At 34.3% G+C, this 141,343-nt stretch overlaps 15 protein-coding genes and 1 non-coding gene across 19 annotated transcripts; 7 read left to right on the top strand and 9 right to left on the bottom strand.

Moving 5' to 3' along the window:
- Positions 1 to 6,801: 6,801 nt before the first annotated feature.
- LOC117923300 (glutamate receptor 2.9-like) lies at positions 6,802 to 11,231 on the bottom strand. The gene is made up of 5 exons (XM_034841525.1): positions 10,910 to 11,231; positions 9,099 to 10,402; positions 8,267 to 8,582; positions 7,782 to 8,179; positions 6,802 to 7,493 (listed from the first exon to the last, which is right to left on the bottom strand). The coding sequence occupies exons 1-5, from the start codon at positions 11,187 to 11,189 to the stop codon at positions 6,939 to 6,941; spliced, it is 2,853 nt and encodes a 950-aa protein (XP_034697416.1). The 5' UTR covers positions 11,190 to 11,231; the 3' UTR covers positions 6,802 to 6,938.
- Positions 11,232 to 21,186: 9,955 nt separating this feature from the next.
- LOC117923290 (glutamate receptor 2.9-like) lies at positions 21,187 to 25,524 on the bottom strand. The gene is made up of 5 exons (XM_034841515.1): positions 25,027 to 25,524; positions 23,582 to 24,882; positions 22,596 to 22,908; positions 22,063 to 22,460; positions 21,187 to 21,848 (listed from the first exon to the last, which is right to left on the bottom strand). The coding sequence occupies exons 1-5, from the start codon at positions 25,520 to 25,522 to the stop codon at positions 21,393 to 21,395; spliced, it is 2,964 nt and encodes a 987-aa protein (XP_034697406.1). The 5' UTR covers positions 25,523 to 25,524; the 3' UTR covers positions 21,187 to 21,392.
- Positions 25,525 to 31,029: 5,505 nt separating this feature from the next.
- On the bottom strand, positions 31,030 to 32,910 carry LOC117923154. The gene has a single exon (XM_034841392.1). The coding sequence runs from the start codon at positions 32,908 to 32,910 to the stop codon at positions 31,030 to 31,032; it is 1,881 nt and encodes a 626-aa protein (XP_034697283.1).
- Positions 32,911 to 39,217: 6,307 nt separating this feature from the next.
- Positions 39,218 to 71,834, top strand: LOC117923637 (probable pre-mRNA-splicing factor ATP-dependent RNA helicase DEAH9). 2 transcript variants are annotated; one of them, XM_034842027.1, is made up of 23 exons: positions 39,218 to 39,387; positions 39,484 to 39,628; positions 40,318 to 40,392; positions 47,725 to 47,814; positions 48,044 to 48,123; positions 49,700 to 49,769; positions 49,881 to 49,966; positions 51,263 to 51,329; positions 51,497 to 51,592; positions 54,918 to 55,023; positions 58,113 to 58,159; positions 58,275 to 58,358; positions 58,459 to 58,512; positions 59,207 to 59,307; positions 61,580 to 61,670; positions 61,790 to 61,954; positions 64,293 to 64,382; positions 64,670 to 64,741; positions 68,805 to 68,903; positions 69,075 to 69,161; positions 70,661 to 70,714; positions 70,895 to 70,974; positions 71,261 to 71,834. In XM_034842027.1, the coding sequence occupies exons 1-23, from the start codon at positions 39,287 to 39,289 to the stop codon at positions 71,403 to 71,405; spliced, it is 2,085 nt and encodes a 694-aa protein (XP_034697918.1). In that variant the 5' UTR covers positions 39,218 to 39,286; the 3' UTR covers positions 71,406 to 71,834. The 2 variants fall into 2 exon arrangements, with proteins under 2 accessions (XP_034697918.1, XP_034697917.1); XM_034842026.1 differs by having other exon boundaries at positions 51,260 to 51,329.
- Positions 71,835 to 74,673: 2,839 nt separating this feature from the next.
- LOC117923638 (sodium/calcium exchanger NCL1-like) lies at positions 74,674 to 79,134 on the top strand. 3 transcript variants are annotated; one of them, XM_034842030.1, is made up of 8 exons: positions 74,674 to 74,739; positions 74,921 to 75,300; positions 76,591 to 76,782; positions 76,875 to 77,056; positions 77,308 to 77,429; positions 77,529 to 77,796; positions 77,874 to 78,173; positions 78,590 to 79,134. In XM_034842030.1, exons 2-8 carry the CDS (start codon positions 74,934 to 74,936, stop codon positions 78,836 to 78,838), a joined length of 1,680 nt encoding a protein of 559 aa, XP_034697921.1. In that variant the 5' UTR covers positions 74,674 to 74,739; positions 74,921 to 74,933; the 3' UTR covers positions 78,839 to 79,134. The 3 variants fall into 3 exon arrangements, with proteins under 3 accessions (XP_034697921.1, XP_034697920.1, XP_034697922.1); XM_034842029.1 differs by lacking the exon at positions 74,674 to 74,739 and having other exon boundaries at positions 74,855 to 75,300; XM_034842031.1 differs by lacking the exons at positions 74,674 to 74,739; positions 74,921 to 75,300 and adding an exon at positions 76,421 to 76,502 and having other exon boundaries at positions 78,590 to 79,099.
- Positions 79,135 to 80,013: 879 nt separating this feature from the next.
- Positions 80,014 to 80,878, bottom strand: LOC117922946. Its single transcript, XM_034841183.1, has 3 exons — positions 80,672 to 80,878; positions 80,401 to 80,566; positions 80,014 to 80,310 (listed from the first exon to the last, which is right to left on the bottom strand). The coding sequence occupies exons 1-3, from the start codon at positions 80,851 to 80,853 to the stop codon at positions 80,137 to 80,139; spliced, it is 522 nt and encodes a 173-aa protein (XP_034697074.1). The 5' UTR covers positions 80,854 to 80,878; the 3' UTR covers positions 80,014 to 80,136.
- Positions 80,879 to 80,975: 97 nt separating this feature from the next.
- LOC117923152 lies at positions 80,976 to 81,827 on the bottom strand. The gene is made up of 3 exons (XM_034841391.1): positions 81,810 to 81,827; positions 81,253 to 81,750; positions 80,976 to 81,173 (listed from the first exon to the last, which is right to left on the bottom strand). The coding sequence occupies exons 1-3, from the start codon at positions 81,825 to 81,827 to the stop codon at positions 80,976 to 80,978; spliced, it is 714 nt and encodes a 237-aa protein (XP_034697282.1).
- Positions 81,828 to 88,559: 6,732 nt separating this feature from the next.
- Positions 88,560 to 89,642, bottom strand: LOC117924212 (E3 ubiquitin-protein ligase ATL41-like). Its single transcript, XM_034842797.1, has one exon. The coding sequence runs from the start codon at positions 89,446 to 89,448 to the stop codon at positions 88,792 to 88,794; it is 657 nt and encodes a 218-aa protein (XP_034698688.1). The 5' UTR covers positions 89,449 to 89,642; the 3' UTR covers positions 88,560 to 88,791.
- Positions 89,643 to 91,990: 2,348 nt separating this feature from the next.
- Positions 91,991 to 92,064, top strand: TRNAI-UAU. The gene has a single exon. It is a non-coding gene; the product is annotated as a tRNA-Ile (tRNA).
- A 691-nt stretch (positions 92,065 to 92,755) lies between these two features.
- On the top strand, positions 92,756 to 98,744 carry LOC117923959 (protein IQ-DOMAIN 1). The gene is made up of 6 exons (XM_034842477.1): positions 92,756 to 92,936; positions 93,552 to 93,664; positions 94,709 to 94,876; positions 96,692 to 96,922; positions 97,790 to 97,903; positions 97,996 to 98,744. Exons 2-6 carry the CDS (start codon positions 93,590 to 93,592, stop codon positions 98,329 to 98,331), a joined length of 924 nt encoding a protein of 307 aa, XP_034698368.1. The 5' UTR covers positions 92,756 to 92,936; positions 93,552 to 93,589; the 3' UTR covers positions 98,332 to 98,744.
- Positions 98,745 to 99,613: 869 nt separating this feature from the next.
- LOC117923958 (transcription factor TCP4-like) lies at positions 99,614 to 101,835 on the bottom strand. The gene is made up of 2 exons (XM_034842475.1): positions 100,827 to 101,835; positions 99,614 to 100,748 (listed from the first exon to the last, which is right to left on the bottom strand). Exons 1-2 carry the CDS (start codon positions 101,043 to 101,045, stop codon positions 99,927 to 99,929), a joined length of 1,041 nt encoding a protein of 346 aa, XP_034698366.1. The 5' UTR covers positions 101,046 to 101,835; the 3' UTR covers positions 99,614 to 99,926.
- A 6,676-nt stretch (positions 101,836 to 108,511) lies between these two features.
- Positions 108,512 to 112,058, top strand: LOC117922924 (nudix hydrolase 15, mitochondrial-like). The gene is made up of 4 exons (XM_034841155.1): positions 108,512 to 108,924; positions 109,286 to 109,428; positions 111,311 to 111,430; positions 111,516 to 112,058. Exons 1-4 carry the CDS (start codon positions 108,564 to 108,566, stop codon positions 111,738 to 111,740), a joined length of 849 nt encoding a protein of 282 aa, XP_034697046.1. The 5' UTR covers positions 108,512 to 108,563; the 3' UTR covers positions 111,741 to 112,058.
- A 1,854-nt stretch (positions 112,059 to 113,912) lies between these two features.
- LOC117923861 (nudix hydrolase 15, mitochondrial) lies at positions 113,913 to 115,345 on the top strand. Its single transcript, XM_034842361.1, has 4 exons — positions 113,913 to 114,192; positions 114,289 to 114,431; positions 114,798 to 114,917; positions 114,997 to 115,345. Exons 1-4 carry the CDS (start codon positions 113,976 to 113,978, stop codon positions 115,198 to 115,200), a joined length of 684 nt encoding a protein of 227 aa, XP_034698252.1. The 5' UTR covers positions 113,913 to 113,975; the 3' UTR covers positions 115,201 to 115,345.
- Positions 115,346 to 117,693: 2,348 nt separating this feature from the next.
- Positions 117,694 to 119,790, bottom strand: LOC117923860 (magnesium-chelatase subunit ChlI, chloroplastic-like). Its single transcript, XM_034842360.1, has 3 exons — positions 119,578 to 119,790; positions 119,250 to 119,365; positions 117,694 to 118,976 (listed from the first exon to the last, which is right to left on the bottom strand). Exons 1-3 carry the CDS (start codon positions 119,687 to 119,689, stop codon positions 117,924 to 117,926), a joined length of 1,281 nt encoding a protein of 426 aa, XP_034698251.1. The 5' UTR covers positions 119,690 to 119,790; the 3' UTR covers positions 117,694 to 117,923.
- A 1,161-nt stretch (positions 119,791 to 120,951) lies between these two features.
- LOC117923012 (spermidine sinapoyl-CoA acyltransferase) lies at positions 120,952 to 123,412 on the bottom strand. Its single transcript, XM_034841273.1, has 2 exons — positions 122,498 to 123,412; positions 120,952 to 121,586 (listed from the first exon to the last, which is right to left on the bottom strand). Exons 1-2 carry the CDS (start codon positions 123,301 to 123,303, stop codon positions 121,046 to 121,048), a joined length of 1,347 nt encoding a protein of 448 aa, XP_034697164.1. The 5' UTR covers positions 123,304 to 123,412; the 3' UTR covers positions 120,952 to 121,045.
- A 6,117-nt stretch (positions 123,413 to 129,529) lies between these two features.
- On the top strand, positions 129,530 to 139,064 carry LOC117923363 (uncharacterized protein At4g18490). The gene is made up of 16 exons (XM_034841621.1): positions 129,530 to 129,602; positions 131,325 to 131,388; positions 131,800 to 131,926; positions 132,299 to 132,481; positions 132,622 to 133,413; positions 133,765 to 133,950; positions 134,025 to 134,147; positions 134,311 to 134,451; positions 136,934 to 137,128; positions 137,233 to 137,416; positions 137,561 to 137,628; positions 137,717 to 137,756; positions 137,889 to 138,053; positions 138,363 to 138,473; positions 138,569 to 138,653; positions 138,818 to 139,064. Exons 2-15 carry the CDS (start codon positions 131,325 to 131,327, stop codon positions 138,623 to 138,625), a joined length of 2,436 nt encoding a protein of 811 aa, XP_034697512.1. The 5' UTR covers positions 129,530 to 129,602; the 3' UTR covers positions 138,626 to 138,653; positions 138,818 to 139,064.
- Positions 139,065 to 141,343: the final 2,279 nt, after the last annotated feature.

Here is a 141,343-nt window from a genome sequence, read left to right as displayed (position 1 = left end):
AATTTTCAAAAAGGAAGACGATGTAGTCGATGTAAAAGAGTGGGTCACACAATTCAAACGTGTACAGAACCTAGAATCCCTCAAAATAGTCATCATCGTCAGATGGTATGTCAGATTTAGTAATGAACTGCCGCAAATATGAACATGTTTAGCTATACTTACATAAATGACTAACATAATTGTTTTCATGGCATTATGAGTATGTAGCAGGAAAGCAATTTGTCTTCTCAATGTGACATTCAAATGGAAACGATGCCTTCAACAAATTCATCAGTTGACATTTTTGCAACCTTACCTGTATGTATAATTGCCTTGTTATATAAGAACACAAACAATGATAACATCAAATTCAACAAGAATTGACAACACTTACTAGTTGAAAATGCAGGGAATGCGAGGGGAGCATTTGTCGAATGACCAATCTGACATATATATAGATTATGGTGAATTTGGCAATGTAAGCTTGGGAATAAAAAAGGACTTTTGAGATGAATTTGATCTATGCATTATTTAATGATTTGGCTGGAATAATTGGAATGACATAGGACACTTGAATTTTTACAATGGAATGTGCATGTGCAGATAACAGGATTTCAGCAATATGGACAAACAATGACAACACCATGGGAAGGTGGGGATCCAAACAAATATCCAAATGAGAAAGATATGCAACCTTTTTATTATTCGTTAAAGGAGTAAGGGATGCAGGTATTAAATCAGTAGATATATTAATGTACGTTGTCACTTTGCATAATATGTACTTTTAACTTAAGTATGTGATGGAAAGGCTAAATTCCAATGCGGATGGAATGTTGTGGATCCTACATATAATATTTACTTAGGGAATTTTATGTTTCTCGTAGTGTATAATTGGATTTTCAAAATACGGAAGCTACGGAAAAATTTAAAGAAAAATAAAATAACTAAAAGCATTATAAAAACAGGTTGCACAATGAGTTGAAAACCAAGTTACGAAAAGCTTGACATCAATGTTTAATATCTTGTACATAATACCCATTGGACAAATTTGCAAAGAAGCTCCAACCACTTGGCCATATAGTCATCTTCATCATCATGGCCATCTCCAAGCAAAGCAGAAACGTTAGCTATAGCTATATGCTCAACACATGGGATTTGACTTATTTCATTGGCTTAGGAGTTAAGACTCTGGGAAGTAAAGGGTGGTCAAAGATCAGGTGTAGCGGACTTGCCCAATCCTATCTTTCCTTGAAGTAAGTCCGGAGCGGGAGCAACTTCTACAGCAAATTAAGACTAAACTTGATGACTTGGCGGGGGGGTTTAGGAGGTAGTTGTAACCGCATGTTTATCATAGAGATAAAGCGGGTTTCGTATCACTTTCCGGAAAGCCAGTCATACTAGAACCGCATGGTTCCATGAGGATCATTTTTTAGTGGTTGTGATGCCCTTTGGCTACCAAACAAAATTGTAACTTAAAATAATATTTAATTAAATTAAAAGAAACTAACTAATGTTAAACATTAATGTCGAAGGTTACATGTCTTATTAATTTATGAACAATTTTTTCTTGGATGAATTCCAACAAGTATAGTATCCCGGGTTAGGAACTTTTTCCAATGTACGATTTCATAATCTTCTCTCCAATTGTGTCTCACAAGATTATAGGGTTAAACCCATAAACACCTTGATGGATTAGACAAAGTCTCATACTAAGATGCGAAATCAATTTTGATATTATTTATAACCTTTCAATCTCTTTTGTGCGGACATTGTCGACTTTGAGTTCAATGAATCTTCACAACCTGAAAATGTGTCTATCCTATTGAATAGATACTCTCCGTATTTATGTTGTTGATTTATAAAGATGAAGAAATTTTTTAAAATTTTGTTTTACGGGTGAATGGGAGCATGAAAAAGGAAAACAAAAAAGAAAAAGTTAGTAGATGTTGACTACAATGGATAAAAAAAAAACACACACACACACACACACACACTCAAAAATATAAAAAATTCCTCAATCGGTTGAGAAAAATCCTCAACCGGTTGAAAAAATTCCTCAACCGGTTGAGCAAATTCCTCAACCGATTGCCACTGGTTATAAAAATCCTCAACTGGTTGAGCAAATTCCTCAATCGGTTGCCACTAGTTACAAAAATCCTCAACCGGTTGACAAAATTCCTCAACCGGTTGAGTAAATTCCTCAACCGGTTGCCACTGGTTACAAAAATCCTCAACCGGTTGACAAAATTCCTCAACCGGTTGAGCAAATTCCTCAACCAGTTGCCACTGGTAAAAAAACTCCTCAACCGGTTGAAAAAATTCCTCAACTGGTTGAGCAAATTCCTCAATCGGTTGCCACTGGTAAAAAAATTCCTCAACCGGTTGAGAAAATCCGTCAACCGGTTCCTTTAATTCCTCAACCGGTTGCCACTGGTTCAAAAATTCCTCACCCGATTGTTACAATTCCTCAACCTGTCTCCACTACCTTCAAAAGTCGTACCTATAATTCACACCATAACCTATAGTCCTATAGGTACTAACTATATAATTTTTAGCATAGATAAATGAATATATATATATATATATATATATATATATATATATATATATATATTTGAAAAGCAACCCAAACTATATAGGGACAAAAAAAAATCTAATTATCTAAAAGATTGTAGAAAATCAAACATGTTGAACATGAATGATGCCTATATATTACAATTTCAATTTGCCGACCATATTGAAAGAAGAGTATAGCAAATCAAAATAAAACGGACCTAATGATGAACAATGTATGGTCATCCAAGGTAAGAACTTTCCAATAAACATGACAATATGTGGAGATGGAAAATATAAATAGTAGAAAAACAACAAATATCATAATAATAATTTTTTCATTGCTCATGTCGATGTCTTTGTACAAACAATAGCGATGATGGTTTGTTTTTCTCTATTGCCTTCGTGTAAAACTAAATCACTTACTATTTCCCGACGTAGTTTAACAAAATTACATAAGTCGAAGACCATCATGGAATCACCATTGTTGAATGTCTGCATATGTTTAATGACATGCACTCCACAGTCCCACCTAAGAAAAATAAAAGAAAAGAAAAACAAATTATTGAATGGTTGTATAATTATAGCTTAGATAAACAATAGTAATGTGAGTTATGTATTCATACTAACCCATTCTCTTGGGTCGGAATCGAAGGAGCCCAATCAATGGAGAATTGGAAGACATCTTTCCCTATGTCATACAATTTGAAGAACGTTTGACAAAATTCAACCTAATTTATTATGAAAGTGTTACTAAATATGGAAGAGAAAAAAAATAGAATAGAAGAAAAATATAAACATGAAAGCATACCACTGTTTTGACACTCTGAAATCGGAACTTGTCTCGATTCTTCGATCGTAATGAATCCAAAATTTGGATATGAGAGTTTTTGAAGTCAATGACGCACAGATACCAATGACCAGGGCATTCGTCATGCATTGGAATAAATAGTTGTAAAGTTAGAAAAACAATATATATGAGTTGGGGCACAAAAAATCTACTATATTATAAGTGAAAACAATATCTATTCTAAATTTCATATATGCAATTAAACATTAGAAATAATTACTAACCTTCTCGCAATCATCCAATTCGCTAATGTACTTACTCATGATGGATGTTTTTCTATCAAAAAAAGGATGAGGAGTCCCGCACAAAATCATTTTCTAATAATAAAACATAATACGAACATTAGTATATTGTACTTAATACGTAAGTAAACAAGAAGAGAAATATGAGCTTACTGAAAATGTCGTGGAAAGATAGCATCTTATACTTGAAATGCCTATAAATTGCCTCTGAAAATAATTTAGCTTTGAGGCTTCTAGATTTATTACCTGTTGTTAAACAATAACTTCAATAAATTAATTGAATTAATTTAGCACGCAATTGAAATAAATGAAGTAGGTACTTACAACATCCATCAAATTTTGTCTAGGGCGTAAGCACTCAAAATCTCCACGAACTCCATGTTCATGATCAAAGTCAACAAGAAGCTCACTAAAATAATAATATGTTAAAAGATTCTTTACTAAATTGGAAACATATGAAGGCTAAAATTGTAACAAGACATCTATTAATATTCTAGACACTACAAACCTTTTTGACAATGCTTTATTGAAAACATAATCAGCAACAAGAGATTGAAGTACATTGAATGATTAACCATCCACCACGTCTTCACGAATGGACATGAGTCCATTGAAAGGGAAGGAATCTTATAGTATCTTATAAAATATTTGAGCTCCAAAATGGGGAAACAATCAGGTGCTTATGCCTCACATGCTAGTCGGCCATGGTAATTGGTCATCGATTATTTTTTAACTAAACAATTACACTAAATATTGATATGAATTTAAAACATTAGATTAAAAAATTACACTGAATGATATGAATTTAAAACTTTTGGTTTAATGAAATATATCATACATTTTATTGTTGTATTATATTTATCCTTATTTATTTAAATAATTACAAAAATACCATATATCATATACATTCTAGGATGGTCCGTAAATAATGGTGAAATATATGACAAATTACAAGTTGTTAACACATCAAAAATTATCCTCTTCAACATGCAACTCTTCCACGTGCAACACTTATACATGCGACTCTTCATACTGTAACACGTGCATGGCTATGGAAGTGCTTCTCAACTTAACACATCGAATTACTCTTTATTTAAGAAACTTTTTTTTTTTTTCTACCTTTCTCTCTTGTAGAATTTCTCTGAATACAGTTGGTGATTCTTTGTTCTACCTAGGTTCTCTCCAAAACTTTTCTTTTGACTTTTCTTTCTTTTCATTTTATTTCTGCATTTCATTTGGATTTTATTCTCAAAATAAAATAGATAAAAAGTAGATATAATAAACAATTAAAGAGTAATAACAAGAAGATTTAATCCTAAAATTAATATTATTTTACCCTTTATAAGAAATAAGAAGAAGGGCATGGCAGACACTCATGTTTAATTTAGAAAAACCGGAGCTTATCTCTGATGGTGAGATGCTCCCCCATTGGAGAAGCCGCGATTGGACAGCTCTGGATCTATGAGTCCCCACCATCTTAAAAACCCCACCAACAAAAACAATCATGAAGATTCACTCTTTCCCTCAACACTTCAAGCATTTGTTGCAGTGAGTAGAGACAATATTTTCCACTCTATCTCTAATCCTTGGACTTCTCCCTAACTTAGCCATTACCATTTGTACTAAACTTAAAACCTATTTTAAAATCTGAATTCCAAACATAGTATAAAATGAAGTCTCCCTGTACATATGCCAATCAAAAAGAGGGAAAGAAAAGATAGAGGAAAGAGGTGTGTTTGGTTTGGTTTTGTTTTGGAGTGAGGCTTTAAGAGTCGTGAAAATGGTTGACGATGTCATTGAGACGTGGGAAATGGAAAACTCTAGCAAAAAGGATCAAAACTAGGAATGGAATGGTAGTTACGGAATAAAATAATCAGTTTATGAAAATGGAATAATTATCCATTTTACATTATGTGGATAATCGATATACACTATATAATCAAATATACAAGTATAGAAGTACCTCCTATCCGTGAAGTTGTAATAAATTTATGAGGAAAATGGTTATTGTTGAGAAATCTAAAACTGAAAAGGAAAGTAGAATTCTTATATGAATTTGTAATAGATATATGAGGTAAAGGGTTGTTGGGAATTCTAAAATTGGAAAGAAATTTTAGAATTCTTATAGAAATTGAATCATAGTCTAAATAGAAAAACCATCTAAAAATATTATATAATATTTTTAATTATTTAATCAAACTTATGAAAAAATAATTTATTAAAAAAATTTAATTACTTAATTAATTAATTAAAATTTTTCTTTTAAAACTTGATTTTTTTTTATGATAGTTAAATCAAAGAAACATTCTAGAATGCACATATAAAGAAATAGCTTAACTTGGGGTTTTATTTTTTAAATTGTTAATTAAATAATAATAATAATATAATAATAATAATAATAATAATAAATGTAGTTTATCATAATATTTTTTATTATTATTATTTAATAATAGATAAGTAAAGAAAACTTACCTTAATGTTGAATAGATAACGGAGATAAATAGGTAACCTATATAAATAAATTAGTTAAATGAAAATAATTTCTTTAACCAACCAACTATTGACCTAAGTAGAATAAGTTTTTCTTTGATAGTCATTCTGATCATTCCAACTTGGAATTGTTATTGATCTTCAAATTCAATACTTGTTATTTGAATTGAATTTTTTTTTTTTAAATTAAGACTTATGTAGTGTTTGTTTTTTTACTTAATTCTAAACAAAACCTTAATGCTTAATAATGTTAAATATTAGGTTATTTTTTTTATAGTATTTTATTTCTAATAAGTATTAAAAAAATATAAAAAAAAAACCAATATGTTATTTTTTTATTTAAAAAAAACTTCATATTTTGGTTTTTTTCTATTTAGTAAAAAGTTTATAATAAGTCATGAAAAAGTAGAAAACAAATAACCTAAATTTTAAAAACAAATTGTTTTTAACAAAAAGCCAAAAAAACAAACATCATTAGTTATTTTCTAATTATAGTAGGTATCATAAAAGTGGGGTGTTTTTTTCTTTGGTATTTATAAATGCTCACACTTCTATACCTAGCTTTAATACTTTTTTTTATAGAAGATTACGGAAGTAAAATTTTTGTTTATTTTAGTTTGATAAAGAGTTAGCAATTTATTATTATTTTAATTTTCTAAAAGTTTAAAAAATATAATGGCTTTGACCTACATACGAAACCTTAACGATAGGATATTCCTTATGCAAATGATCTTACAACATTTATTTAAAAAAAAAAAACTAATTATGCATTCAAGCTGAGTAAACTAGTAGAACATAAGCTCAACAGCTTGTTTCTATCAAGTCTACATGGTTGCAGTTGGGGGAGGGGTCTCAGGAGGCTCATGCTCATCAGAAGGGCTCACCCTTGAGTTCATAGTTGCAGTTGGTGGAGAGGCCTCAGGAGACTCCGGGGCCTCAGGAGGCTCTGGGGCTTCAGAAGAACTCACTGTTGACCACCTTGGGGTGCTCCATTCATCTCCAGTGAGACGGGGGGACAAATTTGACGGTCTTTCATTAGGAATCTCAGTTTGTCCACTATGAAAGAAATGTACTAATTGAACGGTCTTCATCCAGACACTTTCATCATTTGGGTTTGCATCACTTCTGGATGCCTGGTGGCGTTTAAAATCGATGAGCAGGCGAAGGAAGAACAGTAGAAAGCAGAGGGTGGAAGTGGCGCCACATAAAAGGTAGAGAGCCCAGAAGCTCCGGAGGCTCAGTTCATCAGTTTCGGTGGTGGAACACTCGGCAGAACGAGGAAACCACTCATCTTCTAATGCTTTTAGAATCCCCTCCTCAGATATGGTTAGGATGGCTTCAGAGACATCAGCAGCTAGTGGAGAGCCTTTCTGAAAGGCCTGCAGGGAGATTAACAAGGATGAAATGACCAAAGGTGATTTCATTGTAAGAATGCTAAGCAAATTCCATATACCGTATGCTATCCTATCCTACTGAGCAAAGGTTCAACTAATTTCCACCCCGAGACAAGGGATGGGCCAATTTTCTTTGGGGAAAAAGGGCATAGACAAGGGAAATCAATTTGGGCCACTCCATACATTTGGTGGCCTAAACGTTCCTCCCTCGAGCAATTTTCCTAAGAAAAATGTAGTGAATGCAAATGGGGAAGAGTTCAAGTTACTACTCACAAAGCCTAATCCTCCGAATCTGTTGAGGGGTTCGGAGGCAATGTAATTCTTGCAGAACTGATTGATGAAAACTTTTGCATAAGGAAGTTCAAGAAAGGCAGCTGAGATGTTCCCACTCTGGAATTCGCCAGGATATTGGTATTGGTTGCTAATATTCTTGATATCAGGCCCTTTAAATTTAATCACATTCTCCAAGTATTTCCTCACAAATGAATCACCATCACAACCAACCACAGACTTGGTAGCTTTTAGCCATTCGACATCCATCACATTGGGTTCAATTCGTTGGACAGTGAGCATTGAAGAAAGACTAGCAGTGTAGCTGGAGGTTAAGACGAAGACAACAAATAGCCACACCACTATCACTACTCGAGTAATATTGCTACGAATTGTCTCCCCTGGGAAATGAAACAACAGCTAGCTTTCTGAGTAATGTAATTATTGAGCAAACCAAAATCTCTTGCATTTTCAATACTAATACTTACTATGAGCAAAGAAAAGAGAAGAGAAGGTGAACCAAAGAGCTGTCCCAAGCTGACTCTTCCATGGGCCTCTGAATGCCGGATTGTTGGATTGGTACTCCAGTACCCAAACTATGAACATGGTGTAGACCAAGAGGGCACCAGTGACTACCCACATTTCCCTTGTGAAAGGCTTCATGAACATCCATGCCTTGTGAGGTTCTTCAGACCTTACTTGTAGTATCATCACCAATCCTGATTCAGCATATGGCTGTGTGAATTCCACCTTTTTTGAACGGTTGGCTAGTATGGTCACATCCCCAACCACAGCATCATAGGTCTTGATCATGTAATTGATTCACAAGAGATAAGCACAAAATTTCTATCAGAAACAAATACAAAGTATGATTCAAGAATTCTGAGAGTCAATCTCCTGTAGTGTATTGTCTCATGAGGACAAGGTCAAAAATTAATGTCAGAAAAGTCTACTAAACAGTATTTCTTTAGGAGGCAAAAAAATTTAGAAGTTTCAAGGGTTTGAAAAACCTAGCTAGTTAGGGAAATATATTGACTAGGAGAGAAATGATGTTCAGTTTGACTCTGATTGGCTAACAATCTGATTTTCATTTATCAATAAATACATGTTTCAGTTGTTTTCGTCTAAACCAACAAGAAGTTGATCAGTAAGCCAGACAGCTGATGCTCTATGCGTAGTTAGAAAGGAAAACGTTTAATGATGAAACCACAATACAAATCATGGACATTGGAGTGAAGTTGAGATTTAATTGTAGTGTGGGGAATCTCATGATTATTGAGAAAGATTTAAAGAGCAAAGGCTTGAGATATGAGTAATTACCTTGTTGTAAACACAATCAACCAGCTCATCGTATGTGCCAACAACTGAATAGAACTCGTAGGGTAGAGAGTAATTTTGCTCCAAAATTTTTAACACCTGGCGGAAAATATCAATACAGAAGCCAGTATATCTTTTCTCGGCTTCCATTTGAGTTTCGTCCACCTTCACAAACTTGTCGAAGGAGGTGTTAGCTGGAATTCCAATCTTCAATGGTTTTGCATCAGTGGGCATTTCCCATCCCTTGGGGACACGTTTTAGGTACCCAGGCCAAATCACTGGACCATCCAAAACCTTTGTGGTGTTTCTACTGCTATTTTTGTCTCCACCTTCTCTGCTGAAAGGGTTGTCCAAGTCCTGCGTCCAACAATCAAGAACCTTGTAGTCCGTTCTAACAACGTTTATAATCCTGAATGGCAACGAATTTGAAATTGATAGATCACCCCCTTCAAAAATAATGTTGCCACTTAAACCACTGAAGTTGCTTGATAATATATTTTTTAACAACATATTTGGAGTATTAGCATCATCACTAGCTAATCTCTCCAGGGCCCGTGTGATGACAGCAATGCTATCATATGCTCGTAGTGCATGAATTCCCGGCTGGGCGTTGTCTTCATCTGGGTTTTCGGATTTAAAATTTTTCTGAAACTGGGCAGAGAATTCTAGGAAGGGCCTATTAGATTTGGAATAGTAGGACTGGATTCCTAGAGCCCCTTCCATATAGGGGATAACGGAGGTGTCCATGGAATCCAGGAAGCTTGAAATGCTATCTGTAATTATCCAGGCTGAGTCTTTCCCCATAAAATCCATCCGCCTTGCTTCTTGGAACAAATGGATAGCCATCGGTAATGATGATTGAAGAACAATGAAAACCCTGGATTGTGTGCTCAGAAGCTTCAAGAGCTCTTGATGGACAGCTCCTCTTGGATCAGATAGAGATGATATGGGAGGAAGAGACAAATGGTACTCGATCTCCGATCCAACTCCTTGAAGAGCTTCAGATAAAATAGTTAACATCTCAGCGTTGCCACCGTACGCATCATCTTCATAGATTGCGATGACCCTTTGCCAGTGATAGGAGTGAACGATAGCTGAAATGCACCTTATTTGTTCAGAAACATTGGTGCCCATTTGTACCAGGGTGGGCCTTCCAAGCTGCCTCGACGGCCGGACACTCGCGGATGCCGCCAATGAAAGAACTGGTACTTGAGCTTGGTTTCCGATTTCAGCAGCTAAAGCTGCTTGCTGCCATGTATCCATGCCCACAATCACTTGCACTTTCTTCTCTTTAATCAATTCTTCAGCTGCAATTAATTAAACGTAATGAACTCCATCAATTGTATTCCATTTTTGTTCTGCCTATTTCATTCATATTCAGTACATAACAGTGTTTTTCAATACAAGGAAGCAATAAAAAATAAAAATAATTTTATCTTCTTTATGTCCATTCAAACTTTAACCCTCGTTCTTTCCTCTCCAGGGAGACCTCGTTTTCCTTTTCCTTGTGTCATGAATGATACAAGGGAAGAGAACTTTCAAGTTTCAACGTAAGGGAAAGAAATAGATGGGAAGAAAAAAAAAAAGGACGGCCGGATTAGAATCAAGAGTGAGGTGGGTGTTGAAGAAGATGAGGATAATTTTATCCTTTCATATTTAATTTTTAATTTTAAAAAATAGAAGATATATAAGAGGTATAGAGATAGTTTGGGTGGCTGATGTTATAACCACTCGTGTATCATTCTAGAGGATCAATATTGAAAATAATAGGTGATCAGACAGTTGTTGAAGGAATCAAGGAAGAGATGACCAACCTGTTAAGGCCGCCCGGTAGAGTTCTCCGGTGAAGTTCCGGAAGACAAGAGAGAGCTTATGATTCTTGGCATTGTTATTGAACTTGTCTACAGCTATCTTCATGGCGGTTATTTCCTCTTTACCTTTACGAGAATTAGCATCAATGATTGCCCCAATAATGGTGGAGGTGTGATCTGCTGCAGTGCCTGTGATGTATCCAAGATGGGAGGCAATTAAAAGGATGGAGGTAAGCGAAAAGTAGAAGAAACATGGTGATGGAGTGTTTGGTGGGAAGGGCATTTCGGCTCTTTCCAACTAACAAGCAAGTGCCTTGAAAGAGTTTAATCTTCCAAGCTTTTTATAAATATGAATCCAGCTGGCTGAACCACAAGTCCTAGAATCTCTCACTTCAAATTTCATGAAGTTTCCTGCTTGCTTCCTAAGTCAATGCTTGCTATACTCAAATCACTGATGGATGGACACAATGAATTCCCTCTCCAGTACTTTCACACGCGGTTTCCAACCCAAGCATTTATGGCGAAGGACAAGGATGACGGAAGAATTGGTTGTTTTTATTCAAGGATTTCTTCATGGCACCGCCGTCTCGCTATAGTCATGAACTACTACTTTGTTTTAACTCGTAAGCATTTTGAAATGGTCATATATACGTTAATAACGTTATCAAATTTATGTAAGCTGTGTCCAATATTGAGACTTGTCTCTGAAATAATTTTCCCACTATTGTTCCTGATTTGTGAAGTTGTAGGCTTTCTGTTCTTAGTTTAACAACCTTCCTGTAGGAACCTTCCCTAAGTGGACACATGGCAAATCACCCTAGCCTCATAAGGCACCCCTCTGATGGACACATGGCACGTCCTACCCTCTGTCCGGACATCTAGTCCGGACCCAATAATGGTCGTCCCAAGCAGGACCCCTAACCACATTTCGCGGGCAATCATTACTCATCTCGCCAAAAGCACACTCAATAGGACATCCCCATGTCTTTTCAGACAACCTGCTACGCCCTGTCCTGCGCCACCTGCAGAATGCATTACAAGAAAATATACTTTTCGTGATAAAAATTTAGGGGTGAATTCTACTTTTGTCGTTAAAAGTAAGTTTTCCCAATGAAATTTTAGATGTTGTCAATAATGTCAATTTTCTACAAACTTTTCCTAATGAATTTGAAATTTTTGTCGCTAAAAGATATGGTGGGAAAATTTGGCACTTTTTTTTTTTGCACAAACACTTTTGTGAAGAAAATAAACTATTTCCCTACGAAAATATTTATCACTAATTATAATTTTTAGTGATGAAAATAATTTCCTCACTAAAAGTTACAACTTTTTATCTATTTTTGCTTACAAAATGGTTTCGTCGATAATTATATTATTTCCTGACAAATTGAATAATTTTGTCACCAAATAATGTTATTAAATTGTAATATTAATAAAGAATATTAATAAATAAGTAGATGATTTATACTATGAAATAATATAATATATATTTGTTGACACTTAATATTTATACTATAATATTTTATTTATATAAATAATAATAAAAATTAAGGATCCATAAAATTAAATACTAGAATGTAGATTTATTTAAATTTAAATGTTCTATTATGTAATAATAGTATTGTTATGAAATAACAAAAATGTAAATTATTTAAGCAATTAATATTTATAGTGTAATATGTTATTTATATTTTTATATATATAAATAATAACAATAGATAATCCAAGATATGTAAGATTACATCTTATGATATAAATTTATTTAAATTTCAATATTATTATATGGTGCTACACATACATAAATACTACTAAATGATTTTTATTATATTAGGTAAAAGTTATCCATACAAGTCCAATGTAGTATTAAATTTATGTTAGCTATGAATAAGTTATATTCCTCTAATTTGTTCTCATTCAAAATCATACCTTATCCACTCAAGAAGTAAATTTATATTAACATTTAGTTACCTAGTTTAAATTAATAGATTTTTTTTTTTAATTATTACTTGGTTTTTAAATAATTGGTCAGAATTAAATTTCTCAAATAAATTGTCTAATGTCTATAAAAACATTCTACCTTCATAAAATTCCAAATATTACTTATGTGTACGAAGATATCATATATTATTAATAAATAAATAAGTATAAGTTAAATATTATATGATATAATATATTGCAAGTACTATATGCCTAGCTCTATTTTCATATTTACAAAATAAAAAACGTCTAATATATATAGCACATGTGAAATTCTATATAAATATAAAGTTTTTTAAAAGTTTTCAACCACATCTTTATTAATAATTGGTTATTTTATTTTTTTATTGATCAATTATATATTTATTATTTTTAATTATTAATTGCTAATTTATCAAAATTGATTAGTTATTAAGAATAAAATCTTAAATTATACCTCAAAATAGTAACTTCTATGGCTACTAACTTGTAAAGGAGTTTTTATACTTGTATGCATTTTTAATCAAATATTTAAAACAAATATAGTTATAAAAAATAATTGAAATATATCATAAATTATTATATGATTTATATTTATAGTGTTTCATTATGTTTGATATTTTTGTTTGGAATAGATGAGAAAGGGAAAGAAAAAAAATGATGTAGAATCCTAATTTCATTTTGATCATTATTTTATTAATGTCAATATGAGTATTACACTTTGCCATTCTCTTAACATTGTCTTTCAATTGTACTTTTATTTTATATTTCAAATTTATCACTTTAATCCATAAGTCTAGAATTGAATTTATTCTAGCTATTAATAAACTATAGTCCTCTAATTTGTTCTCATTCAACATTAGGTTTGTTTAGAGGTGACAAAATTTGATATGACTTGTCAATATGACTTGAATTTAACACCCTTTCATGATTTTGGGTTGAGTATAATTGAGTTCAAGTCAAATTCATGTCGACTTGCATACCTTATTTAATAAATAAATAATGTTGGCCTTATGAGGGGGCCAACAACCACCCTAATGGACTGTGGAAAGTGAACTTAAATAATATAAAATCCATGTTCGGATCACTAATTGGTTTTCAGAACAAATGGGGGTCTTGTCATAAAATACTCTATGGCTAAATGTGTTGCAAGCCAAAGAAATCTTAGGATGGGTGACCCATTGGGAAGTACAAAGCACCTCGATTAACAAGTGGTATCAAGGCCTAGGGCGTGGCCAAGTCAACTAACAGAGACGGTAGGCTATCATGGATGAAATTAATTTGTTACCAAAAATATTTAGCAACAAAAATAAAATATGTCGGCATTAAATATTGACAACTTTTTGAACAAATTTTATTTTTTTCATGACAAAAATTCTTACTTTTGTCGATGAAATATTTCGTTGGAAAACACCTTCAGTGACAATTTTATTTCATCAAGGAAAACTTTGGGCGACGAAATAAAATTTTTGTCACGAAACTTTTAGCGACGGGTCTAGGGCGACGAACAAGGCACGAAAGAATTTTCGTTGGGGAATGTTTTTGTAGACGAAATTTAGACTTTCAGTGACAAAATATTTTAGCGCTGAAAGTCAATTTTCTTGTAGTGATGAAAGGACAAGTGAGATGACAAGTCGTCCCACCAACAATCTCTATCAGCTGCCTATAGGATAATGATTGCTCTGCCACCACCCTCTGAGCAACCATCATGACTGCAGAAGTCAAAGAGTCTCCCCATCTTCAATATGACAAGGCTTTAGACGCTATAAAAAGCCCCCGACGACTCAGTTAAAAAGGGGGGTAAGCATTCTTTATAAAAGCCTCATAAGATCAGTATGCTTGATCGCTAATCTGACAAAAACTTCAAAGGGTGTGTCCGGACCACCTGTCCGGACATCTTTTGCAGGAAAATGGAAGAAAGCATCGTTCTCAGTTGAAGGGACAAAAACATCAAGGAGCTACAGTGCCTCTAGGTCCTCCCTGCATCAACACTTCCTAGGAAGGTTTCGAAATTTATTGCAATTTTTAGGCAAGGACAAAATGAGGGCCACATGGTGGATTCTTGATAAATGTACGGCTATCGGGGAAAGTAATTTTTAAAATGTCGTAGATTGAAAAATAATTCTAATTCTACGACACTTTTTAACACGTAGGATGAGAATGGGAAAAAATAGCATTTTATATTTGAAAAGAAGTGGAAACCCATTTCCCACCCAGCCCATTTTCTTCTCTGCCTCAAAAGTCATTTTGTCATCTGCCCAAAAACCCATTTTCCCGCACACTGATCATGGAGTGGAGATCCTTGCCTCAACATCAATAGAAAGGAAGTGAAGTGTAGATCTGAGAAACCATTGCCCCCGGTGTTTTCTGTAAGTTTTGTGGTTATATTTGGTGGTGTGGTTGTGTTTGGTCATCGAGAAAATGTGGGAAAGTTGAAAAAAAATAAAGTTTTTTTTTTTTTTTTTTTACAATGAAAACGAGTAGACTAAAAATTATGGAGAAAGTTTTCTTTCTTTTTTTTTTTTTTTTGTGGTTCGGCTTGTTGTGATTCTATTTGGTTGCCAAGAAAGTGTGGGAAAGTTGAAAAAAAATAAAGTTTTCATTTTTTTTTTTTTTTTACAATGAAACCGAGTAGACTAAAAATTATGGAGAAAGTCTTCATTTTTTTGTGGTTCGGCTTGTTGTAATTTTGTTTGGTTGCCAAGAAAGTGTGGGAAAGTTGAGAATTTTGTTTTCATTTTTTTATTGGCCGGCTCCGACACAATATTTGTCACCGATTATGTGTCCAATTTTTTTTATATAAAAAAACATAAGATGCTATTTGGTAATTTGATCATGATTTGCGGGGAAAGGTTGTGTTTTTCAGCCTGGCTCAAAAATCGTGGATTTAGAGTTCGTGAAATTTAAATCCAATGGCACAAAAGCAAAGAGACCCCTAGAACAGATCCAGAAAGCACAGGGAGCAAAAAAAAAAAAAAAAAAAGCATTTTTTTTTTCGTTGGGGGTTTTGCATGGATTTTCTCGGAAATCAAACCATGATGAATTTTCCCAAATCTAATGGGGGATGGATTTTCTTGGGAATCAAACGGGGGTTGCAAAAAAAATAAAAAATAATAACATGATTAGATTAGTACCTGCGAGGATTGAGAATGGCAGAGGAAAATAGGGCCTGTTGCCATTAGGTGAAATGGGATTCTTCACTGGGTGAAGCTTGTTGCCAATGCAGTGAAGGAAATGCTACCAGTGGTGGCAAATTCAATTTCATGGGGCAAAATGGGATTCTTCACTAGGTTGCAACTTGGAACCAAATCCAATGAGATTCTTCACTAGGCAAAATAGATATCCTATTTTTTTATTTGTTACAATTAAATAGGTTATCTTGTATAAAATGAATACATTAAATTGAATATGATAAATTAAAATAAATTTAATTTGATTCAATCTTATTTATCTTTTATTTGATTCTTTTTAGGTACATGAATGGATAGTTTGCTTACAATTGTGTTACAAGGATGGTGAAATAATTGATGGCCCAAATGAGGTAGTCCACCACCTCATCAACAACCGATATCATTCATTACTCGATCAAGAGGTGTACGGACTAGAGGGCGAGGGGCTCATATGAGATGGACTAGGCATACATCTGTTCTTAGAGATGCACCATCGACTGACATTAGTCTGCCACCTGTTCAAGAGACTCCTATTACACCTATGGAAGTGCCATCCACCCCACCTGTAGTACCACTTCTTGCATCATCACCACCATCGATAGAGGTTATATTGGTTGATAAGGAGTTAGTTCATATAGCAAATGATGATCAACAAGGACAAAAGACTGATCGTGGTCGAGGACGTGGTAGGAGACGTGGTCGTGGAGCTAATGGAGGGTTACATGTTAGCCCCCATAAAGCCAATAGTGAAGCATGCACATCATAGACGTCCACAACGGAAGATGAAGGCTCCTTCGTGCGGTACACATTAAGGATGTTACTACATATAACTTGTATTTTGGATACTATTAGTATTTTGCATATCATTATTTTGGACAAATACTCAAGATGTATGTTTATACTTGTTATATTTTGGATTAACTAACTTTTTATTGACGTAAGTTCTATAGTATTCTATTTATTTTGGACTTATTCTACACAAAATAGTACTATTACTATTTTGGAAAGGTGCTGACTTAATTAACATTTGGTTTACTTGTTTTCATTGGTTTTAGATTGAATGTCAAAATATTAATTATAATGTATACAAGTGATAAACTTTAAACATTTGGTTATACAATAGGTAATACTAATTAAGAGATAGAATTTTTTTTTCTTTTGTGGAAGGTGTCTCTTTAAAAGACACCTTCAGCATAAATTCGAAATTTTCTACTGTGTATGGAAATTGTGGAAAGTGTCTCTTGAAGAGACACCTTTAGTATAATTCTATTTTTTGGGAATTGTAGAAGTGCCTTTTCAAAATTTGAAATTTTCTGATGTGTGAAAATTGTGGAAAGTGTCTTTTGAAGAGACACTTTTAGTATAAACCCAATTTTTTAAAAATTATAAAAGACGTCCAAGTATAATTTCATTTTTTTGGGAATTGTGGAATGTGTCTCTTGAATAGACACCTTCCATAATTTTAAAAAAATTGGGTTTATACTGAAAGTGTCTCTTCAAGAGACACTTTCCACAATTTTCATACACAGTAGAAAATTTCGAATTTATGTTGAAGAAAGACATCTTTAGCTTTAAAATCATTTCCACAATTTTTAATACATATTGGATTTTGTGAAATTGTGGAAAGTGTCTTTTCAAGAGACACCTTTAGTATAAATCCAATTTTTTGGGATTGTAAAAGATGTCTCTTTAATATATATTAGAATTTGTAGAATTGTGGAATTGTGGAAAGTATCTCTTCAAGTAACATATTTTGTATAAATTAAAAATTTTAGGAATTGTAGAATGTGTCTCTTCAAGAGACATCTTTAGCTTTAGAATCAAATTCATAAGACATTCAAATTTTTCAATTTGTGAAAGGTGTCTCTTCAAGAGACTTCTTTAATGCATATTGGATTTTTTATCACTTGAAAAGTGTCTTTTTTCAAGAAACCTTTAATATAAATCATTATTTCTAGAATTGTAAAAGATGTCTCTTTAAGAGACATCTTTAGTTTAAATTCAATTCTTTTTAAATATGTATCATAATTTTGAAAATTATAAAAGGTGTCTCTTCAAAAGACACCTTCCACTACCATAGATCTATAAATATTTTTTCAACAATTATTTTTTAAAATTGCTGCAAAAGTAAAAAATAAAAAAAATAAAAAAAATAAAAAAAAAAAAAAAGCCTGCCGCATGGTGCCTTTGGAGTAATGAGCCGTCAAATTAGACACCATCCAAAGAGTCTATCTTAACCGAATATATATATATTGAAAAGTCAACTGTCTTTGCCTTGTAAATAAATAAATATAATATTTAAAAAAAAAAAATCAATCGTGTTATATTCTTAGCGGTCCAGTAGTTTGACGTGGGAGGGGTCTTTCTAATTACTCATGTTATAATAGTCTGGGTTTGTCAATATTAAAGATCTTCTAGGAACAATCCAACCAAAGGTACCTTCCCTAGTTGTCCAAGGTGTTCTCATCGTTGGAATACTAATTAAACCTAAAGTGAAAGTCATACCAATTTAAAAAGACAGCTTAATAATTTGAGTAAGCAGATATTGGTATGTTGCACGTCACACGTTTTGGACATAAAAAAAATTGATTTATGTAACTTGCGTGTTCAAGTAAAGTGGTGTTTATTTTTTAACATAATATTAAATGTAATTTATTGTCAGAATTTAAATTATTTTTTCTTTTAATTTTTTATTTATTACTTATTTTTAAAAGATTTGAACTGAATGATAAAAGTCAAAATATTTAATTTGTGATAAAAATAATTTTTGAAATAATCAACATAACCTCCACTCTATTAATATTTAACACTTAACAAAAATAAAATCAAATCAAATCAAATAACTTAATATTTAATATTGTTAAATTATATTTAGAGTTAAATTAAATTAAATTCTATTTATATTTAAATAAAAAAAAATTAAAAAGCACTACTTCCATTATTCCATTATAATCTTAATATAGAAGGAAACTTAAACTAAAGAAAAAAAATAACTTAATTTAAGTTTTGAAATCAAAAGAGACTTAATGAGTCCAAATCATATACACAAGAGTTCCCAAAACCAATAATTACAACAAATTGGTTTATTTTCTAATATTATTTTGAAAACATATTTTATCTGCAGTATTTTAATTTTAATCGATTTTCATATTTATATAATTAATTATTTTTTAAAATAATAGTAAAAATATATATAAATAATTAAAAATAATTAAAAATATGTTTTCAAATAATATTTTAATTATAAGTTCAGTTTTGGAATCTAAAACATAATTCTTTAATTTAATAATAAAAAATTATTTTAAGAAATGCTATGGAAGATATTCTAAGACATCCGATCTTAGGTTGGTTAGGTTTAGCGGTTAGATGATGCATGATTAATTATCATCACAATACCATTTAAAAAAATTATCAATCACATCATATGATTATTTTAGATCACTACCATGTACATAATTCAACAATCCCTTATAATATCTTAAGAAAAAATATTTGATCCACTGATCATTAACAACTCAAACTAGACAAAAAGTAGATCTAACACATGCAAGTGCCTTTCCCTTCAACACATGTCCATCTATTCTTCATTTGAAAAAAAAAAAAAAAACTATTTTTTTTTTCTACTTTTCTCTCTTATAGAATTTCTCTGGATGCAGTTGATGGTTCTTGATCTACTCAGATTCTCTCCAAAACTTTCCTTTTAACTGTTCATTCTTTTTCATTTAATTTTTGCATTTCATTTTGGATTTTATTCTAGATAAAAAGTAGATGTAATAAACAATCAAAGAGTAATAAGTATTAACAAGAACATTTAATTCAAAAATTAATATTAATTTTATACCATTAGTAAGAAATGACATCACACTCTTTTAGAGAAAAAAAAAAGACTAATTGGACAATTACATTTAATTTTAAAAAAAAAATTGGAGAATATCTTAGACGAAGATAAGAGAGACTAGTCGAAGATAAGAGGAAGGATGAAAATATTGATAATTAGATTTTATGATTGTATCAAGAAATATTTGTTGAAATTGTGATAAAAAATATCAATGAGACCAAAATTGATGAAAATTTATAAAAAATTTTAGAAAAAATTTTTAAATAATAAATAAGCATATTCAAGTTTAAAAAAATATATATTTGTAGAATATATTTTTTGAGATTCTATCATTATATATAGAATTTAATAACTTATGAAAAAATAATTTATTTAAAAAAATGTAATTTTAAATCTTTTAAAACATGATTTTTTTTTTTTATGATAGTTAAATCAAAGAAATATTTTGGACAGCACACGTGAAGAGATAACTCCAACTAGGATTTTTATTCTTTAAACTAATAAGAAGAAGAAGTAGAAGAAGATAATAATAATAACAGTAGTTTATTGTACTATTTATTTATTTTTATTATTTAATAATAAATAAATTAAGATTACATGCCTTAATGATGAATAGATAAAGAAGAAAAATAGATAACCTAAATAAATAAATTAGTTAAATGAAGATAAGTTCTTTATATAATTTTTTTTTATTAGTTTTTCGTCTGTCAAATATTGACCTATGTAGAATAGGTTGTTCTTTTAGTTATTCTTTCATCGAACTTGATGTTCTTATTGATCTTCTTTTTTGTCTTTTTTCTTTTCTTTTTTTTCTTTTTTATATTTGTAAATGTTCCTACTTTCATACCTAGTTTTATTTTTTATAATTTTTATTAAGTAATTATATTTGAGTTAATATAGTTGTAAAGGAAATAATGAGGTAGAAAGAAAACTAAAAGTGAAGTTAAAGGTATTTTAGAGGTGTAGAATACCAAAAGGCATCCCTAAAATCACACTCACCTATGAGTACATGAGTTTGGACCCATGTTTTCAATACACTCCTTAGAAATAGGGCTTTCTAGAGAATTTTGTTTAAGGGTTTCTGGTAATGAGTAATTAGGGGTTGAGATTGCAACTTATGTGAGGATACCGGCGTCTCATGGATGGATTAGGGTCATTAAACTAAAATCAAACACGTATCAACTCTTAGAACACAACCATCCTTTTAGGTACTCAAATATTTTTCTATAGAGGAATATCACTTGTTTCACATACACAAAGAAAAAACATTCCATATCAAATATCATTACTCATTCCAAAAGAAATGAAACATAAACTTCTGAAGTAATATTCAAATTTTGTATTTACACCAACACAACAATGTCTAATAGGAACAGCTTGAGAACCTAGAAGAATTATCAATTCAATTAATGAATATTATAACTCCTTACAACAAATAAATTCCTAAGTTCTTATATATTACAACCTCTTATAGAATCTTAATGGGGTCAGTCCTAGATTCGTTCTAGCTACAATCAATAGTTCATATCATTTGAATAGCAGTTGGAGGAGAGGCCTCTGATGGTTCAGGAGCATCAGAAGGGCTCACTGGTACCCACCCGGGAGAACCACTTGAAGAGGCCCTATTGGACCCTTGAGAAAAATCTGAAGCTCTCTCTGGAATCTTAATTTCTACATTGTGGATGTAATTTGCTAGTTCAACAGTTCTTCTCCAGGCACTTTCACTTGGCTCTTTTTGCTGAAAATATTTTAATAGGGGACGACAAAGGAAGAGCAGAAAACAAATGGTGGAAGTGGCGCCACATAGAACATAAAGAGCCCAGAAGTTCTGGAGGCTCAATTCAATAGTGTCAGTAGTGGAACAGTCGTCGGAGCTAGGGAACCACTTGTCTTCTAATGATTGTAGAATCCCTCTCTCTGAAAGGGTTAGGATGGCTTTAGAGACATCTGCAGCTATTGGAGAACCTTTTTGAAATACCTGCAAATCAAGAGTTTTCTGTTCAGTACTGGGGGAAAATGAAAATGAAATAATCCAAGTACATATTAAAGTTTGGTCCACTGGAACTTCATATAGAATTATTGGTGGACTAGCAGGTGGCTGAAACATTTCCATGCAAAGCTTGCCCAGAAAAGTTTAGGCAAAATTTAAGTTTCAGTGAATTCAAATGAGTAAGGGTTCAGTCACTACTCACAAAGCCTAATCCTCCAAATCTGCTGAGGGGATTGGAGGCAGTGTAATTCTTGCAGTACCGATTCATGAAAACCTTTTCATAAGGGAGTTCAAGAAAGGCTGCTGAGATAGTGCCTTTCTGGAATTCGTTAGGATAGTCATATTCGCTGCTAATATTCTTGATGTTGTCTTTTTTAAAATCAAGAACATCCTCCAAGTACTTTCTCACAAATGAATCACCATCACAACCAACGTTTAACTTGTGAACCTTAAGCCACTCGATGTCTGTCACATTGGGTTCGAGTCGTTGGACTGTCAGCATTGAAGAGAGACTAGCAGTGTAGCTTGAGGTTAAAACGAATACAACCATTAGCCACACCACTACCACCACTCGAGTAATGTTGCTATTAATTTTTTCCTCTGCAAAATGAAATCATGGGTTGTGAGTGGTTTTAACTTATGAAGATGCAGAATATACAATCAAAATTCAGAGACTTTTCTGACACTGATCCTAAGGATGCCATTGGTCCTACCATTTTTTATATTGATACTTACTGTGAGCAAAGAAAAGAGAAGAGAAGGTGAACCAAAGTGTAGTGCCAAGCTGATCCTTCCACGAGCCTTGAAATTCTGGATTGTTTTGGTGCTCCAATATCCAAACTATAAACATTGTGTAGATCAAGATAACGCCAGTCACCACCCACATTTCCATGGTGAAGGGCTTCATGAACAGCCATGCCTTGTAGGCTTCTCTAGATTTAACTGGAGTTATCATGGACAACCCTGACTCAGCAAATGGCTGAGTAAATTCCACTATTCTTGAACGGTTTGCTAATATTGTCATATCGCCAACGACAGCATCATAAGTCTTCCATGGATTTTGATTCACAAGAGATAGGCAAAGAATATCAGTAACAAATGATCAAAATAAAAAACCAAAATAGAGGTTCAGGAGGTCTGACAGCTCATTTTAGCTTTAGAACACACACTGTTTCCATGGGGACCAAGTCAAAATTCTGAAGACAAAATACCAGAGAAATCTAGCTAGCAGAAAGGAGATTTTTCAGGGTTTTGAGAAACTAAGGTCAGATTAATGACAATTCTATATGAAAGTCAGTTCTTACATTCGTTTTTGTTTTCAGCAGTATTGTTGCAGTAAAGCAGGACAAGATTGAATTGGAGAGATCCTTCAAAAAATATCCCCTGTTTCTGGGGTAAGTTACAATTTGATTAAAGACTTGTTTCTATAGTTGTCCCTTAAAACAAGTATTGGTCAGTAAATCAGACATGTCTTTCACAAAGAAGAAGAAGAAGAAGAGGGCATTTTCAAACAATTAATGGACATTTATGTGAAGCTCACATTTATTTCTAGCTTTTGGGGTGAATTAATGGACAGCAACGTGATGCTCATTTTTTTTTATCTTGGATCACTACATGACTATTGAGAAGGATTTAAAAAAAAAAAGAAAGAAAGAAAGAAAAAAAAAAAAAGAAAAGCAAGGAAAGAAACGAAAAAGGAGACTAGAGAAAGTAGCAATTACCTTGGTATAAACACGATCAACCAGCTCGTCATATGTGCCATCATATGGATGGAAGTCATAGGGTAGAGAGTAATTTTGCTCCAGAATTTTTATCACCTCTCGGAAAATATCAATACAGAAACCAGTATATTTTTTCTCAGGATCAATTTGAGCTTCGTCCACCTTCACAAACTTATCAAAAGAGGTGTTAGCTGGAATTCCTATCTTCAATCGTTTTTCATCAGTGGGCATCTCCCATCCCTTGGGAACACGTTTCAGGTACCCTGGCCAAATCACTGGACCATCCAAAACCTTTGTAGTTCTTCTATTACTATTTGCCTCTCCACCTTCTCTGCTAAAAGGGTGGTCCAAGTCCTGCGTCCAAAAGTCAAGCTCCTTGTAGCCCTTTCCAACAAGGTTTATAATCCTCAATGGCAACGAATTTGAATCCAATTGATCACCCCCTTGGAAACTAATTTTGCCACTTAAACCATTGAAATTGCTTGATAATATAGTTTCTAACAGCCTTTTTGGAGTAATAGTATCACTAGCTAATCTCACCAGGGCATTTGCGATGACAGAAATGCTATCGTATGCTCGTAGTGCATGAATTCCCGGCTTGGTGTTGTCTTCTTCTGGGTATTCATTTTCAAACATTTTCTGGAACTGAGCAGAGAATTCTAGGAGGGGCCTACTGGTTTTGGAATAGTAGGTTTTAATTCCTAGAGCCCCTTCTATATAGGAGATAGCAGAAGTGTCAATGGAGTCCAAGAAGCTCGAAATGGTATCTGTAATTATCCAGGCTGACTCTCTCGCCATAAATCCCATTCGCCTTGCTTCTTGGAACAAATGGGTAGCCATCAATGGAGATGATTTGAGAACAATGAAAACTCTTGATTGTATACTGAGAAGCTTCATCAGCTCTTCATTGATGGCTTCTTTTGGGTCAGATAAAGATGATATTGGTGGAAGAACCACAGTATACTCGATCTCTGAACTGAAGTATTGAAGAGCCTCAGATAAAGGAGCTAGCATCCCAGAATCACCACCATGTGCATCATCTTCATAGACTACGATGACCCTTTGCCAATGGTAGGATCCAACAATAGCTGAAATACATCTGATTTGTTCAGAAACATTGCTACCCATTTGTGCCAAGAAAGGCCACCTAATCTGCCTTAATGGTGGGGTAATGGTTGATGCTGCTAATGAAAGAACAGGCACTTGAGCCCGGTTTCCAACATCAGCCACTAAAGCTGCTTCCTGCCATGTATCCGTGCCCACAATCACCCCCACTTCCTTCTCTTTAATCAGCTCTTGAGCTGCAACCAAATTTAAAAAACTCCATAAATACAAATAAATTTATCACCAAAAATAAAATAAAATTGAGAACTGTGGCACACTGAATTTGGTTATTTGTTACATTAATACCAATAATAAAACTAGTACTGATAGAGATAACGAACCAGTGAAAGCTGCCTGAATGGGTTCTCCGGTGGAGTTACCGAAATGGAGAAACAGCTGGAGATTCTTCGAATCCCTATTGAACCTACTAATTGCTATTTCCATGGCTGTTTTTTCTTCTTTGCCTTTACGGGAACTAGCATCCACGATTGCTCCAATATTTGTGGGTTTGTAGTCAGCTGCGATGATGTATGCATGGGAGAGAATCAGAAGGAAGACGATGAAAAGAGAGCAGGGGAAACGAGATTTTGGAGCTGTGTTAACGGAATTGGATGGGACATTCATTAGGGCGTTTCTGGGTAGAGTTCCTTCCCATGTGGTTATGATAACAATGTCATTTATATAAGGGGAAGTGGTCCATGGAGAGGGAGAGGGAGATGGAGCACACTGTTGCAATGATTTAAGACCAGGGCACTTACTTGAATGTGAATACTCCATATACCTCAAAAAAAGAGTTCCTTCCCAAGGGTGTGTCTCAACTTGCTTTGAGCGGTTCATATTCAGCCTGAAAAGTCAAGGATAAGAGAATAGCAGCAATATTGGAATTTGACTCGGTCTAGCTTATAAACCAATATTTCTCAATTCTCAAACTTGGCACCAAGCAATATGGCCGTCTTTGAAATTTCATGTTGCTTGCTGCGAACATCCAACGCGGAAGGGATCACAAGCAAATGAAGCTACTCAGAAACTGCTTCTAATTGGATTGGGCAGATGTTCAAGATGGCTCCAAGAACCATCTTTTTCTTCCCTTCCTTTTTTCAACCCAATATATTTTTTTAAACTCTAAATAACTTCTTTTTTTTTTCCTAGAATCACTCAAAGTTAGGCCAAAAATCTTGTAATGAACGAAAATGACAAAAGCTCCCTTAATGATGGCGATTAAGGGGAAGAGGTGTTTAACGACATTGAAAGGGAACGGTTGAGGCCTAGTCCGTAAGTAAATAGATTCTTTCAATAAACAGGGATTGATTTGAAAGGTAGTCGAGATTCCTAGTCAGTAAGTCGTCGCCTACAGGGATATTCAGAATCACGTAAGGGAATAGCGAAGCCGATGACTTGACTTCGTAAAATTCCATATAATATATACAACCTTCATATTCTTCAGAAAGATGATATATTCCAACTTCAAATTTTAAAAAAATAAGCCAGGGAAGTAGAACGGAAAAAACAGAAAGGAATGACACGAGGTTCTAAGAAGAAGATCATTTATTTATCTTTTCAGAAGGTGGGTAGGCTTTTGGGGAATATCCTTGAGAGCAACTCAAAAGAGACGGAGTCTCTTTGTTAATGTATACAGGCCGAAGGTTTACTTGTTAATATATTGTTTGTGACTAAGTCTTCTTGGGAGCGATTTTGTGAAGTGTTTTTAATTTTTTTTAATAGTTGAAATGTAAAATTTTTATGTGTTAAAAAATCTAAAAACACTTCTTAAAATCATTACTAAACATATTATAAATATCCATATTATGTTTATACTTGTCCCGTCTTTTTCAACATGTTTAATTGAAAGGAAAGTATGAAGGAAAAAATGATTTTCTCATATTTTAACTTTACTATAGAAAATATTAAAGATAATTTGATATAATTAAAACTAATGAAGAATTTACATATTTTCAAGTTATTTAATGTTTATGTAGAAGAATTAAAATTAGTAAAATGAGTTTGAAGTATTATTATATAGATAAAAATAATTTATTAACTATAAATTATTTTTTCATTTTTTTTATTAATTTTATTTTTCTTATATTTTCCCTCAAACATGGTCTCAATGCTCAATATTTATTTAAAACATAAGTTCTATTGTATTTAATGTTTGCTATTAAAAAATATGAAATATCTCTTATGTTTAGTATTATTTTGAAATCTTTCTACAATTTAAAATGTGGTAAGTAATTTTTTATTTATTGGTTAACAGTATTCATGATTAAAAATAAATTATTTTAAATTAGACATAAAAAATATTATATTACGTTATGCTTTTTAATGCATGAGTTTTGGTCCTAAAATTGCAAGAGAGTAATAGCAAAGACAAAGGGATTTTTTTGATATTTAAATTAGACATAAAAATATTATATTACGTTATGCTATTAAAAAAAATACATGAGTTTTGGTCCTAAAATTGCAAGAGAGTAATGGCAAAGACAAAGGGATTTTTGATAAGAGTAAGACAGTTTTTAAAAATAATGCCTAAATTATCGTGATAAAAAAAATAATTTTAAATCTACGTAATTTTGTCCAGCGAGGAGAGAAAATTTGTAAATGAGAAATCGTCTCTTGAAGAGACGATTTTCACAAAAAAAAAAAAAAAAAAAGGTGAGAAATCGTCTCTTTCACTCTCCCCCAACAAAAGTTAAAAGTAAGAAATTCTCACTTAAAAAAAAAAAACAAAACCTTTAAAAATCCTTTTTTTTCATTCTTTATTCTATCTATACAATAATTCGATTATTATAAATATATATTATAAAATTAATTAATTTTATTTACTAAATTTAATTTATAAATAATATACTAAATTTAATATAAGATAAATAATATTTATATATTATTTTTTTCTTTCACTTTGGAATTTTTAAAAAAAAATTATTATCAATTTTATGTGAAAATTGAGTTTAAAAAAAATTGTTATTAATTTATTAAATAAAAAATAAAAAATAAACAAAAAGGTCAAAAACGATTTTCAAAAAAAAAAAACTTTAAAAATCCATTTGTCTATTCCATATTATACTTATACAATAATACAATTATTAAAAATATATATTATAAAATTAATTAATTTTATTTACTAAATTTAATTTATAAATAGTATACTAAATTTAATATAAGATAAATATTATTTATCTTATATTAAATTAAATAAAATTAATTAATTTTATAATATATATTTTTAATTATTGTATAAGTATAATATGGAATAGAGAAATGGATTTTTAAAGTTTTTTTTTCTGAAAATTGTTTCCGTTTTTGTTTTTTTATTTTTTATTTAATAAATTAATAACAATTTTTTTTAAACTCAATTTTCACATAAAATTGATAATAGTTTTTTTTTTAATTCCAAAGTAAAAGAAAAAAACAATATATAAATATTATTTATCTTATATTAAATTTAGTATATTATTTATAAATTAAATTTAGTAAATAAAATTAATTAATTTTATAATATATATTTATAATAGTCAAATTATTGTATAAATAGAATAAAGAATGAAAAAAAAATTTTAAGGTCTTGTTTTTGGTTTTGTTTTTTTTTTTTTTTAAGTGAGAATTTCTCACTTTTGGCTTTTGTTGGGGGAGGGTGACTTTTGTGGAAAAGACATGGTTATTTATTTATTTATTAATTAATTTTAAATTGAGAATTTAAATTTTTTTTTTTTTTGTGAAAATTGTCTCTTTAAGAAAGAATTTTCCTTTTTTAAAAAAATTTTAAAGTGAGAATTTCTCACTTTTAGCTTTTGGGGGGTGGTGACTTTTGTGGAAAATCGTCTTTTTGAGAGACGATTTCCCGCATGGTTTTTTTTTTTGTTTTTTTATTTTTTTATTTTAAAGTGAGAATTTAATTTAATTTTTTATTTATTTATGAAAATCGTCTCTTTAAGAGACGATTTTCCCATTTAGATTTTCTTTAAAAAAAAAATTTTAAGTGAGAATTAAATTTTTTTTTTTTTTTTTTTTTTTGTGGAAATCATCTCTTTAAGAGACAATTTCTTGAAAAATCGTCTCTTTTTTTATTTTTATTTTTTTTTTTTTTGTGGAAAACGTCTCTTTAAGAGACGATGATTTCCCACTTAGATTTTTTTTTTTTTTTTAATTTAAAGTGAGAATTAATTAATTTTTTTTTTTTTTTTTGTAAATCGTCTCTTTAAGAGATGATTTCCCACATGGTTTTTTTCTTTTTTTTTAATTTTAAAGTGAGATTTTTTTTTTTTTTGTGGAAATCGTCTCTTTAAGAGACGATTTCTCTTTCTTTTCTTTTTTTTGTGAAAATCGTCTCTTCAAGAGACGATTTCTCACTTACAAATTTCTTCTCTCTCCTCGCTGGACAAAACTACGTAGATTTGGAATTATTTTTTTTACCACGGTAATTTAGGCATTATTTTTAAAAACTGTCTACTCTTATCAAAAATCCAAAGATAAAGGGTATGCACACAACATTGTTTACCATATCAATCTGAACTGATTCAATCCAAAAGCTACAATACATCATTCTATTCATACAGATTTTCTAGGGTTCCCTTTACAACTGAGCTCTGCTCCATCGTTCAGATTTAATAATTACTAGACACTGCATTACCAATCCTAGTTCTAAATCAACCTTAAAGAATGAGAGTTATGCAGACCCTCACAACTGTGATACTAACAAATTCAGTCACCAAGTATTCCTGCCATGTACATGATCAAGAGTAAGGGGCAAACACATAACTCAAAAGGTTGGGTAATCTTTTAAGTGGTGGAATTGCAATTAACATGAAGGACACCAACGAATTTTAAGACAACTGCACATAAGGAATATGCTAGAAACAAAAGAAGTTCAATACAAGACCAGAAACAAGGTGAGGGGGAATCCATGCAGAAAACAAAAGATAAACAATAAGACAAGTCAAACAACATATATAACTATAAATCCACAGTAAGAAGACTGCTCTACTTGCCCTATAGTCTCCTAAAACTAAATTTCCGGAGTCGAAGTAGTTCTCTTCTGGTGAGGGAGATCCACCTACCCATTTCCCAGACAGAAAAAATCAACATTGTTACAAGTAATATGATGTCTTAAAGCAGAATGAAATTTTTTTCCCAATGCTAAATAGACAATATGATAAATTTTCTCCATTTTTCAGTTTAATGACCCATCAGGATATAAGGAGCATTCGAGTAAAGAACATTTACAGAAATTTTTTCCAGGAACACAAGCATAACATCAATTTAGAAGACTAAGTGAAAAGAAAATTTTGTTTGTTCAGACATGTTAGCTTCACTGGTGTTCTTCAATATGCTTTATCCTTTTAATTAACATGTGCAAACAAAACTTTTTGCACCAGGACCCATTATGAAATTTCCAATATTCATTCATGGTGTCATCCACAAATAACAATTAAAACATAATCCTTTCTGCTCCCACAAAAATAAATATGAGGGCAATTGGCCATATTAAGTCGTGCTGTTCATACAGAAAAGGGATGGTGGTTGGTGCAAACACACTCCTAGCATTAAACACAGAATTTGAACCTTGTTAAGGCATTGGTTATGTTATCTCATTAAGTATGGATATAAAATTGCAAGCACTAATGCAATTCCTACCACTATAGATCAGATCAATCCAAAGCATAAATAATAAGTGATATTAAAGGATGATTCCTCAGTAGAACCTGCAGGCATTAAAACTTGGTGAAGTAGCCACCAATGGGTTCACCAGTTGGTTTATTCAAGTCCCCATAGGAAACAGAAATAAAAATCATGGTAAAGGACCAAATCTAAGCAGCTGCAAGTAATCACACATTTCCATCGTACCTCATACAAACTTCAGCCTGTTCCAATAATTCCCAGACCAAGGAAAGATAGCCACAAGAGGATGTAATGATAAATACAGAGATAAACAATAAAAGCTAAATGATCTGTTAACAAATCCATATATGGTATTGAAAGATTAAACCAAAAATAGCAATGTGTAATGTAGTTAAGGAATGAGGGAAATATGAACCTTCCAGCACTGTTCTGCAAGAAGCACCAAATATCTAAGTTATATATACTTAACTGACAACAGAATGAGAGAGCACCTATTTTTCTCTATAACCCTATTTATGGCACATCAACAATGCCTGCTTAAGCTTTAGAAGCCTTGCATGCTGTGAATATTTCTTTTAAGACTTTTACTTCCTTCTCAAAATCCAACAATCTTGTACGCAGTACATTGATCTTATTAAGACATGCTTCCAGATTATCAAACCACTAAGCTGAAATCCCCTGATTTTTTCTTCCACAGCAACACATACAACCCTTTCTTCCTCTTCTCTCTATGAGGCCTGGTTTCCCAATTCAGCATTACTAAGAACAACACCTCCAGTCCTCACAACATCCCTGTAAAGTGGTTCCTCGGGCTGTGGACAACATTCTCTATACTCGGAAAATAGTCTCTGAGTTTTCTTCAAAGCACTCTTATAACCATCCACCAGATTCCCCATAAAATGAAGTTCACGTGTAAGATGATATACTTCCACTTCTCTTTTGTGATTGTCTTCATGCTTTGTTCTTTCTAAGTGTTTGATCATGCTTTCCTGCTGCTCCAATGTTTTGAGTAAGACTTGCTCATTAGTTTTAGCAGTTCTGCACGCCTGCTCTCTAGCAACATATGCCATTCTAGCTTTATCCATCCAAGTCTGTATCTGTTTCATACAAAAATCAAAATCCTGTAAATTCGGGTCTGAAGAATCATCATTTCTCATTCTCTTATTGTGGTAATTGAGACAGAGATGATCAATCTCATCCCCATGCTCAAACTGCCTCTTCAATGAATTATTAAACATAAACAGGTTACCAACATTCGCACAGGTATCAGTCCTTGATGCAATAGGTTCCTCAGTAGAGTGGTCAGGAATATATATAGGTGGATTACAATGTAAATTTTTTGTCGCAATAAATTTTTTGTCCCAATTTCCAGAAGCAAACCCCTCAATCGGACCACATTTCATGGAAATATCATAATTTTCTTTCCCCACTTCTGCTTTCCTTTCAGACTGAAAACCCATTCTGCAGATTTCATTTCGATTGCACTGCTGCAAAGAATGCTCACCAGAACCAGTCCTTCCATTGAGAGGCCAATATTCAGGTTCCACTTCCTTGCATTCCTGAAGATTCATAACATCCACACCCCCAACCTCTCCACTTTCGATCTTTCCCAACTCCAACTGCAAACCATTGTTTTGATCCTCCAGTCCTCCAATGTTATCATCAACGTTAAAAGCATCATGGTCGTTATCACTATACCTATCACCATTATCATCGCTGTCGCCATCATCATCATCATCATCCAATCTGATCATCTTCACATCACCCACATCCTGTTCATCATCATCATCCAATTGGATCGCCTTGCCATAACCCATATCCGGTTCCCCCTTCCCATTACCTTCCACCATAGCCCTTTCCTCAAACAACCCTGGCCTCTGAAACTCGATCAAACAATGCAAATGTGAAGCATAATAACAATTTCCCGCCTCCCGCACCTGCAATAATTCCCTATTCACCATAAACCACATTAACCCAGCCCAATCCACCTCATGTAACTTCCCTTCTCTGATAAACCCCATCCACTCCAAAACTTCCTCTGGCATCATCCACGCATCCTCATGTAAAAGAATCCAATTCATCACAAACTCCTCAACAAACTCAATCGATTCCAAATCCCTAACTTCCAGTGGAGTATCAATCTCAACCTGCTGTACCGGTAATTTCAGTGCACCAGCAATAGCCATGCGGCTAATCTCAATTGAAATCCCATCCACTGTGCTAAAACCAGCCTTAGGATCGAAATTCAACACCAATTGTTGGAGAAGATCGGCTCGGAGTTCAAAATCATAATCAAGATGAATAAAATCCCATAACCCTAAATGCTTCAAAAAAAATTCATGTTTCTGAACATCTAATGTTTTAACAGGACGAAAAGGGATCGGGTTGAAGAATGCGCCGAAAACCTTAAGCTTCGTCCCCAGAGCCGGAGTCGCTGGCTCCCATTCATTCTGGAGTTTCTGAGTTTGATTGGGAAAAGCAGTCCCACCGAGCGCAGAGAGTTGAGAGGGTGTCGGAGAGAGAGCCGCACCATCGGATCCGAGGCGATCGAGCACGAGGTCTAAAAAAACATCATTGTTGTGGGGATGTTGGTCTTCTTCTTTCGGCATGTTTGGGTTTAGGAAGCTTTCTCAGTAATGGGAATGCTGAGAGGGAGTGTGATTTGAATATTTTGCAGCTTCCGCTTCGTCTTTATATGGCACGATGAGACATTATTGAATGGCCACGTTACACAAGGCGATTCTTTCTGATATCCCAAATCTGCCGTTTGTCTTTTACTAATCAATCATAAAGGTCTGTTTGGACATTTGTTACGCGCTCTATGGATATTGCGGTAGTTAAATGAGGAGTGACGATTGAATGCAAAAAACCTCTACATTTCATACATACTAAACAAATTTTTAACACATCAATTCACCTGGTAAAAAATGCTATGAATAATATTGTTACTTTAAAGATTGATACATGATTGCACCTTGGTTCATGAAATGAAGTATCGCATTCCATTTCATCAATTCTAGTTTTTGAGTGATGCATATGGACTTTCTTTATGAATTATGATAGGTTTATATCACGGGTCAAACTTGAAGTTGAAAATCATCAAGACACCGGGAATTATTAAACGATTAAGGATTCCGTTTACCTAAAAAATCGATATAAGTGATAATACAAATAAGTGTAGTGATTTACAAAAAAGATAATGACTCTTTCCAAGCAATATAGAGTGGACTTTATAGAATGATAGGTTGAAACTTTTTTTTTATTTAATTTTAAAAGGTTTGAGGTAAGATGCAAGCATTCAGATTTAACATTCAAGTATACTTATCCAACGTTCGAACATTCAAAGCCCAAGGTTCCAAAATTTCAATTGGTAAGGTTTTTTTTTCATATTTAATAAATGGTTTTGGAAAATCAATATTGAGGAATAGTCTAAGTCCACTAGACTTCATCCCGATATATATTATAGGGTTATTTGGTTATATGGGTTAAAATAACTCTCATATTTGCAAATATAACTCACCCTTAAAAAGGCAAAAAAATTGACTCGATTGAGATAAAAATACCCTTCATTTTTCTCTCCAATATGGCTTTCCCTTTCCCTCTATTTTTATAGTAGATTAGGTTTTTATTTTTTTTATTTGGTTGCTGGTTGCTCTTTTTCTTTGTTTTCCTATAGAGGACAAGTTTAAATTCTCACCATTATTTTATTTATTCTTCATTCTTGGTCACAAAAAAAATGAAAAAAAAAAAAAAAATATATATATATATATATATATATATATATATATATATATAAGCAACCAACAATTTCTTTTTTTATATATTATCATTTTATTTCTTTTTGTTTCCTGAAAATTCAAAACCTCACTTCACCATTGTAGGTAAAAAAATGGAGACTTCATTGTTAGTTATGAAAAAGTGAAAAATTCATTCAAAAGAAGTTGAAAAGATTTATCCATATGACAAAGTTAAATGATGGTAAGCAATAAATCACATGCATGAAGCTTTATTATGGTTTTAGTATTGCTCATATGATTAATACCCATTCTAGTTATATATTGTTCATTTGGATCTTTGATTTATGGGAAGTGTTGCATTGTTGCATTGAACAACAAATTTTACCATTTGTTAGGTTTAAGTTGAGTTTATGTGTTTTTATTCAAAGCAAAAGTCTATTTTTATATAATTATACTGGAAATTGAGATTGAATTGTTGACATATTATTATGTAGTGAGTTATTTAATAAAAATATAAATATGTGTTTTAAGATTCATTACATAGTCTATAGTTGAAACTTAATAAAAGTATATCCTATATTGTACTATTTCATTTTTAACATAATGGTTTGAAATATTTATTTCTGCAATCATTGATGAAGTAGGAATAATGCTTTTGAAATGAAGTGAATGTAAAGACATTATGGTGGAGAAGAATATATCATATCATGAATTAATGAAAGTTGCGTATTGCATTCTTCGACTAGATCTAGTTAAGTTGTGTATGGCATTTCATAAGACATCTGTTATAGAGTTGTGTTACCACCAAAAAGTCAACGACTAGAAGAAAGACCAAGAAATGAAAGAATTTGTTCAAGTGGAGAGGTTAAGCGCACACGATGTTGTGATAGATGTGATGATTATGGGCATAATTGAAAAACATGCGAACGACCAATCTTATTACATTTTAGAGATGAGCATAGTTGTGTCAATATTGTTGAGAGCAATATCAGCATCCAAGAATTCTTCTTACAACTAGTTCATTAGTCACTTTAATGATGTTACCATAAAATTTGTTTTTTGGAGATGATTTAACTATGTATCTATATTTTTTTTTATTTTTTTTTTGTATAGGGTCATGAAGGAATTGGTGAGCCTTTTTTTTTTTTTTTGTATATGCTTCAAGCATTTTTTTTGAATGATGGATTGAAATTTTAAGTTAATGTTTTAATTTTATCATATAAATTAATTGGTTAAGTTTAATTATGATTAAGTTGACAGTCATTGCATTAACATAAACTTAACTATTGTTGAGTTGCATTAACAAATAACTTGACCACAGTTAAGTTCATAGTCAAAACTTTCACTTAAACTTAATAGTGGTTGAGTTGCATTAACAAAGAATTTAACAACTTAACTACAGTTAAGTTGATAGTCATAATTTTCACCTGAACTTAACAATGATTAAATTGTATTTATAAAAAACTTAACCACAGTTAAGTTCACAATCATAACTTTTGCTTTTTCCGTTTGCAATTAGGAATTTTGCTTTTTCACCACCATTTTTAACCTTTTTTCTCTTATCACTCTTCAATGAACTCATTGTTTTCATTGTACTTAAAGATGCAATATGAAATAACTTAACAAAAAAGATGAGAGGATAAGAGGATAGACGAGAGGATAAAATGAGATGAGATAATTTTTCCAAGTATTAGGAATGAAATAGAAGATAAGAGGATAAACGAGAATTTTTCTAAGGCTTTTGAAGGAAAGATGAGTTTTTTGTTCTATGCACCAAAGGAATAGAATGAAATAGAAAAAGAAGATGAAAAATGAGGAGTTGTTTTGTAAATGATGTAGAAAAGAAGATGAGTTTTCCGTTCTATGCACCAAAAGAAAATAATGAAGTAGAAGAAGATGATGATTTTTTTTTTTTTTTTCCAGTTTTTGAAGGAAAATATGAGGATTCATTCTGTAAAAGGTTAAATGAAATAAAAAATAAGAAGTTGTAAGTGTTGGAAGAAAATAAAAAGGACATTTTTGTCTCAATCAACATTATTTTTTTCTTTTCCTTTTTTGATCTGTGGATTAAATTTGCAAATATGGGGGTTATTTTGACCCATTTAACCAAATAACCCCATATCATACCTAAAATATTCAAGTTTCTCTTGATGTACACATAACTTAAAATGTCATTAGCCCTTCGGAAACGCAAATTCTCAAAATCAATGACTCATATTCTCATCCCCTCAAGGTGTTGAGAAGTCCACTAAGGAGTATGGTGGCATTTTGTTTTAAACATTAAATAAAATGTAAAGTATAGAATGTAAGTCTTTAGGATAGCAACCATTAGGTAAATTTAAATACCTTTTATTTGAAATAATGAATTATAACTTCACGATCTCTTTCCTTGTAATTTTTATAACCAAAAGTTTTTGGCAAGCTTTATGGGTAGTTTTTCACATAAATCATAATCTTTATGTGTGATTAGAATTCTCGATTAATTTGACTATTTATCTTATTAAACGAATTCTTAGAAATAAAAATTGATAAATTTTGAGCTATATTAGAAAGGACCATCTATTTGCCCCCCTTAAGTAGTTTTATAACTTAAATCTCAAACTTACAATTTCTTTTCTAAAAATATCATGTGAATTTCTAAGTTATTATTAAATTCAACCTCCCAGTCGTCCCATTAGAAGCTTAACTCAAACCTTTGCTCATCCCATTTTTCATCTTCCTTGTCCTTCGTCTTTATTCCTATCTCTTAGTTTGTATTTTTTTTCCTTTTATTTTCATTTTTCAAATAAGATGTGGTGGAAGGAGGAAAAAGATGAGAGAAAGTGCAAAAAGGGAGAAGAGTTAGTATTAGGGTTTGGGTGGACATATATGAGATTGAAGATGAAGACGTTATAAAAAATTAGCATGTTTTAAAAATAAACAACATAAATAACAAAAACATTTTAAGTATAGCAATTAGGAGAGTGTCCCACTAGGTGATTCGAACCTTCAAGGCTTGGATTAGGAATACCACGAATCCATTATATTTCTTATTCATGCTTTAATTTAACTATATATAACTGATATATAATCATTATATCAATCATATCAATGGTTAAACATATATAAATATGTTTAATTTTATAAATTAATATATCTAGTCTATTTATCAATAATAAAAAAAAGGTGTTGTGAAACTAAAAGGGTGTTTGGTAAAACTTAATATTTATTACTTGATAACTTAAGTTGACTTTAAATTAAATTATATTTAATTTATTAATTTAAAACTTATTACTTAATTCTTATTTTAAGTATAAATGATGTTTGATAAAATTAGCTTAAAAATTATTTTTAAATTATTAAATTGGTATATTTATCCTCATAAATTATAATTAGGGTAAAGTAGGTTGAGTAGCAATGGAGGTCGTGAAGTAACAAAAGAAATCGTAGAGGTAATTAAGGTAAATAAGGATAAAAAGATAAAATGAAGATGTGAATTTAAGAATAAGTTAATTATTTTTATTTATTATTTAAAGTTGTTTTTTTACTTTAAGTCATCCCATTAAGTTATTTTACCAAACATACTTAATATATTTTATGACTTAAATTAAGGTATTAAATCACTTCAAGTTATTAAGTTGGTTTACCAAACACCTACCAAATGTACATTTAACCTTAATTTGAAATTATTAATAATTTTAGATACAAATTTATAATATGATTTGAATATAAATCAAATTATAAAAAAAAATTGTACTTAGAGTTTTCCATTTGTTTTGTGATTAATTGCAACTGCGTATTTTATAAATAACATTGAAAATAAGATGTAAAAAAGTAGAAATAATAATAAAATTGTGAGGACTACAATCTTTTGGGTACTACATGATATGGATGTGATTTATTTAACATCTATCATTGACGACTCATAGAATACAAATTTATATTTGATCACAAAAATTATATTTTAGAGTTTTGTATATTGTTTCATAAGTGATTATAACTTATGAGTATGTATTTTATAAATGACATTGAAAATGAGATGCAAAAAGGTGAAAATAATAATCAAATTGTGCAAACAATTAATCTCGTGGATTCATATGATGATCCATCGAGTAGTTGGGATGATATTCATATAGCATCCATATTCATAGAAAGGAACCCATCATATGTAAATTCTAAGTTTTAAGAATTTTAATTAGGAGGGTGTCACGAGTAAAGGATTGAAATCTTAAAAATGTTGGAAAAAAAATCTTCATTATGTTTAATCACTAACCCATTGTGTTTCTTAGTCGTGATTATGATATTAACTATATATAACAACGATATTAATCAGACCTTGATTCAAAATTGAATAAATATTTTTAATTTGTTAAAAAAATTATGACTTATTGATATATCGATTAAAGAAGCATCATAAGAAAGAATATGTATCCATTGGTAATTTTAACTTGTAAGTTGTTATATATGCAAATATATAATATGATATATATTTATATTAAATGATTCATCCATCATCCTCATACATCTTGACGATATTTTTTGTTTTTACAGAGAAAAAGAAAATTTGTAGTAACACATATTGGAGGCAAAGTGGATGAAGTTCATAAGTGATTTCTAATTGAAAATAAGTTAAGACAAAATTAAGAATTAAAACAAAATTAAGAATACGAAAGGGAGAATTCATTCCATTGAAGAAAGATTAAGAAAAATGATTGAAAAGATTAAAAAAATTAAAAATTAGGATAATTTTGCTTCAAATTGGTATTCTATATTTCATTTTCATCATTTAATATTATTTCTTAATTTTAATTAAGAATATTTATTTTGTTAATTAAGATGACTTTTTTTTTTTTAAAAAAATTTCATAATGGATTTTTTATTTAATATTGTTTAGTAATTTTGATTATTGATAATTAAGATTAATTAAATTTAATTTATTTAATAAAAATTCATTGAAAATTTATTTTTATTTCATATTTAGATCTTTTATTATTTGATTAATTGATGTCAAAATTATTTGGGAATTTTATTTAATAATAATTTTTAATAAAAATAAATAAATTTATTTTAATTTATTTTGAAAATAATTAGGAGTAGACTATTAAAATTCTTCAAGCAAGGGAGAAAAATAATTATAAATTAAATATTTATAAATTACTCAACAAGGGAACCATTTTTTGAAAAATAATTTTTGCAAAAGCAGGCTGCGAACAAATGCTTTGTGGTGAGAGTCTACAATCGGAGAGGTGGAATCAAAATCGTTGATGAAATGAGTCAGTTCTGGAAACCAGGGTCGGAGAAGCCTCGCCTCCTCGACGACGAGGAAGGCGGAGTTCTCTTCTACTCCGCTTCTGCTTCTTCCTCCTCTGGGTACTCTTCTTCTTCCTTTCATACTTTTTTCTTTTCAATTTCTATTATTCTGCAAATTTTTCTATATGATTATCGTAATTCTTGTTTGGGTAACAGATTTGGGTATTCGAACATCGAGAAGCAGAGGCAGAGGCTTCCAGTCTACAAGTACCGAACCGCTATTCTCTATTTAGTGGAGACTCACGCCACCACCATTATTGTTGGAGAGACTGGTAGTGGAAAAACCACCCAGATTCCGCAGGTTCTTTTTCTGTTTCATTTCTTGATTTTTTTTTTTTAAACCCTTCTATCGTTCTTTCCCCTCCTGGTAGCTTGTTGCCGAGAAAAGTTAAGGCAAGTATTTCGATACAAGATGAAAAAAATCCACTCAACCAGGTGTAATGCAGCCATTTAGCTTAGCTGGGGTGAGGTTTTCATTTTTGTGGAAATCGAGATAACTTAAAATTTGAGAATTGAAACTTTCTTTGCCATTTTTGACCTGACTTGGTTTTATCATATACCCAAATGGAGGGAAACTGTACAGTCATACCCTCAATTGGATCTCATGTTCCCCTTTGTAATTGAGACAATGTTTAAAGTTATTCTTTTTGCAGCATGTTCATACTTTGTTTGAAATGTTTCTATTTTGTGTTTCACTTTGCATTGAAACAAGTCGATAATCTTTATTTTGATTACATTTGAAATGAGTTTTGTTTATTGCAGATTTAATGGCCATTCTTGAGTTTTTGGGAAATGAAAACCGTGAATTTGTGCTGTCCAATATTATAGAAAGCAGATAGCATGACTTAATTTCTAACGGAATGGCCTTGCTAGCCTTAATCCCACTTGGTTTTGGAGTTAATCTTTCCATACAGAATTCAATTTTGAAAATCACTGAATGGATTAAATTTGGACAATATTAAATCTTTTTATCTTCTGATGATACTACAGTACCTCAAAGAAGCAGGTTGGGCAGATGGTGGCCGTGTAATAGCTTGCACCCAACCAAGACGTCTTGCTGTCCAGGTGTTTTATCAATCCTCGCCTACTTCTTCAAATGCTAGTTTTTGCAAATTAAAATTTCTTGTTTCAGTGTGTTTTTTTGGGCCCTTTTGCCTTCCCATTCTATCACCAGTTGTACAAGGGTTGTTGTGCCAAAGTTCTTTAGTTCTCTGGAATGTAGATATACACTTGGAGACATCCTGGGCCTTTTATTCTTTTTCTATATTTTTGATATTCTATATTTTGATCTTTTATTATAAAAAAAACTTCAGTAATCCTATGAAGAAAGAATGCAAAAAATGAATGTTTGTAAATTATGGGATTTGCAAAGTTTAATCATTGATCTGTGAAATTTAATTCTGGAACAGAAATTTACACTTCCTTTTCCTCATTCTGTCAGTTTCTTTTCTTTGTTGCCTTTATTTATTCAAACAAGAATGTCTGTCAAAGTAGATGTTGTGTAAGGCCATAGTTGTTAAAACTTCTGATACACAATATAATATATATTTTTTTCATGAAAATCGATAAATATTGCCATCCATATCTTATGATTCTTATCTTTAGTGTATCTTACAATACATGTGTTGAGATTTGATATGATACTCAATACAAAGATGCATACATCTTTAATTTTATTTTTTTTCCATAATTTTTAAGAAAAATTCAAATTTAATTTTTTTTTCTTAAAAGAATTATTATACTACTTGCTTGTAACATTTGGTGAGGTTAGAAATCGATCATAAAAGGGAGAAAGAGGTAAAATAATCCTACATGAAAAACTGAATTGATGAAACGAAACCCTAAATCGGGGGGAATTTGGCACCAATCAAAACGACATAGAACAAAGGAATTGAAAGAGATAGCAGATAATGAAATCGGGAGCTAGAGAGAGAAGCGTACGTTGATATCATCGCCGACAGAAACTAATATTATCACACAACTCAAAGTAGATGAAGTAGAGAATGGGTGAGAGAAAGCGAGAGAGAGAGAGTGAGCGCGGCAGTGAGCGAGCTTGTGAGGAAGGAAAAAGGCGAGATTACGCCGGCGAGGGAGATGAAGATAAGGAGGGGTCTCGAAGAAGGCGAAGGGGGAGCAGGTTCGCAGTTGAATCCAAGGTGTTTGAGCTGGAGCTTTTAGAGAGAAGAGGAAAACCCCAAATATTTATAGAGGAAAGCAAAGGGGGAGTCTCGTCTTGGGTCAGAATGGGAGTGGAGAGTTTAGGGTTCCTGATGGAAGGCCTAAACCACTGTATAAGGGACGAGAAGGAAGACAGATGGGTGACGGAATGGAAGGAACAGGGGAGATCCTTCTCTCTGCTGCGAAGTGTAAATAAAGCAGGATGCTTCCTCCGGCTAGGGGTAACGGATTTGGAACAAAAACAATACTGTATCTACATCCCAAAGGGTAGAGGAGGAAAAAAGGGATGGGCTGCAATGGTGGAAAATCTACAGATTCTGCGTAGGTCAATCGATAGAAAGAACAATATGCAAGAAGAAAAAGTAGGTAGAAACATGGATCTGAAGAGAACGTTCGCAGAAGTGGTGAAGAGACCGATCTGTAGAGTTATAAACTCAGTTCAGGTGAAGGTAAGGAGGGAGGAAATCCAAAGAAATCTGGAAAAATTGGAGTATTGTGTTGTCGGGAGTTGGAACCCTAGGTCTGGAGATGAAGAAGATTTGGAAAAATTGGGGAGATTTCTGGCGAGCTCTTGGGGATTGAAAGGAAGCCTAGGGCTGGCAAAATTAGAGAAAAACAGAATCTTGTTGGAATTCGAATATTTGGAAGAAGCTCAACGGGTTTCCCTATCAGGTGAAAAAATGATGGGAGAGATAAGGCTGAGGTTCGAGAAATGGAGCCCATGGGGTGGATGCAGGGAGGAGGAGGAAGAAAGTAACGAGGTTTGGGTTAGAATCTTTGGACTGCCAGTGTTGTTGTGGAACCCGACTGTGTTGAGAAGGGTGGGGGATGAATGCGGTGGTTTCATTGACATCGATTCGAAGACGGAGAAGCTGGAAGAGCTCCAATGGGCTAGGATTCTGGTTAGGACGGACGGCGGAGACAAACCGAGTACGCTGGAGATTGGGATCGAGGAGGAAGTTTTCATTCTCGCCCTTTGGTGGGAGTTCAGGCCGTCAGTCAAGAAGTTTAGGGCTGATAGCCGAAGATGGGGGGAGGTCAGGGATGACAACATATCACGCTCCGGCTCGCGCATGGAGGTGGAATCGGCCATTGAAAAGACCGAGGCGCTGCTATCGTCAGATGAGGGGACAGGGAGACAGAAGAGGGTTATGGGATGGGAGGGGATAGATGACCGGGCCCAACAATCAGCGCCCATGGGTTATGAGGGAAGGGTCTGTGGGCCGAAACATTCGGGCCTAAAGCTAAAGGGAGTGATGGAAGAGGGGGTGGGGATAGAGGCTGGGCCGTCCAAGAGCTGGGCTTTTGACAAGGAAGGCTGTTTTATGAATGGGGCCAGTTCAATTCAGCCCACGGCCCAAGAGTCATTCCTTGATCGGCCCGAGGAGTTGATAAATTCAAATAAGAGGCTGGGCTGGCAGGAAAGTTACTTGGGCTGGAAAGGAAAAGTAGATCAGGCCCAGAAGTCAATGATAAGGGGGGTAGAGAAGAGCCCATGTGGGCTGAGTGTAGTGAGGGGCCCGACATTAAAGGAAAGGATGACCATTCTTGATGGACCAGAGACTAGCCAGCTCAAAAGATGGGCTCATGTTGGGAGAGGCCCAGTGGCTGAGTTGGAAGAGGCCAGATCAAGTCAGTCCATGGCCCAAAACAAAGGTAAAAGACCCCTGGAGAAAGGAAGTCTTCTGGACTGCAGAATTGCCAGCAACGGGAGCTCTTTAGAGGGAAAGCACCTAGTCATATGGGAGCCAGAGGAAGCAAGGAAGACAAGGGAGAAAACCATACTTTCAGCAACAGACAAGGCGCTGGCAGAGGAAGCCATGAGGTATGATTCTGGTCTAAGGATAGAGAGGGAAAGGGGCTATGGGTCTTCTCATCTCATCTTGTATTCTTTTGATCGGACTCCGGTGGGGGAGCCTTTCGATCACTCTGGGGTGCTAAAGGAAAGTAATGAAGTTGGTCCCGGAATGGATGGCAATGGATGCTGGGACTTGGTAGAATTCAATAAGGACCCCAATTTGGCTAGGGGGGTGGAGTGGAATTCAGAGAGGACAGAACTTCAAGAAGTCAGAACTGAGAAAGAGGATAGATGGGAAGAAAGCAGTTTGGCCAAGTTCAGTCATTTTTTGGGTTTTTCGACAGAAGGGTTGGAAAAGGAAATTTTGAACTTCTTGATCAAAATAAGAAAGAGGCGGGAGAGAATTCACAGCAAAGAATTGATGGAGAAGTCAAAATTTGAAAGGGAATTGAAGAGACTGGAGTGCTCAGTTAATTATGAGAAAGGGTGTAAGCAAAAAAGCCTTTCACAGGGCAAAGGGGATCAGCTTGCAGTAGATTAATGAAGCTAAAGCTGTTAAGTTGGAATGTGAGGGGGGCAAATGACAGGCCCAAGAGGAAAATTATCAAGACATTTATAAAGAATCAAAAAGTTGAATTACTGTGTATTCAGGAGACAAAAATTCAGCCAATGTCGGAGGGGGTGGTGAGAAGTTTAGGCACGGGAAGATTCTTAGATTGGAGGGCTTTGGATGCGGATGGGGCGGCGGGAGGACTGTTGATTTGCTGGGATAAAAGGTCGCTGGAAATTGTGGATTGGGAGGAAGGACAATACTCCCTGTTGTGTAGATTCAAGAATGTGGAAGATGGGGCTGTTTGGGTGTTTATGGGAGTCTATGGCCCATTCACCAAAGAGGTAAGGGAGGGGATTGCAAATGCTTATCAACAGAGGCTCTCAGAAGACTTGGGGTGGAAGGCGGATATTGAGAGGATCCAATTAGATCAAATTAGCCAGCAAGAAGCAGAGAGTCTTGAGATTCCATTCTCTGAAAATGAGATTCATTCAGCCTTAATGGAGATGAGTGGGGATAAAGCCCCTGGGCCGGATGGCTTTACTATGGCGTTTTGGCAAAGTTGTTGGGATTTTGTGAAAGGGGAGATCTTGGAGATGTTTAAGGAGTTTCATGAGCAAAGCTCCTTTCTCAAAAGCCTCAATAACACTTTCCTGGTTTTGATTCCTAAGAAAGGGGGAGCGGCTGATTTGGGAGATTTTAGACCCATTAGTCTCTTGGGGGGGCTATACAAATTGTTGGCTAAAGTGTTAGCTAATAGACTCAAGAGAGTGTTAAACAAAGTGGTAGCCCCAACTCAGAATGCATTTGTGATGGGAAGACAAATCCTTGATGCTTCTTTAATTGCGAATGAGGTGATAGACTCATGGCAGAAAAGAAAAGAGAAAGGGCTCATTTGCAAGTTGGATATTGAGAAAGCGTATGACAGCATCAATTGGCAGTTCTTGTTGAAGACACTACACAAAATGGGATTTAGCTCAAAGTGGTTGGGGTGGATGTGGAGTTGTATATCTTCAGCCAAGTTTTCAGTTCTAGTTAATGGGGTTCTAGTTGGTTTCTTCCCGAGTTCTAAAGGGCTTCGTCAAGGGGATCCATTATCTCCTTACCTCTTCGTTTTGGGAATGGAAGTGCTAGATGCCCTAATTAGGAGGGCGGTTGCGGGGGGCTACCTTTCAGGTTGCAGTATTCAGGGTGATAGGAGACACAATCTAAAAATTTCCCATCTCTTCTTTGCTGATGATACAATCGTGTTCTGTGAGGCTAACAAAGAGCACCTAACACATTTGAGCTGGATTCTTTTGTGGTTTGAAGCAGCTTCAGGCTTAAGGATTAACTTGGACAAAAGTGAAATTATCCCAATTGGTGTGGTGGAGGAGATTGAGGAGATGGTAGTGGAATTAGGATGTAGGGTGGGCTCTCTACCTTCTCATTACTTGGGCTTGCCATTAGGGGCTCCTAATAAAGCCACCTCAGTTTGGGATGGGGTGGAAGAGAAAGTGAGGAGGAGACTAGCGCGGTGGAAACGACAATATATCTCAAAAGGGGGGAGAATCACTCTCATAAAAAGCGTTTTGGCTAGCATGCCAATCTATCACATGTCTTTGTTCCGAATGCCAAAGTCAGTGGCTAGGATATTAGATAAAGTTCAAAGAGATTTCCTTTGGGGAGGGGGAAGTGTGGAAAGGAAAGCTCATCTAATCAAGTGGGAGGCGATTTGTGAGGATAAGAGCAAGGGAGGACTAGGCTTAAGGAAGCTAGTGCTCTTGAACAAAGCTTTGCTTGGGAAATGGATCTGGAGATTTGCTTATGATAAAGATGATCTTTGGAAGCAAGTGATAACAGCGAAATATGGGCAAGAGGGTTATGGTTGGAAAGCAAAGAGGGCTTATGGGGCTTTCGGCGTGGGGGTGTGGAAGGAAATATGGAAGGAAACTGATTGGTGCTGGGATAACATGGGGTTCATAGTTGGCAAGGGAAGCAAAATCAATTTTTGGACTGATGTGTGGTGTAAGGGTACAAGGCTGTCCCAAAACTTCCCCCATTTATTTGCTATGGCTGCTCATAGGAATGCGACGGTGGAGGAGATGTGGGATCAGAATTTTGGTCAAGGGGGGTGGAATCTAAGATTTTTGAGGGACTTTAATGATTGGGAGATGGATATGATAGGGAACTTGTTGCATGTTCTAAGGGATTACAAGCCTTCTATGGAGGAAGATGCAGTCTGTTGGAAGGGAGGAAGGAATGGCAAATTTAGGGTCAAAGAAGCCTATAGATTGGTGGCCAGACCCAATGATTTTGTTTTTCCTTCTAGATGCATTTGGGTGGATTCAGTTCCAACCAAGGTTGCATTCTATGCTTGGGAGGCTACATGGGGGAGGGTGCTCACTCTTGATAGACTTCAGAAAAGAGGATGGCAGCTTCCTAATCGTTGTTTTCTATGTGGTTGTGAAGAAGAAACTGTAAATCATATTCTTATTCATTGTATAGTGGTCAGAGTTCTGTGGGATATTGTTCTTGGGTTATCAGGTGTGCAGTGGGTCTTTCCAGAATCTGTAAAGGAGGTCTTAACTAGCTGGAGGGGCTCTTTTGTGGGAAAGAAAAGGAAAAAGATATGAAAATCCATTCCGTTGTGTATTTTTTGGACGGTTTGGAAGGAAAGAAATAGGCTAGCTTTTAGGGGGGGAGTGTTAGATATCCAAAAGCTTAAGAATTCTTTTGTTTGTAGTTTGTGGAGCTGGGCTAGATTGTATATTGGTGAGGAGCGTGTGTCCCTTATAGGGTTTTTGGAATGGTTGGCGTCCAACTAAGGGGTGGTGAGCCTTGTTGTTTTTTTGGTTTTGAGAGGGGGTTGTTGCTTTGTATACCCCCTGTATACTTGTAACTTTCCGCCTCTCCATTAATATATCTTGCTTTACTTGTCAAAAAAAAAAAAAAATCACTTTAAAAAGTTATAAAATTTAAGGTGGTAAAATTTTTTTAACACCTCAATTTTTTTGAACAATTTCTAAAACCTATTATTTTTTTAAGGTAAGTCGTAAAGACTTCTTTCATTTTACATAGGAGTTATTATTATTTTCTATTTTTGAAAATAGGAAACAAGAAACACATTTAAGTGACATCTTAGTTTTTCATTTTTGGGTGAGGAAGGAATAATGAAACATGAAAAGTTGGAACTTTGGAAATAACACATAAAGACATATATATCAACAACACATATAGACATATGCCTGGTTAGATTTTGGAAGTAAAAAACATACCTAAAAATTTAAAACAATTTATTTTTGTGGATTTTGTGATAAATCTTTACATTAAATTCATATTTTCCTAAGTTCAACTTTTCAATACTCTAGTATTCAATGTTTTTATATGATAGGATGCATCTTTCATGAAATTGGTTATACTACTCTATGTTACTTGCTTTTGATATATATTTATATGTCCATGTATGCATATTTTTTCTATTTATTTTTCAGTATATAAAAAATTTATGATATACGATTTGATGGAATACGATGCATGAAACAAGTGAATAGAAAAATGATACATGATACATTTTATGAGTTAACAACTATGTCTAAAACCTTGGTTGATTTTAACATCATTGACAACAGAATAATTTTGAAGATTAGGTGGTTTATCATCCAGATATTTTGTAAAGCCATAGATTAAGTTGGTATATAATATTTGTAATATAAAACGTCTAAAAGTGGCTCAAGTGATGAGAAATTGCATGTGGGATTGTATTTGTCTTTTGTAGTCCTTCATCATTGGTGTTCCTCTTATGATTGAAAATGATCAAGCCTTCAATTGCCCTAGAACTATTTCATTATAATAGACTGCTCACAAATTTTAGCATCATTGCGATGTACAGGCCGTTGCTTCAAGGGTGGCTGAGGAGATGGGTGTCAAGCTAGGGGAGGAAGTTGGCTATACAATTCGATTTGAAGATCTTAGTAAAACAGTGAGATCTCTTCCTTTGTTGCCAAGTTCTCAACCATTTATTTTTTTGTAATCGGATTATCTTTTATTGCCTTTAAAGGCAAATGCACATGGAAAAATGCTGCCTCCCTTATTATTATAGCGGTTTATTATTTGAAAGTTCTCATTCAGTATATATAGAGTTTGTGTTAAGTATCATTACTGTTTGTTGTGCTTGTAATGCCGGTAGTTTTTCCTTTTTGGTGGCACAGGGTGTAACGATGGTAAAATTTCTCACAGATGGGGTGTTACTAAGGGAAATGATGGATGATCCCCTTTTAACAAAGTATAGGTACTAGCTATGTTTCAAAAAATTTCTTTAGTGTCTTCTATTTTTTTGAAGCATACCTTTGATCCTTTTTAACATTCATTTACTTTTGTTCTGTCTAAATGTTTTCTATCTGAAATTGATGTTAAATATTTATATGCTTCTTTGTGGTGCATGATGTACTTGCATGTGCATTGATCTTTGACATGTAAGAGACTGACAGAAAAAATGGTATGCTAAGAAAATACTTTGACCAATATTCACGTCTATTGTCTAGCTCCTATTGTGACCTCTTATTTGGGTTTTCTGCATTTTCTTCTTGGCCCTCCTTGGAGATTGGTTCTTACTTTTGGCTCCAGCTAGAAGCCAAAGCTGAAGCTAAAACCATGATTTTCGAGGGGCAATATCAATATTTGAGAGCTATATTAAACAGGAAACAGTTTCCCTCATAAGCCAAAACAGAGCCTCCATAAAAGAGCAATGCTGTACTAGCTTCCCTTTTGAACTTTTTTTTTTTTTTTTTCATGCCACAAGCGCTATTAGTAAAGTTTATCTGAACCCATATAGAAACTCTGATTGAGCTCAAAAATGAATTTTGGCTTTGAAAAAGTCAACCCAAACAGCTTCTTCTTCTTCTTCATGCATGGAAGATGTTGTTCTGGGTACCAGCTCCAGTTTAATGGTTGATTATGTTTTAACTTTGCTGTAACCTTTAGGCATGCTGGCCTTGTTACATCAGTTATTTCATTTTAATTGTGAGTTACATCATTACACTTGATTATTGAGTACTTTGGAGGTATCATATTGTGGCATATTTTCAGTGTCGATGATAAAGTAAAATCATGAAGTGGTTAATCTTTGAGTAGATGTTTTAGGTTAAACTAGGTTAGAGTTGATATTCTAAACAATTTTTGATGGAACAAAATGGAAAACAAAATATTGCATTTCAGTGGTATGGCATTTTAGTAAAAGCTTTCCTGTGGAATGGCCTGTGGCTTCCCACTCCCCCCATAACAACTATAAACTCAATGAAGAACAAAAGGGTGGCTGTGGAATAAAAAAAAAAAAAAAAAGAAGCTAAAAATGTATTGTTTGTAATGATAAAAGCATCAGTTAAAACAGTAGAGCTCAAAGGAAACTAAGTGGAGAGAAAAGATGGAATCTAAAATGCCTATTAAAAAATTGAATTTAATAATGAAAATATCCTCCTGCTCCATCCAATGGCAAGCCACTGGGAGAGTAAAAAATTGATGGAGGACCTAGGCTTCAGAACAAGGAAGCTCTGGTATCTTCTCTGTGAGAAGGAAGATTGAATAATTGTGGTATCAAAAGGAAGACAAAAAAATCCAGAAAATGATTAACATAAAAAGTTTGAGTGTCCAGCTTTGGCCCAAGTTTGGAAGCTTAGACAAATTAGGATTCATACTTGCCCTATGAATTGTCAGTATATTTGTGACTTGAAAACCATGATCTGCAATCCCTGAACAACTTGTTCAAGATGTTGAGAAATCCTTTACATGTTTTTAACTGAATATCTATACTTGGAAGAATAACTTTTTGTTTTTTTGTGCGGAAATTTTTTGTTCTGGTGACTTGTCAGTGTCATAATGGTAGATGAGGCTCATGAAAGGTCCCTGTCAACGGACATCTTATTAGGTCTCCTGAAAAAGGTATTCTTTTGCTTAATGAAAATCAATCTCTGATAATTTTAAGAAAGAAACAATTTGGTTCTTTGTTATGCGGTTTATTCTTTCTCCCGCAACTATTTATTGGGATTCCAGATCCAACGGCGTCGACCTGAGCTGCGTCTGATAATCTCATCAGCTACAATTGAAGCAAAATCAATGTCCACTTTCTTCCAGACCAGGTTTTTCTTCTTTGTTTGGTTACTGTTGTTGTATTGTATCTAGCATACCATTTTACTGTGGAGTTTTGGTGTTGCTGCTATGGGTTCCTCTATATTTCCTAAATTATTTCACTTTCTCCCTTTAGATATTGCTATTTATTATTTATATTAGTAAACTCTGTTTCCTGTGGTACCCATTTGAGGCGTTATCCTCTGTTGCATATATAAATATTGTATTACTTGAAGTACCTTTCTGTGTTTAACAACAGCGCTCCTTAAGTGCTCAACTTTATATCTTGATATTTTATTTATTTGTACACTCACCCTGTCCATGGGAACTTATGATCATGTGGGTTTTGTCTGAATTAGGAAGGCGAGGCTAAAAATGCATGATTCACTGGCAGAATCTGTGTAAGAGAATACATACATTGAGAGTGTTGGCTAATCGCCGTTAATATATACATACAAAATTCTTCGAAGCAGTTACCAAGCAAACAAATCAAAAAATTGGAAATGTTATACTTTGATTTGGTGCCATCAAAGTAAAGTTTTTACATAAAAAATGGATTGGAAATGGTGGGATCTAGTGGACAAAGAACAATAGAAGATATAGGAAGAACAGCAGGAGAAACATTGTCTAGTCTGATTTCTGATTCTGGTATTAAGCAGAAGGATGAGTAGGGGCTTTTTCCACGACTGGGCTGCTTCATTGTGTTAAACTCTGGCTTGGTTTCAAAAAGATCTTGTGCATGGCTTTTGGGGCATTTTCAGATTTGGAGAGTTGTGCCATGTGTAATGTCCCTCTCTGGTTGGAGGTTCCTGTCTTTTTCATGTTAGTGGTTGACAAATAAGTGAGGGAAAAGATCATAACCAAATGCAAGTTCCATTTCTGGGTTCTCAGAGGGGTAATGGCTAAAAATAAGTGAATAGAAGAAGCATGGGAACATATGCTAAATTGTTAATCCATTTGGAGAGTAGGTATGATCTTCATTACAAAGGAATCCCCACAGCTGGGTGTTTGACTGCTTAGAAGACTACATGATCTATTCAAGTAGCAATTCTTGGGACATGGGAGTGGAGAGGGGAATCCTGAAGCTGTATTGTTGGGGATCATTCTGATCAAGTCATGTTAGAGCTGCTATTAGATGGTGGTGATGGATTTTTTTCCCACCAAACTAATTTGCTCATTTCTTATCATCTTGCCATATGAATCAATTGGACGTTTGGTTAGTTGAAAAGTTGAACATTGTTGACTATTTCCAGAAGTTTCTCCAGTTCAATATGAACTCATAATTTTTGTAACTTTGTAATTAGCAGAAAGCGTCGAGGTCTGGAAGGTGAGGAGTCAGGACCAAGGACAGATCCTGCCATTCTATCGGTTGAGGTATGTGTTACCTGGAATATTTGATACTCTCTCTCTAAGTTGGCCACTTATTTTCTTTTTAGTTATTTTATCTTAATTTTTTTTAATCTTAATTTTCCTTTTCTGAGGTTATAATTTCATCATGGATATGGCAAAATTGAGGTATTGGACATCTGCTTATGATTCAGGGTAGAGGATTTAATGTGCAAATTCATCATATTGAGGAGCCTGTCCCAGACTATCTTCAAGCTGCTGTTTCAACTGTTTTGTCAATTCATGAACAGGTATCATAAGGTTACAAACCTGAAGCAACGCTAAACCAGAGAAATCTATAATGTTTTGTTTTGTTTTGTTTTTTTTTAAATATCGTAAAGAAGATCCTTATATTAGTTTATTGAGAAGGAAGGATGATTTTTCAATTTGCAATATAGCTTTATAGCGAAGTTAAAGTTGAAGAAAATGCAGGAACTCTTGATGTTAATAAGACTAATGTGTTATTCCCTTTCCCCCCAAAAAAAAGAACTAATATTTTATTTTTCTTTTCGGTTGGGTTTCTTCTTTGGACCTCTTTCACAGGGAATAGCAACATCAGGTGATATAAGAATTGGAAGTGAGTTGTTTTCTGCTTGTTACTCTAGAGAGTAGAAATAACAAAATAAATCCCTATTCTATAATGGCAACAAGTCTCTTAACTTCCAACTGAAGTTAAATTTTGATAATAATGTGTTAACACCAAGTAAATGGACTTGTGCAGGACTACCATTATATGCAGATTATTATGTAGATATGGAACTTCTGAAAAACACATTCCAACTGTTAAGTAAGAGAGTTGTAGCTTCATATTCAGAGACCATTTTTTGTCATTTACAGTGTAATCATTGCTTATCAGAAAAAGAAGAAAAAAAACTGTCATATTTACTTTCCATAAATTCACCTCTGAACTCTGAAGTCGCCGATACAGTGTCACAGTGGCAATTTTGTAACTTCATCCAAAGACTTCCAACTCAAGATTTGAATCTTTTTCCAGTTTAGTGAAGGCTTATCAGAATAAATTTCAGATTGGTTATTTAATCTTTTATCATGTCTTGACCATGTGTATGATGCTAGCTTACTGATGAGCATCAGTTAACAAAGGTTATAATCGCACTTCAGGAGTCCTAATGAAAACTTTGTTGTATCTAATTTAGTGAATTAAGGAGGATACTGGCAAGAGTAAGTTTTCTAGTCCAAATTGAGATGGAATGAGTCCAAGAGCAGCAATTTTTAGGTTATTCATCCTTCTCTTGGGGAGATAGGGAGCCTTTCCCGACAAGTATGGTGTGGAGCATATGGGCACCAACGAAGGTTGGTTTCTTTGCTTGTGAAGCGCCTTGAGGTAGAAGTCTAACTCTTGACTAGCTCAAAAGGAAAGGGTGAACTTTGTCGAATAGTTGTTATTTATGCAAAGGTAAGGAGGGAATGACAGATCACTTACTTCTGCATTGTTCCAAAGTAAGTATGTTATGATAGCGGATTTTTTCTCTTCAGAGTGGTTGGGTGATGTGCTCTTCAGTTAGATGAAACCTTTTGGGTTGATATAACTCTTTCATGGGGAAGAAACAAAAAAAAGCTTGGAAGGCCACTCCCTTGCGCTTGTTTTAGACTCTTTGGAAGGAAAGGACTATAAGGTCTTTTAATGATTTTGAGCAGTCCAACCAAGCAATCAAATCCAATTTTATGTATACTGTTGTGAATTGGGCTAGCGAGTACATAAAGAACCACATTGTGACTATGATAGATTTTGTGGATTGGCTAAGTTTAAAGTAAGGAGAGGAGGCTTTATTTATTTTTATTGTTTTTGCATTCTTGCCTACATTGGGTGTTTAATGTATGCTTAGTGTGTACCATGTTGCGCCTCCTCTTAGGTGCTTTTAATATATTTTCTTATTTGCCTATGAAAAAAGGAGATTAAGTTTTCTAGTTCCGGTACCTTTTCATTCTAATGATATCTGCATTCTTTTGCATTACTGTTATATGTTTGTTTTATTTTACATTCTTATCATTTCCTCAAGTTCTTGGGCTTTTTCTTGTTTCCCAACCCTTTTTGGTTTTAGCACTTTGCTACCCATATTATGCATTATGATGAATAGTAGTTCTTCTTGAAAATAATATCAAACTGAATGGGGAGAGAGAAGAAAGTTAGAAGACAAGGAGAATGATGATATACAAGTATATTTTCCAATGATAAGAATGTACAGGAAAAGAGACGACAAAATAGGATCATGAGTCAATTATAATTACAACTATTAATTGTAGGATTATAATACTCTTAACACCCTCTCATAAACTCATGATGTAACGATCTGAAGCATCAAGAGTTGTCAAGAAGGAACTAGAAGTGTATGATGGTTTGGGACTTCCTGAAGAAATCTTAAATGCTTAAAGAAGAGGCAAATGCCAGTGAAAATGGTCCCAAACTTGAAATGGTGTTGAGCAAAGCGACAATCAAATTTATGTGCTTGGTATGGTCATGGAAAACAGAGTTGTGAGCTATATGAACACCGCTTTTATTACTGCAGTGCATGGGAGTAGGAGCAGAAAGTGAAATCCTAAATCTAGGTTAACTCCCAGAAAGTGAAATCATAAATCTGCAAGTATGCATTGTAGCTAAACTAGTGCAGTTGTAGTGGTGGCTATAACTAGATACTCGGCTTTGGCTGTGGACCAGACAACAATTTTTTGTTTTTTTCTTTTCTAAGAAATAAGTGAGTTTCCAAGAAAACATAGAACCCAGTAGTGGACTTGCGGTTTATAGCATCTCTTGCCCAATCAATATTAAAAAAATGTGTATAAGTGAAAAGCAGAGGAGAACAACATTCTCTGATGTAAAGTTCCCTGAAGGTATCACAAAATACAAAGCCCTATAATCCAATTAACAATAGTATGCGAAGAGACAAATTGACTGACAATGTGGATTGCATAGGCAATCCTAGGTCAAGTAAAAATAAAATACACTAAAACTACCTACAAGAACCCGATATAAAGGAGGGCCAGCTAAAGGAGCACCATCTCTGGAAGAATAATGCATATCAAGTTCTAGAGGAGTCTCAACTGTTCAAAAATTAGTCTACTTGGTCTTTTGAATAACATCAGCTGCATATTTGGATTGGGAAATAGGATAGCCCTGTGGAGAATAAGTTACTTAAATCTCTAAAAAATAGCAAAGGGGTCCAAGATCCTTCATCTCAAATTGCTTTTGTAACTGGGATGCCGAACTTAATCAAGTGGACACCAATAGACTTCTCCATGGAATTATTTGTCCAAGTGATAATCTTGGAATTGTTTACCTACCAAGTGGGAAACAATACTGCACGATCATTTGTCTTAGCAGTTGTATATTTCTTTGTAGGCTCAGAGACATAGCTTCACATATTCTCATCCATGAGAAAATTCTTCATTAAATATGGCCAATAGACAGTTAGCACTGGTTAGCTTCATGGTAATAGCTTGAAGGGAATATGAATTTTTACTTACCGTAGACTTCAGTTTTTTGTAGTGGTAAAAAATTTGGTATTTCTAGCATAGAATCTTAACTTAACATTTGACATTCATTTTGCATTTGTTTCTTAGGAACCTATGGGCGATATTCTGGTATTTCTCACAGGTGAAAATGATATAGATGCTGCTGTCCAGTTGCTTAATGAAGAAGCTCAAAATAATGGGAAGCACTCTTCAGGTACTTCTGATTTTTAATTTACAGCTTGGTTAATTAGTTGTCTACCTATTTTCATCCAAATATTCTACAGTTTTGCCTCCATTATAAGCCCCCTTAATCAATATTTGGTTATCTTTATTTGTGTATCTCACTTGTATACCTGTATTGGTAGTTTTTTCTTGTTTTGCTGTTTGTTTCTCTGAAGCAATGTTTTTAAAGGCAAATCACAAGGCTGGGTGTTTTACTTCTTATGAATGAGGTGTAACCTTTTTGTTTTTTGATAGGTAAAAGAAAAGAGTATATATAAAAAGGAGGCGCCAAATGAGCGTCCCGAAAGTATACATTGGTTGCCGAAAGGTAGAACCAAGAGTAAAGAGGAGCTATAAGAAACAACACCCACCCTCATCGAGAATCTAACCAATCAATAAAGTTTGATTAAAGACAAAAGACCATCATCTATAAACACCTTAGTCCACGACCACAAATTAGAAACAAAATTTTTTTTCAGCCTTTGGTTTCAAAGCTCCTGATATTTAGAAGCAATTTTGTTCTTTTGCTTCTGAATGAGAGCCCCGCCATCCTAAAGAAAATCCTTTTGAGTCTACTTTAACCTCAATCTGATTGATCTTGGCATGCAAATTAAAGATATAAAGTATATAGACATACTAGAAAGAGTGCTTCAAATTAGAGTAATTCTTCCTCCTTTTGGGATTTATTGTTGTGACCAATCTTTTATGTAACCTCTCTTCTACTCCATCCCAATCCGCTATAAATTTAAACAGGGCAACCAAAGGAAAACCCAAGTAAGAGGAAGGGGAAGGGAGTACACTCAACTTAGAACCAAACTCTAGAGCTAAGTCATCTAAGTTTTCCACCCTCCCCACTGATATTAACTCACTTTTATCCAAATCATAGTTTTAAAAAGCGCTTAAAGCATGTCTAGGCTCAAGGTGCAACCACTCCCTAGTTATAGTGCCTCGTTTGCCAAGATATGCATCTTATTGAAGAGGAGCACCTCAATTTCATTACTTTTTTATTGAATGGTTCTTTTAAATGTTTGGAATCTTAAATTTTTTATTGATTGGATTAGATTTTGAATCATATTTATAAAATTAATATGCATCTCCAGTTGCATTTCACTTCATGCAGGTGCGTGCCTTATAGTGCGTCTTGTGCCCTAAGTTGCAGGAGACTGTTGCGCCTTAGGTGCGCCTTGCACCTTTTAAAACCATGATCCAAATTGATTTGCAACCTTGATAGGGCTTCAAACCACACAAACAACCAACTTAAATAAGTCACTTGATCCTATGAAGCCTCATTGAAAACGAGAGCATCATTGGCAAACAGCAAATGAAAGATTTAAACCCTTGCACTGCCCTCGTCCCTGCCCCTCACCCGAAAAATAACCTCCAATCACAACCCTCTTGAGAAGGAAACTAAGAGCGTCCATAGCAATCACAAATAAATAGGGCAAGAGATGATCCCCTTGCCTCGAGCCCCTAAAGCTTTGAAAAAAAACCACAAGGTGCTATTGATAAGGACAGAGAACCTTCCTGTGGATATGTATTACTTTATCCAACCAATCTTCTTCTTCCCAAAACCCATCTTTTGTACAACTGAAAGCAAGAAGTTCCAATTTACATGATCATAAGCTTTCTCGATGTCAAGCTTACAAAGAACACTACGTTCTTTACTTTTCAACATCGAGTTGATGACCTTGTTAGCAATCAACGCCGCATCTAGAATCTATCTACCTTTCACAAAAGCATTTTAGGATTTGGAAACCTCCACCTTCTTTAGTTTATTGGCCAACAACTTTTAAGGTTCACCCACCAAACTGATAGGCCTAAAATCTCTAAGATCTTTTGCTCTTTTTTTTTTGGGATTTAAAACCAGAAAAGTAGTATTCAAACTCAAATTGCCCTTCTTATGGAAGTCCTTAAAAAAACCTATCACCTCTTCCTTTACAAAATCCCAACTAAATTGCCAGAACGCTATAGAGAAGCCATTCGGACCTAGCTCTTTGTCCTTGCTAAGGTCCGCAAAGGGTAAAAAAAACCTCTTCCTCTAAAAACAACTCTTTCAACATTGAAGCATTATGAGCTCCTAAAACATTAAAAGACAAGTCGTTAATACTAGGTCTCCAATCCCTTGAATTAGACAAAAGATTCTGAAAGGCCTGAACCACCCCATCCTTTATTTCATTCTCCTCTAAAAACTAGGTTCCATTAATTTTAATTTTGCCCAAAAAGTTCCTCCTTCTGTGGGTGTTAGCCATCTTATGGAAAAAGCTAGTGTTTTTGTTGCCCTCCTTCATCCACACTTCCTTTGATTTCTGCCTTTAGGAAATTTCCTCTATAAGGACCCATTTTTTTTAAAATCCTCCCTTTCTTCCTTATTGGCTTCCACTTCCTCTAAAGTCAGGGTGCTAACCCTCTCCATAAAATCCTAAAAAGCTTCTTGGTTTAGGGTTGTATCCTTTCTGCCATCAGCTTTGCCAAACACTTCTTTGTTCCAATTTTTTTCAATTTTGCTACCCAAATGAAAATGAAGGAACCACTAAAATTAAACCCCAACCACCAGCTTTTCAGTAACTCTTTTGTTTGTTTGTTTTTTCTTTTTGGTTTGTTTTAATTTGGAAAATAATATAAATTGCCTACAAACAGTAGAAGAAAATAAAAAAAGAGAAATTACAACACGATTTTCTTTAGTTAGGATTTGGGAAAGGGAAAAGAGACCACCATGTTGGTTGGGAGCATGTGTGAAAGCCAAAAAGAGAGGGAGGTTTAGGGTTAGGTAAGATTTGTTGGAGGAATAGATCCCTAGGTAAGTGGTTGTGGAGGTTTGCTAGGGAGAGCAAGGCTTCATGGCATAGGGTCATATTGAGCATGTATGGGTCACATTCCAATGGTTGTGCATACCAGACCACTGTGGTCATACACCACCGATTTTGCTGGTATCAAGAATGCTTGAGTGATTCAATACAGCTATTTTCCTGGTGCAAATCGATTCTATGAGTGAAAGGTTGAAATGCTTGTCTTTCAGTATAAATTTTTGTTTGTTTAATTAGTTTTTCTGATTATCTCTTATTATTGAGCCTTTGCATCCAGGATTGGTTGTTTTGCCTTTGTACTCTGGACTGTCACGTGCAGATCAGGTTGGTGATTATCATGTGGAATCTAGGTTTAATTAATTAAATGGTATGGAGATTCCATATACATATATTGATTTTTTGGGCTGGATAAAGATCTTTATGCTTTCTTTCTTTCTAGGACCTTATATTTTCTCCAACTCCTAGAGGAAAGAGGAAAGTGGTGATATCAACAAATATTGCAGAGACATCATTGACTTTGGAGGTATCAACTTTGCCTTATAGAGCATTACTTAAAGTCATAATTGTTAATATCAGGTGATGAGGCAGTGTTAACATCTCTCCATATCCTTCTCTTTGTGCAGGGCATTGTCTATGTTGTTGATAGTGGGTTCTCAAAACAGCGATTTTATAATCCGGTATCTTTCATTTCGTTTTTTGGGTATGCACAGTGTGTAATGGAATGGTTTGTTACCACACCAGTATAGAATCTTCAACTTCCTTGTCCTACATAATCAGATATTGTGATATGTGATCTTGCCCCTAGTTTTTCATGATTTTAGATTATGCTTCTTCCCCAGTGGTGCCTAGGCACTGCTTCTGCCAATTTTCTTAGGCATCTATATTGATATATGATCTTTTGGTACTTGATGTTTTTGACTCCTCATTGTTACCAGACTCACCGATGAAATTTCAGATGATTAATTTTCATTGCATATGAACTGACGGATAATTATGAATATTTTAATATTCTGATGATTTCTTTTCTGTTTTATTGAATGTTCAATGATGGCCTAAGATCATGTTTGTGCTTTCTTTTTCTAGTTGTTATTCCATTAAATGCTTAGATCATACTAGAGTTTGCTCCTTTTCAGATTTTTTTTTTTTAATTATCATTTGCCCATCAGAAGCAAATTTGTTGCATATGCTAGAAAGATGGTACAAAAATAATTAGTCTCATGTTTCTTTTCCCTGTTGGGTTTCAATAAGAGGTTAAATTTTTTTATGAATGATTTATTTTTTCTCATTGGAGATTTGTGTTTGTGTTTGTATGCTAGTTTTCTTTCTTTTAGTTATTTTATTTTTTTAATATTGCTGTCCACTTTGTTATAGATATCAGATATTGAAAATTTGGTTGTGGCACCGATATCCAAGGCATCTGCTAGACAAAGGGCTGGTAGAGCTGGAAGAGTGCGACCAGGGAAGTGTTACAGGTGTCTAACTTTCTATGTGCAATTATTTCACATAAACAACAGTTATCATTTCCTTTTAAGTTGTGTGAACTGATTACTGGTGTTATAATTTTTTTGATGTGATTGAATGTTCTTGTTTAGTGTCTATATGGGTACATTTCCTATTTTCTATTTTAAATTTAGAAAACAGTAATAACTCTTTTATAAGGTATAAGAACTCTTAAAAACTTACTTTGAAAAAGTAATGGTTTTAAAACATGTTTTAAAAAATTGAGGTATAAAATTTTTTTTATTACTTCAAATTTCAAAATTTTTGAAAGTAATTTTTAAAGACACGAGGTAAATTTATTCCTTTTATACAATATGTTCTGTTTTTTATATGGAAGTTTTTAATAAAAACAAAAATTAGCAATTGTATCCAAGTGGACACTTAATAGACTAAATTCTTTTTTTTGCTATATAGAAATGAACCTAGAATCTCTCTCATCCTCAACACAATCCATTGCCACATGAGTCGGGCAGTTAGTTGTTCTAATGCTGAACCTGATTGTGATTTTATAATTGTTAAGAGAACCTGTCAGGTGGTCCCACATCCCATTTGTTTATTGCTCTATTGTACTGAGAAATTAGGTCACAAGGATCCCTTAGCTATTATGATGGGGACCAAGACCATCTTCAAGTTTATATAAGAGTAGACTTAAGGATGAGAAATTAGAATTCCAAATCTTATTCAAATCAGGAGTCAATTCTTATGACTTCAGCTTTCCTAGTTCATAAGTATTTCATTAGCTAGCATATAAGAGTAGATGTAGGGGATAGAAAAAAAATAGAATTTCAATTCTTATCAAAATCTGGAGTCCAATTCTTACAACTTTAGCTTTCCTAGTTCAGCAAGTATTTCTTAAGCTAGCATTTTACTTAAGGCTTCTTGAATTGCTGATAAATTGAGCTTATTTTAGCAATTGAAGACAATAGTCAACATTATTCACTATTATTCAGAGAATTTGCAGCTTTTCTTTCTCTTCGTACTTGCTTTTAAGTCCCTCGTTACCAACATTTTTCTCTTCTCTCAAAAGGAAAAGAAAAAGGGAAAAAAGCAAAAATAATTCCAGTGTCCTACATCATAATTAACATCTTGTAATTGTTTGGAAAATATTGTTCAGCCACCTATCTGTGTTTTGAATTTATGCATCTAAACATCTAAGCTGCCTCTTGCTACCTGGATTATGAAGGGAATTAGATGAGAATAGGTAAAAGCAAAAAGAAGAAGAACAAGAACAAGAAATTTTCAGAACCAAAGTTACCAGCAAAATTTCAAAACAGAATATCTTTTGAAACTTTAGGAACCTTAAGTTTCTCTTGACGGTCATTTTAGACCCTTAGAAAATTGAGATGTCATGACTCATGAAAGTTCTACTTGAAAAAGGAATAAAATTCTGAATCATGATCATTATGTTCTCTAAGCAACAACATGGAATCTGATATTTGATATGTTGAGTCATCCTATGCAAATCCATCTACACTGTAGATAAGATTCATAGATTTATTGCTTTCCTTGATTAATTTACTGAAAGCAAGGCACAGAAAGCTTATGTTGCCCATTCCCTGATTCTGTTCAAATTTTAATGGTTTAGTAATGGATTTGAGAAATATTTAAAAAGGCTTTAGACTGAACTAGAAGAAACCCCTTGGGTGTTGGTACTTGGTTGTTCTTCAAATAACCCATGAAAGCATTATTTTTGTTGATCTATTTCATGGAACTAGGGCATTTGATGCAAAACAACTTATGCTCCATCACATAGGAAATGAACTCTTTTTGGCTTTAAAACCAACCTCCAAGTGGAAATAGCAGATATATGAAGATAACATTATGGAAGTGAATAATATAGAGGTAGTGAGAGTTTCTTCGAAGGACATTGCTTTTGAGTTGCGGGTGCTAATAAAACTATGAAAAAAGATGTATTGAGTGATCATAAGAGTAGTCCATAACTCTTGGATAGCCTTGTCTGTTTTGCAAAACTCATATTTGTTTGTGCTGTGTATTATTTTCCTCGTGGGACATTTGATGATGTCATAAAGAAAATTTGTTCTTTTCTTTATTTTGTTCTTGATCATTTTGTTTTGTATTTTCCAAATTTTTATAGGTTGCTATTTTTAGTTGTAGAGAGGACAAGCTAGTGGTTTACTTTTTATCTAGTATAGTTTGTTGTATCTTTGAAATTTATCAAATTCTGTACCCTGTGAATATTCAATAATGCATGCTCTTATGGCATTTGTTGATGGCTGAAAACAGGCTATACACAGAAGAGTATTTTGTCAATGAGATGTCAGCTCATGCTATTCCAGAGATGCAGAGATCGAACCTTGTTTCCTGTGTGATTCAGGTATGCATTTCTGTTGCCATTTTGTTGCAATAGGATGTTAGCATAGCAATAGCTTTGTTACTATCTAAATACACGACATGTAATTGTTGGTTCTGATTATTGTGTTTTTGATTTCACAGTTGAAGGCTTTAGGCATAGATAATATACTAGGCTTTGATTGGCCGGCGTCTCCATCACCTGAAGCAATGATTAGAGCACTTGAAGTGCTCTATTCACTAGGAGTTCTTGATGATGATGCCAAACTTACTTCACCTCTTGGGTTTCAAGTTGCAGAGATTCCGCTAGTATGTTGCCATTTTTGCAATTTCCTTGTAGTTCATGTATGGGCATTATTGAATTGTTTATATTCCCTATATTACTAGCTACTCTTGGCATGCCCCAAGACCCACCCTTAAGGGCCCGGAGACCCAAAGTGCAAATGATTTAAACAAGTTTCTTATAACTAGAAAGTTACCCGTCACTAAATACTTGTTCAGAGTAAGTAAAAGCTATATTATATTCCTAAAAAATTCAACTTAAAAAAAAATTAACACGTCAAACACTTTTACCATTATCCAAGCAACTTCAAACTCAAAACAATCTAAATAGTCATCAATCTCTAACATTTAAACAATGTGCCAAAATAAAAGTCTAAACCTAAAAATCCTAACAAATAATGATTTCCATCCTAACCATCACTCCTCATCCGAATTGAGAGCATCTGAAAAATATTCGACAAAAGGAAATGAGCTCACAACCAAATAAGAAATATTGATACAATTTCATAGATAAAAAATTTTGAATTATGAATGCAAATAGTAGATGCAATTTAATAATCATTTTCATAAAAAGGCTTGAACTTTGAACATAGTAAAACATTCAACATTTTCAATCAATATTATTTATGTTAATAACAATTTCATATCAAATCAAAATTAGATTATTTCAAAATATTTTTATTATGGTTATCAAATAACAAATGATGTTTGATTATGTGAGACTTTACAAATGGGTGGTTAGCCTCAAATATTGTTCCTTTTTAAGGTGGACGGAACCAAACTTTGCTAGAACTAATAACCTTTAACCAAACCCTTAGAAGTTGGGGTTCACTGCAATTGCATTCCTTACTAAAGAAATGTAAAGGTGGACAATAATCCCTTGTTAACTAGCCAAACAAACCAAAATCAAACAATTGTGTTTATTTTATTTGAACTTACATAAAACATAATATCTTCATATTTATTTCTGTTATAAACAATCACATATGATCCAAGATATTTTTCGTGCAAAAATGTATTTGATCCATGTCGAGGAACAAAAATAACATTTTATATGATTCAGAATAACATACAAAAAAAGAAACATTTTCTTTTTCAAAATTTGTATTAATTTCCTTTACATCGAAAAAACACTCAAAATCCTAAAAAAATTTAATCTTGAAGAACTTAATCCTCACTTAATATAACATAAAACAAATAACTATTACCATTGACTATTTATCTAAAATTATAATAGTAAAATTTTAATAATATTAATATTCCTAATTCCAACATTAATTTAAAACTCTTACTCTTAAATCCAATATGAAAAAATCAATTTTTTTTTCATTTTTTTTATTAGTTTAAATTAAAACTCTTAAAAAGAACCTTGTCCTTTTATTTATTTGAACTAAACTAGTTTTTATTATAATTTTATTTTTCTAATTTAAACTTAAACCATCAGGTATCATAATCCCACTTCAACACCTGTGTTGTAACCTTTATATATATATATATATATATATATATATATATATCATCTCTCCATACAACAACCATCTTGTCTGCTTTGTTGTTTCCTACAATACCACAATACCACCATAGCATAATACTTTATCTCCATTGTAACCTTTCTCTCATTATTATTATTATTATTATTATTATTGTTATAATTATTATTATATTTTGTTCCTCCAATCTCTTACAATCTAAGCATTATCTCTTATTTTACCTTTGTTTTTTCCCAATACATATAGTCATTTATCACATGCACGCACTGCAACTTCTTTCACTCTTTCTTCCCTTAATCTTACTCTTTTTTCTTACAACCAAGTTACACAAATTGGATGTGCTTGTTTTCTTCACAATTTATTTAATTCTTACACTCTAACATCTATTTGGAGGTAGTGAATGTGGGTGTATGCATTAAATTTTTATTTGCTCAATGTTCTTATATATATACATGTCATCAATTCAAGCAGCTTTCCTAGTAGTTATGTTCTGTGTACAACATGTTTATGTTTAAACATAGTCCTCCTTGGGCACTTTAACAAAGGTTTAGGAAACCATTCTTTCCAACTTGTATGCAAAACCAAAACTTCTTTGTGACCCTTTTTTCAGCCATGAAAGAAGTACATTGATCTTTCTAGGACGCATGAGATCTAGTATTCTTCCACCTGTTATCACTGGTCTACCAATATTATTGTTCAAGTGATTTTGTTCTTGCTTTTTTTACTTTTTATATTTTACTTTGTTTTTGGGAAGCAGATTTATTAGACCTTTTTTAATTTTAATTTTAAATTTTAGATTTTACTACTTTTTCATAGATAAAGTAGCAAAGCTGAATGTCTCAGTTTTGATTATTGAAGATTATAATTTTTTATAGGATCCAATGATCTCAAAAACGATATTATCTTCAAACCAACTTGGGTGTTCTGAGGAGATCATCACCATTGCTGCCATTCTTTCTGTTCAGGTGAGTGTGTGTGTGTGTGTGTATTTATATATTAAAATCTATTTTTTGGTTTACCGTTTTCAGTTCTTGGCTTGTTTCTTTTGTATTATATGGTAGAAAGTATTTCCAATCATCAGTGGTAGTAGTTTATGATGGAATGGACCTTGCAAACTATTTTTATTATGATTACATTGAAACATTTTAAAAAATTGAATCACTGGGAAGTTCCTATTTTTTGTTCAATTTTACAAGTTACAGCAAAAGGCAATTCTCCTAGCTGAGTAGTTTACATGATGTTCTTTTGGCAGTCTATCTGGGTTTCTGCTCGAGGAGCACAAAGGGAGCTGGATGAAGCCAAGATGAGATTTGCTGCTGCTGAGGTTATTTATTTCATTCTGAATTTAATTATTGATTTATTACAAGGTTTATGTTTATAGTGTATTTTTGTAACTTCTGCCCTTTGATTATACCATAGTAAATTCAGCACACTGTACTTGAGTTTGTATTTTGTGAATCAGAATATGATATGTTATATCAATGTTAGCTTGGATAGATGCATCCAAATAGAAACAGCCTGAAGTTGAGGCAATATTTCATATCTATGTATGATTTTCATTTTGATAATGTGAAAACCCACTAGCCCTGGTTCACAGGACCAGGGAAAACCACAGATACAACCATTCTCCCCCTAGAAATATAGTGGATAAACTTGGGACTCGAACCTGTCCCAGTTTGCATGGCCAAGGAAAACCGCAGATGCACAAACCTTCCCCTTAGAACCATGTAAAGGTAAGCCGGTGGCTTGAACCTGAGACTTACCATTTAGTGGTGAATGCATCTATCAGTGTGGAATGTCAAGGTCAGGATGATCTTGTGTTCAATTCTTTACTACTGTGGACACTTATCTGAGAAAAAAAAAAATCTTTACTTCTGTAGATCTTGCAAGGAAGTGAAAAAGATTGGTCAACTTTAGAATGAGAATATTCTTTGAACCTGAGCTCTTTGCATTGCTTTATATTATTACATGTTTTAATCAATCTTGTAGCATTATGTTTAATCTTAAAAGGACAGATTTTTCCATGAAGTAGTTATGCTTCACAAAGGACCGAGTTTAACCTGAATTTGAAGTTCCAAATTCTTATTTGCATTCCTGTGAACTTCTACTTTCATCAGTTTAGATGAATTAGTTAGACTTATGGACTACTGACAGTGTATCCTTAAGGTTTAGGACATTTCTCTTTGAGTAAGATGCTTTAACATTTACTTGAAACTTCCTATTTAACTTTACCATCCTCATATTTTTCTGATGACAAAATTCTCTTTGTTGCATTCACAGTATGGCAATTTTTTCATACAGATAAGATGGGTCAGAAATCTGCATAGCAAGTATTTTCATTCAAAAAGGTTTTGGCTGGGCCATTTCTTAGGTCCCATCAATCTGTATTTGCATCAGTTTTACTTTAGACATCTTTTACATCTCTAGTTCCCTTGAAGTTGTGATTTATAGTATGGAAGCCTATCAAAACTAACTGCTCAATGGAGCAGCATTTTGTGCAAGAAATGTCCTTGTCCAAATGGCAAGAGTGAATGAGGTGATGATTGTTCAAGGTGGACAAGTAGAGAGATAAGAAAATGTAGGGTAAAAGTGCAATGTAAAACTTGGTAGCAATTCGACATGTGATAAGGAAGCACAAATTGAGTTGTCTTGTCACACCTGGATCTATGATTACCCAGTGGAGCAAGGTTGGTGAGTTGAAGTTCGTAGAGTGAGGAAAGTTAGGAACAAGAGATACTGGATAGAACTAGTGATCATGCTTAATTAGAGATATTGCATAGGAACCACTTGGCAATCTCAAATAATTAGAAGGGAGTTGTTTTTTGAAGAGACAAGATGATGTATGAGGGATCGATGAAAGGTTTTGAAGATGTTGAGAAGGAATCCAAGCCTCATTTGGTGGAGTGAGGAGCAAAATTCCATTTTGGCATGGGGAATGTCCCTTGAGCATGTGGTCTCTGACTTTGTGAAGTATAGCCTTATGGAAAAATGTGTGAGCCCTCCACTGGAAGGGTGAGATATGCACTAGAATCTGAGTCTTTATTTGGGAGGTCACTTGGGAGAAAATCCTAACAATGGATCAGCTGAGGAAAAGTGGATGGTTAACCATGACATTGACCTTTTTATTTTTCAGCTTAATAGGCAAGAAAAATATTACTAACAGCAGGCATTGACCAGTCAAATTCTGATTCACTGTGGTTGGTTTTCTAGTTTGGAGTGTCTTGGATGGTACCCTGTTTGTTTAAGATTTGTTGCTAGGATAGCATGGTGGTTTTGTGGACAGGAATCACAAGGAAGCATGGAATTTATCTCCTCTTTGTTTCTATTGAATAATTTGGGAGGGAAGAAATATAAGAGTTTTTGAAGGGGTACAGCAACTGAAGCAATGATGATAGTTTTTTCCCTTAAGAGGCTGCTTCTATGGGATGGTGACTAGGAGGAAACTAATGGATTTTGTAGATAGCTTGGCCTTGAGTTAGTCCAGGTTTTTACTTTCTTTAAAAATTTTAGGGTCTATTTGGTAACTGATCGAAAACAATTCTAAAAAATAGTTTTTTACAACAGTTTTGAAAAACTATTATATGATTTTTGTAGAATAAAAGTTTGTTTGGAAACCTAAACAACTCTTAACCTATTTTTAATATTTTTAAATATGTTTTAAAAATAATTTTTATAACTAGTGTTTTATTTTAGTTATTGTACATGTTTGTATAATTATTTTTTAAAATAGTCCTAAAAAAACAAGTGAAAATAACTGAAAATAACTAAAAGATGTTATTTGAAAACATCATATTTTATGTTTTTAAGAATAGAAAATAGAAAATAGTTTTTAATTGTCAAATATGTTTTGTGTTTTTTGTTCTAGAGAATAGAAAACTATTCTAAAAAACAATTTCCAAACAGACCCTTATTTTCTCTTTTTAATTTTGTTTTGTTTGTGGTATGCTTTGTCTACTATGGGTGTATTGGGCTGCACCCCCTTTCTTTATTACATGCCTTGTTAATGAAATTTTATTCGCCAATTAAACAAAAATGATGCTTTAATGAGAATCTTTTCCTTGTGCGAGCTGAGATGGTGAGTTGTTTTGGTGAAGGCAGTGTAGTGTCTATTGTACCATCAGTGGTCACCTTTTATACTCTCTAATGAATAGGATATTTCCAATTCATCATTATTGTATGGGTGTTGGGTATGATACATGTCTTGGTGTCAAATCCTTTGGATCCCAAAATCCTAGGATACAAGAATTTAGTTAAAAAAAGATCTTAACTATGAGTGTAGGTACTTGGATATTGCATTAATGAAAAATAATTAACACTAAACATAAGTACAGTAAAACAAGTATAAGTTATTTAGTGTTTATTACAATTTATTTTGTACTATTATATGATATAATTAAAAAAAAAAAAAAAGAGTGAATAGTTGTATTCAATGTGATATAAGGATAACTACAAAAAAAAAGAAAAAAAAAAAGAAAGATAAAGAAGTCAGTAGCTAAAATAGCTGTATCTGATGTAGTATAAGCCTATCCAACTTGGATTTAACATTCCTACTTGTGGTGTTTCGTATCAACATGGGTATTTTGGCTAAAATTGATGTGTTCATGTATCACACGAGTGAAGAGTCATTTCTTGAGTATGCCTTTTTCTTTTTTCTTATTTGTTTTTTCTATGTCATTTTTCTCCTTATGGGGCAGGAGTTGGTGGTTGCCTGGCTCAAAACAACTTTTTTCTCTACTACCTTTTTATTTTTTATTTTTTATTTGGTGTTGCACCACTATAAATCATCCTTTCCTCAAGCGAAGTATTTGCCCTAGTTCTATTACTCCAAATGCCTTTCACTGGCTTATGGTGAACCAACTAAACTGAAGGGTTGTCCAATTGATCAATAGCCATGTTATGTGCATTGCTTTTGAGAACTGGGACCTTTCTAGAAGGCTAACTGTCCTACTTTCCTCCTGTGAGATTATATATATGCTTTTGGTTTGGCTGTCTTTTGTTTTTTCAGCACCTTCACTAAGTGCTTGCTAGCTGTTTTACTAAAGTTCTTGGTGGTACCGATTCTATGTAATTTCTTTTTACTGCTTTGTTGTTTTCTCTGAAAGGAAATGAATGCCCAAATTTTTTACCATTGAATGTGGAGGAAAGTTGTTGAGGGCATGTGATTTTCTAGTTTTTCCTCTTCCAACCTTTGGTTTTCTCAGAAGGAAAATTTGAATAACAACCGAGCAGTGTTATTTTCTCCTAATGGATGTTTCTTTTCCATCTTTCTTGTTTCTAGCCAGTTTCTATGACACTTCTGTTTCTTTTTTGAATCTATTTGTTTATTTATCTATTTTTGGCACAAGTTGTTGAGTTTTATGCTTACTCAGATTTTATGAACTATGCAGGGTGACCATGTGACCTACCTAAGTGTATACAAAGGATTTATTCAATCGGGTAAATCTTCACAGTGGTGCTATAAGAACTTTATAAACTACCATGCAATGGTGAGTATCCGTGTTTTAAATGCCTTGAACAATTTAAGAAATGAGTACTTTTATTTGTAATGCTATGCACAAAACGTTTCCTTCAGGTTTAAATGGTTTTAGGATATTATTTATCTTATATATTTCTTAGATGTGTCATTTAAGTTATTATTGGTAACAATTCTTCTGCAGAAAAAAGTGATTGAAATTAGAGAACAACTCAGAAGAATAGCACAACGATTGGGCATAGTCTTAAAATCTTGTGAAAGAGATATGGAGGTAATGTGAGGCAACATTTTTTCTCCTTTACTCAGGGAGAGAGTTGGTTAATATTATTCTTCCTGCTTCTGCTGAAAATATTCATGTGTACTCTCTTTCATTGGTCATTTCTTTATTGAGCCTGGCCTTTTACATGTACATCGAGATGGAATAGATGCTTTGCTAATTGCTAATACTTTTCGGTTTTCCCCTTTTCAAGTTAACTGAAACATTTGGAAACATATATTATTTCTGACAGTAAAGTAATGGTATGAAATTCTTTCATAGAAGAGTTTGATATATTATATTTGTCTTCTTTGTTTGTCATCCACCGTGAATAAAGATTTACATGATAGAATGAAAGAAAAGAGAGCAGAGACAGAGAAAATTTTGTTTTCTTGCAATTCAATGCATTACTGTGGCTGCCACACAGTTCTATGCAGGAACAGTAATAAGAGCTGCCATGAAGTGGCCCATCAGTGAAAAAGAACTAGTTGGATATTCACATTGAACTTCTTTAGAACTGATGGTCAGCAAAACAAAAACATCTTTTAGTTGTTTGACCTTGACTTCACTGGATGTCTTTTTATTTTCATGTATCCTGTTACTTGATCTTCTTCCAGAGACTCAATAATCACAGGTTTGTTCCATCTAAATGTGACCTTGGAAGCTAATGTTCTTAATTTATGGTTGAGTCTTCCTGAACAAGCTGGTTGGAGTTTCTGAGAGCACATTGAATTTGAAGAAAACTTCCCTCATATCTTAGCCTCATGCCATGGAGGAGGAGGAATAGAGTAAAAAATAGCTAAGAAGTCTTCACTTGCTAAGGCACATCCAATGTAGAATGATGGCTTTTGTAGGCCTTGCATTAACTTTTTGTTTATGTTAAGTATTCATCCACAAACCCTGAAAGCTATTCTATCTAAATAATTGAGGCATGTTTGAGTTCTTTTATCTTCTTATGTATTTACTGGTAATTGTGTTGAGAATGCAGTTTCCTGTGCTTGATTAGAAAAGTTCTTCATGTTTTTTCTTTTCCCTTTTGAATTTTCCCTATTTTATTTCATAATCTATCATCAAAGTTGTATCTAGTTCCCTATTTTATTTCATTTGTCTATCCTCAAAGTTGTATCTGATTCAATAATACTTCTTTTGTCATCATGGAAATTGGAATGCTCGTAAAGCATTAGATATCAATTAGGTTATACCTAGTAAACGGTTCTATCATTACTTGCTGCACTTTATAACAAGTTTGGACCTGTGATTTTTCACAGATCCATGAAACTAACTGGTCAATAAGATATAGCCACAAATTGACTAGTAAATTGAGAAATATGCATGTGCTAGTGCAGGTCTGGACCAATGCAATAAAACTGCATCATTTTTCTGAGGCTTTTCCTCATTTCCAACACTCACCTCTTTCAATTTATAATATCGCCTTTTGTAACATCAAAAACTTTGTTTTGTTAATCACTGTGTACTGGGATTGTTAAAAATTTTCTGCTATTCAATTCTTTCAGGTGGTAAGGAAGGCAGTCACTGCTGGGTTTTTTGCTAATGCTTGCTGCTTAGAAGTGAGTAATTCCTAAAAATTCAAATGTATCATATTCTCTTTTCAAGGGTATAAGCATTTCATAGATTTCCAATTGGTCTTTGGAGAACCTTCAGTAAACAAAACCACGAGTGTCATTTTCTGAGAAAATCTTCATTAAGTTAATCTTGTGTTAAATTTGTATTGTTCATCTTGTTGAAAGGCACACAGTCAAGGTGGAATGTACAAGACCATTAGAAGTGCCCAAGAAGTTTATATTCATCCATCATCAGTATTATTCAGGTTAGTACAGAGATTTGACTTGATTTTGAAAATTTGGCATTATGTAATTCTTCTATGATTATAGAACTTCAAGGCAGCTAGTGGATATATGTTTATTCATGAGATTCAGGATAATGTATAAATCCTGACTTACTAGTTTACAGCAATAGAGAAGAAGTTAAAGTGCCTATCAGGACATGCACTTCACCTTTCATGCAAATCGTTTTCTTGTTTGAGTGCTACTAGCAAATTTGTTGAAATGCTAATTTCTTTGATTTTCATTCCCTTTGACCTGGTCACTTTGCAGAGTTAATCCAAAGTGGATTATATACAATTCTCTTGTCTCAACTGATCGACAATACATGCGCAATGTCATTTCCATAGACCCTTCTTGGCTTATGGAGGCTGCTCCACATTTTTACCGGCAACAACGCAATCCTATTGCTTCTTGACTGCACTGTATAATGGTATTTTCTTTTCAAATGAAACAGAGGAGGCAGGCAATCAGAGGAACCATGGAAAACCCTTGTACATGTTTAAGCTGTTATTTTGAGAAATGCATGCTAAAGGGTGGTAACTGCTCGCATTTTTCACTGATATAGGATATCAAGAGCCCAAAGTTTATTGGGCAATAAATTTTGGTATTAAAAATTCTTTCTTTCTATCATTTTTTCCCCAATATAAATATTTCTAATGTATCTTGGTGTAACTTTTTCTTGTGTATTTGAAGTTACAAAAAAATACAAATTCAAGGAATGGTAATCTGATTGGGAGGGCAAACACCAAATGCAAATTGGAGTGGCCTGACCTTGAGTTCAGAGGATCTGTTTGTATTCATAATTCAGAATATATCAGCTAAAAATTATTACACTACACTCAAATCAGGCTTATTGTTCATCTGTGTTCATTTTCTTATTCCAATTTTTCGCAAGTCATTTCTCACTTGATGATTTGACTCTTGGTTAGCCTTTTCATGTGTCAGAGAAATATGATTTTGTCATTTGTTCATGTGTTTTTCTTTGTTGAAGGTCTGGCTTTGAGGAGACCGTTTCCTTCTTTCTTCTTCTTCTTTTTTCCTTTCTTCGGAACCTAGGCGTTATTGTCTTTCACTTTAGGATTATCAGCACGTGAAAGTCGCAAATTAAATTCTATTGGATGGTCTCTAAGTATAATGGAGTTGCATTCTCATTAACAATCTAGTCATGCAGGATTTTCTTACTGACTCTTGGGCTGGAAATCATGTTAATACTATGTCCTTCAATCAATTCAGTCTGTGTTCTTGGTTCTTAGTACAGTAACTGAAAGGTTTCAGAAAAAGAGCATTTGGCAAAAAGAATGGGCCTAGTGTCAACTTCTTGGCCATTGGGGTAATTGTTGTTGTTTGACCCCAGAACCAGGTGGTTACAAACTTCTACTTCCCCCTCACCTTACAATTGAATCTAAAACAACATATATAATAATTAATCTAAGGGAGAAGATTCAACCCACCAATTCTCCCCGATGAATAAATAAGAATAGGTCATGCTTTCTTGCAAGCAAGCCAAGGGGTTAGGCCATTTAAAGGGCAAACCATCTTTGTCAGACAGCACGGAGTCAAATCTCGATTTTCCCATATTGACGAGTCATATCCGCCAGCCTTAGAACCGTCATAGAGCTTATTTAGCAACCACCATGAGAAAATGCATGCTCAAAGGATTGTGGTCTCTTCACCAAAAAAAAATTGCAGATGAGGCAGCCGGTGAAATGTGGTTTCCGGGAAAGCAGGCAGAGGAAATCATTTGGTTATTATGTTCTTTTATTGTTGAATCTTGACAGATAGAACTGGCTTTCATTGGTGTTGTTAAACAATAATTGGCTAAGTTTTTAGAGTTTATTATATTCGATGTCTTCGGGTTTATATTAAATGATGAGTGATGAATGATAAAAATGTAAGCACAACCCAGTCGTGATTGACAAAATAAAAGTCCTCCAAAAATAAATCTCACATTAAAAAAAAAAAAAAGGTCAATGATTGGGTATGGAAGCCTTATGTCACTACATTCCATGTTTGTTTACTATAAACCGATCATTCCCTGTTATCATTCCAATAAGTGGTATTGGTTGTTGAGATGTCCAAGTTCGTTTCTCCTATTTTCCTTTAACCCATCAAAGAAATCAATGTGATCTTACTTTCAGGATCAGTAGTCATGCTTCTAACTCTAATTTGGGGTTCTTGTGTCGTGTTTGGCAGCCATAAGTTCCCAGTTTCTTCAAACTCATCAAATTTGGAAAGTAATAGACCATCTACTTTAACTGGGTTTTTCCTTCTCCCTTGCCTCCATGATATGCTTAGGACATTCGGATTCAACAAAGTCATCCTCTGTGTGTATTGATCTTCAATCAACATAAATGCATGAGAAAAGATCTAACTTTGTGAGAAAAATAATGCATTGATTCTATAAATAAAGCTTAAAGATATTAAATCCTAGCTGGATATTAGACGTTGAACCAGGGCAATTAAATCAGCCAGAACAGAGACTGAAAAGGTCAGTTTCAGTCTTGGGTTCGGTTTTCATTTGAAAGTTTGATAAAATTTTCATCCTTGATCTTCATTTTAATTTCTAAACAACTAGCTACCAACATTTAAAGACAGACTTGCAAACGTGAGTTGTGAATCTCGTGATGACATTGATAAATACCTTCATCATTCATTATACCTGAGCTGTAATATCAATGGTGTTTTACACCCATGGCATGTCTCGGCTGAAGTTTTGGTTGTTCTAATTATCTGCAGAGTGATGGGTCTCATTACTACTTCTGCACCAAATTCCAATTTTGGACAAGCAAATCACATACTGAGAAGGGTAAAAACCATCATGATTTGATGACACCGAAGTTCGAAACTTCAACTCCAAAGTTTCCCTCAACATTCTTGAATCGATTACTCTCCAGCATAAAAAATCAAAACCAGATGGACCAATCACAGAAACCGTCAAATGAGTATACTTTTTGCCATGGAAGTACCAAATTAAGGGTCTAGAAGTCTCGGCACGAGTCAGTCCCACAAAACCTCTTATCACATGTGCAGAGTCCACTCAATAGGCTTAGTCAGGAAGAGCATGCCACCTGGCCATGGCCGCCCTGGCATGTAATATAAAATATAGCACTACCTTTTAGGGAGAGCCTAGTTATGGCTTACAAAGGGGGTGAAGGACGACCTAACCCAGTATTATAATTGGGAGTTCTTTCGATGGAAAATGGCTTCTTTGGAACGTTCTATAAGGGGGATTTTCCATTGTTTAGTAACAGGAACGGGGAGCCAATCTGAGTATTGATTAGTAGCATACTGAAATGCAGAAGTTGATACCTTAAAGCAAACATCTTGGGCCCAGGCTGGTTATCGGCAAGTAGTGCCAAATCTCTAAGTTAGTATTCCCAGTTGAAATTGGGGAAAGAGTAGTCCTCATACGCTGAAGCCACATGACCCAGCTATTTTTTCATGATAATCATTAAACTCCAGCTTTCTCTTCTCCAATTAATAGGCCACAACATTGTCCATTCCAAAGGGAGAAAATCCAACCATGGTCAAGGAAAATGCTCATGCTCCGGCTTCAAATCACCGATGTCTTGAGGTTATAAGTTTTAGTTCCTGTAAGCCCTTGTGATCTAGTCGTGCATTGATAAATAAATAAGAATGAATAGATTAATTGTTTTACATACAAGAGCCAACTGCCAGGTTCAGTCGTTCCAACGCAAAACTATCTTATCAGGTGGCATACACTCAACCTCATCAGACGTGCCAAAATGGTAATCATATCTACCAGTCTCAGTTTTTATTTATTAAACCAAAATTTGAAGTAAAAACACGACTTTTCCCACTTAACAAGTTGAATCTTTCTGTTCTGCTGGCTCTTACATTTTCTTAAATTTGCTTGTTGCAACTTATTCATCTTCAACTTCTCATCCTCCACATTTATGCACCACGCAGAGTCTCCAAGAAGATGATAAGAGCAGCATACATCCTTTTTCTTCCCCTTCTCGTGGCCTTTTCTGGGGGTAGCCGTTCGGTTCCAGAGAAGCTCAACCTTGTAACCGATGGCATGAAAAACGTAACCCAATCTCCCATCATCGGCCTGGAGCTTAGCGCGTCAACGGTGACATGCGAACCCACCTATGGCTTCTTGCCTTGCACGACAGTGGTATGGGGAGAGCTCTTCCTCATTGTGGTATACGAGTTCTTGCTGTCCCTGGGAGAGCAATACGTTTCAGCCGGGTCTGACCTCTTCTTCCAGATATTTGGAACTGGTATTTTTGGTGCTAGTTTGTTCCACATTCTGGGCTCAATCCCAGAAGTCGCGATGATTCTTGGTAACTCCTTATACTCTTGATTTCCTCTTCCATCTCTCAACCTTCATTAGTAAATTCAATCGCAAGCTTTTCTTTCTTCATACATTAAAATAACCTACATGGAATATTACCATATCTCATTTCCTTAGTTACTAGTTCCTTTCTGCTATAGATAAATCTCCCCAGTTGAGGTTTTAACTTTTAGTCCATGAATCTTTTTCCTTTTGTACAAGAAGACTTCATTAATCTCAACCCACATTTTACCGTACAATAAAAGAAAAGAAAAGTAATAGTCTGGCTCTATTCCATGAAATCAATCCCATTTCTAACATGCTTAGTGCCATTTTTCTTCACCTCGAGTCCTCATGGTCTACACCAGCCTAGAGACTCTGACATGGTTGCAGATAAGGTAGCTAGCTAATATCATCAACCATGGAGGAGGCTGCGGGTGAAAGGTAGTTATGAGTTATGACTAGGGCAGGAATATCAAGGCAGTTGCTTGTCCTTGTGGCTGCGATTGAATCTAATCTTGACTTACGAAGCTATTTAATTAAATATTTGGTTTCTACTGAGCCAGATAATTACGGAATTATATCCCTCATCCACAAGTTGACAAGGTCAGACATATTCTATTTTATTCATCTCCAATTCTAACCCAGTCGACAATGCTTCCGGGACAAGTAAGGCTGTACAGAAATGTGGAGATTCAGCGGGTCAGTCACATGTCATGGATGTTATTCTATAGTTCTTAGTTGCTTCTTCCTCATCAAAAGTAAAGCTTTTTCTTAAGAAAACAATATTTTTTTTCACTCCACTTGCAATGTGAGGTGAGTCCGAGATCTAAAATTTTGACCAGAAAAATGCCTAATTTTCCTTTCTTTTTGCTATATTTCTTTCAAATTATATGCCAATGCAAAGAAACAAAGACCAAAAAACCCATTGTTCTAGTGCCATATTAGGATGGTGAATTAATGATGTAGCAAGATTAGGTAACCATCATGCATTCTTTTTACTATTAAGAGACTCTGTTATCATAATGAAAGAGACTAAATCCCATATTTTATTGTATGAATGCAACATTTTTATTCTATTTTAGATATATTTTTGTATCTATAAAACTAGATTATTTACTTGTTTGTTTCCTCCTGGCTTAACCATCAACATGTCAAGGTATTAAAACATGAATAATTGAATCTAAGTTCAAGTATTGGAAGCATTAATGAGTAAGATTTCCAACTTTGAATTGTCATATTTTTGTTAACACATCAAAGAATTTGATATATGATTATAGGTTCTCATGTTCTTTTTCAGTGACTGGGCTTTCTGGGAGTACAGACACTGCTGAATCAATGGCCACAATGAGCATGGCCATGCTTGCAGGATCAGCAGTCATGCAACTGACCGTGATATGGGGTTCTTGTGTTTTTTTTGGCAATTATGACATTTCAGATTCTTCCACCTCCTCAGCTCTGGAAAATAATAAGAAACCATTCAGCTTAACTGGTTTTTTTCCTGCTCTGCCACCTTCATGGTTAAGCATAAAGGCTGCATAGAATGCAATAAACTGATGCTCTTTAGTCTTTGTGTACATGCAGGTTATGGGGTTCGTACTGATGATGCAACAAGGTATACTGCAAGAATCATGATTCTGTCCATGATCCCATTTCTCATTCTTCAACTAGCAAAGCTTATCAATTCATCTTCTGGGATCCGAGTAGTGATCTTAATTTCTCTCCTTGTCACGCTTGTTTTTCTCTTCCTTTACTGCTTCTATCAGGTAAACATCAATTTAGTAGCACAAAATTTTCCTCCAATAGATGTCTCTATATATGTGGGAAAAGTCTTGTTGGTTCATATATGAAATTGATGCACAGATTTTATGAAATGTAGTTTGCACCCACTTGAAGAACAATGAGATTTTTTCTTTTTATTACTTGATCCGTCATTGAACTTCCATCAACTAAATTTTAATGTTCTCTAGCATATGATTAATCAAAATAATCTTTCTGGACAATGAATACTGAACAGGTATTCCAGCCATGGATTCAGGAAAGAAGACTAGCATATGTGACAAGGAACTTTGTAAAGAACAACCTAGTAGCAAGCCTTCTCACTCCTTCTGGTGAACCTGATGAATCCAGAATAAGAGAGTGAGCTTCCTAGTTTATCTTTTCATATACTGTACCCCAACTGAATCTTTTAAAGATTGTTGCATCTTAGTGATTAGTCTCTGCTTCTTATATTTACAGGGTGTTTCATGAAATTGACCAGAATAAGGATGCAAGCATATCAGAAGCTGAACTTAGAGCACTCTTGCTAGGAATTAAGTTGGAAGAGGCAGGCTTGAGAAACGAGGATTTTGTGGAAAAGGTGATGGAAGATTTTGATGCCTCTGGAAATGCTCAAATTGATGAGACAGAATTCCATAGGGGAATTTCAAAATGGCTTTACGAGGCTAATCACCCTGACAATAATCAATATGACGAGCGGCCTAAGTTGTTCAGCAGATCTGCACAGGTAACTTAACTCATGGCAGAATCTGTTTGAATGCTAAGCAAAACTTTATCGTTATAATTTTTTTAATATGTATGCAGAGTGAAGAGCAGCAGAGCCTGCTGGCTAAGAAAGCAAAGCAGCAGAGTCAGACTGCTCAAAATTCTTGGTTCAGTTACTTTAAGGCTGCTTTTCTATTGATAATAGGAACTGCTGTGATGAGCCTTCTAGCACAACCCTTAATTGAAACTATCAACGAGTTCTCCAGTGCTGTAAATATCCCTTCATTCATAATCTCATACGTTATCATACCAGTGGCTATGAGCTACAGAGAGACACTGGGGGCAATCAAATCTGCCAGAGTGAAGACCAAACAGGCTATTTCATTAACATTTTCTGAGGTTCGTTTCTCTCTTAAATTCAGCTTTCACAACTCACAAAGTTTGCAACCTTGGTTTTCATATTGCTGATCATAACAATCTCCATTTTCAATCATCAACTTATGCATAAGAAAATTGCTTCATAAAATGTGATGGAACAGTTCATACCAGATAAGCCTAGATGCCACTCGGCTACTAGCATTCAGCTAGCAAACAAAAATTATATTATGTCGACATAAATCAATGTGTTTGCATTCCATATGGAGGACAAGCTGAGATGTATTTGCGCTTATCTTATACCTATCCGACTAGTATTACATCTGTCAATATCTCATCCTATAGCTCTTATGCTCTTAGTCTTCTTATATGTCTAGTGTAGTTGCAAGAATGACAAGAAACTAATCCCTCATTTGCCATTTGAAACTGTTTTTCTGCAGATATACAATGCAGTGTTCATGAACAATATGATGGGTTTGGCCATGTTCTTGTTACTCGTCTATATCAGGGATTTGTCTTGGGATGTTTCGGCCGAAATTCTGGTTGTTCTAATTATTTGCACGTTGATGGGTCTGCTTACTAGCTGCAGAACAAAATTCCCAATCTGGACAGCCATAATAGCATATCTTATGTACCCCATATCTCTAGGGCTGCTTTATGTTCTCACTGAAGTTCTTGGATGGTCCTAAGACTCTCCAAGCAAGCTTTTGGTGCCACCCAGTAGAGAAAAAAGTGGGGTGGAATTCATAAATATGTGGTTAGCGTCTTCCAACCCCATCTTCTGCATCAATTGGATAGATGAGCTTACGCAATTAATAGACATCTGCATAAAAATTCATGTTTTTTCTTCTTGATTCTTGTGTTTCTTGTTTTTTCACAAGAATGTAGATGACTGTATTATGAACATATTTCTATTTTGATTCAATTATGAACTGTATGTACTTTCGAAACTTTGGTCCTAGAAATGGTTGAATGTTTTTCTGAAGATAGCATCAAGACATGAAGAATTGGGTAGTTTAAGAAATTGTCGGTGCCAAAACTTATCATAACTTGACCATATTAAAGGTTTTTTGACATGTGTCAAAAGGCTCAGAAACTTCAGGGTCATCATGTGTACAGTTTGCCCAAAAAGGCTGAGGCAGGACGAGCCGGTCACCACCCTAGCTAGCCTCTGGTTTATGACATAATTACAGTATTGACTTCCTTCTAAGTTCTACTTGAAATTTTTAATTGTGAGGGAGGAGGCGATATGACTTGGGATAGGAATCAGCAATGGCTTACTACAAAAAATGATAATTGGGAGTCCGGCTCTGGGGAATTGTTTGGAAGAGAATGAAATTATAAAAGGCGCTTGAAGCAATTAAAGAGAAAAAAATGGGAGAACATAACATGAATACCACAAAAAGAGTGCCCAGTCAGGAATCTCCGTTTGGTCTCCTGTGTTATAAGGTCAAGAAATCCCCAAATATCTCCAACCATTTCACTTTGCAGTGTTGCAGATTTCAGTCTCAGAGCAACAATCATATTGTAGGTGGGGTCCTCCTCAAAAACAGAACAAGACAGGCATATTTAATATTTCATGGTCAAAGGTTTGATGTCAATTTATGTGTATGTCGCACAATCCTTGAAAATCCCCCCAAAAACACAAGCATTGACCAAACTTCAATCTCATACAAACAAACAAACCCACATCTCTCCAAAACTATGACGGCCCAAATATTGAAAGCGCAATGCTATTATCTTCGAATAGCTGGATTGGAACTGTGTAGAATTGGAATTAGATAGTTCTGGAATGAAAAATGTTTCCATCTTAAAAAACTCACACATTTCATTCAAACTTCGGAGTCAGATTCTCAAGATCGACCAGTCACAGGCATTTAGTACATTTAAAAGAGAGAAAAAAAAGAAAAGAAAAGTAAAGAAAAACTCTCTTAATTAGCTTTCTATGAGAATTGTGTGGTCTTTGGTCTCAATGGGAACAACCCAATTAAAGCTTTAAGTCGAGATCAATATTATCCTCTTCTGCATCATCTGTCAGATAATTCAAGCTCAAGGCTGTTTCTTCCCTGCCCATATGCCCCTCTGTTGAGAACCTATACAAGGGTTTCTGATGGATTGATCCACCTGGTGTTGACCTCTGGTAATGACCCTCCATGCATCCCTTCACATCATAAGCAAACAACCTTATCAACACCATATGAACAGCGAATTGATTAGAAGGAAAAGGAATTAGGTAATATTTAAATTTTACCTGAAATGGAAGTAAATTGACTTCAGAGAAATCCAGTTTAGATGTCTGTCTTGTTGGGGAAGGACTTCCAGGAGGTCCTAATGTGAGGAAATTACCATCAGAAGAAGCACATTCTGTAAAGCCCTTTTCTGAGGTCAGCCCAAAGTGGCTGCTTCTGTTCACTTCCCTGAGGAATGCAGCAAAAGAAATGTTAACCCATCACTGAGACAATGGCTATGATGGCTATGATGGCTATGTACTTGAAGCAGGAGGACAAAAGAACTAAGCCAACCTAGAGATTGTTTTGCCGGGATCAATCATAATTGCACTGCCATTGCCACATGAAGGTGACTGGTACGACTTCTGTATGTCAGCGGGAAAAGGAGTAGGGTAATAGAGCCCCAAAGGTCGGTCATTTGAGAAAGGCCATGGCCTTTTTGTACCAACCATCTGCGTGGTAACCAAATTTAACATTAGAAAATGGCCCCATTAACTGCCACCTGTTTTCTTCTCAATCAAAAGAACCAAAAACAGTAGAACTCCATTGAAATCAGGTAAAGAAAACATGAAAAATCAACTTAATGGGTTAAAATAAATCAACTAGAATCAGCAAAGAGAAGAAGAGAAGGTCCAAAACGAAGGGCAGTGGGGAAAATGGCACATGCCTTCTGTTCCTCTGGCCTTATGAAATTGTAGTTGGCATAAGGCCTTTGGTTTGAAGGGTGCTCTATTTGATGATTTCGTCCCGCTGGAAACGAGGTTGACCAAGCGGCAGACAACGGAGAAGGATTCATCTGCAAGTTGTAGAGGTGTATATTATTCCCAAAAAGAGAGAAATCACATAAGAAAAAGTGCATACTAATTATTTATTACCGTTGGAGATGGGTATGGATATTGTTCTCTTTGCAGCACAAGAGGGGCAGTATTCATTCTATTAGATTCAATCCTAGGATCCCCATGAAGACTTGACTCGCAAGAACTGGGAAAACAGCCACACCCCGGCACAGCCGTGGCTGGCTCACCAAAGACACCACTGCCACCACCAACACCAACCCCACTAGTTGAATTCATGCCGGCATTACCATAAAGGACTGGCGCTGGAAAGGGAGATGGGCCAAATGGGACAGATGTCTGGGTTAAAGGAACATGCATAGCAGAAGTAGTCGAAGAAGAGAGACTCATCATTGTCATGGGAGGCGGTGCAGTCACCGGAGGCAGCACTGGACAGAGGAAAGAGGAAGACGGAGGCTGATACTGCCGAGGAAGAGCAGAAAGCAAGCGTGAAGAGAATTCTGCAACAGCCACCTTGTTCTCTTCCTTATCCTTCTGTTCTCTCAATATCTTCTCAAGCTTCGCAACTCCAAGCCCTCTCTGCCGTGGTTTATTGTGCTGATGCTTCTGCTTCTTAGCACATGGGTCCCACTCCTCACCCCCACCACCACCCCCATTGCTGCTGTTACACATTTTCTGCTGCGCTTTGTTTTAATTGAAGTCCAAGACTCCCACCAACTGAATATGAATGAACCCAAACGCCAGAAATCAGAGAATAACTCAAAATCTTAACTCCTAAGATCACAAAATCTAAAACAAGGAAAAAAAATCATTCAGAAATATTGAAATCACGTACCAATATGGAAACGAAATCACAGAGGCTGTGGAGAAGAAAGCGGCTATATGCAAATTGACAAAGCAAGAAAACAAGTAGAAGAAATACAAACACACGCCCAATTCACCCTTGTTTTCAGCAAATGGTAAGAAGAGAAAAATCAATGCTTCTTTCCGAGAAAATACTTAAGACCCGAGATAGCCCAGAAATCCAAGCACTGACTAGAATCTAATTCTCCTCTCTGGAAACCACACTCGACTCGGGGCCGTAGCATTCAGGCATAGGAATGACTCCCATGAGCTGAACTATATGAGTGAGAATCTCCAAAAATCCTCACAAAATATTTATAGAGGGAGTGTTTGCCATTTTTGGGCTGGTGTATCTCGAATGGATCTCACAAAATCTCCGGATATCTTCGTATTTAATATTTTGAGCAGTTTTTGTGAATGAGGTCATCCACTGTATGGAATTTTCTGACCCAATTTAGACCCCACCCTGGAAAAGGCATTGACTTTTTCCTTTCTTTTTTTTCTAATGCAAAGGTCATGTGTTTATACGAAAAGCAGCTTCTTTTCTCATAACTGATGATGACATAAATGGAATCCTCAGATTATGTATTTCTTACATTATAATTTTAAATTCTTAACTTATTGAGAAAAATTATTTATATTTAATGTAAATTATTTAAGTTGGTTTTCCATGAAACCATTAAAGTATATGTTGTATTTGATAAGATTGTCAGACTGGTGAGTGATCCTAAAACAAAAGAAAGTGATCTTCTCCATTTTAAGAAGTATTATATTAAATTTTGAAGGCAATCTAATTTGATCTATTTTTCCTATTTAATTATATTATATAAATTATTTTAATATTTATTTTGCTATCTATGGAGGAAGGGAACTCATTCAGTGAACACATATGAGACTTAAGTTACTAATATTAAAGATAAAAGAACAAAAAACAAGGTTTCATAAGGAGGGATTAAGAACACTCTCTTCATAAATAAACTCTAATATCATGGATCCTCGAATTTAATAATGTACAAATGTTAAGAGCTTATTTCTAATTTTTTTTAATATTTGAAAAAATTTTATCATTCAATTGTTAGAAATGTTAAAAACGTTTTCTAAAATCAGTTTTCATCTTAAATGTAAAATAAAATATTTAAAACTAAAGATAAGTTTGTGAATGCCCAAGTAATCGACTTCTAGTGAACTCAATAATATAAGAAGTTTTAGAATTCTCTCGTTATGAATGTTTTATGTACTCATTTCTTAGAAATACTTTTTTGATCAACATTTAGAATTTGCTCATTGTGATATTTCATCTAGTTATTGCTTTTAGAATTGTCATATAATAAGAAGGGGCCGACTCAAATCCGATCATTGGATTCAAATTAGTATACAAACATTAATAACAAAAATCATTTCCTTTAATCATTTTAGTAATTCATCAATTGATTTTTATTAGAACCCGAAGCATTGATATAAGAAATGAAGATCGTTTGGATTACACAGTGTTAATGTTATTGATTGATTTAAAAAATGAATTATAGGTTTTTTCTATTTATAAAGAAGAATTGAATGTAAAAAGAAAATGTGCTTCTATGTAGATATTTTCCGTTTCAAACTTAAAAGGCTCTCATAACTTAAAAACGTGCCTACAAAGTTAAAAAAAGTTCAAATGTATATAATATTAAAAACTTTTTTCCTCTATCCTATATAGGATGTTACACTCTAATCGTATAGTCTCTAGCAATTAGGTGTAACTCTACTCTAAAATTGAATTAGTAATTTTACGACTTGGGAGATTAATGATCAAAATTTACCAAACATATGTTCATTTTGAATTATTTGATCAATGTAGACCTAGAGAGTCCCTTCAAGGATGATATGGATAATTAGTTATAATATTGACTGAGATGTACTTTGAATCAAGCGATATATGAATAATAATGAGATTGAACATATATTTAGTTTCCTTGTACAGAGGAATGCCATCAATCCCCAGCCATATACAAATAAGATAGGGTTTTTTTTTTCTGGAATTTCTCTTATTAATTTAAATAAAAATATGGACTGTCAACTTCTCTTTAGGTTTCTCAAAGCTTAGGTTCTCCACCCTCTTCCATCCATCAAGGGATAAAAAGAGAAAAACAACCTAAAAGTTGAGTTATTGTTTGGGTAAATCTTTTATTTTTTATTTCTAAAAATAAAAATTGATGGTAACTCTCATATAAATGCAAAAATTCTTTTATACCAACCTTGAAAAAAATAATGAATTTTAAAAATTAATTAAAAATTGAGGTATTAAAAACTTTTTACTTTCTCAAAATTTAAAATTTTTAAGAATGATTGTGAAGATATCTATATTATAAAAGAGTTATTATATTTTGTATAAAAATTACTATTATTTTTTATCTTTAAAAACATAGAACAAAAAATGCAAACTAACACTCATTAATCAACTTTTATGACTAAGACTAGGCTTACTATTGGGCTCAAATTCAAGATTTGGATAATTCAAGCCCAAATCCAACTCCAAAAATGCCTCAAATCCAACTCCAAAATTTTTACCCATATTATTTACTATTATGTTTTATTAAAAATTTAGTTTGACTCATGGATTAAATTAATGGGCTGTTTTCTTCTTTTAATAAGCTTAAAATGGAGGTTAGAACTTAGAAGTAAGGTGAAAAATGATGAAGTAAATAGATGGTTGAAAAATAGATTCGTTGGATTCCTCCGCTTAATGGAAATTTCAAATAAAATTTTGATGGTTCAAGAGTAGAGAATAGAAGTGTATGAGGATGAGTTATCGGAGATTTTAATAGTATTATAAAAATGGTTGTAAGTAGGCATATTGGTAATGCACCAATAATTGTTGCAAAATGTATGGATTTTAGAGATAACATATTAGCTGCTAAGAACAATTAGTTCTTAATCTTTAGATTGAAGTGACTAAAAAATAGTGATAGATAATTATAATAAAAAGAGTAACATTTCTAGTTCTATTATATTGTTAATGAGATATATTTTGTGTCATTTTATTTATAGATAAACAAATAGAATAACAAATTGTTTAGTTAAAAAAACTTATTTGTAATTTAAAGTTTATCATTTAGAGGTTAGATTTTCTTATAGATGCTATAAAGTTTGGTTTTGAAGATTATTACAGTTCATCTTTCAAACGCTGAATAGAGAGAGAGAGAGAGAGAGAGGATGGAGTACAGGAAAGGGAAAGAAGAAAAATATAATATTAAAATTGGAATATGAATGAGAATGCATCACACGTATAAGACACAAGATGCAACATATCCATTTTTGTTTAAAAATAAAAATAAAGTGAAAAAGTTGAGTGTGTTTAAATCACCCTTGTTGAGAAATGTTATTAAAAAGAATAATAAATAATATATATTTGAATGTAAGTTAATTTTAACATAAAAATAAAATATTTAATACATATATATATAATCACACATTGAAAATTTTCAATCTCATGTATCTTATATTTCTTTAATATTTTTTAATAATTTTTTCTTCTCTAGAATATTTTCATATATTGATTCTAGCTAATCATTTAATGAATTCTTTATGTATTTATTATTATATCAATTCAAATTGATTTTTGCAAAAGTTGAATACTTATTTACCTTAATAAATTTATTTTATATTTCCCATTAAAAAACCCCCCCTAAAAAATTACATCCATTTTCCTTGTTTACATGTTGATATTTAGAGTGGCTTTTTAATTCATACTCATTCATTTCCCTTGTATGTTTATTGAGAACGATTCTTTTCTCCCATCCATAATTCAATTCATATGGTTCATTCTCCTCTTGACATTAGTTTATTCCTCTCATTTTATAATGATCATTATTATATATTTCTTTTATATTCCTTTTTCAAGCGTGACTACACTTTCGTTTGCCTTCTTATATCTCTTATTTTTACATGTAATAGAAACTCTACTTGTATATCTCATTTGTAAGGTGGAATGTCTCTTTTGTAAAGATAATTTGAAAGATGGAAGTGACTAAGAAATTAGTTCAAAAAGGTGATGAAAAGGAAGTTCTTTGTATTTTTTATATTGAAATTGGAAAAATGAAAGTTAAAAAAAAAAATTAAAGGAATTAAATAAATAGAAAATGGCTACTATTTGGGTTTGCTTTAGGCATTTTTTTCCTTATGACCTATCTTAGATAGATGCCACACCATAGAGTTTTCCTTCTCTCTATCCATTTTTCTTTCAAAACACTAAAACCTAATTTGAGCTAAGTTTTATGCTTACAAAATTTGTAACCCATGTCTATGACGCCACTAGAAGAATTCTGACCCTCTTGGTTAATCTTATGATACAAAATTGATCAAGTTTTGTAAGGGCTCTACACCGTAGTCATCATTCCATCGATTGCCATTTAGTCAAAGACATTTTCAAGTAGCAACGACACATGGTGACAACAATGAATGTGTTAATCCTTACCCTAACTTGCCTTAATTACGATTTGATGAATTGAATGAAAGCCTAAGTTCACCCTCACTATAAATCAAAGAAATCACACACTCATAATACCAAGATGAAAAGGATAAAATTGAAAATTAAACATTGAAATTGAAAGTATGAACAAAAATGTAAGATTACAAATTTACAACTACTCTTAGAGGAACACAAAGTTATTTCCCTTTATTTCTAACATTCTCCTACTCCTACATTGTTCTACTCCATGCTTCTCTTTTCTCTACTTCCTTCATAGTTGACTATTCTAAAAAGTGGAGTGATGTTGAGGAGCTATCACCTTGGAGGCAAATGGAACGTCTCTTCCTTAAATAGTTTGTAATAAGAGGTAACTTTCTAAGATTGTCAAATGTCATGCATACTATGGTAGTTGGGGCTTTGATGACAACTTTGAATCGTCTCTAGATGTATTGACAATAGTTTTAGCGAGTCATTAAGCTTGCTAGGCTAAGCCTAATAGACCTTTTTTTTGTGATTTTTGAAGGCAAATCATTAGGGCATAAAGTCATCTTCCTTTTAAGGTTATTAACATTTCCAAAGTGCTATATTTAACTTGCTTTTTGCCATGTTTTCTTGCAGCACTCATACAAAATAATCAAGATTATATTGAGAAAATATGATACATTGAGTGTTGGTGTGCGTTTAATCCCATGAGCTTGCATGATTTATCTATGATAATAATAAACAAATTTTCACTAATTATCTATATAAATAAAAATAATAATAAATAAAATATTTTCAAAACCCATGATAAGACATGGTGCATCTACCCATGAGAATCCCAAAACAAAAAATTTGAATCAAAGAAATGTAACATGAAAGTTTATATAAGTTTGGATACATTTTTTTTTTTTAAATTAGAATCTTTTATATAAAAGTAGAACATTTTCTACAAAAGGTATAAATTTATTTATGTCTTTAAAAATCGTTGTCAACAAATTTTAAAATTTGAAATAGTAAATTTTCTTTAATACTTTAATCTTTTTAAAAAGATTTTTAAAACTTTTACTTTTTTAATATAAAGTTTTAGAGTTATAGATATTAAGGAAATTAATTAATTAATTAATTAAATTGAGTTAGAGAAAAAAAAAAAGGACACTATAAGTCCAAAGATAGAAACCACAACCACCAAGAATTAGTCATGTGGGTGATGAAAGTAATATCATCTCTCTTATCATTGGAACCCTTTGGTCGAGCTTATTAGGATAATCTAGAACCCACTTATGAGTCAAACTTCCATTGTTGGAAGCTCTTTTCAATGGGGAATTTCCTCTCCAAGTTGAAATGCAAGACTTCTACTAATTTTCTTATTATAATTTGTCAATTAAATTGGTTGGTCTAAAAAAAAATTTCATTCTTAATTAAATGTATTTTAAAAAATAAAACTAAAAATAAAATAAAATTTAAAATATTATTCAAACCAAAAGCAAGCTTAGGTTTCCCACACACGAGTAGAGGCTATGCACTCGCCTTTGACCTTTACAAACAGGCTGATTAGTTTAAAAACCTATCCTAACCACATGCAGTTGTAATAGTAATCTGCCCTTATTTTTTATTTTTTATTTTTTATTTTTTATTTTAAAGCCCAACTCCACGTGGCAAACAAACAGGTCAGCATGGGGGGCTTTTGACCTGGCTGAATAAATACACCCAACTTTATAATATCACATTTAAATTAAATGTACATCTCCTACTATGTATTAAGCATAATTAAATAAATTTGGGCCCTTGCTAGGCACTATATATAAATATATAATATTATTAATGTTAGTGAAAATGGAGTTGAGTTTGAGTGTCGAATTGGGCGGATCCATCAATCCAACAAAGTAAAATACATGGGTAATAGCTTTTGGGAGTTGAAACTGTCCCTCTATACAATAATTAAAAAAAAAAAGTAGTTTTTTTTTTTCTCACTCTTACTTTCTCTTTGACAAAAGCCTAAAAGACACTATGCAACAATTTTTTTTTCCTGAATTCATTCGACATTTGAGTTGTGAAATAGAGTTATTCACAAATTTTATAATTCCATTCACGACTTAGAGTAAATAATTCATTGATTAAACAACTAATTTGAATTTTGGCATTTGAAGAGCACAATCCAAAACCCCCACCCCCACTTCCTTTTTTTTACAATCATCAATACCAGAAAATTGAATTCCTTCTGAAAATGTGCTCTGAAATCTAATAATACACAACTAAGCTCTACAATCTACTGATCAAATTAAATTTATAAACCTTGAACCACACCAGAAATATAATAGAAGAATTACTTATCTATTCCACTGCATGCCCTACAGATTTTCCGCACCAGCTTCTTCATCTCCACAGTTTTGAATCCTTGTCGATGATCTCTCCCTACCCAGTATCCTCCTAAACGAACTTAATCGGGATCCCGACCCACCCACTTTCTGCAACTGTGCACCTCCATCCGAGGTACTCTCCTCCAGTGGTGGTGCTGTTGGTGGCGCTGGTGGGACCATGGGCTCGACCCTGAGCTGAGGCTCAGCCCCGGTGCGACAAATGGGGCAAGTAATGTGTGAGCTCAGCCACATGTCAATACACTCCGCATGGAACTCGTGCTTACAGTTTGGCAGAGGCCTGACCTTAGCCCCTTCCTCTATGGTGCTCAAGCACACCGAGCACTCTACACCGTCACCGCCGTCGAGCCCATCGGTTGGTTGGTAGATGAACATAGGCAGTGAGGCTATGACAGATGGGTCGAGCCCTCTCTTCGATGTCTCAATCGAATCATTCATTCCAACTGCTTCAACTTCAGTCCTCGATGAATTTAGTGAAGCTTGGAGTCTTGATCTGTCCTGTCGTCTAAGCAGATGTCTAGCATAGATATGGAGAAGGATGACTAGTACGACGATGAAGAATAAAGAGATTATCCCTGCAATCAGTAATTTTTGGTTTTCGCCGAGCTCTTCTCCTTCAAGCAAACTCATGGCTGGAACAAGTTGAGAATGATGAAGATGATGCTATTGCTCGAAGTTTTGATCAGTTTGTATAGAATCCCAGATGTTTCTTTGTAATGTGAACTCTGAAATGCATGTTGAATTTGTAAAATATCGGTGGTTGTTGAAATCTCAAACCATAATCCAGCAGTTTGACTTTTGGCCATGGCCATGTTACCTTTTTCATTGAATTTTCTCTGCATCGATCGGATCATGAACAAGAAGCGATGAATTTATGTATAGAAGAAACTAAAACGGTAGTTTTTAATTCATATTGGTTAAATTATTCTATCATTTTGTCCTTCTTTGACCATTTTAATTGACTCATGAACATTAGTTCACAATATATAAACTAATTAGCTCAACTCACGCTGACAAACTTTTGAATGTGTTAAATTATTGGTCAGACATCCTATACATGTGCCTAAACCCTAACCAGTAACCACTAAAATTGCAGAGGCAATTGTGGTAGGAAATTAAGGGCATATGATTAGTAAAAGAAAATAAATTAGGTAAGATTTTGGCCCTGAAAGTCAAGTCTATGCTAGTGGTTCGTTAACCTAGCCCTCGAGTTTGGTGAAGGATCATTCTAAGTTCTACCAACCACCTATTTGGACCAAAACTTAACAACTATAACCGCCCTTTTATTGCCTATATATAGGTAATGAGGACCACTTGGCCTCGACTAATTCTCTAGTAATTAGTCAAAAATGTCAAGCAGTTTGCATAAGCCATGGTGCAAGCATATAGCAATTGTTTGTTTTGGTGGATATTGAAATTTGAAACGAAATGTTAGTTATGAGGGTGGTTTTCATTGGGTGCATTGAAATTTTTCTTACGTGTTAGTTGAGGGTGCTTTTCATTTGGAGCAACCATATTGATGAAACACCCTTACTAAATACTTGTTTTAATAACGGTGGCCTTTATTAATTAATAGCACATGCATATTTATTTCTTGGGTAGTGATCAATGCACTATTTTCGTGTACGTATACATGTGTATTAAAAGATTAATATTAAGTGTGGCTTCTTGAATTCGGTTTCAAGGATCTACATTTCCTTTTTACCAACCATGTGTATTACAAGAAAAAGTCAACTCTCCAAGATCATCTAATCATTGACTAGCCTTATTTTGTATTTCTTAGTCAACAAAATGACTATTTTAGGTTTATAAAATAATTAACAATATTGTTTCAAAATTCATAAGGGCTGCTACAACAGGAAAAACTTTTATTACTACTCGAATATTCCTTGGACCATTGAATAAAACAAACGACTATGTGTTATTCCTAAGATACCCAAAGAAATGACATGCTTGTTACAATTTTGCTATACTCAAATGGGATTTTAATGCCAAAGATCAAAGTATACAATTTCCTAAACAATTCAAACTTCCAATAAATTTTGATACCCATTTACCTAAGCATAATTTCCTCCCAAAACAACATTAATTTCCTTTATTTATAGAATTCCAATAATGAGCTTTGGATCAAATTAGTTCTCTTAACCACTTTAAGTATCCAAAATAACTTAGCAAAACCTTCGAATTTAAAAAAGAAAAAGAAAAAGAAAAAAAGAATGCTAAAGCCCATTAAGGAACTTAAGTTATCTTAATAAGGTCAATATGTTTTTAATATCCTACCACTAATCCTAAGTAATGTATCTATCACTCCAACTCTTACCCGCTTAAGCTTACTAAGTTTATAGGATATCATTTTATGGTAACTTGTTCCCCCATGTATGGATGTTATTCATTCTATACTTAATAGGTTAGGACAATTTTAAAATATGTTTACATGATTAAGGACTTTATTTTCACATGATTAATAGATATTTATTTAAACGATCTTATAATCATGTGGGATATAATAATAACATTGTGTCTATATAAGAAGTGAATATAATATTTTACATCAAATAAAGGAAAAAGTTTTAGACATTATGTCTACAGTTTAATTCTAGAAAAATATCAAGAAAAATACGATGAAAAGACAATAGAGATAAAACATAATAATGAAGTGAATTATTGATTCATATTTTTATTTTAAAAAGTAATTCAAACATGGTAATAATATATGAAATGAAGTGGATTTCTCATTTCTATTCTCTATTCAAACAAGCCAAGCCAAGCCAATCATGCCTTTAAAGCATTTCATCGGATTGAATCTCTCATCTTTTTTAGTCAAACACTCTCAAAAATTATTAACAAGGATTTTATGTGCTTTATCATAAAATAGCTATATAAAATAACTCAAATATTTATTCCTCCAATTATCTTCATTTAAAATTCTTATAAAGCATTGAATTGACTTGAAATTCAATAGCCATTTCCCTTTCATAATTAAATAATTGTTTTAATTTTTCTTAACCCAAAATCAGTCACCATTGAAAATATATTAAACAAAATACATGGTTTCATACAGGTATTTTGCAGTTTATTTTGGTTGTTTTAGCACTAGAAAATAGAACTTTGAAATGGCTTTGGGTCCAAAAGTATTGTATTAGAAAGTAAAATAAAAGTTTTCAAACATCAGGGTCCCGTAGCTCAGTTGGTTAGAGCGTTGGTCTTATGAGCCGAAGGTCGCGGGTTCGAGCCCCGCCGGGACCATAAGACTGACTTACCTTTTGGCCCACATGTCTCACTCTTACTTCCAGTTTGGGTTGGGCTCTATTGACGTGGCCGAGTTTTTCTAGGCCAAAATTATGATATATGGACAGCCCATAATCATTGCCAACCCGATTGCATTATAATATGGTAGTTGGGAAAGTACAGTGGGTGGCAAAGGGAGGCCCCTCCATCCCCGTCAATAATCTTGTCTTAATTTCTAGTTTTGTTTCTTTCCATAAACATGAACGGATAAATAAACAAACAACCGTTTATTTAAAAAGAAAAAAAGATATATAAATATAGAAAAGCAGCACATCAAAATCAAGCATTTTCAATGGTGGTTCTGCAGTCGTTTTTGGAACTTTGTTTTTGCTGAATTATCAAAGTACCTACTGCTGTATACATTCTTCTTATGAGTTGGAGCGTTAGTTGAGGCTTTGATTGAGGCCACACTTTCTATTTTTAAATACTAAATAAATAAAAAATGTGCAGATTGACTCGACCTCTTGTTCTAAAGTTTTTAATTCTTATCTTAATGATTATTCAGGTTTTATCTTTTTCTTTTTCTTGCAAAACATTTTGTGGGTGTGAATCTTAAAGGGTAACAATCAATCTGAGATTAAAGATGGTAAAGGGGTTTTAGACCAGGAGAGAATCACTCTGATTTTTTAATGGTAAATCTACTTTTGAGAGAAAGGGTGGTGATGGGCCACGGCAAATCCACACACCCGCCTTTTATTCCCACTGTGTGTCCCGGCCTTTCCGTCCCTTTTACTACTGCCATCGCTACCTTTCTTCACCAAAATATTGACTACTCCTTCTTCCCCCAAAAAAGGTTTCTACAGGACCCATTTGCATCTTCTTCTTCCCTGGTATGTCATCCCTGTCCCCAAATCTTCTTTATGTTGTTTTCTTCTATATGCTTTTTTTGGTGATTACCCATAGGTTAATTGGGAGAGAAAGGAGGGATCTTGATGTGGTTTTCTGGAAAATATCATAACTTAAGCAGATTGAGAAGACATTATTTGCAACTTCCTATTTTCATTTGGTTGAATTGGGGTGTCATGGTATGATATAGGCTATCTGGTAGAAGGTTCTTTCTTTCTTTTTTACCTAGCTTACAGCAACCATTCAGTTTTTGTTAATCCTCTGTTTGGATGCTGAGGAAACTAAGGGAAGACCAGAAATTGAAGTTTTAAGCATTCTATCTTCTGCACTTTTGATTTAAAAAGGGTTTAAACATAGTTTGCTATTGGTTTGTAGTTTCTGATTTGATCTATGAGTGAAAAAGCTTGTTGTCAAGCTACATGGTTGAAATTTGAAAACTGAACATTGCAATGCATATTAGCTTATGTGCGAACTTTATTTGCTGGATATCTGTTTAATATGATGGCTGACCCCAAACAATTGAGACTAAAGATATGCTTTGAGTCAAGTCTGCTTAATGTGGATGCGCATCATTTTGACCACTGGAAATTCTTCCCCAGGGTTATGCTAAGTTGGGTACAGACTCTTAACATCAGAAATGGGTTCTGGAGATTGGTTTAAGGCAATACTTAGCTCAAAGAAAGTGAAAGGTGACAATTCAAGAAAAACGAAGGTATAGAGCCCTAAAATTGCTACTCTGCATAATTTTCTTTTTTAATCGGTAATGGGATCATCCAACTTTTATTTGACTCGGTTGTCATGAAAAGCAAGCTTTTTTGCCTAGCATCCTTGACCAAATGCGGATGATAAGGTCTGGTATATAGTACCTTTTATATACAAGGATTCTTCCAGACTGCCAAGTTTGCCTGACTTCCTTTATCTTTTCCATTGGAAATTTTGTTTGCCTATGAATGTTTGAATCTTATTATTTTTTCTTTCTGATGTATTATCTGTCTTTGTATCATTTCTTATCTGGTGACCATTGTTCCTGAAATTGCCTCAGTTTATCATGTTATTTTGTATCCTCATTACTTGTCTTCTCAGTAAGGCTTTGAATTGAAGTGACTTAGAGATAAGATTCTACATGCACACATTAATTAGCATTAGCCAAGAGTTAAAGTCAATGGCACTTTGATGATAAATCTTTGTTTAAGAGATTATTAGAACTTAGCTTAGGAGTCTTAACAAATGCCTGTATGTTTTTAGGATTGTGATACCATTTGATTTCAGTGATCGAGAGAGAAGATTCTGCATGCACGCACAAAAATATACATTCATGTTGGTCTGAGAGAGTAGATTATTGGTCACTCCCAGATGCCGACACACAAACACTGCTGTATGCTTACTTTGGCGCCATAAGTTAGTACAGGCTGAGTTAAAAGTTAGGTACTTTTGTTACTTCATGATGAAATCTTTGTCTTTGGGAGATTAGAAGAACTTAGTGTAGGAGTCTTAACAAAAACCTATATGTTTTCAGGGTTGCAATTAACCACTTGATGAATTTTTTCTTATTGTACCATTTCTATGACATATGTCAAGGATGTTTGTCTGTGCCCTTCTTATCACAAAGTCTGACCTGTTCATAAAGTTGATAATGTGATTCTTTCTTGATAGTATTTCCTTTTGGTGTGATTATGAAATTTATGATGTTTACTCATCTCACGGTTATTGTTGCTATGGAGTTGCTTTTTTCATCTCTTTCTACACTTTGAGACAGGGAACTTCAACTGATGCAAAATCAAATGGTTTCAAATGGAGGAGCCGCACTCTGAAAGGCTCTACTGGTTTTTCCTATGGTTCTACTAGTGGAAATCCTGGGGTTCTTGGTATTCCAGTTGAGGATATAGCTGCAACTCGGATTCAGACTGCATTCCGGGCATTTATGGTATGAATTTTCTAAAATTTAGTACTCAAGTTTGGTGTTATTTGTTATGTTGCAACTCTTTGCATGTTATGTATGCTGCCTATAAGTGATTTAAGAGTCTGATTTGCATTTAGTTTGATATGGTCGGTTGCAAAGACATATTTGTATGCACATTTTCGAGACAAAAACCATGTAATCAGCACTACCACCTGATTGGATGACTTTGAGGCATCATGCTTTGAATGCAAGATTAATTTTTAACAGTGGGAAGCCCTAGAAATTCTAAGGTGTTTAGATGAGGGTACATTGTGTTGAGAAAAGTGGGTCTGAACTGGCAATCAATTGCTCTTTAGCGTGTGAACCAAGTTTAGTTTTCTACATCTTAGTAACCATCAAACAGATAGTAGAGAAAGAGGAAAGAAGAGCACATGCTCAATTCTTCCTAATTTCATATTCTTATTAATTAGAGTTCATGTCTTTCTTGTTCCTGTTGCATGAGTAGAAATTCCATCACAGAGAAGGGCTTGCAGATCTCAAGATCTGGATAAGATAATATCTGAAATCATTAGTCCTGGGTGAATGCACAGAAGGGAGCTTAAATGTTTTGTCATCTGTTCATGTAATTGAGGGGGAAATTGCATGACTTGTCAGTCTGTTTTGGTCTTCATGCAGTCAGTAAATAGCAGTTATTTGTATTTCTTTTGGGAATTATTTAAGGATGCTTTGTATTCTGACTGTAATCGTTTCACTAATGAGTGTGGAGAGGGGGCACTGCTGTGCAGATGGAAGGTGTTTTAGGATAAGGTTAATTTCATTCACCTTCCTTGAGATCTAGGCTAAATACACCTAGCCATCATTGGTTTGAAATTTCATCAAATACCTTCTCTACCATTCTCATTTGTTATTTTCACTCACCTCCCTTTTGACTCAAAAAATAAGGGAGGTATTTGACGAAATTTCAAACTAATGATGACCTGAGTGTATTTTGCCCAAACCTCATGGGAGGTGACTGAAATTTATCCTTTAGAATAACATGCTTTATGCTTCATATCACGGAATTCCAAGCTGTGTCAGCTTATAAACTTGTTGGTGTGAGAAGAGGCAGCATTTTCTTGACAAGATCTTTTGCATTCATAGGACTTGTTAGATGTGTCCCTGAAATATGAGGGATGTTCTGTGTTTTTTTCTCTCTCCTTTTCATCAGAAACAATAATTCATTTCATTAAATGAATGAAGACAGAACCAAGAAGGATGAGACATACTCCCAAGGACATGCAAAATCTGATCAAAGAAGAGACCAAAATGATCCAAGGAGCTACAAATGCAACCAACCACAAGGACTAATTGAAACAAAGAAACCAAAAAGGGTCCCAGAAATTGAGGGGAAGAGTGACTGCCCTTGTGTTTTTGTTTCAATGCCCTGCAAACCATAATCATGCAATCCACGTTTCTTTGAACCTTTTCTTCACTGATTTCTTCTCATAGAACAAAATTTTCCATGATGAAACTGTACATTATGTAGCGATTAAGAAGTTGTGAACCTTATCAGCGTATCCAGACATATGCCAGCTGGCTTCAGGCTGCTCCTTTTACCATATTAACAATTACATCAATCATATTTTTCATGCATGTAGAGCAGTATTACAATATATTGGAGTTTCAGTGATGTCGTAGACCAGAAATTGTGTATTTCTAGAATTTATGAAACATGAGAGTACCCGTGCTTTAGTGATTCTAAGAGAATCTTATTTCTGTTGGAGGTTTCTTACATGATTTATTTTTTCTCAATTACTAGTATATATTAGCGGTTCAATGATTTATTTTCCCATGTTGCAGGCTAGGAAAACTTTACGACGTTTAAAAGGGATAGTAAGGTTACAGAAACTGACCCAAGGCGACGATTGTGTTAGAAAGCAAGCTTCGACTACATTGAGCTATCTTAGCTCATGGAGCAGGATACAGACCCAGATTAGAGCTCGCCGACTCTGTATGGTTACAGAAGGCCGGATTAGACAGAAGAAATTAGAGAATCAATTAAAACTTGACGCAAAGCTTCATGATCTGGAGGTAAGACTGACTTTTCTCCAACTGTGGTATGAAATTTTCAGTGACATTATGCTGGTTGTTAAACTGTTTGAGTTGAAGAATATTGCCATACCCATGATGCAACTGGAGGTGCCTTCAATGAATTCATATATTCTAAAAACTTCTGGAAATAGAGGCCCCATCCACCCCTTTCCTCTTATAATAAACTCCATTTACAATCAAAGGGAAATTCAAGGGTACAGGCCAAGAGTGAGCAACATACCTGAAATTTGTATGGTGAACAAAACTATCTTCATTTTCACATGGTTCATTAAGTATTAGCTTGGATGGCTTATAACTAATGTTTACAATGTGACTCTAATAAATCACTAGTCCTTTCCTCTTATGCATTTGATGTGATACATAAGTTGTATTAGTGTTTAATCTAATGTTTGCGCTCACTGTTTTTTTTTTTTGATCAGAATGTTTGCGCTCACTGTTTCACTATGACTTATTTAATTTCATGTCTCTGCAGCCTACATAATTGAATTTGTGGTGTGGTACTCATGGTATACTGGTGTAATAAAGACTGTTATTTCAATGAGGCTGGAATTTATAGTCTAAAAATGTGTTTCTATTTTTATTTGCAATCTTTTCCACCTGAAAAGGGGCTTTTAGGCCAAGGCTTGGCACATGGAGAAGTTTTTATAAGTATTTCTGTGTTTGAACTTTTCAGTTTTGGTTGTGTTTTATTCTTCGTTTGAACTGCCTAGTCTTTGGCCCTTCATGGGCTGACTCCTTGTTGGCCCTGTGTTTCTTTTAGCTCTTGGATTTTGCAATTTGATATGTGGGCGTCTTGGTGCCTGTGCATCTCTCTCTCTCTCTCTTAGTAGTTTGAGTCCCTGACAGGTGGAATGGTGTGGAGGTCCTGAAACAATGGAGGAAATTCTTGCAAGGATATATCACAGGGAAGAAGCAGCAGTAAAGCGGGAGCGAGCACTGGCATATGCCTTCTCTCATCAGGTGTGTGAAATGTGAATGGCAAAATTTGGTTTTTTTGTGACTTTTGCTAACCAGGTCAAATGGAAAACTATAATTGAACTTATTATTTGCAGTGGAGGGCTAACTCTGGTCAGAACCAAGGGCCAAATAAATCTGGACTTAGCAAAGCTAATTGGGGTTGGAGCTGGATGGAACGTTGGATTGCAGCTCGCCCATGGGAAAGCCGAGTCCACATCAGCCCAAAGAAAGCACAGAGTAGGCAGAAAAACAAGGTTGGTAAAAACATAATCTCACCAACAACAAAAGTACCAGTTACAGTTAATCCTAATGGGAAAGGAACCACAAAGGCCAGAAGATTATCCTACCCATCTGCTGAAAAACCTGCTGCACGAGATGGGAACATTAAACCTGAAGAAGTAAATGCTAAAGAAGAACAGCCAGTACCTTAGAACTGGACCAATGAAATGGATTAAATGGGGTCCCTTTGATTTTCAGTAAGATATCATAGAGAAGTGCTGAGAAAAGGATTCTTTAATTGTTTGGTCATCTTTAATATTCTGTACATTGAGTGGTTTGAAAGTCATTTGGTTTGGCTTGCGATGAACAAATAGACTTGGATCTGGGACTGACCCATTCATCCATGTCTGATATGGATTGCTTTTGGGGGAGAAATTATTTATTTATAGTGTAAATATACAGCAATTTTTTTTGGGAGGGGAAATGATTGTGTCATTTTAGAAGTGAAATTACCATTGGTGATTACTTCTTTGCTGGTTACCTGCTTATATGATAACCAATATATGGGACTCTGACAGATGTGCTGAAATAATTCACTTCCCAGTGGTCCTATTTTCAGTTTGTATCTCTCATGTTCATTTATTTATCTAATTAATTTTTTGTGTTGAGTTGCTGAATTTGAGATTTTGATTGGCAAGAAAACATGAAAAATCAGCATCCCGCTGTTTCCCGTCATTGAATTCAATGACCGCTAGTCTATACAACCATGAATGCTAATGCCTGCCAAGCCATTGATTACCTCTGTTTGCTTCCATTTGAATATCTGATTCATCTATTATTATTATTACAGCTGGTAATGTTACCGCGCCAATCACAATTTTTAGTAGCTCATTAAATTGACATCCGATGCGCCACAGATTTTCCTTCCCTTCTTTAATGGCCAAGTACCGTATGAATCATCCATCTTCCTTCTTCCGCGTCTGGTTTTACTGCATATGCAGGTAAGCATTTCCAATTACCTACCTAACTTCTCTTCCGTTATAACTTCGTTAGAGAAAGAGTGTAATGATGTACTCTCTCCCGTATGGATATCGACCCTCTGGCTCATGTTGTTCCCTTTCATGGAAAAGGACTTCCCCTAGATCCCCTTTTGGATCAGGCGCTTAGAAGTTGAAACTTTTAGCATGATACTTATGTAAGATATCAGCTGGTCCTTTCATTCCTTTTACAATTTAATCTAATTGGAAGGTATTATAATTCATAGCTAAGCTCCATCCCACTAGAAAATGGCCTAACTAATCATTATTATAGAGAAACAGAAGGTCCTTCTTTTATCTAATTTAGTCCAAAGCAATGGGCGATTATTTTCAAAAACAGAACAGAACACGAGTGATCATTATTACAGGATGGATTTCTCCTTCTGGGTTTTCATTGTTTTTGTAGAGTTCTTTCACATCATGACACAATCAGAACCATCATTCTTACTGAAGTGGATATAGAAATGAGAAATTGATGACTGCAAAAGGGACAATGCGGTTTATAGCATTAAATTGTAGTAGTGGAAACGGGAAGCAATCCAACTAAGAGAAAACAGCATGAACTCAAAAGGGAAAACCTACTTTCGAACACATTAAACCAAGTAACCGGAGTCACTTATTTGAACTCACATAATAGCTCAATTTTGTATCGCCGAATGAAAAAGGAGATTTTATAAGAAGTGTTAAAGTGGAAGTGTGGTTGGGCGCTAAGTGGAATTAGGATTTTGATTTTGGTAATCTCAGCAGTGAGTAGCAGAGGACTGGCTGTTTCACACCGTGCTCTGCTCCATATCTTCACCTTGAATATGTGCAGAAATGCCAATCCTCGAAATTCCGTTTGAGGCCAATGCAAAGCCAGATGATTGATTGGCTTCCTTTGTGATGTGTTGAACATTGGCGGTGGAAATAGGTGGATTCATCCAATCGGAAATTAAAGCTGAATCAGTGGACTGAAGGGGTTCCCTCTCAGAAAACAACTGGTTTTGGCTAAGAGCTGGTTCTTGTAGTGGAAGTGGCAACGAATCAAAGACAAGCCCTTGAATTCCATTGCCTGTGTCAGAATTCCAATCAATCATTTTCTGGGGCTGACTCATCTCAGGTGGATCACTATGAGGCCAGTGGTTAGATGCGGCATCAAAAACTAGTGGAGACGAGGCAGAGTAGATGGCTTGATCCGCTGAAGAAATAGTTGTAGAATGATGACGTCCAAGTGTTGGGTCTTGGAAGCTCTGAATAGACAGGTAAGGATATTGAGTGTGGCTTATTGCTCCTAAATTCGGATAAGCTGGGCTGTTCTGGAAATGAACTGCAGAAAATGCTGTGGAAACAGGAATGTGAAACAATCCTGAACTGTAAATGGGATTCTCATTCAAATGCTGCTGATTCAAATCCAAGATAGTTTCCAACTGCTCAACGCATAAGTGGGGATGCTGTAGATGATTTAGATTCTGCTCTCTCTGTTGGGCTGATGCAACAACAGAAGTAGATAAAGGACATTGTGTAGGCAACTCTGCAAGAGCATCAATGGCCGTTTTCGCCTTCTCCATGAGCCAATCAACCGCCTTACTGGGTCTGTCGTAGCCGAGTCGGTCCTGGACATCGTAGAATTGAATAGCAGTGTTAGCAGACAATCGCACCCGGCGGTCTCTTGGACCCTTCGAAGTACAAACCTTGCTGTGACGATCTTTCTTTCCGATGGAACGCGCAATGTGACCTCGTCGGACTTGCACTCTTTCTGCTCCCTTCTTCAGCCTCAGCTCCGATGATGCGTGCTCCAAACTGATTCTTGTGCCTTCGATCATCAGTTGCTCAGATACTAATGATGCAGAAGAAGACATCAAGTAAGAGCGTTTGCTTTTCCATATATCTTTTGTTTTCTCATGTAACATCCTAGAGACTTATCGCGACTGTTGAAGATACTGACAATGGCGAAGCAATCCTTTCTGTGTTGGCTCTTTTCATCATCTTCTTCCTTTGATCCTTTCTGTTGCAGAATCCGTAGAGAATCTCTATGTAGCTTATGATGAGTCCTTGAGAGATCTAGACTCGGACTCTCCTTCGTACCCTTTTCCAGCTTTTTGAATGTTTGTGGGGGTCGCCTCCACAACTTTGAAACCTGATACTAAGTATCAGAGTAGAGAAAGACAGTAAAATAAGGCGTGCTACAATGAGAAACCATGAACCCACAACTTCAGAGAAGGCATCTAAGGAATGTGACTGCGCCTGCGATAGAGGTGGTGGCCGTGGAGGTGGGGCGGAGGTGAAAGAGTAAAAGGGAGCTGGTGGGGTTAGAAAGAGTACTCTTTCTGTGGAGTAACAGAGTCCGTAAATGAGGATGGTCAATGTGGAGATGAAGCACTGCATTCTGCAGTTGCATCGGTGCACTTGTACGTACCAAAACAGGAACTGACACCCAGTACTCTTACTACTACTACTCAAAACACTCACTTTTTTCTCACAGAGTCCTTTCACTTTCTGCTTAACTCAGTTATTTGCAGACAAATCTCTAGCATAATCCCTCACTTCAAGCAGCTTACCAGAGTAATGGGCAGTTGATGGGAGTTGTGCGCGTGGGTTGGAGATTGGGTGGTGAGAAGTGGGAACGTAGGAGGCATGAAGGCGATGTTTGAAGGATTGGAGAGATGGATTCCTCAAACGAAAGTGACGTATAACTCGATTTTCTTGGGAGGAGGTCACCTCTGTCCACTGTGTCGCGCGTGTCTGAGCCTGGCTTCAACAGTGTGTGAGAGGGAGAGCCCACAATCCACCCCTTTTTCATGGATTCCCCTTCCGAGGTCAAGGAGCTTTGATAATGGATTGCTGTGCATGCCTCAGCATTTTCTGTCCTCGAATATGTTTACTGTATTCTAAAAACAAGTGGCTGAATAAACACATTTTTGAAAACAGACTTATTTATGTCCTTTTCATAACTCAAGTAATTGAAGTTCCATCAATGTCACTTGTATCTATCTTCCCCCTGTGCTTTTACCCCCATATCAAGCACATACTTCCCATGGAAAACGTGACGTCCAAGGACTACCAGGTGTTGTTTATGCGATCTTTGCATTTAATTGCCTCCAATGAATAAGCTGGAGGACTCTCCCATAAGTGCCGTGTGGTAATTGCCACTTTCCAAGACCGGTAATGCCTCATCCATTGATACGGTGGTCTTTTAGGGTTAAAATTTGCTTCTAATGGACTTTGAAGGGCGTTCCAAGCTAGTGAAAATACCACCAAAGTCCAAAGACAATAAGCATATGACAATCCGAGTTACTTTCCAACGCGTAAACACTAGGATGAGATTGGGGCTGAGGGAATGGCTCATATTTTGGTTCAACCTCCAAGGCTCCAATTGAGTGGGTGGCGTCAAGTGGCGATGGAAATAGAATGCGGCATGTGCGGGCGGAGCCCACTTGTCATGATTAGCCTGACTCCTTGGTGTTGATGTCCACTTTCTCACTGTAAACACAGGAACACACCAACAGAATACGGCTCCTGACTCTCACGTACTACTGCTGGCCCTGCTCATGCCTTTAAGTTGTATTTTGACAGGCGGTGTTTACTTTGCTGATTGGGTTTTCAATGGACAGCTCCATGTACCATTGGGTCGATTTTAAAGTTATTGTAAAATGAAAAGCTCTATGAAGAAGCAAAAGTTCTACATCGAAGTAAAGATGGTGAAGCAAATCTTGTAAGAGTGAATTCTCTTTATATTGCTTTCCTTCAATTTTGTATCGTAGAAAGAGACTGCAGGTGTCAAAAGTGGACAAATTGTTTGTCTTAAACCTTAATATACTTGTCATCAATCTACTTGTTAGTCTCAGCTTTTCAGGCGGGTATTTTTCAGTTATTTGTGGCCTTCAGCGGTGGGTAATATGAAATTTTGAGATGAGCAGAATTGAGAAAAATAGCTTACCAACTTTTTAACAATATATACAATATATAAGATTGATTTGAAGAGGAAAGAAATAATTCTCTAATTACTAATTTCCTAAAGTACAGGACCTATCAAGAATAGAATATTTACACTTAAAAAATAGAAGGTATATAACATATGAGTCATTAACCATCTATTTTCATTATTATGTCCCCTAAGATGGAGTTTCAAGGGAGAACAATAATTTTGACTCGAAGTGTCTCTAGTTGTTGGTGGGAAAAGGTCAGGGTTTAGTAGAAGCATTGGCTAATTGATCATTGGATGATATATGAGAATTCTTATATCATCAATTTGAAACTTATCGTGGACAAAATGAAAATTTATGACAATATGTTTCATTTTAGAGTGGAAGATCGGATTTACACATAGATATGTTGCACCAATATTATCATAAGAAACCATTAGTGTAGTGGGCAATTGCATGCCTAGTTCACGTAATAATCATTGTAGCCATGCAGACAATGACTCGGTACTCCACTTTGGTGGAAGAACGAGCAATGGAGCTTTGTTTCTTTAAACTCTATAAGATAGGATTATGGATAAGGAACACAATGTGAGCACTAGTGGAAGTGTGATTATCGATGTTACCGGGTCAATCGATGTTAGAAAATCTTGAAGTAACATCGAATTTTGTTTAATACAAAATATCCACTTGTAACTGACTAAATTTTTTTATGTGTATGGAGGAAAAAGATCCTAAATACCATTGTGGAGAAGTGCATTAAACTCTTTAATCATTGTCGCTCGCCATTTGGTTTGTTTAAGGGCTTAGATGATGGAAGTAGGTTCACTAAGAGAGAAAGTTTGGTAAAGGGTGGGAAGGCTAAGTTTTGTGAGAGGTTTATGGATGTGACTTTTGGCTCTAGTTTGCATGGGATGGTTATTGTGGGGATGGGGAATTTCGGGTTAGGAAATGAACTTTCATGCTTTAGGTCTTCAATCCGAACTCTCTATTTCAATTTATTTCATTTTCTAAAGATAGGAAATACATCCCAAATACTATAAGACCTAAATAAGGTATTTAAGCATATGTGAGCTAGGCTTAAAGCCCACTAGTCAAATTTGAAAATTCAAAAATGCTAAAGTGGAAATGATTTATTGGCATTTTGCTGAAAACCTCGTCATATCACCAATTTATTAGTGAAAGTTTGTTGATTTGGGAGAAACATTAGGCTACCGGATATTTCCTTCACTTGTTGTGCTAAAACTCATCAACACATGATGTTTCAATGACATTTTGTTGAAAAATCATAATACTTTCATCCTTCGTTTTTCTAAATTTTGTTGAAAATTATGTACTTCTATGCTGATTTTTCTACAAAAAAAAAAAATTGCTAATTTTAGAGACTCGGCTCCGAGATATCTCCTCCACTTGTCATGTTGAGGGCCGCTAACACACGATATTTCACTGAAAAATGGTGACATATATTTTCATCTTTGGTCGTTATTGGGAGAAAGACATTGTTGAGGGGACTTTGGTAGTCATTGAATCCAATTAATAGCATGCCCGTGTAATAGGTCAGTCGAACTATACTTTTGGTCAACTAGTATCCAAGATACCTCAAAATTGGTCATGTTCAAGTCAACATTCTGGCATCGTCATGTGGGTGGGCAACACGAAACAAGTTTGCCTCCATGAACAATTTGACTGTCTTTCTATACCAGGTTGTAGGGCGTAAACATGTATCAAGTTACTTAATCATTGACCTTGTTTAGCCTTTCGTCTTTCACTATGAGTTTGCAATTGTTTTGTGGATGACATATGTCACGGGTTTGATGTTCGCTTATGCTAGTGGGATTACTAGTGATTGTGCGTTGCAACAATTTCCCTTGAGGCCACCTTACGAGCTCCATGCACTGTGCGAGGTGCCCTACTTGAACTAACTTTCAACTTGAAATTGGAGGTGGCTGCATTTTTTTTATGGTGTACCCACACTATTTAAGGTAGTTGTAATACTGATCCAAATCTTTCTATCTAATGTTTTCTCGCATAGGGTGAGGTTAGCAGAAGCCATCTAAACCTTGGATTAGCAGGAATTGAGTGTAGGTTAGGCTCGTTTAGGTCAACTGTGTGGAAAAGCAATTTGGCTTTTCACTTTGACCTCTCTTCTAGCTAATGAAGCCATTATGTGTAGGTGACTATTTTCTTTGATCTTTGCTTGTGTGGAGTCTGCTTTCTAGGTTATGCAATTTGAGAAAACGCCACTATTTACTAAGAGGCGATGCATAAGTTGTCCCCGAGCATGACTTAGTTTTCTGGCCTATTGGAAAAGGTCATCTAGAGTCTAGGGATTTCTTTGAGATCTAATCAAAGAATGGCGAGCAGGGCATAATAAATCTCTTAAACACTTACATTAAAGCATTCATACCACAAGACTCCATTTATAGCACCGTCAGACCAAACCTTTTCATGAAGTCATGTACGAACTTTGAATATGACATTTGGAGATTGTTAAGTATTTGATCACCTATTTTTGCCATGCTAAATAGTAGTAGTGGGCTACAATGACTTCCTCTACCCCCAAAAGTTGTGAATAGAGTTCAATGGTCATGACAGTCAGTAGTGCATGAGGTAGTCAAATAGGTCAGTGGTGTCGTCGTATAAGGAGAACTTTGGTACCACAAACCTCATGCAGATTCTCTTGTTGTATGATGAAGGTTGATAAAGGGGTAGATGACATGTAGTCCAACATCCTTATAGCCTAGCCAAGCGGGGCTTGAAACTATTCATATTGTGTTTGGTGGTTCATGGTCACTTATTGGTAGGTAGCTCTTGTAACGTTTGTGAAGCAAGCTCCTTGCTATGTTTCTCTTTTCTTGCACAACACTAGTCGCCTTGTCAGGGTTGTGCATACTCCATATAGGCTTACTTTGTGGCTCTTCTATCCAAGGATATGAAGGGTGGACGAGGTCAACTGCTTTCGACATCTCAACCCCATTAGACAGTTACTTAGATTGTTCTACATCGTTTTGACCTACTGGTGGCGGCCTTTAGCCTAAGGTTAAGGGGTTGCCAAATGAGCCTAGACAACTATACTAACCTAAGCGACCCACGCTTCACAATGAAGCTTCTTAGTGGTTCTACATATTTACTCTATCTGAGATGAGTATTTGCCATCTATTGCTTCTATCATCTTTTGCATTACGACCAAGCATTCATCCACAATTAGAATGGGAGCTTGTTCTTCCTCCATATTGCTCATGGCTTGGGTGGTCCCCATGACACTTTTATAGCCTCTTGTCCATCTCCACAGACAACACTAATTGCTAGTGCATGGACTTCCAAAGTATGTTTTACTGATGAGTATGCCCAACAACACCTTGTCCTATGGTTAGTGATCTTACAAACCATTAAGCTCCTTCAAGATGAATTCCTAAACACAAAAGTAGCAGGGTAAAGGCTTAATTGTCCTTCCAATGATTAAATTAGCAGCATAGGTTCAACTGATGAGACTTTACAAGTAAGAATTGGCTATAGAGTGGCAACCCGTCTTTCCTACACAATGGGAAGCGAGAAGATGAGAGTGAGGGATCTATAGAATTAGTGTGTGAGGAGGAATAGGCTTGCCTTTGTCAGCTTATGAATGCCTTTATGTAGGTCATCCTAACCCTAGTTGTTTAACTTTCGTTGGATTAGTGGTTACTATGTTGGCGTACAAGCATTATGATAGGAGCTCCATTGGTTAGGTGGTTACAACTTTTCAAGAGGCGCATGATCTTCTATGCTAAGGCTGCCATTAGGTGGTTAGGGTTCTTTCATCTAGCAGTCATCGAATTTTTAAGGATTGCGTCCCACAGGTGGGATACATCTCTAACTGTAGCTTTTAGATTGTACCCACCTTGGACAATGGAGGGGCTCAACGTTTTTACATGCAACCCTCCTCAAAATTTGAATAGGTTGGGGACTTTAGTCGGTCTCCTATGTCCGGTCATGAGGGTGCAGACGCTCCTTAGGAAGGGTTTATAGGAGGCTCTTGAATATAAGCAAACAACCAAGACATAGGGGTCACTGTGACCTGCCTGGACATGACAAGGCAGGCCTAAAAGTGAGGCCCATATCTTACGACCTACTCGGGTCAAGACTCGTCCAAAAGGGTATTGGACCCATCAAGAATGTTAAAATTACTATTTATAGGGCTAATCCTATAGTTTTTTTTTAGTTTCTAATATATTATTAATTTTTTTTATCAAAAAACAAAATGTTTTAGGTCATTTGAATAATATAAGTTTTTAATATTTTAAAGTTTGGTAAAGGGATTATTTAAATTTTTTAATGGCCCAACCAAAGGAAATTATTTTAAATAATTTTGTTATTCTTCTCCCTTGCAAAAGTGCACCAACATGCCCACTCAGTTCCTTGTCCAACTTGCCAACCTAGAGTTTGATATGTCAAAAGTTTTGGTCGGTTGGCCGGAAAACTTATGATCAATATTTTAGGCTGCTGTCATTAGATCTAATGGTAAGTTATTTATTAAGAAGAGTCATGTAATTATTTAAATAAATTTTAGTTAGTTAAATAATTTAAAATAATTAATTTTCTAGAATGGTATAAACTAAGGTGGCGTATGCTTTTTTATTTAATTTTAAATAGAATTTTATTGTTTAATAGTATTAAATATTAGATGATTTGTTTTTTAATATTTTTTTCTATTAAATATTAAAAAGTAAAGAAAATTTATTTATTTTTATTTAGAAAAAGTAAAATATTTTGACTTTTTCTATTCAGCAAAAAAAGTAAAATTTAAAAATAAATTGGTTTCAATAAAAAGTTAAAAAAACAAACGGTCTTTTAAGCGTGAGTTAAGTTATGAAAAATAAAAAAAAAAAAGTTAAAAGTATCAAGTTTTTGTTTTTTTAACTTTTTTTTAAAAAAGTAATTTATTTTTCAACTTTAAGTTGTTTAGTTTTTCAATTTTTCACGATTTATTATAAAGTTTTGATCGAATAGAAAAAATAAAAATATTTTTATTTTATTTTAAAAAATTAAGTTTTATTTTTATTTTTATTGTTTAATAAAAATATATTATTAAAAAAATACACAACTTAATACATAACACCAATACTATTTAATTTTAAGTTCTATTTGGAATTAAATAAATTTTCATATCTTTTGTTTTTAAAAATAAAAAAGAATAATAATTTTTATATAGAATAAAGGAATTCTTAAATAATTATAATAATTTTAAATTTTTGATTAAAAATTAAAGTATTAAAAACTTTTTACGTATTTAAAATATTTTGCAATAATGTTTAAGTGGTATACTTATTTTTAAAAATGAAAAACAAAAAATGTATTCACATGAAATTTGTAATTTTATTTGATTCAAAATTTTTATTTATTTGTGAAATGTATTGATAGAAATTGAAGGCTGAATAATTTTTTTGAACGATTTAATGAATTGAAAAAAGTTGAATGCTGTAGATGATGAGGTATTGAAAAGAAGAATAAAGCCTAAAAAGGTTGGATCAAATGATCTCGATTCTGAGAAGAGTACCATTAACCCTGTCGCCACCTGTCTACAAGATCATGGAATCTTCAAACATGGTGGGCGGATCACAACGGCTGCTCAACTTGGCTCGCCAGCTCCGCCTCTACAAGCCTTCGCCGCCGCCCTCCGACGATTATGACGACGTCGAGGAGCGGCGCATTGAAGAGGCCGCCGGCAAGGTGGTTTCTCAAGTGGGTTTCGCTGAATCCGCCACCTCAGTTGAGTACGAAGGGAGGTTCAGGCCCAAGAGAGCTGCAGTTCTGATCTGTCTCTTTGAAGGGGATGCTGGGGATTTGCGTGTGATTCTCACGAAGCGGTCTTCTAAACTGTCCACACACTCGGGTCGGTGGCTTTTCTTGGGGAATCTGATTGGTTTGTGAGAAAAAGGAGAGAAAAATGAATTACACTTTCGGAGTTTTTGTTTGTTGCATTGGGGGTTTTGGATGTGTAAAATGAAATTTGGGAATTTAATTACTTTGGGAATGCGCGTTCGGTTCCCGAGAAAGCAAGGGCGATTTTGAATATTTTGTTTTGGGTTCTTGAAAGAAAATGAGAAAAATGAAAAAGTCACTTCAATTGAGCTGAAAAAGGTTGGAGGGTTTTGTTTTATAGGGTGATAGGGAATTCGGTTTCCTTTTTGTTTCTCCTTCATTTTTCAGACCCTCAGAAAGGGGCTAACGATGATTTAGGTGTCTATTTGCAGGGGAAGTTTCGTTGCCTGGTGGGAAACAGGAGGAGGGTGATAAAGATGATGCTGATACAGCGACCAGGGAAGCCAACGAAGAGATTGGGATGGACCCTTCCCTTGTAAATGTTGTAACTGTTCTTGAGCCATTCTTGTCTAAGGTAAGATGGATTTTTATTTATTTTTTAATATATGATATGATTTAAATGATTTGCATGCTATACTTTAATCAACCTGAAATTGATACCAGTTTTCTGAGCCCAGAATCAGGCTTGCAAAAATTATGTAAAGATTGCAAAATTGCCTAATTTTTTGTGTTCAATGTTGAGGGTGAATTATACTTAAAACTAGGAAAAGGCACCTGCAATTGTATGTGCTTTTCTCGTACATATTTGAAATTCAGAGGAAAAATATGTCTACATATGTGAAGTATAACACAATATATGCACAATTTATGAAAGATACTAAGGTAAATGTAAGCAGATATTGACTACTTAACCAAATGGCATTCATTCATCAGAAGATCCATGAAGAAGTGCACTAAAACATTACTATTATTCCAAGATTTCCAAGTTCACCAGTACCCTATCAATATATCAGAAATGGAGCTCAAACATGTACAAGTATGATTGATATATTTGTGGGAACCGAATGTGTAAATATGGCATTTTCAGGGTGTTAGTTAGTGTTAGTTTTGCAGGTCCATCATTACACCCATCTCAAAAGGGAAAAAGAGAATGTCATTAAAAACCTCATTTTTACTTCTAAAAGAAAGAAACAAGAGAACTGAGAATGATACTAAGCAAGTGCCAAAAAAAAAAATTATATTGGAAGCGAAAAATAAATAAATAAATAAAAGAAAGATAGAGAGTTGCTAACTGTATTTTATTTAACGCCTTTTGAACAGCAGTACAATAATATTCTCTTTAACAAGTTCAAATATGGTTCCTCTTTTTTTTTTCTTTTTTTCTTTTTTTGAAAGAGAAACTATTTAAAAAAGTCAATTATGCATGTTTTGGGTACAGTTTACGGTATATTATCACATGGTATGTTGTTTGTATGCCACCTGAAACACTTGAACTAGTCCTGAACTCTCGGCAATGCTTCTGATATATGGATCAGAAATTCTGTGGAGTAGCAACTCATTCAAATCAATGACAAGGAAATATAAGTAAATGGCATGACACGAGGATTTTTGAGAGGTATGATACTTGAAACAGGACATTATAAGACTCTAGGAATGAACATCTTTACAGACTAACTAGCAAGAATACCTCAGTTAATGTTCCTGGTCTTCCGGTATTCTTCAAAATGATAATTATGTGAGAGGCCTCATATTGATAAACTCATTTCTTAATAGCTTCCACTTCATATGGCTTTAGTGTTGGGTCTCAGTTATCTATATTGCTTTGCTGTTGGGTGTACGCTACCAATTTATCTAGGATTATAAGTTTGGCAATGCATCTTTATTTGTAGTGATATGGTTTTATTGTGTTTAATTCCCAGGATAAAAAATGGTAAAGAATTGATTCACGGAATGAGCTGTGTTCTCCTGGAGGACAATGTTGTGAGCTTTTACATGTTGAGTGTTATATGACTGCTGAAATTTTGTCATAAGAAATTGTTTGAGAAACATGGTGCTTGTCAATGTCATATGTGTGCTCCTTCATTCTCCTCTCCAACTCTCTACATTTTTCTCTTTATGTTTTTTTATTTGGCTCCCCTTGAGACATTGTAGTAACTGCTTATGGGTTTACTTGATTTCTGTTGCGAAACTGAACATGTAATGACAATTGCTGGTTCTACTCACAGCACATCAATCAGATCATTTTTTTTTTCCTTCAAGCAACCGTTGTTTGTAAAATGAGACCCTTTTTTGTTTCATGGGTTATTATCTAGGCATGGCATGCACATTGCATAAGCTTGGCCTTGGAATTACATGTGGCTATTTCATATTCGGAGTGTGCAGCAACTTAGTTGTTCCTTGGTTGCGATATATGCCAATTGCTTTTGTTTTGACCAACCCCGTTGTTTTCCATGCAGCACCTCCTAAGGGTTGTTCCTGTTATTGGCATACTTTCTGATAAGAAAACATTTGAACCTGTCCCCAATGCTGATGAAGTGGATGCAGTATTTGATGCCCCTTTGGAGATGTTCATCAAGGTTTAGCTTTAATTCCATTTTTCCCATCACAATTATCAAAGTCATTGTTTCTCTGACTTGTTTTATGTTGACATGCTTGATTCAGGATGAAAATAGGAGATCAGAGGAAAGAGAGTGGATGGGACAGAAGTATTTGATTCATTTCTTCGACTACGAAATGGAGAATAAGAAGTATTTAATATGGGGTCTAACCGCAGGGATCTTGATTAGAGCTGCCTCAGTTGTGTTCCAGCAGCCACCAGCCTTTCTGGAGCAGAAGCCTAATTTTAAGGTTCCTAGGGGTGTAGACAAAGATACTATAATGCCTTAAAAATTCAAAATAAATTTTATTAGATATGATTCTTATTGTTGTGATTTTCTGTGCAATAAAACACATGACAAGGCCTATTGATAACACTTAAATTGCTTTGGATAAGTGACCAAATGGTACTCAAAATTTTCACTCACAGCCCTTTCCCTTCACCTTGCCTCTGGTCAGTCTCCGGAGGCATCAGAGAAAATTTGATTGTCATGACACCTAACGCCTAAGTTATTGTTGTAGGACCTTTTTTCCAAGCTCCTGAAGCTTATTTGGTTGTGCCTTTGTTCAACTTCATGATTCAATAAATTGAACCCAGTTATAAATTAAGCCATTGATGAAATTAAGTTGTATATTTTCTTTCTATCTTTCTTCCTTAGAATGAGATATCAAATGACCTTCCATGTCCAAATATTTTAATTGCTAATCATAATATAAAAACATGTTAAATTATTTATTGGATGCATTCATCCCTTTTCTTGAATTATGAAATGTTTAGGGTGACTTGATTTTGGTGTTCTTAGAATTACTTTTCTTTTTATTTTTAATTATTAATGTGATTAATAAAGCAGAAAAAGTAGTGATTCTCAGCTTTTTGCAATCATTTTCATAAGAGCTTAAAGGATTTTCAGAAGTTACTTTTCAATATGTTCTAAATTATTCCATAGGTTTTCAAATAATTTATAAAATGCTACTTTTACACTTAAAACAAATATTTAATATTAAACAAATTATCATCAATTATTTTTAATTTCCTTATTAATATTGTTATCCACAAAAATATTTAACATTGTACTTAATAAATGAGCAATATATTTTATTATAGATTAAGTGGGTATTCGGTAAATTAACTTAATAACTTAAAGTAAGTTAATAATTTAATTTAAATTATTAAATAAATTAAGTATGTTTAGTAAAATAACTTAATAATACGATTTAAAATTAAAAACAACTTTTAAGTAATAAGTAAAAATAATTAACTTATTTATAAGTTTGTATCTTTATTTTACTTTTTTATCCTCATGTATTCTAATTACCTCCATAATCTCTTTTGCTAATTTACGATCTCCATTGTTATTTGATTTTTTTTGTCATAGTTATAAATTTTGAAAATAAATATGTCAATTTAATAATTTAGAATAAATTTTATTAAACAACCTTAATATTTAAAATAAAAATTAAGTAATAATTTTTATATCAATAATTTAACTTAAAATCATTTTAAGTCATTAAATTTTACCAAATATCCCCAAACTATTTTACTAAATTATAAATTATAATGTAAGACTATAAATTATATTATATAATGAATATATAAAATTATTTTATAGTGTGGATAAGTTTAACTTTTACCTTTAATAATTATTAATAAGTGTTGATGAATTTTTATTGTAATTGCGATGATTAAATTAATTTTAAATATTATACAATTTAAATTTATCAAAATGATGCAATTTTTACAATTAAAATTTATGGAAATGATGTGATTCATTTTTCTACTTCAAATACTAATTATATTATATTTGGTATTTTCAATATTTCATCCAATATTTTCTATAAATAAATTGAAATTATAAGAAATAATTTATTAATACTATTCTCAATTAATAATTAGTACATCACCATTTCAATTTATTACAATGTATACTTATTTTAATTTATTTTCATATTTTAAAAAAAGTGTAATTACATTTACAATTAATTAAAATGATTAATTTTTTTTTCCACTTCAAATACAAATTATATTGCTTTTCACACTTTCAATATTTCATCCAAAATTTCCCACAAGTAATTTAAAATTAAAATAAAATTAATTAATTGTACAATTCTCAATTTACAAATTATATCACCATTTTAATTAGTTTATTTCAAATTTATATTTATTTTTCTTAAGGTCTTAGGTTTATCACTTTATATCCTACAAAATAAATTAAAACTTCTCTTTCATACAATTTTAATTTTACAAAATATTAAATATTTTCCAACTTTTATAAAATAATTCCTCATATTATATAGTTGACCGGTTGGTAACCTATAGAATCAGTTTTTCTTTCATTTTTTATTCACCTAGCATTCGACATGTGACTATAGCTATTGGTCCAATGTGGTTGGTATGGTACACAAAAGAAGACTTCGGTCCCATAGCATTACCTACTCTATATATACATCTATATATACCTATTTCAGAAGGCAGACCGGGCTCCCGCACAATCGAAAGACGGAACCGGGACTACTTGGAATCAAGTGATGGATTCTGAGGACCTGACGCTGAAAATCTTGACAGAAGAGCTCCGTCTCTACAAACCTCCTCATTCCATTCCCATTCAACAATCCGGTTCAGATTCTGAACCTGCCAGGCGCAAACCCAATAGAGCCGCTGTTCTCATCTGCCTTTTCCAGGGCGAGAATGGCGATCTCCATGTGATTCTCACCAAGCGCTCTTCAACCCTCTCTTCTCACTCTGGTCAGATGCCCTCTTGAGTTTTTTTTTTTTTTTTTTTTCTGGTGCTAAAAGGTTCAAATTTGAGGTGATCCATCAACTGGGTTAGTTGGGTTTCAGGTGAGGTTTCGTTACCCGGTGGGAAAAGAGAGGAAGGTGATGCTGACGACATTGAGACTGCCATGAGGGAGGCTAAAGAGGAGATAGGTTTGGATCCTTCACTTGTGAATCCTGTTACTGTTCTCGAGCCTTTCGTAAACAAGGTACATCAGGGGTGTGCAACTCCATTTCTATGCCTTTCTTTTTTCTTCTTCTTTCAATGGTTGATGCATATATACTGAGGGAAGGAAAATGCTGAAAAGTCAATGTCATCAATTAAACATGTGGAAATTTTGGAAGAGCAAGTCGATATCTTGGGATTTGTGGTGTTCTCAATCAGCCTTCAACAGGCTGTATTCACTCCAATCAAGACATTGGTCTAGTTGATTTGAGTTAAATTCATAAAAAATGATTCGGGGAAGGTCAATTCACAAGGGTTAATCGATTGAGAATAAGACCTATATCCTATGAAGCTATGAGGAAGTTGCAGAGGATGCATTAACCTAGTGATCTCCTTGTCTTCTTTGCAGCGTGGCATGATAGTAGTTCCTGTGGTTGGCATACTTTCTGATAAGAAAGCATTCGTTCCAGCTCCAAATGCTTCTGAAGTTGAAGCAGTATTTGATACTCCCTTAGAAATGTTCCTCAAGGTTTCACTCTCCCAATCAAGTTCCCAATCTATATATTATGCTTCCTGCATGACATTTACTCAATGATGATGGATTACAGGATGAGAACCGGAGAGCAGAGGAGAGAGAATGGATGGGAGACAAGTATTTACTCCATTACTTCGATTATGAAGCAGAGAATGAGAGGTATGTGATCTGGGCTTTGACTGCTGGAATCTTGATTAGGACCGCATCAATTGTTTACCAGCGCCCACCAGCCTTTCTGGAGCGGAAGCCCAAATTCTGGAGCAGGATTGTTAACTAGGATATGGCACCATAAATCCAGAGAATTCTTCTCTTTATAGTCATTATTAGAATCCATGAAACTCACCATTCGGACTTTCAACTTCAATATCATTGAAATGTAATTCAGATTCTGAATTCGCATATAATATCACGCTTTTCGCCAAGTTCAATGTTCTTGGGTTTACATAGGAACAGTCAGCCAGATGATCAAAAACCTTACATCCAGCAGGATGATTGGCTGGTGAGTATGAAGAAAAATCTTGGCTGAATTCAAAGGTTGGCGGAATAATGTTCATGTGGCTCTTAGCTCTTCAGCTATTGCAAAACACAGGGCTTGTTAAGTCATGGAGTTGCACTGCAGGAATGCGAATTCTCATGGTAGCTTGCAGGTGTGCAGAAAAATCATAAGCTCGCCATGAATTGGTATCAATGGACAATAAGTTAAACTTTTATAGATGTGAATAATTTCATGACTCAACAAGTTTAATTCATTTAATGGATCTCAATTTCAACTTATCACTATATCAATTGTAAGTTAAATAAATTTAAACATTCAGGACAAGAAATTAATACGAGTTAAGTTTTTTTTTAAATGAAACTTAACCCATAGTTAAATTTTGGTAAGTATTTTGATTTAAAAACTTAACCATAATCATAGTACAGTTCAGATGACAATTTATAATGAAAAATTAACTCTAATTACATGAAATTTAATCCCAATAATGCATATCCTTAACAAAAATTTAACTCCGAGTAGGTTTTTGTAACTAAAACTTAACCTCAATGCAATTCAGATGAACATCTTGAACGAGAGTGAGGACCATGAAAGAGAGCATTGTGAATAAGGCATTATGAGATATGAGGGGTCGGCCCTCAGAGCTTCATGGACTGAGAAAGAAAGAGGGTAGTTTAAAGCCTGAATGAACCCTTATACATAATAAGCTAGAGAGGAACCATGGGAGAGACTTCATAATGTGCGACTTTGCAGGAGAAAGAGGAAGAAAGAAAGTGTGTAAGCTAGAGGGGAATCATGGTGAAACTTCATAACATGTGGGTTTAATGAAGATAAAGTCATGATGGTGGGAAAGAGTGAAAAAAAAGTGTAAGCTAGAGAGGCACCATGGTGAAACATTTTAACCTTCTAAGACTCACAACTAACCCAAAACAGCAGTAAAGGTATACTTCAGATAAGTTCCACTGTATGCTGGGATGAGAACTGCCACAGTTTGTTTATTTAAATACCCTCAGATGGCTATCAATTATTGTTATTCTTATCTGTTTTCTCCTTCAAAAGTACCACTTCTAACTTCAGATGTCTAATTATTTCAATGTTTCTTCCCAATCCTCAAAACAACCATCTCCAACCTACATTGATGCTTTTGATCAAATGGCTTCTGCATGAATCAAATTCAGTTCATTTGTAAAAGATGAACATATTGACTTTGATCTTTTGGGTCATTGTAACTAGTAAAAACAGGCTAGAAAAACTCAAGGGCTGGCTCCCCAATTCATAACCAGTGAGCTCCTACTGCCATCTATGGTTACCTGTCTCAGTAATTTTTTATTTAATGTCGATTTGTTTTCAAGAGTATTTCTCTCTGGAGTTCTAGAGATTGTCAAGAATACAACTTTCAATGCACAAAAGTTGAGTCATCTTTAAGAAATTTGGTCATCCAATGAATTGTCTGCCCTAGACGTGCAGGCAAGGATTTAAAGGGTGATATACATCTTTGGCCCATTCCTTAATAATTTAAGGTTAAAGACGAGTTAGTTTAACAAATTTGCATCTCTTCACTTCATCTCATTCAATACCTATGCCAACTAGTATGCAATGCATACCTGACCAATCTATTCTACATAAACTCAACTTTGGATAAAGAGTTCCTGATGTTGATTTGTAAATAGAATAGGAGAATTATTTTCCTATTATGTTAGTTTCCTATTTCTGTAAATAGATAGTTTTATGATTTGGGAATAAGTTAGTTTCATATTATGTCTCTTATTTCCTATTTCTTCTCTTGTAATCTCCTATATAAACTGAGTGTATAGTCAATCTAATATACAGAACTTATTATTTTTCATCCCATATTTCGTGTCACCTGATGATGTACTTATTCTAGTATGTCCTGATCTACTATAAATTTCTTGATCATATCTTCTACTGCTCACAGTATTTCAACTTAAGAATTGCAAAACCCCATCTCAGAAGCTGATGGAAGGTTAAAAATACAGTTATAAACCTTGCCACCAACAAATCAAGTTCCTACAGGAAGACTCGGTGAATTTGGGATCCCTAATTCTGCATGACATCACAGTAGAAGCTCAGCATGTTCTTATTTTGCGGTTGGTTACTGGATCTATTGAAACTGCTGACTTAATTTTAAAGTTGCATTTGAATGTAAAGCAAGCATGAGTAGTTCCAATTGGCAGAGGAAATGTATAAGTAATCAGCAGATTACGATAACTGAGGTACAAAAGTGATTCTAAAAAACTATGGACAAAAGGAACAGTATGCATATAGAATTTTCCCTTCAACTGAACTCTTCATTCTTCCTGAACTTCATAGAAGTAAGCTTAAGACAGTTTAATGATAACATGAATAGCCTGTCTATACTCCACAGATCTCATATATGATTCGCTTGAAAAGAGAATGAAAATACCAAAAAGCAAATAAAAAAAAAAAACAGAATAACAGAACTGCTCAATGAAAGTGACAGAAAAAGGGTCATTTATATACCTTGCTCAGCTAAACACCTCATAGAATTTCTCAATGACAAGTAATCCAGAGTCAATTGACTCCAAGGGATCCTTCCGAAGACGGTGTCTTAAGCAGTTTGGAATGACAGTAGCAATATCCTCTGCAGTTACATTATCTCTTCCCTTCAGAGCAGCCAGTGCTTTTGCTGCTCTATTTGTCACTATGTCCCCTCTTAATCCATCAACATTTAGCTCTGCACAAACCTTGGAGATTTTCACACGGAGATCATGATCAATCTGAACAGAGGAAAGATCACTCCTAGCAGAGGAAATTTGTTGCTGGAGCTTCTCTTGCTCGGCCTTATAAGAATCCCTGAATTCCTTGGGATTTTTGTCAAACCGAGCTCTCTCCTCCACAATCTTAACTCTGAGCTCTGCATCCCTCACAGTTCCCACTTGTGCATGCATTCCAAATCTGTCAAGTAGCTGTGGCCTGAGCTCCCCTTCCTCAGGGTTGCCTGAGCCAATGAGAATAAACCGAGCAGGATGTGAAATTGAAATTCCCTCTCTTTCAACAGTGTTCCATCCTGAGGCAGCAGAATCCAGAAGAACATCCACTAAATGATCATCCAGAAGGTTAACTTCATCCACATAAAGAATTCCCCTATTGGCTTTAGCAAGAAGCCCAGGCTCAAAAGCTTTCACACCCTCTGTCAGAGCCTTTTCAATGTCAATTGTCCCACAGACTCTATCTTCAGTTGCACCCAGTGGTAAATCAACCATGTTGATTTTGGTCATCACAATGGAAAGTTGCTCCCCTTTCAAAATGCTCTCCCTGACTTCCATTCCCATGGATTCTGAATCTTCTGGATCAGAGTTAAATGGGTCACCTGAAACCACTCTGATTTCTGGAAGCAAATCCACCAGGGACCTAACAGTAGTGGATTTTCCCGTTCCCCTATCACCCATGATCATCACCCCTCCAATCTTGGGATCTATCACATTTAGAAGAAGGCATAGCTTCATCTCATCTTGTCCTACTATAGCAGCAAATGGATACACTGGCCTCTGGCTTCCTTCAGCGGCAAGCTTTTGGGCCTGGAAATTCATTAAAGAAAAATTTATACGAACATGCTCGAAACAAATTCTTCAATATTGCACTATATCATTGTCTCCCAAGTAATTATTCCATGGATATAGTGTTTCCTATAAATTTAAAACAAGCAATAAATTTCATCCCAATCTTCTCAAACGTGCCTCAAACCCTAACAATAACAGAAATACTAATAAAGAACTTTGATCTCACTATATTGTAATTCGTAAGTCATAACCTAAGAAACCCAGATTAGAAAAAAAAAAAAAAACCCATACCTTTTCAGCAGGATTGATTTCAGTGGCAACATTGGAAACAGCAACATGGAACTGGGACCTGCCTTTCTTAAGCTGAACTCCAACCCCTCCATATAATTTCCTTCCATGACTCCGCCCTGCAATCAAACATTCAAAACATTTCCAACCCCATTAAGTTCCACTAAAACCGCACACCGCATCTTCATAACGGCACCGAAAAATCAACAAGGTGCAAATTTTTTTTACAAAGAAACAGCAAATATGATATGGATCAGAGCCACATGGGCATCCAACAAAATGATTTTGAAGAAAAATTTGAAGTGGGGTATGGTCATTTCTTTAGACATACATGTACAAAGAGGGAGAGATAAAGAGGGAATGGAGGACTTGGAAGTAGAAGAGAGAGGTCTAGAAGCCAAGATTGCCGTTGACGAAGAAGAAGTCCCAAAAATTCCTGCCATGTCTGAAGTGTCTGTGAATTGTGAGCGCCTCTGTTATGAGGCCTTGGTTCAACCTTCACCACTCCCGACTTGTGATTGGTCTGTTAGAAGCGGATAAGATGATAGCGTTCCACCCTCTCCTTCCATCTTCTAGTATTTCTTCACTGAAAATAAAAATATATGCTATGTTACTATTTACTTTCTCCAAGGACAAGCCAGTGTATTGTGCTTTTATTTATTTATTCTTATTTTATTATGGTATTTCTTTCTTAGAAAAAAAATAAAATGTAGAAAAGAATTAGGAGCTTAGGACAAACTATGCTTTATAAATTTTTAGCCCACTCTTGAAAATTATTAGAAAAAATATATAAAAAAAAAAGAAAGAAAAATTAAAATTAATAGATTATTTTTATATACTTCTTAAACTCTTTTTATTTATATTTTTTAATATAAAAATTAAATAATTTAAAAATACATACATATTTTATAATTTTTATTACTTTAATTTTTTTATTATTATTATAGATCAGAAAACTATTTTTCTTAACATTTCTTTCTTTTGCTTACTACTTTTCCTTAATCAAACAAAAATTTTGAAGAGTTCAAATTATATGGACCTCTTATTTTTTTTGTCTAAATAAGTTTTGTTATATCTATTTTTTGGTTAACATAGCAAAAAATATGTTAAAGGTGGGATGAAAATACAAGGCCAAATGATGGTTCCAAAGATGCCTGAAGACAAAAGCAAAAGAGAGAAAATGACCTTTTTAGGTTATATTTGTATATATTTTTTATTTTTAAAAATAAATCCTTATATAAAAAGAGGGGGGGAACTACAAGCTGTGTACATATCTTATGTACTTGAAATATTTTTTAAAAAATTTAGAATTTAAGTTTTTTTTTTTTCATTTCCTTGCATTTTTAAATATTAAAATTGTTTTGAGGAGCACAATGTTAATTTATTTTCTAATAAAAAATTATATTTTAAAAATACAGAATAAGAATAGTATCCAAAGGCACCCCTAATTTCCTTTTGACTGACTGTTGTTCTCTTTAGAGGCAGGGCTTTCCAGTGGAAGGAGAACAGAATTTGGAATGCATGTGATATCATTGATTCATTAAGTCTTTGAAGAGGGCAATTTAGAGAGCTGCTTGCCCATGAAGCTGACAAAATTCTTGCGTTTCTTCTTCTCTTTATGAACTTAATTATGGTTTAGAGCAGCTTAACCTCCTAATCCTCAGTTACTGAGTCATATTTTCTTGCATTTTCCCCCAATGCCTTATTAACAGAAAGCAACAGAAAGCCCTGGTTTTTTATTGTGCAACAGTAAGTACAACTACAAACAATAGATGAACCAGAGACTCGTGACTTGTCCACTAAAGTCGAGGCAATCCAAATTGTTCACTGGTAAATTTCTCCATCTCTTGCCTGAAAGCATGCAGGGCAATTTCTGGCAAAGTTATTAAAACCTTGAACCCATCCTTGTTTCCTGCCTTTGCTGAAGAATAAGGCAAGAAGAAGCAAGGTTCCACGCTCCCAAGAAGGTGTCTGGAGAGTGGCAAAACAGTTACAGGACCTCCCCACCCAAAGTCCACTGTGGAATGGCCTAAATGCCTCCAGTCAGTGAATCCACTCACTCCCTTTCCTGCTGTGATCCCCTTTGCATAATTTAGCTCTTGGAAGTCTATGAATGAGCGGGCATACTCATCCGTGGCATTGCTTTTGCTTTTCTTGATCAGCTTGGCCGTTTCCCAGATGGGGTTTTCTATCAGCTCTTTGGCGCTAAGCTGCACGTACATGGGGACACAGCCATTGCCCCAGTAGCCGAGTGGTAGTGGCGGTTTCACTAGCTTTCTTATATTGATTGAATATGCGAACTTCACTTTCTCATGGCCGGGAACTCCAGAGGCTTTAACCCTGTTCCACCAACCAATAACCCAAGTCAAGGACAAAGACAGAACTAGTGGTGGTGGCATATGGCCAACGCCCAATAATCAATTTGGTGTGACAAGTAGTATATGTAGATACTCGGGAGAAATTACTTCCATGGGAAACTGACTTTAGTGTTGTAGAGTTTGACAAAACAAAAGTACCAAAATTGGTCACAAGCGATAAAGCAATAGAAATACATCAAGAATTATAACTGACGAATAAAACAATACAAAGAAGGAATGTAAACAATTAGACATATATCCCACATAGTTCGCCTATTTTCCATCCATTAAAGCCAGTTGAAAGTAACTTCTTTTGGAAAATCTAAAAATGAAATCAAAGGTGATAGACATCACTTCCAAATTCCCCACAACAGATTCGTTAAAATATTGTGGGATGGGAAATCTTAGAGGCCTAGCTCAGGTGTGAGGGGACTGGCGTGGGCAAAGGAGCTCTAAGTCAAATTCTGTATTAGCAAATAGTGTTTAAGAAATCAAACTGAACTTAGGCCAATTCCTATGTGGCAATGATATAAAAATTTAGGTTATATTTGATTCTCGAAAAATACTAAGAAAATAAAAAAAAAATACAAAAGAAATGATTTTTTTTATTTTTGATTATCCTATAAAAAATATCAAAAAAATCAAATATAATTAAAATTAATTAAAATTTTATATATTTTTAAATTATTTAATCTTTATATTGATGAGTTAAAATAAATAAAATAAATTTTAAGGCACAAAAATAATAATTTATCAATTTTTAATTTATTTTTTTATCTTTTTATTTTTATTTTTCTTTTTTACTATTTTCTTTACCCATGGAATCAGAGTTTTGAGTTTGAAGTTGGTGCTGGAATAGGATAAACACGTGATCACAAAGCAACGTTGACAAACCTGGCCCTCCATAGGAATGCGCCCAAAGCTTCAAATGTAGTAAAGCTCACCCCTGATTTTTCCAACAGCAGAGCCTTGTAGCGATCTAAACACCCATCCCTCACATGAAAACACTCCCTAGCAACCGCTTCACTGGACTCACCGTACGGTGAGGACCCCTTCTCAAAACACAAAACCTCCTCAAACGGCACCTCCACCCGCGGCGGCTCTCTTGGACCTAGCAAACTCCCACGCTCCCAAACCGGCTCAACAGATATCCGACTCGCCCCCCGAGCCAACTCAGCCACGGCGTTGAAAAACTGAGTTGCACCAAGTCCGTCGCACATCGCATGGTGAATCGAAGCCCCGAGACAGTACCCACCGCACGCGAACACCGTCAACTGTAACACGAACGGCGTCACCAAGCCCTCCTCCGGTCTGGGGTCAGGCACCAACTGATCGACGAAATACCGATCCGGCTCGTCCAGGTAGTTCACCGACTCAAGCGAGCAGTCCGCCGCGGCGCGAACAAAGGGGACTGCTTTCCCTGCGGCGCAAAACAGCTCGAGACGGTCGTCGCTTCGGCGCCGGAGAGAGCCGGTGAAAGGGTAGTAATAAACGAGTGCGTCGGAGAGTGCGGCAGAAATGACGCGGAAGGGGTCGGAGGGGTGGTTGCTCGCGGCGGTGCTGGTGTAGGCCCGGACGTAGCGGAAGCTGACGTGGAGATTGCGGTCGGTGTCGAGATGGGAGAGGGGTAGAACGTGGTCGTGTTCGAAGGGTGGGCGAGAAGGGAAGACGAGAGCGGTCTCCGAAGCGCAAACTTCCATGGTTGGTGATGCAGCTTAATGGTTTGGTGTAGATTTATGGGCTCTGCAATTGTATGCGCCACCAAACCCAGAGGGAGAAAACGCAGCGTCGATGATGAGGTGGAAGGAGCAACGTGGACCATGCCATAGCCTCCCCTTCTGCTGCACGCGAAAGTCACCTTCCAACTACCACCTCTCACCGGATCGGGTTGGCCCGACCTGACAAATATAGTGAACTGGATACCATGTGTCATGCCCCAAAACGGACTTCACATCTCAAACCCAAATACTAGGGCTATAAGACTAACACAACGGGATGTCAACGATTATAATATGTTGATCGGGGTGTTTGTTGTTTTGGCTTTTTACTGAAAATCATTTAGTTTTTTGTTTTTTTACTTTTTCATGACTTATTATAAACTTTTTAATAAATAGAAAAATATAAAATATGTAGCTTTTTCTAAATAGAAAAAATAACACAATGGTTTTTTTTACTTTTTAATACTTAATAGAAATAAAATAGTACAAAAACAAACAACCTAATATTTAATACTGTTAAGTATTAAGGTTCTATTTAGAATTAAGTAAAAAAACAAACACCACCGACTATAAGATTAATTATTATAACTTGTTGACTAGGATCATAAAAATATTAACATAACTAAGATCATAGAAATGTTAAAAATTATAACATGTTGACTAGGATTATAAAAATGTCAATAATTTTAACCCGTTAACTAGGGTCATAAAAATCAAAGTCAAACACTTCATTTCATTAATTTAAAATTACAAAACAAAATATCATATCTCCAAAATTTTCATTTTTCATAAACAAATAAAATGTTCAAACATATTTTTCATACAAAATATATATTTGATTCATACATAGAAATAAAAATAACATTTTTCCATATTTCAAAATATAATATAAAAAGAAAATTATTTCATTTTACAAAATTTGTATTAATTTCCTTTACTTTAAAGAAGTACTCAAAATGTTGAAGAATTTACTCCTCATCTAACATAATATTATACACAACATTTATTATTGATTATTTATCTAGAGATATAAATTTGACAATCCTAACAATATTTTATATAGTTCTAATTAATTTTCTATGTTAATATTATTAACGATAATATTATTTTCGAATTCCTAAATGATAATAAATTAATTTAATTAGTTTCTATATTTTTATAAAATTCACGTTCCTCCTAAATTTTATCCTAACCATTTATTTATTTATATACTTAAATTAAATTAAAGTTTGTACAAAATTATTATTATTATTATCAATCTCAATATTCTCTCTTATTTAACAAACTATACTTTTTAACAACTCCGTCAACTCCACCCATCATTATTATTATTATTATTATTATTATAATCATCATTTTAATTTATTCCACTACCACTCTTTCATTCTTTGGCTCTCACGGTTAGATTTTTTTTTTTTTTTTGGAATTTGTCGCCCCAACGTACCATCTCAAATTCCTAAATCCAAAAACCCTACAAATTATTATTATTATTATTTTATTTTTCCAATCTAAAACCTCCACAAATGATTTATTTATTTATTTTCTATTCAATTGAAATTTTCATATTTTCATCAATAAATTAATCTGCATTCATAAATTTCCAATATTTTGGTCTAAAAAAAAATTAAATAAGCAAACTCTAATTTAGATTGGGATTTCTAAAGTATTCAAATCTAATTCATGAATATAAAATACTAATCCAATAATTAAAATCTTACCTGAAAAGTTGATCTTCAAACTCTAAAACTCCAAATCTTCAGCCCTATACTCTTTGATTTTTCTGATCTCCATATAAAAAGGTTTTTTGAATAGAGAAGATAGGAAAAAATATAATTTATACCTAAGACTTTTAAAAGCGAAAAGACTTTTTTCTACCGTGATTAGATTAATTAATTTTTAAATTATGATTTTACTACTAAATTTGGTTTAAGGTATTACATCATCCCCTCGTTAACAGAAGTTTAGTCCTCTAAACTTGACATACATGATACTTGAAATAAAAGAGGATTATTTTCTCTTATTTTTTCTTCTAATTCCTAGGTAACCTCTCGAACACTAAAATTGATTCACCGGACCTTTATCAATTTGACAATAATAGAACATAGTATCATTTCCATCACGCACCACAGAGGCATAAAACCTTTAACAACCCTTCCTAAGCAAGGAACTAACCCATAAAACCAAGATTATATACAATGGTCTAGCCACATGTTTTCCCTCAAAACTAAACTCATGTTAGCTAGGAAAGTGGATAGTCACCTTTTTACCAAAATAATTAATAAAGACATAGAAGAAAATTAACCAATCCATCTCCAAAATCACATCAAAATCCTAAAGGTCAAAAAGTACTAAATCAACTAATATCTCCATATAACTAGTCATCATAAGACAACCTCTAAACATTATATTATCCACAATAAAATATCCCATATGAATAGCAACAATCAAATCAAAGTTTAGGCTACCAACAAGCATACTCAACAAACCAACAAAATATATTGAAACAAAGAGTGTGTTGAGTTTAGGTCAATCAAGGCTCTAGCAATAAAGTGTAAATTCGAATAATACCCATCACCACATCAGAAGTGACTTGAGCATCTTGATGAGTCTTAGCAAACATCCACCCTTAGACTATGGGTTTCTATTTATCCTTTTTATTCTCCTCCTTAGGCTTCTAAATTATAAACTTCTTGTTCTCTGGACAATCCCGAATCATATGTCCATGCTTCCTACAACCAAAGCAAGCTCCGGATTCTTTATAGTAAGGTTTACCCCAATGTTTCTTACCACAAATAAAACAAGTCACATCTAAATTTTGCATTATTTCTCATTTATTCTAACTCTCAATTGAAACAAGCCTTTTTGGTGCTTGGTTATCATGAGCATTATCACTCTTACTCCTTTTCCTTTGTTGCTCTCTATACTGTTGAGGCTCTTTATTATCCTTTTCTGCTATAAGGGCTCTATCTACAACCTCTAAGTAGACATTAAGCTTCAAAATAAATATTTTGTCAGATATGGCTCAATCCATTCTGAAACTTTAATGTCTTTTCTTTCTCTGTAGCAATCAATTGTGGAGCAAAACGTGAGAACTCCATGAATTTTGCCTCATTCTAGGCCATCGTCATATCCACTTGTTCCAAACGAACAAACTCTCCTACTTTTATCGTCTAACACTGTTAGAGAAGTACTTTTTGTAAAACGCCTCCTTAAATTGTCTCCAAATTATAGGTCTCTGATCCTCTAAAAGCCTTTTGGTCATACGCCACCAATGATTTGCTTTTTTATCTAACATAAATATTGCATAAGAGGCTTTTTGCTCCTTAGAGCAATCTCTAACATAAAAAAATTTCTCTATCTTAAGAATCTAAGCTTCTGCTTCTGTTGGGTCTGAAGTACTAGAAAAGTAAGGAGGACCTAACTTCTTAAAGTCATCAAATGAGCTACTTGTATAAGATGAGGGTTATCTAAGAGCTTGAGCCTCACTAGCTCTAGCTTAACGCTTGACCAAACCAACTAAAGTCTCAAGATACCTATAAAACCCTTTTGCATTCATGGAAGACAAACCCTCAAGTAGAAGAGGTACATCATTATTAGCCTGATTGTTTTGGGAAGATGTTGGTCTTCTTGGTGGCACGTTGTCCTATAAAGCATTAGGCATAACTAAATTAGTTACTAAGAAACCAATTAGACAATTTAGATTCATAAGGAAGAATAAGAATTTATATAAGATGAAACTGAAACTTAAACTAATGCGTCACTCATCTATCTCCAAAGTAAACTAAACTAAGTTCCCAACAAGATTATAACATAGTGCTCTGATACCACTTTGTCATGTCCCAAAACATACTCCATGGGCATGACAGTCATTTCACATCTCAAGCCCGAAAGCTCAAAGTGGAAACAATACAAACATTCATCTTGTAATTGGAAATTGTCAATTACCAAATTCATGTTCAGAGTAGTAAAATAAATAAATTCTGTAATCCCCAATTCTCAACTTTTAAAATTAACACATCAACTAAAGTGTTATTATTCAAATAACTCCAAACACAAATAATTTTAACAGAAATTAAATTTTAATATCTAAACAATGTTCATAATAAAGTTTGAACCAAAATCCTAATCAAGAAAAAAATTCCCCAACCTAACCATCACTCCTTGCTCAAACTAAAAGTATCTGAAAAATTATCAACGAAGGAGCATGAATTCAAAGCCCAATAAGGAATATTAATACAATTTCATGAATCAAATAGTTTCAATCATGCTTACAAAGAGGAGATTTAGTGTAAAATCATTTTCATAAAAACGTTTGAGTACAAATATGTTAATAAATTTTAAAGTGTTTAACCTAACATTTTCATATATATCAAAATCATTTCATATCCATTTCAAATCAATTACATTTCAATTGTTTTCACCATGGTTATCAAATAACAAATGATGCCCAATTAGGTGGGATTTCACAAATGAGTGACTAATTTCAAATTTGTTTTATTTAAAGTAAACAAAACCAAATGTCAACAATTATAACCCGTTAACTAGGGTTATAGAAATGTCAACAATTATAACCCGTTGGCTAGGGCCATAGAAATGTCAATAATTTTAATCCGTTGACTAGGATCATAGAAACCAAAGTCAAACACTTCATTTTATTATTCATACTTATAAAACAAAATATCATATCTTTAAATTTTTCATTTTTCATAAACAAATAAAATGCACTTCATTTTATTATTCATACTTATAAAACAAAATATCATATCTTTAAATTTTTCATTTTTCATAAACAAATAAAATGTTCAAACATATTTTTTATACAAAACATATATTTGATCATTGCATAGAAATAAAAATAACATTTTTACACATTTCAAAATATAATATAAAAAGAAAATTATTTCCTTTTATAAAATCTACATTAAATTCCATTACCTTGAAGAAGCACTCAAAATTTTGAAGAATTTAGCTTGAGAAATTTATTCCTCATCTAACATAATATCATACACAATATTTATTATTGATTATTTATCTAGAGATATAAGTTTGACAATCCTAATAATATTTATATAGTTCTCAGTAATTCTAATTAATTTCCTATGTTAACATTATTAAAGATAATATTATTTAATTTCAACTTCCTAAACAATAATAAATTAATTTAATAAGTTTCCAAATTTCTATAAAATTCATATTCTTCCTAATTTTATCATAACTATTTATTCATTTATATACTTAAATTAAATTAAAACTTGTACAAAAACTATTATTATTATTATTAATCCCAATATTCTCTCTTACTTAACAAACTACCATGTACTTTTAACGACTCCAACAACTCCACTTATTATTATTATTATTTTAATTTATTCCACTATCACTCTTTCACTCTAACAACCCCACCAACTCCACTCATTATTATTATTATTATTATTATTATTATTATTATTATTATTTTTAATTTATTCCACTACCATTCTTTCATTTGGCTCTCACGGTTAGATTATTTATTATTTTTCATTCTTCTTTTCTTCTTCTTCATTTTTTTTTTTTTTTAAGTTATTGCAAAAACCCTACAATTCTTGTTATTACTATTATTATTATTATTTTCTTTTTTCAATCTAAAGCCTCCACGATTCATTTATTTATTTTCTAAATCTAAAAATTTCTCTTCTTCCACTAATTTTTCATTTATTTATTTTCTATTTAATTGAAAATTTCCTATTTTCATCAATAAATTAATTTGCATTAATATATTTCCAATCTTTTGGTATAAAAAAATTAAATAAACAAACCTTAATTTAGATTAAGATTTCTAAAGTATTCAAATCTAATTAATGAATATAAAATACTAATCCGATGATTAAAATCTTACTTGAAAAATTGATTTTCAAACCCTAAATCTCTAAATCTTCAACCTTATATTTTTTGATATTTATAATCTTCGTGTAAAAGGATTTTTTGAATAAAGAAGATAGGAAAAAATATAATTTATACCTAAAAACTTTTAAAAGCGAAAAAACTTTTATACTCTTATTAGATTAATTAATTAATTTTTAAATTACGATTTTACCCCTAAATTGGGTTAGGGGTATTACACCTTGTGTTTTAACATCAAGTTGCCAACGTGGCAGCATTATACGAGTGTAACATCAAAAATTGGAAGCCCTGCCTGTCCAAGTAGCCACCCCCAATTCAGCTCCCGCCTCTATAAATTTCAAAACTATAAAAATTGGGGGCATTCGAACACAGATCACGCAGTGACACCATTGCAGGACCAGGTCTGAGATTCATTTCATTCTTCAGTTTGCTCTCTCTCTCTCTCTATATCAAATTAGGTCATGTGGTTGTTAACCAGGTGGCTTTGTTTATGTATGAAAATTTTGTTGACAACTGAGATTGTTTCTGTTTCTTTTGTGTACGATTATTTTCAAAGATTAGTTTCTGTTGAATTGAATTTCGGATTTGATTTCTGATCTTGATTTTACCAGCTAATATCTTTGATTCCAATGGCAGATCAGCTTACTTCAGATTGCTTTGTAAAGTCTAGGCTGCTGATCTTTAATAGTTGTTTTGGTATGAAAATTGAGCATTATGTTGCCGTTTTGTTAGATTTCATCACTTACATTTTTTTTTTTTGGTTAATTCACTTTCATATTTCGTTTTTGATTCATTTTACTAGCTAGAACAGTTATTTTTAATTTTTAATTTTATTTTAAAAATAGGAAATTTCACAAATTCTGCAGATCAGTTGACTTCAGTTTGGCACTGTTGGTAGGATTCACTTGATCTTGTTTTCTTTGAAGTGTATAGTTTCCAAGACTTCTCTAATTATTGAAAGAAGTATTATCATTTTATTTTGTTCATTGCTTTGCCTTGAGTGCCATTGGTAGTTATTCGTAATCATGTGAGATTTGAAACATTTTTGGTACAATTTCTTTGTCATTAATTGGATTCTGTAGATGATGCTCTTTTCTTTCTTTCTTCTTCTTCTTCTTCTTCTTCTTCTTCTTTTTCTGTAGTCTGATTTGGAGTTTAAATTTCTCTCATTTAGCATTCTCTTTGTCAAGAAATCAACTACTTCTTGTGTTGACTTCATGTTAATAATTTATAATTTTCAGCTTATTCTTCATGTAATGCTTAAGCTTTTCTGTTTTTTATTGTTTTAATTTTTTTATTATATTATTATTTGAGACTTTTTGAGAGTTCTTCTGACTTTCTTTCGATTATCTTTGACATCTTGTATAGGATTTCAAGCTTTTCTTTTTGTGGAATGAACTTCTCTTACACTTTGTGCTCTATTACAATGACGTGACATGCCTTATTTCTGCTCTATTGCAATGAGGAAATTGAAGCCAATGTGAACCTCATGTTTTAATGGCTGCATTGTATCTCTTTAGTTTGTCTTTATAGGTCCCCATACTAATTGAGTGAAGGAGCATTTCTCCTTCGAGATCCGAAATTTCTCTTCTTTCTCATCTTTACTATTCTTAGTTCTTTATTTTTCATCTTGGAGAACGTGGGTTGGGTTCTTGAATTGCATCAATGGAGCCTAGACAAACATTCTGCTGTGCCAGCAGAAATTTTAATGTTACTAAAGATAAAAATAAACTCATACAAAGGTATATAAGGCTAAGAGAACTTGAGCCCCTCCTGATATCTACATCCTAAACCTTGAGTCATCCTTTATTAGGTGTCTTGTACTCTTGCATCTCTATTTACTACATAGAGTTTTTAAAAGCTCATCTCAATTTCATAACTTTTTCTCCTCATCACCTAAAATATTATGAAGGTATACTTAAACATGTTTTCTTATTCTATATTCTTTACAAAATGAATATGTACTAAATAGGAATTTGAGATATTTTCCAACACATTCTAAATGCAAATCCAAACTGACTTAATTGAGTTAATAGCTAAAACGTCTTATGATCTATATGGAGTTGCATCTAACCAACTTCTAGTTGTTTGTGGAGACTAAGCATATGAACTTATCTACACAGATGGCAGAATCAAAAAAGGAGGCTCCTTCATCTGCTGATCCAAAACAGAAAACTCCATTGCTAGGTATTCCTTTCATTTCTCTTCAGTTAAGTATATATTAAGGATTTCCAAATAAATGTTTTACAGTCCCTTGGTATCTTCCATGATCCCTTCCCAAACCAAACATGAATCTTTCAATTCATTTGGCTCTCATCCTCAATTACTTCTGGGAAATTCCCATATATTTTTGTTTTGACCGTAATGAGCCGGTACTCTCTTCTTTGTTCATATTCAGAGGACTCTTCAGACCAAACATATGTAAAAACTCCAAAGTGGCTTGGTGTATGAGGATCTGTTCAGCCAGCCTACACTTTTTGTTGCTATTTAGGCCTTTGGATGTAGCAATGATTTTGCGTTAAAATTCTCTAGATCTAGTTGTTCCCAAATTGAAGTGAATCATGTAATGAGTGAGATTATATATTCCACTTGTAACAGATGAGGGAATAGGAAAGGAATTTCTCAGCTCCTGGAAATCAATGTCTGTGGCAGGAGATGACACTATGGACTTCAACTTTGAGACAGGGGCCAAAGGCAAGACGACAGCATTTAACTTCAGTAAAATGTAAGTTCTGCTAAAACCTTAGGTTGTTGCAATTTTTTCTCCAATTTAATATCTCATCTGAAAAACCTTTTGAATTTTGTTAAAAGAAGGGACACATATCAGGTTCCGTTTAGTCAAATTCTGAGTATTTATTGCATAAACTGCTTGAATTTTCTTTGCTAGTTTTTTTGTCTCCTCACTTTTTCACTTCTGGACTTCATACACTATTGTGCTCTTCCTCAGTGTATGTGGCGAACAATAAATTTTATGACTTGTGAAGACCAATCTGATATGTGTCTGGGACATAATCATGCTCATTCTCCAGTTCATTGAATGTATCACTCATATAACTGCGTCACTGCCAGGGTACTCATAACACAATACTTTATGTAGGGATATGGACTTCAATCTTGATGGTGATTTTGGCAAGATATCATCCTTCAAAGTAGATATGTCAGACCTTGATTTCTCACCCAAAAAGACTGGGAAATCCAAGGAACGATCTGGAGAAGATTCTGTCAACAGAAATCATCAAGGAAAGCAAGACAATTTTGCATTCTCTTTTGATTTTAATGAGTGAGTGCATGAAAATCTTGTGGGAACTTTTGAAGTTCTTTATTGCTTTTATGGCATATATATGACATTTCAGAATTTATAATAGCAGGATAAGTTAGTGTTTTATCTTTGAATATCATAATTTTTCTTCTTGGTTTCAGCTTGGATACTTTCAATTTTGAACCAGGCTTAACAAAAGCAGAAAAAAAATCTAGCAAAGGAGTTTCTGCAGATAAAAGTGTGTGTCAAGACAGCAGAAGCCCCCTGGCTGAAGATATTAGTGCATTTGTCGATGGCATAGCCATGAAACTTCCTGCATGTGAGATGGCTACAACTTTAAAGGCAGACACTTTGGTAGGTGGCCTTGGGAATCTTGATTCCATAAATGATAATGGCTCTTCAGAAACTGCAAATTTTGAAAATCAATCTTTGTCAAACGAGGCAAGAACTTCTATGGAGAAAAAAGTAATGATCACTGCAGAAGAAAGTGACAAACAAAGTCAACCATCAGCGAAGGCAATTTCTGCAGATCCATATGATCATCGGAGAATCCAGGACACACCTGTTGAGTCTGTATCCAAGAATGAAACTCATGTTACTGTTTCAGAATTGCAGACAAAATTTTTTTCCCTGGACCCAAAAGTAAATAACATATCAGGTGGAGAGCAAAATGTTAATACCAAAATGATAGCTGAATCAAGATCTAATCATGAATGCTCACAGTTTGACAATTCACCTCCACTGCATATCACCACATCACAGAGCAATGACACTGAAAGGAACAAAATGGGCTGTGGTGATCACGTTCCAGCAGAAAATATAGATGGCACCCAACCAGAAAAATGTGATTTAGATCTTGAAGATATTCTCTTGAGGAAGGCTTTGCATGATACCAAGGCCAATAGTGAAAACAAGAATTCAACCTTAGAGCTTACCTTGACTCCATTGAGCAGGTCACCAATCTATAAACTTTTAGCTTAATTGTCACTCATTATCACCCTTGTTCTGTTGATTTAATTCTTGAGATTATATTTGGAATGTAGTATTAGGATAAAAATTAATTTTGATTATACATACTTTAAATTGCCTTTGACTGATGACTGAAGTCAGCGAACATATGTTTCTGTAGCTGTAATCATGGTTATGGATACAGATCTTGGTCTCACCTTTGTTTTTTTTGTTGCCATCTGATAATGAAAGAACATTTATGTTCAGTGATTCATTAACTGTGTTGAGGGAAACTGTTATAAAGGGCATGACATATGAATTCCAATATTAGTTGTTCAGTTGTTTATTTGATGCAGTGGACACATGATGGACAAATTAATACCCTTGAAAGAGAAGGCAACCGGAGCCATTCGGTCAAAGTATTTCAGGAGAACAGAAGAAACATCTCAGTTGCATCAGGCATCGTCAACTCAGACAAAAGTTCTCTCACTTGGAAGCAAAAGGATTGATGGTGAACATTTGATTCCTGCAGATGAAGAAAGGTAGCTTATGCGTTCGATAACAATTGCCACTGTTAGTGTTCAAATGACACTCTGTCCCATATAATCTTTAACAGGGAGGATGCAACAATTGGGGGCAAATTGGTTGGTCGTTCAAGTTCACAAATCACAGAATTAGCAAAAGGTGAACCTGTTTTTCTGGGAAGTGAAAAGAATGTCCAAGATGTTAATCCTATCAAGTGAGTCATCTCCATGGAATTTCCATTCTATGCTAGGATTTTACATGTTGACTTCTTGTTAAACTTATTTTCACCCTGGAAATAGGACTGCATCAGTGAAGTTAGAAGCAATACAAGAAGTGTTGTGTTACTCAAATGACATTTCCTGTGTAATCTTCAACAGGGATGACCTTGATGCTGTTAGAACCCAAAGCAGGATCAGCAAACTAGTAAGTACTTCAAGGCCATGCGTTCAGGAAGTAGCAAAAGGTGAAACTGTTTTGCTGGGAAGTGAAAGGAGTGTTAAAGATCTTAATACTTTCAGGTGAGGCATCTAGTATGGTTTGGATTTCTGGTGTACTTCTTCGTTTGAGAAACAGATATAGGTCATTGGAGTCTAGAAACAACACTTTTAAGTGTGATTTTGCATGGCTTTCAACTCCAGAAGTGGAATCTCAACACTTCTGGGTGAGGCATCTCTAGCAGGATCTGTCATTTTGTGCCTAGGGTTTTAAACTTTGGCTTTGTGTTAAGTTATTAACCACACCATTAATGCCTCAAACATGAAATGTCTGTATTGAAGGCACTATTTTAGATTTTGGGTTTAAATTTCAGTCTCCAGAAGTAGAACCTATTCGTTTGTATCTGTGGAAGTTTCAAGAATTTTAAAGCCATGCATGTACTTAATTAATGTGGAAAGCATATTTCACTACATTTATATAAACTTGTGATGCTGATTATATATATATATATCAGAAACTGAATAGATCTTTTTTATTAATTAAAAAAATAAAGAAGAATGAGACATCCTTCCACAATGTGCAAGCTTAAATTAAGACAAGGGAATAGATTCATTTACAAGGAACAGAAGAAGTTACAAAAAGTGAAGCAACATTTGAACAACAATTAAGTAGACTCAAGGAGGCACATAATGTCCAACAAAAGATACCAATTGCTTTGCTCTTCTTTTAGCCAACCCATTTGCCCCCTGATTAGCCAAGCAAGGAACCCATCGAATGTAGCATCCCAACTTTGTAAAGTTATCGAATATTTGGTGCAACTACCTATCAAGGCTCCATGAACCTCTTTCCTTTTTAGCCACCTATGAGATAACAACTGCAGAATCCCCCTCCACCACAAAGTTGGACTAGTCCAAAGCTTTTGCTTGCACAAGGCCTTTCAGAAGCTCTACAACCTCAGCCTCAATAGCAAAACTATCATCTGCAGGGTTCGCATATGCTTTAATTACTACACCTCAACGATCTCTAATCACTCCACCAATCCCAAGTTGCCCTCGGGTGCCCAAAGAACATCCATTAATGTTCAATTTAACCATTCCTTCACTTGGTGCTGACCATACTTGAGAGGTTGACTAGCATAAAAGGTGCCAATCTAGCAGAGTATAAACTCAATTGGATGCCTGGGAAGGTCTTGCTAGTATTAGCCCAAAGGGAGGATGAAAAGTAAGATAGGTCCCAAATCACATCCTCTGTTCTTAGTATCATAAAAATCCTCGCATTTCTTTCCCACCATATCGACCAAATCAAACTAAGGTGGTGTTTGTTTTTTTGGCTTTTTGCTGAAAGCAATTTAGTTTTAGAATTTAGGTTGTTTGTTTTTCTACTTTTTCATGACTTATTATAAACTTTTTACTAAATAGAAAAAGCCAAAATATGTAGCTTTTTCTAAATAGAAAAAATAACATATTGGTTTTTTTTACTTTTTAATACTTAATAGAAATAAAATACTACAAAAACAAACAACCTAATATTTAACACTATTAAGCATTAAGGTTCTATTTAGAATTAAGTAAAAAAACAAATACCACCTAAGATTCCCCAAAGAACCTTTCCTTTTGCACGATTCCTAAAGTCTTTGAAGAAAATAATCATCATATTGACCACCAAATAGTCTATTTCTTAAGAAACTGAAATTCCTGTGAGGCTGAATAGTGATCCTGATAATTTTCTTAAGAAATAGAATATTCAGTTTCTTTGAGGAAAATAATTTCTCTACTCTCTTTATATCTTTTACTTTTTATTTTTTTAAAAGTTAACTGAAAGAGAGTCAATTGGCAACAATCAAGTGGTGTGGTTTAGTCTATTGGTCCTTTTTTGTTTTTTTTTTTTTTGGTAAATTTATAAGTAGGATCCATTGCTTGGGGATGACAATAGACATTATCATGATGTTGAAAGAGACACACATATGGATGCACGGTTGGCCTTTTTGTTTCCCAACAATTTTCCCATTGGTAAAGTTCCATCACCCTTTTCTGTTACTACAATGCATGCTAATCATAAGAAAGAAAAAAGAAGATTTTGACTTGATCAATGGATTGTGAGCTTTCATGGGAGATCATTCATTGGATGTACTTTGAGTCTGAGCCAAGCCTGCTCTACTGTATTTGATTATTCATTTTTGTTAAAACTGTGTGTCCTTCCATCTAGTACACAAGAATTTTTCTGTTTTTGTTTTGATTTTCATAGAGATTTACTGTCATTGGGGATGTATTCAGTTTTTATTTTTTTTTATTTTTTTCTGTAGTATACTCCAGTTACTTTTCAATGTTGTGAACTAATAAATCTCACTAAGGTGTTCAACTACTGCATCCATTTCCCAATTTATTTTGACACCTCTTTTCTTCTTATTGCATGTCCTCATTTCAGAACTTCAAATTAATCCATGTTTCCTCTTGTAGTTATTATTTTCCTTATATTCAAATTAAATAAGTTCTTTCAGTCATTCAATATGCTAAAAATAATCATTGTTCAAATCTCATAATATCAGGCTGTCTGAGTTTCTTGCAGCCTTCAGGTTGATCCTTCCAGCTCAATTAAGCAGATAGCTAAATCTAGTACCCATAAATGTGTGAATCCAAAACCTGTGGTTCTAAGCATGGGACCCATTAAAAACTTGAAGACAATTTCTGTTGAAGGAAACAAGCTTTCAGGAGTTAAAGACCTTAACAGAACACCCAAACCATCAAGTTTGAAGATTTCAAGGTTTGATGTGAATTTAACCCCTTTTATTTATTGTTGAATGTATTGCTATATGTGGAGATTTTGGGACTCAATTTTGTAATGACTCAATTTTTGCCTTAGTGTAGGGCTACAGGAGCGAGCAATATTCTGTCAAATTCTACATTTGGGAAGGAAATCAAATCATTGAGAAAATCAGAACAAAACATGAAATTACAAGGAAAGACTGCATCCAAGATGGTGCCTTCTGTTGACACTCTGAAGAAAACACCACCAACCTCATCCTCATCTTTGAAGCGGAAAACTTTAGAGGTGCATTTTTCTTTCCTTCTCTTTTCTTTCTTTATTTTTATTTTTATTTTATTTGTTGTTATTTTTTACTTTTTGGATTTAATTCATAAAGAATTCCCTCAATATTTTAAAGCTAACTTGTATTCATAACAAGCAATTCCGCAGGAATCAAATGCAAATGTCACTACCTTAAATCCACTTAAACGCCTATCTGAATCACCTAGTGAAAGCAGGTCCTATCATACTGTTTATTTATGTGGTCTAATTCATTTTTCTGGATTGTTCCTTTAAATAATGCATGACTTTTTCTTGAATTTCCAGAAATTTCAAGGAAGCTTCAGAAGTAGTTTTTAAAGAACAGGTAACCTATTGCAGAAGCATGTCAGCTTGTTATTTATCATGGCTGCTAAAATTTTTATAAAAACAGAGAGGTGAAAGCTTATGTCAGTTATTATTATTATTTTTTATTTTTTGCTTTGGTTCCTGTACATAGGTTTGCAATCAAGAGAAACTTGTAGATATGAATACCAAGAATGTTCTGACCTCTGTGCTTGATACTCCTCGGGAGGTGAACATGTCTGAACTAGAAATACCTTTGGCAATGGAAAATGATCTAAATGTTGAAAAGGCTGAAGCATATACAAAGGATCTTGAAGATGTAAGTAAACTACAGGTTTCACTTGATTATTTATTTACTATTAATTGAAGTACATATTCTCTTCTCCTCAAAGCTGATCAAACCATGACAAATACACGAGTCCAAAAAATGTCACAAGTGTCTTAAAAATTGTCTACCTGAAAGCTGTCTGGTAGAGTGATCAGAATGTTTAAAGGAGCAGTTGTTAACTTGCAATTGAAAAATATTATTGCATGGCATCATGTTTATCATTTAGTTTATTCATAAAATCCCAGTATATGATACAGACAATCTAAAGTACTATGGGAAGGATGCTATTGTTTAATGCAGATTTGCAACATGCTGAAAAAGAAACATGAGGAGGCCAAGGAAATATTGGTTCGTGCAATTGTGAACAACAATAACCTGCTGATGGTTAACCATCCCATCTATGAAGAGAAGATATCCTTCCAATTATCTTTGCTGTTATATGCTATTCTTCCTCTTTTAACTTTATTGTGATGTAGAACAATTGCATGTTCCTTCACAAGTAAAACATTCGTACAATTCAGAAATTTGCTGCCCGAATCATGTCTAAGGAGCTTCAAGTGTGATCTGCTCAAGAACAGTTGTCAAACAATGGTAAACAGCACACTCCCTCCCTCCCCTCCATATATCTATAGAACATTTATGTATTCGTGTATGAGATATATGAGTTTTTGCACTTTGTTTTCATAACAAATGATTGATTTTAAATTTACAATCTGTTTGGTTCACTTGGATATGTTTCTTGCTGTTAATTTCAGGGACTTGCTATGTGTTCTTCATGGTACCACAGTGGATTCACATAGCTTGAGCTATTGGCACCACATGTAACTGTAATAGCAGAATTACTAAAAGAAACCTAGTGAAAAGGTTAATAAAGGATGACCTGCAAGCCAAATCTGAGCCTGCATCTGGTCTAGAACCCAATATACCACAAAGGAGCCATATAAAATGCTATGCAGTGATATATGAAAGTAAGTTTTCTAATAAGATGACAATTTCTGATTCCTTTTAGGTGGGCTTTTGACAGGGATATGAATTAGACAAATGAGCCAGTCCAGTAAGACACTGGGATTTTTCTATTTGATTTGAACTGCATACCCTTGTATAGAATAAGACCTTTGATTTGATTGTGAAGAGGTGGTTGAGGCATTCATGAGGCACTGAAGACAGCTATGCTGGCCCGCTAGTCTTTGCTAAGGAGATTCTTCCTAAGATCAGTATAGAAAATATTATAGACGACACAGAAGTTAACTGGAAAGGGTGGGGCTTGTTTAGAAGCTATAAAGTGAAGAAAACTGAGCTTGGATGTTAGTTAACAGTAATGGGGCAAATTTTAATAGGGGTTAGGAGTGGTCCGGAATAAGCCATAAGAGTTGTGGCTGTCAGATCCCCCTACCATAAGGGAGAAATTTTAGAGGGCTTCTCCATTATAAAGCCACCTTTCAGCATTCTCGCATATCATACGTATATTGCCAAAGCTGTGACGAGGCAAATCACTTGTTGTATAGGAATCGGGGATTTCATTGAATCATAGGGTCTTAGGTCTCCTTTTTACTGACAAATTAGTTTAAGGGGTACCACAAATATTGATTTAAACTGGTTGGTATTTGTTTTTATTATCTGAAAACCAGTCATTAAGAGTATGACAAGAACAAACAGACAACATAACTAGACAAACACTAGATTGTGCAAATTCAGGTCCGCCTTCCACCCACTTTCATTAAGAAATGGAGATCGAAGCACTTTTTAACCTATATAAATCAAAACCCGAAGCTTCAAACTTCACAAGCAACTAATTTTTCAAAACACCACAGCCCAAATGGCTAGCTTGAAATTTAGTGTGTGCTTGATCCTGGTCTTGCTTTCATTTTCAAGGCACGAATCCCGATCTACTCCACCGATTGAGGAGAGGAACAACTCAACCGGACCATCCCAATCATTGGTTAAAGGTACCGAGGAAGAACTGAACTCAGGGTTTGGAAGTCAAGGGACAAACAAAACCTGGTATAAGCCTGCTCGCACGAGTCCTGGAGGACCCGACCCTCAGCACCACTCCAAAAATCAGTAGCAAGGAACTCTTGGCAGAGGTGGTTGTGATGTTTTGGCAAATGGAAGTGATTTGTGGTATATTATTATGGCCTTGCCTTTCGTGAATGCTTGTATTACCGATGCTAACTCTATTAGAAGTTATGAATATCGAATATGGTAATGCTACTTTTTTAAGAATGGTTGTGGTGCTGAAGTTTTATTGCCATTTATTTTTTATACTTCCGAGCATATTAAGAATTGACTATCGCTTTCATGCTTAAGTTTAGTGCATGAAAAGGAACATTTGGTTAGCATCAAACACTTAATTTATAGTTAGACAATTAGCCCATCATAGTTATCGATAACAGATTCGTAGTGCCCTACCAGAAGTGACTATTGATAACATAAAGAACTCAGACCACAGAATCTACCCTCACCTTTGACTTCACTTTTCCTAGAAAAGAAAAAATTATGTGGGCGGCTTCCTAAAGTCATTTTACATATAAAATTTATCAAAGCCATTGATCAGGATCAACAAAATTCTCGAGTAAATCACTAATCATGGATCAAACATTGAGATAGCTAAGGGCGGCATTGATAATTATGAGCAAATGAGACACACCAGTGACACCACCACACAACTCCCTATGCACATATAAAGCATACTAGAGAAGCATTTTTCTTTGTTTTATGCGTGGAGCACCATCAACATGAAAACAAAATCACTTCCAGGTACTGCCAACTTAGATTAATATTATATGGAGAAGCAGCCAACTTAGATTAATAAAGGCAAATTATCTTTTGCACTTTTTAACTGTTAAGCATAAGCATTTTAATGAGAACCTTTTTCATGATTCACCGGTTGAAGGCCAAGTGGGATGTACGAACCCACTAGAAGGTTCTGGCCACTGTGGACTGATGAAGGATTTCTTTTATCTTTAACTTAGCTATCCCATGGTTCCCAAGGTTTTGCATGGTTGGGGTCTCTACCCGTTCTATATGTGATCTTCAGAAGATATAAATAGAAAAAGGCATGCTACAATTATACTTCTGATCACACAATATTAAGAGCTCGCTATCAATATTGGGCTTTAGCCTGATCAGTTTGACCTTAATTAACGACAGGATTGCATGCCCAGCAAACTTGGCTAGCCCGGAAAATGCTCATTATCTCTCCTTTTGTTTTTGTTTTTTGCTTTTTTACTTTGCAATGCTCTCCTTCTCCCTCTTCGGACAAGATGAGCACTACTACAAAT

The sequence above is a fragment of the Vitis riparia genome, chromosome 10, assembly GCF_004353265.1.
Source record: "Vitis riparia cultivar Riparia Gloire de Montpellier isolate 1030 chromosome 10, EGFV_Vit.rip_1.0, whole genome shotgun sequence".
Lineage (NCBI taxonomy): Eukaryota > Viridiplantae > Streptophyta > Magnoliopsida > Vitales > Vitaceae > Vitis > Vitis riparia.
Note: the sequence above shows the minus strand (reverse complement) of the source record. Positions and strands in the feature narration are given on the sequence as shown.

Coding starts and splice junctions, on each gene's coding strand:
- LOC117922924 (XM_034841155.1), top strand. CDS start 108,564: ATGATCTCGATTCTGAGAAGAGTACCATTAACCCTGTCGCCACCTGTC. Junction 108,925..109,285: donor TAAACTGTCCACACACTCGG/GTCGGTGGCTTT, acceptor GTCTATTTGCAG/GGGAAGTTTCGTTGCCTGGT. Junction 111,431..111,515: donor CTTTGGAGATGTTCATCAAG/GTTTAGCTTTAA, acceptor TGCTTGATTCAG/GATGAAAATAGGAGATCAGA.
- LOC117923012 (XM_034841273.1), bottom strand. CDS start 123,303: ATGGAAGTTTGCGCTTCGGAGACCGCTCTCGTCTTCCCTTCTCGCCCA. Junction 121,587..122,497: donor GCATTCCTATGGAGGGCCAG/GTTTGTCAACGT, acceptor TTGGTGGAACAG/GGTTAAAGCCTCTGGAGTTC.
- LOC117923152 (XM_034841391.1), bottom strand. Junction 81,174..81,252: donor ATCCATACCCATCTCCAACG/GTAATAAATAAT, acceptor TACAACTTGCAG/ATGAATCCTTCTCCGTTGTC.
- LOC117923154 (XM_034841392.1), bottom strand. CDS start 32,910: ATGCCGAAAGAAGAAGACCAACATCCCCACAACAATGATGTTTTTTTA.
- LOC117922946 (XM_034841183.1), bottom strand. CDS start 80,853: ATGTTAAATTTGGTTACCACGCAGATGGTTGGTACAAAAAGGCCATGG. Junction 80,567..80,671: donor CCCGGCAAAACAATCTCTAG/GTTGGCTTAGTT, acceptor TGCATTCCTCAG/GGAAGTGAACAGAAGCAGCC. Junction 80,311..80,400: donor TCAATTTACTTCCATTTCAG/GTAAAATTTAAA, acceptor TATGATGTGAAG/GGATGCATGGAGGGTCATTA.
- LOC117923637 (XM_034842026.1), top strand. CDS start 39,287: ATGAGTCAGTTCTGGAAACCAGGGTCGGAGAAGCCTCGCCTCCTCGAC. Junction 39,388..39,483: donor TCTGCTTCTTCCTCCTCTGG/GTACTCTTCTTC, acceptor TTTGGGTAACAG/ATTTGGGTATTCGAACATCG. Junction 70,975..71,260: donor CCATCATCAGTATTATTCAG/GTTAGTACAGAG, acceptor GTCACTTTGCAG/AGTTAATCCAAAGTGGATTA.
- LOC117923861 (XM_034842361.1), top strand. CDS start 113,976: ATGGATTCTGAGGACCTGACGCTGAAAATCTTGACAGAAGAGCTCCGT. Junction 114,432..114,797: donor TCGAGCCTTTCGTAAACAAG/GTACATCAGGGG, acceptor TCTTCTTTGCAG/CGTGGCATGATAGTAGTTCC. Junction 114,918..114,996: donor CCTTAGAAATGTTCCTCAAG/GTTTCACTCTCC, acceptor GATGGATTACAG/GATGAGAACCGGAGAGCAGA.
- LOC117923638 (XM_034842030.1), top strand. CDS start 74,934: ATGATAAGAGCAGCATACATCCTTTTTCTTCCCCTTCTCGTGGCCTTT. Junction 75,301..76,590: donor AGAAGTCGCGATGATTCTTG/GTAACTCCTTAT, acceptor GTTCTTTTTCAG/TGACTGGGCTTTCTGGGAGT. Junction 76,783..76,874: donor GAAACCATTCAGCTTAACTG/GTTTTTTTCCTG, acceptor GTGTACATGCAG/GTTATGGGGTTCGTACTGAT.
- LOC117923959 (XM_034842477.1), top strand. CDS start 93,590: ATGGGTTCTGGAGATTGGTTTAAGGCAATACTTAGCTCAAAGAAAGTG. Junction 93,665..94,708: donor ACAATTCAAGAAAAACGAAG/GTATAGAGCCCT, acceptor ACTTTGAGACAG/GGAACTTCAACTGATGCAAA. Junction 97,904..97,995: donor CATATGCCTTCTCTCATCAG/GTGTGTGAAATG, acceptor TATTATTTGCAG/TGGAGGGCTAACTCTGGTCA.
- LOC117923363 (XM_034841621.1), top strand. CDS start 131,325: ATGGCAGAATCAAAAAAGGAGGCTCCTTCATCTGCTGATCCAAAACAG. Junction 137,129..137,232: donor TCAAGTTTGAAGATTTCAAG/GTTTGATGTGAA, acceptor GCCTTAGTGTAG/GGCTACAGGAGCGAGCAATA. Junction 137,629..137,716: donor GAATCACCTAGTGAAAGCAG/GTCCTATCATAC, acceptor TTGAATTTCCAG/AAATTTCAAGGAAGCTTCAG.
- LOC117923300 (XM_034841525.1), bottom strand. CDS start 11,189: ATGCCCTTCCCACCAAACACTCCATCACCATGTTTCTTCTACTTTTCG. Junction 10,403..10,909: donor CTACCGGGCGGCCTTAACAG/GTTGGTCATCTC, acceptor AATTAATTGCAG/CTGAAGAATTGATTAAAGAG. Junction 8,583..9,098: donor TTGATTGTGTTTACAACAAG/GTAATTACTCAT, acceptor TACATGATCAAG/ACCTATGATGCTGTGGTTGG.
- LOC117923860 (XM_034842360.1), bottom strand. CDS start 119,689: ATGGCAGGAATTTTTGGGACTTCTTCTTCGTCAACGGCAATCTTGGCT. Junction 119,366..119,577: donor ATCTCTCCCTCTTTGTACAT/GTATGTCTAAAG, acceptor GTTTGATTGCAG/GGCGGAGTCATGGAAGGAAA. Junction 118,977..119,249: donor AAATCAATCCTGCTGAAAAG/GTATGGGTTTTT, acceptor ATGAATTTCCAG/GCCCAAAAGCTTGCCGCTGA.
- LOC117923290 (XM_034841515.1), bottom strand. CDS start 25,522: ATGAACCGCTCAAAGCAAGTTGAGACACACCCTTGGGAAGGAACTCTT. Junction 22,909..23,581: donor TTGATCGTGTTTATACCAAG/GTAATTGCTACT, acceptor AATCCATGGAAG/ACTTATGATGCTGTCGTTGG. Junction 21,849..22,062: donor GATTTGGAGGATTAGGCTTT/GTGAGTAGTGAC, acceptor CTTGATTTGCAG/GTATTTCAAAAAGGTTCTCC.
- LOC117923958 (XM_034842475.1), bottom strand. CDS start 101,045: ATGTTACATGAGAAAACAAAAGATATATGGAAAAGCAAACGCTCTTAC. Junction 100,749..100,826: donor AGAAAGATCGTCACAGCAAG/GTTTGTACTTCG, acceptor TACGATGTCCAG/GACCGACTCGGCTACGACAG.
- LOC117924212 (XM_034842797.1), bottom strand. CDS start 89,448: ATGAGTTTGCTTGAAGGAGAAGAGCTCGGCGAAAACCAAAAATTACTG.